Below are 144,179 nucleotides of genomic sequence, written 5' to 3' on the forward strand. Positions count from 1 at the left end.
ATTGTGGATTACGTATTAATTTGCTAAGGTGGAAAATATGATATTTTTTGAAGATTAGAAAGATGATTGTAATAAGATTTTATGTGGGTTGAATAAAGAATGAAATTTTGGAAGATATGGGAAGAAAACTTTTTCAATAAAATTAGTGCATTTGTGGATTTTTCATTCTAATTTATGTATTGGGTGGTGTTCATTAAAAATTGATCGGGACTCAAAAAATCATCCTCATTAGAACAAGTATGCATATAGCTATGACAAGCCTAAGCAATGACCTTCACACTTTCATGACGTCTCTCTAACTCCACAATAAAAAGATGGTAGAGGAACTTATAAATTCGTTTTATTTTTGATCGATGTTGGATCTTTAACAAATTTCTCACGTTAAGATATATATACATCTCAATTTTGAGATTAAATATTAGAGGATAATTTAATGGTAGATAACATAATAGACTTAACAAATAATGAATTAATTTTATTAAGATAACGTCAGACGACTATTTTAAGTAATAAATTTTAAATTTATCTCAATCATACAAAATCAGCTTGTAAGATGAAACTTGTACTCTCTCAACCTTTAGTCACCTCTACCTATGACGTTTGTAACATATGATATTTGTTATTCTACAACTTAAGTGATATGTCATTATCTATATTACTGTGATAAATCATCACTCTCTCTAAATGACATTATCATCAGTGTAATGGAAGGGATACGAATTTTTTAAGAAACTATGGAGATCACATTGAATCAAAAGAAAATTGAGTAAACATTAAATTACTTGTTAAAAATATAAAACCAAAAGATGTTCATTTCCTCATCATCGATAACATAACTCAAAAGTTTCATATTTTAATTAAAGTAATAACCTTCATTTGCCATTTTACAATAACAACGATATAATTTTATATTAACTGTAAAATCTTACATGTCTTAGTAAACAGACACAAGGAGATGTCATGATAAAATAATACTCAAAATATCAATTAATTAGAACTTAATTTAAAAAATCAAACATTTAATAAACTAAACATATTTAATAAAATTTTAGTTAAAAATATATAAATCTATAGATGTTATCAAATTTAATTAAGTAACTATACGTTAATATCTTATACTTGTATTTTTGTACTTTGAATATTTGGAAAAAATATATTAAATTTCGTTGACATTAATAAATCATCAATACAAGATATTACGAGACTACTTTTACCTGAAACTTAAATATATTGAGTGTATAAATTTATTCAATTTTCTCATCTTCATATATTCTTTAGACAACCAATTAAATTATTGTCTATTATAAAATAAATTATTTTAATATATTTTATTGCTACGTAAGGTTGATGATAATATATTATTTGAAAATGAAAGCACTGCTTTCTAGATCTTGTTACCACGTGTTCTTTAGAAAGTTTTTTCATTCAATGTGCTTTTCACGAAAAGTCTATTTAATTTTTATAAAACAATCTTGAATGAAATTAAAATTCTAACAGTCGACCTTTAGAACAACATATATTTAGTTTTATTTTTCTTTTACTACAACTCTTGATCAAAAGTTATAGAAATACAAACACAAAAAAATCAATAAGGGAATTTGCAAATATTTTATATTATTTGATTTAACAGTAAGCAACAGAATATTAGTGCAAAAAAGACTATTGATTCCAGTTTTTTTGTCATTCGATCTCTGTTTTAGACTCGATGCATATTGGAACGAGGTTAAAAGAGATGTTTTTTGGCCTTGATTAACACCTGAGGCTATAAAGACACTTTTCTATCTCGGTTGCAGAAAGACTGGAGCCATAGAATGAATTTTTTGTTTCGGGTAAGAGAGTTTTACTTAGAACACTTTAATAAACATGAAATGAAACAAGATGCAACTATGGTCTTTAATTATGTGGGACAAGTTCATAGTTTTAGAAAATTGGAAATTACTTTTATCAGTCTTTTGTTGTCAAGATGTAAAAGAACACAGTTGTATCTTTGCATGTATAAAGTTATCACTCTTGTTTTATTCTCCAGTCTCCACGTAACATCCTTTTCTACCATAAATATAGTGGACATTGTATTGCCCAGTGTAAAAGACAACATTTCAAACAATTGTTTCACAGTATACATTTAAAAAAAAAAAAAATAGTTCAAAGATTTGGTATAGATTCAATTGTAGACAATTTATTTGACGTGAAAAAAACACGTTTTGAATTTAATGAATGAACTACGTAAATAACATTTTGAAACATCGTACAATAAAGATTTTACATAAAAAAGTTACGTATATTTAAGATACAAAATTTATTTTTTAATATATGGTCAATTTAGCTTTATATATATATATATATATATATATATATATATATATATATATATATATATATATATATATATATATATATATATATATATATATATATATAGGTTACGAATGATAATGAGTTGAATTGGTAACTTATAGTGTCTACTCTATCCCTCATGTCTAAAACTGATAGCCATTTTGTTATATGTTAGATATATGAAAATAAAATTCACAAGTTTTTTTTTTACACGTGGATTCCAATGAATATTCATAAATATTTTTACATATTATTTTTAAAAATTTTGAATAAAATTATCTTAAGAAAATATTTAAAATAAAAATTTGGATTAAAAAAAAATTTAAATAAAATTCAAATTAAGTTACTCGATGTAAATAAATTTGATATTTGTACAAAGGAAATTAAACCATGAGTTATGTCAAAATATAAATTTTAAAAATTAATATTTTACAGAAATAACTTCGATTTACTAAGTTTAATAAAAATATATAAAATTAATTTTTAAATTAATTTTTTATTAATACTCTTATTTTGATCACTTGCATTTTAAATTAAAAAATTAAAATAAAATTTATTAATATTCGTAAATCAAATACCACAATACCCGTGAGTCATCAATATTAATGAGTGCGATCTTTTTTTACCGTCCCTATGTATTGTGTTCGATGAAGAGAAAAAAGAATTAGATGAGAATAATATAAGTATGATTTTTAGTTAATAAACTCATGAAAGAAAAAAACTCTACAAATGTGTATAAATATGTATGAGTAAAATTTATTTATCTGATGTTGTTAGTTTCTTTAAGAAAAAATAATTAGAAGACTCACTTATATATTTGTTAGATTTCTTTTTTGAGAGACATTAAAAAAAATCAGTTTCAATGAACAAGGTAATTATATCGTTTTTAATCCAAAACATTAATGCTATGTTTGAACAAGGTAATTAAAAATAAATTTAAATTTAAGGAATTTTTGGAGGTATTTCAAATGAATAAAACAAAATAATTTTAAATATCCAAAAATATATAAAAAATTCACTCATTTTTACTTCATTTACAAAGGTCGAGACAGATCGTTTAGGTCAAAGATTGATCCAGGTTGAAGTCAATCTAAGTCGGTCCGAGTTGATGATCGAGTTAGGATAACGCTAGTCGATGGTAAAGTTTGATCGATCCAAATTGATGGTTGAGTCGGGTCGATTCAAGTTGTTGGTCAAGCTAGGTCAACTCATCTAATGGATAAGCATGGTGATGGTCTAACCTTTTCAGCCTAGATCAACAAACAATTTAGGTCGACTTAGGTCAAAGGTTGTGTTGGTTCAATCTTAATCGAAAGTCGAGCCGAATGAGTCTTAATTGAATCATCTATAATCTATCTAGATCAAAAATCAAAACAAATAATTTTGAATTGATGGTTCAACTAACTCAACTTAGACTTAAGGATAAAATTGAAAATAGAGATTAAATTATTTTATCCACACTAAAAAATTGTTAAAACTTTGATTTTTACAACTAAACATATGTTGAAAAAACCGACTGAAATATAGTTTATAAAGAGCTGACTTATCTATTCTAAATAGTGTGATTGGACATTGAAAATCCGCTTAAAATTCGATAGTTAAAAAGAAAAAAAAAACTAAATTTGAACTATGAATAGTACTGCCGAAGAGTAACATAACCTAATATAATTTTGGTTCGTAAAAAGAAAAAAGAAGAATTCAAGTAAAAAAAAAAATTGTCAAAATTTAATGAAAGTGATCAATAAATACAATATTTATTTTTTTAAGAAAACTAGAACATTTGAATGCAATTATTTGCTGAGTGCTATGGAAAACTCATTTTTTGAATTTAAATATTAAAAAGAAAAGCTCACTTCAAAAATTTCTTTAAAATAGAAGAAATTTAAATTTTACACAGACACATCACAGTTAATTAAAGATATAAAAATATGTTTACCTCTAAAAATAATTTTGACATAGAAAAATATATTTAGATATATATGAAAAGGTATTTGAGACATCATAATCCCTGGAGAAGCCGTAGCAGGGTTTCGTCATGTTGCCCTGCAACCTCATCACTAACAAAGAAAGAGTTTGTTTGGACCCTTTGGCCCAACCGCATCACTGACCCTACACGTGTACCTTCACTCATCACACGCACATCACACGCGCGCCCGTGACAGAATCCATCTCGGTACGGTTCGAGGCGCCAAAATAAAAAATAATGTAAAATGTGAATAAATTACGCAACGGTACAATCGAGCTTCGAAACTCTCAAAAGGGAATCCAATGTTGCAACTCCATTCAAACATTAACCATTCTTATGCAATTTTTTTTTTCAACTATATACTTAAACACTCTTAACAGATTTAAAATAAAATGTAGTATTATAATTATATTATATACACAACTTCATCTTTAAATGTGTAGTTCTAGATTTAATCTCTAAACATTTGTCAGAAAGATTAATCCATAAATGTATTTCCCATGAAGAAAAGCCTCTTGGAAAGTTGAGGATAATATATATATATATATATATATATATATATATATATATATATATATTGTTTCACTTACCTCTTAAAAAATATAATTCTCAACAACCATGTCAATAATTTCTCACTAAGTTTCAACAAAGAAAATGATCGTATTTCTTGTAAAAAAAATCTAATTAAGTTTTTCATTAAATGTTTTTCGCGGATGGGTGAGAATATTGTATTATTTTTATTAAATCTTTTAAAAATAAATATATTTTTCTTTTCAAAATTGTATTTCATTTCAAACATTATGAACTTTATAAGTAAAAATATAAATTATTTCATCCATGAATTTTGTGAAAATTACATAAAAACATTTGTTTTTAAAAATTATATGTGAATGTTATCGTTAAGCTGGTGGCGTTCTAATTATAAAATTTTGTTTGACATATGATAAACATTCAACCAATGATTCATTGAAAATGACATTTTACATAACTTTTGTAGATTTTAAGAACAATATAATTTATATAACATGAATGAAACAAAACATTTATAATGATTTGAAGACGAAAAATATATTTAACCTCTCTTTCGATGTACAAAATTTTTTAGAATGTTAAAGACAAAATTATGAAAGAGTTTTATACTTCAAATGTATTTGACTACGATGATGTTATATGAACAGACTTAGTCAAAACATTGACATTACCTATGAGAACAAAAACAATACTCCAAAGACAAATTCTCTTTACCCAATGGGTGAAGAAAGATGAACACTCGTTCCTTTGACAAATGGAATGAAAAAGTTGTTAAAAAAATCAACACTAGTTTCCATCAAACCTATATTACATGACTTGTTTCGATACATTCAATAGTTTTACATTGCTCAGGAGTCAATATCAAAGACAATTTAAATAGATATTCTTTCGTCAACCCTACAAGACTTATTTTAAAAACAAAAGTATGATAGAGTTTGAGACCCTTAGACAATATCTCGGATAAAGTGATTGATACTAACTATCTTATCTCATAAACATGAAATTTGTTGACGTATGTGAACATTATTCCAAAGATACAATACCTATAATAAATAATTGATTTTAATAATAATATCTCAACAAATTTATGATAATACATAATATTAAACATAAGTTGAAATATTACTCATAATAAAACAAATATATAATTAGTTTATGTGTCAGCTAATATTAACTCTTTTAAAAGTGTTTTTCTTTTTAATTTCTTATGAATTTTTTTTAAGAAGACCCTTTAAAAGTGTTTTATAATTACAAACTTTTATATGTAGTATAATTATATTGCATTTAAAAGACAAGTATCTTCAACTTCCTAATTGTTTTATGAGGAAGAAAATAAAAAAGGTTTTCATTTTTTTTTTATTTAAGGTTAAATATGTTTGTAGTATGTAATTTAAATGCGAAATTGGAACTTTTCGTGTTTTAAACTTTGATATATTTGATTTCCAAAATTCAAAATTGAATTAATATAGTCATTTTAATCCAGCGATGTCATGTTTTTTAGGTGTTAAAAGATGTTTCAAGATGACATTTGAGTTAAAACGTGTAAAATGATATAAACAACTCAAACGCTAATCTAAAATGTCATTTAACACGTCTACGAAATTTAACGACATCAATGTTTCTTTAGGTGTTAAACGATATTCCATAATAACAACTGAGTTCAAACGTACCATGTGATACAAATAATTTAAACGCTAGCTTGAAATGTCGTTTAACACGTCTAAAAATTTGTATGCAGTTGAGTTAAAATAACTAAAAATATTCATTTTACAATTTTAGAAATCAAACTATATTAATTTATAATATAGACGAATTCCAATTTTATATATATGTTTAAAAACTACAAACATATTTAACCACTTCTTATTACATAACACTTCTCTAGATATTACTCCTTCCTCTCTTCTATTTCTTCTTCCTCTTTTAAAAATTTTATTTCTTATCAAATTCATCATAAGTGTGGCTATTGATCCTTCAAATTCTTTAATATAATATGTTGATAAGGAATTATAAAATTTTTAAGGAATTTGAATTGCTTTGACTTTTTGTATTTTCAAAATATCATAAATTAATTCAATTTTTTTGAATTTCTCAATTTTCAATTTAAACACATAATTTAATTTAATTGTTATCCTATTTCCAAAAGTAAAAACTAAGGTATTAAAAGTTTATATCTCTTGAAACAATTTCTTAAAGGTTATACCATTCGATAATTAATTATTACTAGTGCAATAAAAGTTTTTTCACGACATCAATCGAAGACGTTTAACAAGCAAATGGTGAACTACGAAAAAATTATGTGTCGTTTAACACTTTGATGGAGATGATTTTTTGCTGTACTTTAATAGAATTGCTTTGTTAATTTTATCGTGATATGCAACACATTACTTCTTTTTTCGAGACTCTTAATAATACTTATTTTAATCATCATCTGTTAGACTTTTAATGTTAACAATATCTACGACGATTAAAAAATTGTCGTTGAAATAGTATTTTAACCGTCATATAAAACCCATTCTGTAATAATGTGCTAACGGCTATACAAACCATGCATTACATGGTTATCTTAAGTACACAAAATATCTATTTGTCGTGTCTCAATCACTACCTTAAATTATAACTTCAAAACAAGTACAAAAACAATAAATAAATTAACAATATTACTTTACAGAATCAAGAATAAAACTTACCTCACTAGCAACACTAAACAACCCATATTTTACTTTTAGTTTATTCATAGGTCATATCCAACCATAAATTTATTAATCTTAATAAAATATAATTAAAAATTATATCATTACTAAATCAAAAGATTTATTTAGTGAAAAGTTTAATAGCATAATCCAATCCAACTGGTTGGTTAATGTCTTATTACAAAAAAAGAAAAATGTTTAATGGCCATTAAATCAGACACAAGCTTCAAAGACACTTAATTTGACAGATTAAGCAATCAAATTAACTACCCAATTATTTAATGAAAATCAACTTTCCTTTCATTTGATTCTTACAACTATGACACAAAAGAAGTTTCTCCATTTTTTCTTCTCCATCTTCCTCTTATTTATTCTTTAAGCCTCTTTTTTCTTTTCACATTTTTATCATAACTAACTTTATCATCATTGTTCCTTTACACCATTTTTTATATAAAAAAATCGGCTCTTTTATTTTATTGCACATAATATAAAGATAACTTTATCTTCTTCATTGAACAAATCAGAAAGTTTTTATTTATTTATTTATATATATATAATAAAATTATGCATGGCAACTATATATGCAAAATGTTGATTTTTCAACATCACCTATAATGCACAAACAGATCACGTTCATATGTCAGTGTCGGTGTTCCTCCAAAGGACACAACATTGCTTCAAATAAAACCATATTCATAAAAAAAAAACAATAATAATTATAGACTATTTAAATCGAATTTAGAAGAAAGAAAAGTTCCAACCAATCATTTTTATTAGTTTGATTTTTTTTTTGAAAAAAAAAACATGATCTTTTGAAAGCTATGGATTCAATTGTATACATGATTTCATCATCAAATCACATAAATTAACATTTTTTATTATAATTTGCTTACGTAAACTACAAAACAATAGTTATTATATAAATATATCACGAAGGATAATAACTTTTAAATGTATTCGATCTAATTAGTGTAATTTAGTTTGATTGGATTATTAAAGTTAAAACATGAAACAGATTTAAGTGGTTGAAGTTGGATTATTGAGTTAACTAAAACTTAATAACACCCTTTTAAAAAATAAAGCATGTAAAGAATAATTAAATAAAAAGATTAGACAGAGAACATAATTAAAGCAAAGCCGTAAAGGTATATATTGACACAAAAAAATGGACTTTTTGAAATGATTGTGCTTTTTAGGGTTCTATAATGGTGAGCAAGTGGGAGACTTTTGCAAATGGTCCTAGAAAAAAGGTTGAAAAAACTTGTATTAGAAAAGAATTTGCATATGGAAAAAAGTGTTGGAATACAAGCTGGAACATTTGAGGATAATAATTCTTTGGGGTCTACAATTTTTCATCTTTTTGAGTTTGCAAAGTTTTATCCCTAAAAAAAGGTTTATAAGGAATCATGATGATGATGGTGTTTTGATGGGTCATGTCTACATGATGATGAAAAAATGCATTTATGTTATTTTAGATGTTAGAAAGTGGGATATCACTTAATTATTTGGATGGAAATGAATGAACCATCCAAAAGCATAACCAAAGAGAATGAAAACAATATTCTTGTTCTTCATATAGAGGATGTGGACAATTTATTCTTCTTATCTATGCTATTTGCATTGTATTGCTTAAATAGATTTTTTTTTTTTTTTTACTTCAAATGTTTTTTTTTTTTATAAATAGTTAGGTATAATAAGTATTTATATATATAATTTTTGTTTTTAATATTATAAAAAGTACAATCTTAGTGCAAAATCTTCAATGTCTTGTTATTGATTAAGGTAATTAAATATATATATTCGAATTTTAATGATTGTTACGTGTATTTATTAAAGTGAAAATTAGTTTAATATACAATTGATATCTTGAATAAATATTTATTTTTTGTTGTTGAAAATTTAAAATACATATAAATTATTTGAAGGTTGATTATATAGTATGATGTACCAATACTTTAATTTGGATTATACATATTCATGCTCGACACATATTTGTGTATAATACTTTAGAATATTTTAGAAATACTTATCTATGAACTATCTAATCTATAAAATAATTGTACATTTATAATGAGAATAATTTATCATTTCTTATGTTAACAACTTTAATATATGGGATTTTAATTTGAGTTTACTCAATAATAATCATATATTTACCATGTTTATAAAAAAATATTGTGTATTTTTCAATATTCATATTTTACATATTATATCCTATTATTTTTAAAATTAATGTATCGATTTATCATATATTTGTCGATCTTAGGATTGAACACTTACCACTAAGTCAAAAGCTATAGCTATTAGTCAGGATGAAACCTTTTTTACTTAAGAGTGTAACACAATCTAAAGCGCCACGATTTATTTAATTTGTGACCTGACCCACTTGGTATTTGTCACGGGACATTTGATGTCATTTGCAACAGGTCTCAATGTTTACTTCCATAGATACTTGTTCACAAGAGACAAATAATCTTATGCTTATATAGTTATTTCAATAATTCAAGATAGGATATTATAATTAATTGAACACATATTAATAGACATGAGTTTTGTTGTTGTTATTGTTATTATTCTAACTTTTCTTTTTTTGCATTAAACTCTTATTATTTTCGAAACAAGAAATGTTAAAAGCATGGAAAGATGGTCGACATTATAATTATATTTCATATTATTTTAATTTATTTATATTTAAAAATTACGCAAATTTATGTATTAAAATAACATTTTTTTCGCATATTCAGGTATGATGTATACGGCACTCTACATTCTTTCTGAATTATAGGAAAATATTAAATAAAAAGTAAAACCTATTGAATTTGATTACATCAATAACTTTTAATCTATTACATAGAAATTTCAAAAAGAGTATATATATCTGGTGGGGTCTAATTAGTATTATTGCTCGTTCATAATTTTTTTTAAATGTATTAATAAGACAGAAGTAGGTCAAACGTTAAAGATTTTACGAAAACAAAATACTATTTACTCATAAATTTTATATTTGATTTATTTTTTTCTTTTCGAAACGGTGTATGATTGAAGTTGAAAAAACACATAAAGGTAAGAAATGTCAAATGCGTAATTTAAGGAAGCGTTGTGCTCATTCACATTTCAGAGTCAACAAATATTTTAGAGACAATTCTTACTTTAGTCGATAAAAGGCATTTTAGTCAAATGTTATGAATTTGAAATTTAAATTTTATAATATTTGTTATTGAGTTACCAAAAGTAAAAATTATTATTTGATATAATCCATACCTCAATTTGTATTACATATTTGTGTCCAACCACATTCGTATCCGATATTTTAGAATATTTTATCGATACTTATTAATGAAGTATTTAATATATAAATTAATAATGTTCTTATGATGATAATTATTAATAAATTTTATGTTAAAAATATTTAATATATTTGATTTTAATTTAGGTTTACATAAAAATAATCATATATTTATCATGTTCTTTAAAAAAATTTTGTATTTTTCAATATCCATATATCACGTATCGTATTCAATTATTTTTAAAATTAATATATGGACATGTCAAATACGTGTCGTATCCGATACAGACATCTATTGTTGAATAACTAAATAAGATATTAATTAAAGTATTGTAAGATTTTTCTTAAAAAATATGTTAACATATATTTACGCTAACACGTAGAGGATCGTAACCATAACTGTAAAAAGAAATAAAAAAATCATACTATCAAACTCTTCAAACAGAACTTAATATTAAAAATCTTCACAAATACTCATCACATGATATCACCTTTGTCTATTTGATTCTGTGTACCCTTAAAACTTCAATCTTTAATACCTACATCACACAATAACAAATTACCAATATTATATTTCATGGTTACTGTTTATACATATTCATTAGCTTAATTTCACTTTAATTATTTCTCCCGCCATTATTTATAGAATATTAGTTTACCCATTCACACTTTTTAATTTCACAGTTTCATTTTCAAATACATTCACAACAACTATGAAAGCAAATTCTAACATTTAATTTGAAGTAATAGAACACGACAACAATCGGTTTCTTTTTATATCCATATGGTAGTCTCACTAAAAAAACATTATTACACCATTTTTCAGTTTAGAAATTAATTTTAAAGTGTTGTTTAAAGTAAAAAAAAATGTAGCTTTTAGTTTAGACAATGATTTAGTCATGATTTTTCAATCATGGAGTATGAAGCCGTATAGTCAAATGAAACAACGATTTTTATTTTTTCTCCTAAAACCACAAATGTGTTTGAAAATCGTTTCCTAATAAAAACAATAGATCACATTTTTTGACCGACGTTTAAACAATATTTTATTTCATAGTTTTACACAACACATCTTAGATGTTGTGTATTCTTTAGGCAATGGTTATTTAACTGTTATTCCATTAGGAATCAAAATTTTCGATTGTAACTTTACCTACATAGTCTACGCCATACGATAATTGTGCAACTTGCAATAATCTTTTCCTGAACAAATGACCTGCCATGATGTTTTTAATGTGTCATGTTTTTTTGGATCAACGAATGTTTCCTTTGAGTCTTAGAGGGAGATGACGTCAATGCTTGCACTTTTTTACTCATATACAGTTTAAAGTTTCTAATGTTTTTTTCGTTAAAGAAATCATTGTGTTAATAATGAAACGTTATTGATTTACATCGTATATTGTACTATTTATATTGTATTAATGAACTTTTACCTAGATGATCTTGGTCCACGTGCTTAATTACATAAAATAACTCGTCTAATACTCTCCTAATGCGTTATAACCATTACCTTGATTTAATCATACTTCACCATTATTGATATGTTTTGGCTGACATGATATCGCATTGTCTCAGTATATTCAGGCTGAGACCATCTTAGGTCAGGTGAGCGAGATGCTTCCAGGTATGAATAGTACAAGAATGGTACAAATAGTTTAATGTTTTATCTCTTTATATTTATTTTTATTTTTTTTCATTATAAGTATATTTTGCCTATGTTTCGTAAAATATAATTTTAACTACAAATTTGATGCGATCTCCTATACTTTATTTTTTTCATTTTTCTTTTCAATAAATTTTCATGTGATACGAGTGATCGGTAAACTTTAAAATGTCATTATTACTATTGACATGTCAAACTTCATAATAAATTTAACATAATCTTAATCACACTATACAAATAATGAGAACATGATGTAAATAAGTAGGAAATGATAACATTGACGTTCTAATTATCAAAAGAAAATTCATTACCAAATAACAATAGTGTTTTTCAAAATGGAATCCAAATTTATTAGTATACGTTACATAAATAGATAAATAAATATAAAAAGCATTTAAAAATTGAATAAAATATGGTTTTAGCTCCATTCTACGGTATGAGTTTAATTATAGAATTTACATTTAAAACCAAAACACTCCTAATTACTTGAAACGGAATATATTTCCTTATAGGCTATTAAAATATTTATACTACTTTGCATACACACTTTTCCTTTTTCTTTCTTATTTGGAAAATAAAATCATTTCACTTTTGTTTTTACTTTCCTTTTTCTTATTTCCTTTTTTTTTTTCTTAAACCATAGAAACCTAAAGTACATAACTTCTAATAAAAGTTCCAATGTAATCTATGATTAAAAAAAGAAGTAAGCCATTATTGTTCAAAATTGTTTGTTTTATTCACAGTATATATGAACTTATCAACTACACATTATTAACGAAAAAATATTATATTAACAACTAATATTAGTTAGTACTAGTATAATTTTCAAAACAATTATTATAAAAATTACACCTCAGTAAAATAATAAACCAGACCTCACCCAAACAAAATTTATAAATATCAGTAAATTTATCATGCTTAAAAATTTTAGACTTAATTATCTTTTTTATTTTATTTGATTTAATTTCCATACACTATTAATTTTTGTTCATATTTCATGTATTTTTTTTTTCAAATTTGCTATTTATTTTACAAGAAATAATTTCCTTTTTTCATTTTTTTAAGAATTTTAATTAGTATGTAATTTATTCTTAAATAATTATTTTTTTTCATATAATCTGCAAGTATTTTTCATATAGTTTTCTGCGACAAGTATTTTATATAAAATATTTTTTTAAAAAATTTGAAACAATTTTTTGCCATTATCTTTTTATAACAAAATTGGTAAGTATTTAAAAAAAATAAATTAAAGACAGAAAATATATACCTTTTTAGTAGTAATATTGATAAAAGTTTGACCAAATTATTTACATTTAAAATATGTAACAGTCTAATAACTTTCATTCATTTAGTTTCATAACTGTTAATTATCAACAGTTTTAATTTATGCATAATAGTTAACAAGGGATATACAGCGACAATTTACAAAACTAATGATGTCAATTCTAATGGATAAAATAGTTATAATACTATATTTTTAAAATTTAGAATTTCTTTAAATCCTAAAGAAATTACATGTTTATGATTTTAAAAGTGAGAGACTTGATTAAATATTTTTATCAATAAAAAGCTTATATTGAACAAAATAAATGAATAATAAGGAAGAATAACTGATCCTAATTTTTAATTAGACTATAACGGAAAATTATTTTATTTTATGTCATGTCCTTTTTTTTTTATATTATCCTTTAAATCTCATGTATTAAAAAATAGCTTACATACGTAAGTTAGATCAGTTAGTCCAACTCATGTTAATGCTGCTTGCATCGGTTCGCAATCAATGTAAAAAAAAAAAAACAAATGTAAGTATGGGTTACTTGTTGGTAGTGCCGAGTCCACTCACACCCATAGATGGGTCTTTTACTGTATAGACTATTGTTATGCAGTTTTTTACTGTACTTCCACAAATATTTTTCTGCACCCTGTAAATTTTTGTATTTTGGAGTAATTTAAAATATAATTTTTATACTTTAAAATATATATTTTGGAATGCATATTTTCTTTTGTATTTCAGCATACATAATTCGTAGTGCAAAAAATATTTTTCAAATTATATCACTCAGAATATATTTATATTTTGGATTGTGCAGTTCATAATACATTATTAATTTTTTATTTCAAAATATACAGATTGAAATATAATTTTTTGTATTTTGAAATACAAAATTTATGAAAATGCATATAGAAATGATAGAAGTACATGAAGAAATTATCCCTTGTTAATCTTTGACTATTATTGAAAAGGATTTGATTATAGAATTTAACTGGAATAAATGATTTTTAACTTTTAATTAATCATGGATTCTTACATAATTGAAAGTTATAGAAATTTTTATAATAAATAAGGTAAAAGTTATATCTAAGATGGATTTTAACATATTGGTGATACAAAAATCTCTATATTGGAAATAATGTGACAAAATTAAACCCTTTATTTATTTAAGATTAAATATGTTTGTAATCTTTAAAGTTGGTTGGACGTGAAATATGTTTTAATCTGATACAATTTTATATCCAAACTTTTAAAATCAGTGAATCTATTTTAATATAAGGACAATAATTTTTTTATGTGTTAAATAACATATGCTGACATTTGAGTTAGAACGAGTAAAATGATCTGAACAACTTAAATGGTATTTTAAAGCACAATTTGACACATCTAAACAAATTTGAGTGACTTAGGTTAGAAGAACTATATCTAGTCATCTTGAGTGTCAGGACCAAAATCTATTAAAATTCGCACAAAGAAAAATTTAAATTTCACATCAAAGATAGGTGTTAAAAACATATTTAATAACAAATGCACGAGAGAAGCATAAACTCTACTTATGGATTGATAACAATAGTCTAAGAGAATTGTGAACCAGAGAAATGACGGATGCCCCTCTCATCGTTGTTGTGTGATGGGATCCGTGCTTTGTTTTCGGCTTTCATTTGGTATGAAAACACTAGGATCTTTGGTGTTCGACATTAAGGGATGAAATATTTTCTCTTTATAATGTTTGATAATGATTGTGGGTAGCGGGTTACTCTTTTGGGTGTGGAACTGTAGTTTTAGAACTCTGGGTTCAGAAGGGGTTTAGGCTTGGATCATACAAAAATTTGGATTTTAAGGAATCTTTTTTGCCTTCCACTTTTGGTAAGAACTGGTGCAACACAGTTAGCCATGATGTATGACATCTATTTTTCTTCACCATGCAGAAGTATCCATAACATCTTAATAGTTTACAAACTTCAAAAGTTAAAAATTACTACGTTTTTTCCTGCAAAATGTCCTAATAATAATATTGGGGAGGAGACAAAAATAAAAGGAAAGAACATTTGTCCCCTCATTTTTCCACCCATTCAAATTTCTCAATTAAATGCGATATATACACACAAACACACTCAGACATGTATCGAACCAAACACAGTAAAGAATACTGCACATGAATTGTGATACTATTTATTTTATTCTTTAGCTTCGGAGCAAATTAGCCTGTATATAATATATATACTCAAGAAAAGAAGCATAAAAAAAAAGGTTAAATTTTGAGAAATATGTGATGAGAAAATGTATGTACTATATATATATTTACTAAACAAAGTTCAGTTTTGAATTTATATCACAACACCCCTTCAAGGGCACCTTAAAATTATCTTACCACTCACAAATCACTTTTTACAAGGGTATACAATGTGAAGAGATGAATCAATCAACTACAATAATCTAAGTGTATGCTTTTATACAATGGGGACAGCTTGAACACTGCTAAAGTCCTTGGTGTCATCGTATTCTGAAAAAGAAAAGAACAGAAAAAGATTTCACCATCTATTATCAACTAGACAATTGAGCAATTGAGGATCTCTCGTGTCGTACCAAACGAAGTCTCGTTACATCACTTCATACACATAATTAGCAGGCAATTTCCTATCAAAAGAGCATAAAGCGTGGTAAGTAGAGATACAATGAAGAGTCTAAGGATGATAACTTGCAGCAGATGATCTCAGAATTTGGACGAACAACAAACCAATGTCCTACTTGTATCTCTCATAATCTAAATTCCCAAAAGAACATCAAAATTTCATCGAGGAACCAATGGTACAGGAAATTTAAGAAGGATTTCCTAATATATAAAACTCAATTTGTAGCATGTCTAAAGTTCCGACTTCTCAAATTTTGCTTAACTACTGGAGTAATCACAAGAACTTACACCTATTGAGTAATCAACAAGGCGAACACACTGCTGATTATTTGATAAAATTTTAACCATAAAACAGCAGTTCTTCTGATAATATTGGGAATACAGTCAAGGAAATGGTATTCTGTGGATTTCTAAATAAACCTATTAGCTAACTTTTGGTTCACTGGAATCTTTTATGATGGAAAGAAAATGAATGCATTTCTCACTCCTCTTATTATCTTTGGTATGGTCAGGAAAATAATCATTCCGAAAGTAGACTCGCAATTGGTGATCCTGTCTGTGGTAGTGAGTGATGATGTTAATACACTGGCAATTGAACTGATTCCAGGAATGTAATCCCTTATTCTGAGGGAGTGATACTCAAGATAACGACCACCACGAAAAATTTCGAAAAGTGGACAAACAAAAGTCAGAGATCTTATGCCGTCACTGGATTACGGGTGCACTTTACTCAAAATATCAATCTGTCCGAGAAGGCTATAGATGAACAAGGATTGACTTTATTTGAGAATAGGAATAAATCACTGGACTGCTGATGCATTTGACTCAAATTGTTATGCTAACTTGAGCTTCATAATTAACTCAAGTACATAAAATCTAGCCGACGGATGTTAAGAATGCTAAAATGAGCCAACTTATGTGTGAAGAAATTCTTCCAGGCAGAGAGGAAATAGAACGTTTCCTCTTGCGCTTTAATGACAACATCAGGCACAGTAAAAAATCTTCCCAGATCAAACCGGACACTGCCTCCAGCCCTCTTCCGAAAATCTATGAACTAAAATCTTTCAGAGGCACAGCTCACCCCCAAGAAGAGACAACGTACATGCTAACTTAAAAACCTTCAATATAAAATGACACTACACTCTTTTCCAATAAAAGTTGTTAATTTCTACATCATTCTACAATGATAAGCTTCATCTCCTGCACACACTTCTGATGATGGAATTAGAATAAAAGTAGGTGCAACATATAGAACTATTCTTGGGTAAATTTGAATCCACAAAGTATATTTTCATGGGATCAAAGTGACATATTCCCCTCGTGAACAAACAACAAAGCAAACCTTTACTTTTTTCGCTTCTTTTCAACAAAACTTAGATGCAATTCCTTTAAGAGTTATCAGTATTGCTCTGTAATCCAAATTACGATCTGTTTGACTAAACTTATCCACAAATACTTACAAAAAAAAAAAAAAACTCCATAAATCAAAATTAGTTTATATATAAAGTAGTTTGTAACAGAAACTCACTCACATTGATTTCTCCGCACCTAATTTTAGCTTATGATTCTATTTTTTTTCATCTCCACAACTTTCTCACATTTTTTTTTGGATAAGTTTATCCCAAAATATCTCAATGCTGGTTTCACCTCGATGACATTAACACAGACTTTTACTTAACAAACTACCTAAAAGAAACACCGTAATTAAAAATAATGCCAAAAGCATATAAAAAAACCAAAGTTTGTCTTATATTTTATCTCCTCCACCAAAAAAATAGATAAAATTGTACAAACTAAAGAGAAAGTAAAATTCCTAGTTCTATGCTATTCCTAATTCCAGAGTCTAATTTTCAATTATCGAAATACAGCCAAGCGTATCCTTAGATTGCAATATGAAATTCATCAAACAGAGAAAAATACATTGCAATTGCTCAAAATCTAGAAGCAAGCCTTTGTTTAATCGAGATAAACAAATAACGTACTAATCCAAACACAGCGTAAGCGAAATTAGATACGGCGTTTGCGTGAGAATGAGTGAATGAATGAATACGAAAACAAGCGGAAGGAAATTGAAATAGAAAGAATACCTATTGAGTTGAGTCGGAGTAGGATTGGTAATAGTAGTCGAAGCGAGAAGAATCATCGTCGTCTTCGTCGGAATCAGAAGGGAAATAGGAATAGTTGAAGTGAGGAGCGCAGAAGAAGGAGTAGAGACAGAGAGCGAGTTGATGCAAAGGGAAACAGCAAACCAGATCCAGAATCTGGTCACTGCTCAGAGGCTCCGCAATGCATTCCCACGCTTCCGCTGACGCACGTGCCACCGCCAACACCACCATGCTGTTCCACACCATTTCGGATCCTTGTTATTCCCTTCCCTTTCCTCACTCTCACCATCACAATCAATCCATCACCACCACCACCGTCACCATCATCATCCAAATTTGACCTACCTAATCTCTAACTTCTGATTTCATCCTCTGATTTTATTCTTCGCGTTTCTTCCATGGAGTTGTTGACTAGTCTCAATGGTGACACTTTATTAAACAATGTAGATTCTAATAATTGTTTAGTATTATAGTTAGTTAAGTTTAACAAAAGAAGAGGGATTTTTTTTTTTAAATCATATAATATATATTTTTATACATTTTAATAAAAAGTGCATTTTTTTTAATGTTCACGCGGTGGTTGTATAATTATATTTGTATACAATTAATCATAGAACATTTGTTCGGGCTAATAAAATAAATTAATTACCAAAACATAAATAATAGCTATTACACGAAAAAAGTTCTATAGATATTTATATTTTAGAGTACAAATAATTCTATGAAATTTTACGTTTAAGTCTATCATGAGAAATCTATCACTTTATTTTATTTTATGATATATATATATATATATATATATATATATATATATATATATATATATATATTACACCTGTATATATTTTTTTTCTAAAGTATATTTTCATCGTAATTGATCCGAGATACAATGTGTGAATGTACACGTTTCAATGTTGGAAGGTATAAAAAACTTATTGAAGGAGACTTCAAGGACTTTCTTAACACAGCTGAAGTAAGCCTTTGTCATTCATCCTAATAAAACCAAAATTACCAATTTTACTAATTAAAATTAAGAAAATACATGGCAATAATTTAGCTCTCAACTTCTCATTTTTTAATTACTAATTATTATAAGTACAACTAAACTTATTTTATCTTACATTAATCTAATATTTAAGAAAAATTAAAATTTAAATAACTTTGTATTTACTATAATTTTAATTTGTGCCCTCAAATATTTTTGTACGAATGATTATTTTAATATTTGAAACTAATATATTTTATAGTTATAATATGTAGGAGAGTTCCATAACTTGTTTAAGAAAATAAAATCTTATATTACTTGGATCAATTACTTCTTAATGTTATTAAATATTAATAGTTTTGTTTTAGTAATATGATAAGATAAGATAAGATATGTTAATAAATTGTTTGGTTCAATGATATTATGCAGTATTTGTTGTTGTTTATTTTATTGTAAATGGATTTTTTTTTTTTTACTTTAAACGAACTTAATTTGAAGATAACATTATACAATAATTACTTATTCAAGTTTAAATTTTCTCAGAAATTCAGATATTTTGAAGTAAGATTCTGTTAATCATTTTAGTATATTAAATACTTACAAATCTTATAATTTATAGTATTTGTAGTTTAAAAGTGTTGGATAAAAATAATGGTGGCTATGATCATTCATCAGTTGCTATAGATGATAAGGTGTAAATCATACAACATGACTTGTTATCCAATACATAATAACAATAAAAGTTATTTGTTTAATCGAAGTATAATTTTTACATTAATTATAAAACATAACATAACATTTATTAATATTTATTAACATGGGATCAACATGACTTGTTATCCCATGTTCTCATTTTATTCATCACAAGTTTATGACAATTTGCCAACACATCCAATGATCTTTTTTTGACCAAATTTTCTATGGACCAGGTTTTCTCTGAAGCTACTGCAATTTTATAAATAGAAGAGTCATACACGACAACAGTACGCTCATCCCTCTTCTGTTAAAATTTCGTGAAACAGAAGACATAATCATCACTTCCAAAGCTTGTCAATTGCTTAAATGATTAAAGATCATTGACAACAGAAAACAATCTACATTCGTAATACCAGAAACAATTTCTACCTAGGTTACAGCATTTAGAAATGTGAATTTCAAATTGAATAAAATATATAAAGCTTAATAACTGTAAACAATAAATAATAGGCCAAAAAATACTTACTTGAGCTTTGCCACTGAGTTCTCCACCACAGCATAATTGAATAAAAAGCCAATAGAAGGGCAGTACCAGCCATTATTACAGCCCACCCAATCAGATCTCGACCCAATATCACAATCAACCAGGATCCCCAAATTATAAGCACCAAAATTGGAGAAACAACAACAATCCATGCAGAAAGATTCAGGAAACCGCAGAGCAAATGGAGTTGAGGACCTTGCAAGATATTTGGCCATTTTCGAGCAAAGATCCAACTGCAAATAGAAAGAAATGAATAACAATATATGCAAAGAAGCCCGAAATAGTGTCAAAAGGCAGCCATGAGACCTAGCACAACCTTATGTGTTAGGTTCAACAATCCAACTGCTATCATTGTGGATTCATCAAATATTGTAAAATTAATTGTTATAATTATAGAAACATGGAGCAGAATAGGCTTTAATAAAGAGTTGTTTTGAGTTGTACCTATTTGTAGCCTAGGGTCTAGATGAGCATTTACTTGTTTTCAACTCTTCTCTCTCTTTCATCGTATCTCATACTAGCACAAGCTCCCTAAAATATATTTTCTTTCATTTTATTTCTCTCAATTATAAAAATTCATCGATAACTACCAACATAAGCTATGAATTGCTAAACAATATCAAAAACTCATAAAAAGTAGACAGAAATTTTCTTTTCTTTTTTTGCTTTGCTTCACTATACTAACTAATTATTGTCCAGCACAACAAAAATGAGTTAATATTTATTTCTTTCTACCCAAAAATGCCACAAATGATAAGGAATTCCTTTTTGCTAATATAGAAACAATATACAAACACGAAAAAATTCTGCTCCAATCAGCTTGAACATAATTTCACCCCAACTTTTATGAGACATCCTTTTCTTCTTAGGTTCACAAATTTTCAAGGTGTGTTCATATTAATTAGAGAAGTGCAACTTTCTGTAATGAGTGTAACATTACTACTGAATATCTCAATGAACTATAGCCAGCTCGTTAGTAACTAACTTTAGTTACAACTGTCTACAATTTTGTCTCTAATTCATAGGAATCCCATGGTTATATATATATATATATATATATATATATATATATATATAGTTGGATCCGCATCATTGCAAGTTTGAGTTCATTTTTAGCTCAACCGTGAAACCTAGATGCCTCTGAGTGCATCATCCATTAACACCTTTCTCTGCTAAGGAATCTTCTCCAGTGTTGTTGTTGGCAGTTATATTTTCTAACTCTATTTCCAAAAAACAAGAATATAAGAATTGGTTGATTTTGTGCTGGTAAGTTGAACCAACAATCAAAGGCCACATCACGTTCCAATTAATCCATTACTTACACCAAAATTCCTCACACCTGAAGATAGCAGACCATACCTCAAGAGCCTATATCTAATGGGAGTAAAAGATCAGTTGCTTATTTCTTGGTTACAATCTTGATTACTCAAAATATGCTTCCTACAATTTTTGGATCAGTGTTCTCAAAGGCCGATGGCAAAACATGGAGAAGGAAAAAAATTTCTGGCACATAAACACTATTACGGCATATGGCACCACCATAACAAGCCTCCCTTCAGAAATTGCATATGGCAATTGACAAAAGTTCTGCCAGAATATTCGAAAATGACAACATTTAGCAGCATTGAATCAGATGCAACAAATCATGGCAATTATGAGATAAAAATTCAACCCTAATTTCACCTTCACCTGAACACAAAGGCCAAACAATTTTGTCCAGAACTTCAAACCATGATGCTTTAAGATCAAACAATTTCTGAGTATCTTCTATGAATCAAACCCTATTTGTCACTATCACAGCAATTTGTGATACAATTTAACCCAAGGAGTGACTCAACGAATTTAAAAGCCAACTGAAAAGTATGAATCTATTGTTACCTTGCTTAGCAATAGACTTGATCCAAGGCCAATAAAGTGATACCTAGTCCTACCGCAAGAGGCTTGTCTTGAAAATTTCCAAAAGAAAACTACAAATATGGTAAATGTAGTAAAATCCACTTGTCTTCCGGAAACACCACCACAAGCCAGTATTGCACAAAACCTTCTCTCGGGTTTTGAATACCGAGTTCAACAATACCAACCTTGTCCCAAATGATCGCAAGAGTCATTGCAGAGGCCTCAGATTTCTTGGTGGTCATAGACATACTCTATTCGGTACCAACTCTTTTTCACATTTGGTCATGATGTTTCTAGTTGTCACAATGATTTAAATCAAAGGTTAGGCAGAGTCACACATACAATGATATTGCATTACTTTCCCAAGGATTCCTAAAAGCTTAAATTTTTCGTTGAAAACTTATGATGGCTTTATATCTAAGTATCTAAAATTCCCCCACACAACATCCATTGAGCTTGACTTTGAAGCACATAAAATTATATGACGGTCTTGCCAAAATTAAACATTTTTTAAAAAAATGAGGGTGGAAGAATGAACTATTGTCATGGATGCTCTAATATCATATTAGAGATCAAAACCCACAGGTTAAAGCAACTTGGTAATCACTGCATTTTCTAGCTTCTTTTGCCAGCAATAGCTGGTAAAGAAGGACTACAAACCCTCCTGATTTGTACTCTATCCCTGATAAATTAAAATTTTATAGATAGAGAAAAAAATAATAATTAAATCTAATGTGAGTATTCCTAGGTAGCCTAATGGTATTCAGATCCCTAAAAAGGTGACTGAAAGGGTAGCATAATGTATGAGCTTGCATCATTATGGCGTTTGAGGGAGGTCTGATATACACACAACACAACCTTACTTCAACCAGCAGGAGATGTTTCCTTGACTACACCATGACTGCCACAATGCGATGCAGCCACCTTATGGTTGTGCTAAGGCTTACCTCCAAAAAGAAGCAAGTAGTCCAATGAAATTTGGTAACTGAAACTAAAAAATATGAGAGTATTCTAAACGGAAGTCTTATAATGTAGGATAATGTCTAACCCAACTCTACAAAACCAACTTGTGAGGTGAGGGTGGTTTCCCATTTACATACTCTTTTCAAATTTTATCTCTAGCCGAAATGAGACTAAGAATTTTCCCAATACATCCCCTCACCCTCAGCATTATTGATCTTGGTATGTGAATAATATGATGGGTGACCCTTCTAATGGAACTATGATAGATTCTAATTACATCCTAGAATATGGATTTAGGCATAATTCAACCTCACAAAACTAGCTTCTGAAGTGTCTTCCAATTATATACACACACACATATATATACTTGGAAGATAAACAGCACATATGGAGAAAGGCCTCTAATAATGGAATTAAATATCCCATCTGGTAAACCTTCAAAAATTAAAAAGCAAGAATCCATGCTTACCTTGGAGGAAGTAGCAGCTTGAGAGACACATATTTGGGAAATTAATTTTTAATAACTCACATGAGTCACCCAGCAAAATGCACATATTTGTTACATCAACAGACACAATTTTTAAATGACATTCGTCCAATATTAATACAAACAACATATATGGAATATAAAGGTATGTTTAGTCTCAAATTCATTATATTTCATTAAAAATATACCATAAACCATGCCGTTATAACTTCAGATTTCTAACCCTGTTACTTAAGATTCCAACAGACATACTAAAATTATAAACCTAATACATGGGACTATAGATTTCATGAGAATTTCAGTTTCATTCAGGTAGTCCCTTTTTCTACAAAGGAAACAAAGAGAAATTCAATTAATCACCTACTTTAGCCCAAAACATTGATAGATAAAAAATATTATTTTCTAAGTATATCACGTTGAAGATTTAAAGGTTAGACATATCATTTAAACTTGGCATCCATGCCCCATGTAATACCTCTACGGTAAACACTAGCCGTAACAACGTTGCCAACATGCATCTTCCCGTGGATTCCAACAAAATTACTTAAAAGAATTGCAAAGCATTCAATACAAGGAAGCAACAAGCTCGTAAGGCCCCAGTGATTTCCCACGAAAAAAAATTACAAACGGCCGGCTCTCACAATTCAAGATTGGAACCGAACTGCCACTACAGAAAAGGGTATACAAGATGGTAGGAGAGAAGAGAAGAGCTTTAATACTAGGATTGAATGATACAATAGGCTGCAACTTTTCCTTTTTTCATTTTTTTTTTCACCACATCATTACTCATTAACAATTAGGGTTTTTACCAGGGCCACCATAGTAAAAGTAGTGACCCCAATCCCCATTACTGCCTGTTTGAACATCATAGCAGTTTGATTGCTCAGTGAAGGTGCCAAGGCCTTTGGGTGCCTTGAGATTGTTGGAGCTATCAACCACTTGAATATTTCTGAAGTAACTTGCTTTGCCAAACCCCTCTTCAGGAAAATGGCCACTTCCCATTTGAGTTGAAGTGTGTTGACCATCAGGCTCAGAATTAACAACTTCACCTCCCCACTCTATCATGGAAGCACTGTCAACCAAATATGAGAAGAGGAAAGAAGGCCAATACCCCAACACATAGTCATTCCCAAATTGCATCCACCAGTGTCCCTCTTTTGGATCCTACAAGAACAGAGAAGATAACTAGTTAATAACAGTAACAAAGTTCATGTCTTTAATGAGCATGTTGTTTAGCTCAAACATTAGCAGAGGGAATTTTGTACTATATTAGTCATGATGATGGCTTAAAATACATGTACTGTGTGCTGGCATTTATAGGCATGAGTATGTGAGCATCTCATGACTTTTTTTAAGGTTTCTGAGGTTGAATTGTTAACACTGTCCCATCACACTACAATTGGGGTCCATATGCAACTCTAGATCAAAAGAAGTTGGGAAGAGATACCAGGGATCTGTGCTACAATAAAGAAGATTCTAATGATTCTAGGTAAAAAAGCTTTTACTAGCTAGTTAATTAGTGAGAAATAGTAAAACTCAAGATTATTATACTGGTTATGAATTATCAAACACTTGCATATGGTATTTTACACATGTCATGTTTCTTACGGTCGGTTGAAAGATGTTATATTTCCAACAATCCAAGCACTAGAGACATTACAACGGTCCACAAGTCAAAAAACATCTTGTTGGAAGAATGATGAAATTCATGATGCTCAAAGATTGTTTCTTTCTGTTCATTAATGAGTAGAAAAACTCCTGGGAATTTACCTTCCAGATAAGTATACTGATATCATACTGAGAGTTTCGGTATCCAGAAACTGGGGTAATAGTTGCACCCATTGCTATTTCACTATTCACTTGAATAAACCCCGAGCAGAGAAGATTGTAGCAGCCAGTTGCTTGATATGCATCACTCTATAAAATGCAGAAAGTGAGTTTTAGACAAAAAAAAAAACACACACTATTCTTTCACTAACAAGAAAAATAGAAAGCCACATAGTTCAACATATAAGTTCAAAAGGTAGAAGCTTACAGTCCAGTAGGTGAATAACCGTGTGTTGTTGTCACCATATAAATCTGGGCTAACCTGTTATCAAGAACAAAGTGTCATTGCAATTTACAAGTATAACTCAGAGTTAAAAACAGAAAAGATGCTTAGTTTGTACATTCAGACTAAATGAATAGTGTGATTTTTCTACCTGCCAGCCAGCTTCAATGCTATTGAGATCTTGACCAAATGAGCCTCCTAATATCCACAGCTGAGACAAACTGAACTCGTTAGGTTTTTGTATCTTGGGTTCCCACACATTTATAGTGGCTTTGGCTCCATAATACTTGTCTCCTTCAACATATGCTATTGCATGCTGGTAAAAACGAAAAACAAACCACAAAAACACAGTTAAGAATTAGACCAAGGCTACAACAAAAAAACTGATAACACAAGAAGGAACTCAAAACAGTTCTTACCTGATGACCACTCTGGTTAATTAGATCAGGCTCTGCAGACCTAGGCTTAGGAATTGCTCTGTGCTTCTTCCTACCATACCTTCTCACTGAACTTGCTCTCAGAACATCCTCCTCTTTTGTTCTTCTGACGGGTATTGTGTCCTCAGGGCATCTACCATTCGCATGCCACGCCTGACTAATGGGGATATGAACTTTTGCTTTGGGATTTTCAGATACCTTGTTCTCATCAAAAAGCCCTTCAGGGTGGAAAGAAGGTCTTGTCTGTTAAATCAAAGCATGGTATTGGTGAGCAAATACTCATAAAAAAGAAGAAACACAATGAACAAGAAGCATAGATCTTGAGTTGAAGAAAGTGGACCTGAATCTTGTGATCTTTGAGGAATGGATGATCAAATGCTGGCTGCTTCGAAACAGGCACACAGTCTATCGTATCCCCATCTGGACTCTGCAACACATGAAAAATCATGTCAGAAGAAAAAGAAAAGCAAATCATTACGTACTTCTTTCTCTCAGTACTTTCTAGTTACTGCTTCAAAATTTAATCAATAATTCCATCGAAAGGGCTAGGGCTATAATTTTCCTTTTCAACAAAATAGGAGAAAAAAAATAGTTTGTTTAAGAAATCAGCACACACACATAAAGATCTACATTTCACATAACAGAGAGAGAAGAACCCACAAAATAAACATAGCAGAAATAGAAATAGCAGCTCGCAAGAAAGGATATTTTAACCGAAAGTGTTTGAAAGGTAAAGAATCATTTCATTAACATCCCACCTACAACAACCAAAGACCAAACCAAAAAAGTAATCTTTTTTATTGGGTGCCAAACAGATTAAAACAAGAAGAAACACCCAAATGGGGTGGATTAAGAACATCTCAAAACACAAAAATAAGAAAGAGAAAGAGAGAAACCTGAATGGTCTTAACAGGAGACTTGTTCAAGCGATTCAAGTGCTTAGCAACCTCAAGCTTCTGCCTTGAAACACTGAGTCTAGCAGCAGAAGATAGGGAGAAAAAAACGCCCCACAAACAGAAAAGAAGGAGAATAGTGACACCACAACCACCACTAGAACCCATCACAACACAACCCTTCAAAAAAATGCAGTCATAACATTTGTAATTCCAATCACACTCTAGCAACGAAACTAACAAATCCTTCACTTACCTTACTGTTGTGAACTGAAATGGCAGCCACATAGTGGCGAATTCAGCATAAATGAGGCATAGCTGAAGCAGCTAGGGTTTCCAAGTGAGAGTTCAAGGAAACTAGGGTTAGTACTGCGAAAATTGAAAGAAGAAATAACGAAGAGAAGAAGAAAAAAGAAGGGTTTCTGATTTTGTTTCTGTTTCTCTCTCTCAAGCTCGGATTGTACGTTGAAGAGGGTAAAGGATTGGTGAAGATTAAAACCCTACTCTGCCCCCTTCTCTTTGCTCAACCTCTGTCAACTATATCAACTAAAATATAATATAAAATATAATCAAATATAAAAAAATTAAATTAAATTCCTTCTTTTTCTCTCTCTACGTATGAGAGAGAATAAAGACGAATAATGTGCGTAATGAAAAAAAAACTTTAACCTATTTTTATTACCCTTGGACCAGCTACGACTCACTTTTCAACCCTCCTTCGCCATTAGTAAAACTTAGCAAATTTTTCTTATAATAAATTAAATTCGCCGAATAAAAAATAAGAGTCAAATCATTTAAATATTCCATGTGTATAAATAATACCTAATATATATTAAAAAATATCACTAGAATATATAAAAATTAAAAAAAAAAACGTTGTCGCTGAGACATTGGTTGAGAAAGTCAATAATGTAATAGTGACTTGTTTAAAAGTGTGGATTTTGACGTTTAAATAGAATTTTTCGCATTCTTTTGGCTACGGGATCATTTAGTTCCCGTGAATATTGTTTTTCGAAAGTTTAAAAAGTAAAAACTAACCAAACCAACATTTAAACGTCATGTGCAGAAAAATCTGAAAACCTTGTTAGCATCTGACAACTACTTCAAATCCAGTGGCTGATTAAACAGGAGAAAAAGAAAAGCAAATCATTACGCACTTCTTTCTCTCAGTACTTTCTAGCTACTGCTTCAAAATTTAATCAATAATTGCATCAAAAGGGCTAGGGCTATAACATCAAAAGGGCTAGGGCTATAATTTTCCTTTTCAACAACATAGGAGAAAAAAAATAGTTTGTTTAAGAAATCAGCACACCCACATAAAGATCTACATTTCACATAACAGAGAGAGAAGAACCCACAAAATAAACATAGCAGAAATAGAAATAGCAATGAAAACACCATGTGCAGAAAAATCTGAAAACCTTGTTAGCATCTGACAACTACTTCAAATCCAGTGGCTGATTAAACAGGAGAAAAAGAAAAGCAAATCATTACGCACTTCTTTCTCTCAGTACTTTCTAGCTACTGCTTCAAAATTTAATCAATAATTGCATCGAAAGGGCTAGGGCTATAATTTTCCTTTTCAACAACATAGGAGAAAAAAAATAGTTTGTTTAAGAAATCAGCACACCCACATAAAGATCTACATTTCACATAACACAACCACCACTAGAACCCATCACAACACAACCCTTCAAAAAAATGCAGTCTCAACCTTAAAAAGTTGACACCCTAAGAAGCTTTGAAGAGTGAAGTTTCCCCCTTTCACCTTCTTCAGGCACAAAAAATTGCAATGTGGAGAACTACCAACTAGCCCAACCTCACCCCACTTTCTCACTTTCTATGAAGGCAAAGGGGCACCCACTAAACAGCCACACACACAACACATCTCACACTAAGCTAATCCTCTTTTGTTTTATTCCTCTTTCTTCAAATCACCCTTTTCTCTCTCCTTCCACTTTCCATCATCCTCATAATATTATATATCTTATTAACTATTCACATTCATTATTCACTCATTAAATAGTTAAACAAAAACCGTCACTTTCTAGTTCCCTCTTTCTTGTCATTTTCCTCTCTCACTTCTGTTACATAGCACTATATTCGCCTTCTTCTCGCTCTTCTCCACAAAAACAAAAAAAAGGCTCATTTTTTGACTACTTTTTATAATAATAAAAATGGGTTTGATGTTTGCACGGGGAAAAACAAAAAGGGTGGCAAAGGAATAGGAAAAAAAAATAAAAATGAATTGTGGGTCTGTGTGTTCGTAATTTTCATGAATGTGTGCAGTGTCCTCACGCTAGTTTTTGTCATTTAGATAGCCACTGATGTGAAATTGCGAATTGTCAAGTGAGAGTGTGTGTGTGCAGAACTCAATGCCTTTACCGTTTTATCTTTGCATTTCAAACACCAACACGAAAATAAAAATTAAAAATACCCAAAGAAAATAAAATATTAATTTACTTCTTCCGCCTCTAAAAAGTATGTCATTATATCTCTTCTTTGTACTTGAATTAAATTTAAGTTTTAATACATTTTTTTCTTAATATGCTACAAGTTTATTTAATATGATTTTTTTTCTTTAATTTTTTTTTATTTTAAAATAATTAATATGATTTCTTTTTGGTGTTGACATTTCAGAAGTAATTACGTGTTAATGACTAAAAATTCAGAATAAAGTATATTGATTATTTTTAAATAAAATAAAAAATAAAAAAATAAACTTCTCAAATATTATAGCAAAAAAAATATTAAGCCTAATTAAAATTTGATCAACGACACACATTTAATTCTAAACAGATAACTTGCAAAATGTGACCACAAAGAGTTTTTTCTTTTTTAAGTCCTAAAACAGATTTCACTTTTGAGGCTGAAATTTTCTTTCTTTCTCCTTTCTTTTGCAACGAACGAGACTGAAAACTTTGCTTTTAAACGTAAAAAGAGCAACTTTTGTCCCGTGTTCTGACTGAGACTATCCGTTACTCTCTATTTTTATTCAAACTATTTTTTTACTTATAAAAACATTATTCTTCTTTTCAAAATCTAACTAAGAAATAAAGTTCAATTATAATGCAGAATAATAATAATATTATTATTCTGAATGTGTTGGGTTTGAAAGAAATAATTAGTGTGGTTAATTTGTTGACCCATCCATTGACTGCAATAAGTAACCACTCTTGGTGTTCCATGAAGAAAGAAAAGAGAGGATAATGTGTGAATGAATAATAATTGATGATTTGATGAATGAAGAAGTGGGTCCATTTGAGAGTGAAAATAAAAGATACATTATGTTTAATGATTCAAAGGGAATCCGATGAAAAAATAAAATAATTTTGGTGATAGTGCTGCATGCACATAACATAATAATTATGCAAATCTCTGAGAGAATCATCTGTAACTTGGCGTCGCATCCACGACCATGTGTTAATTTCATTTCATTAATCTTGTCTTCCACAGACAAAGATTCCTTTGTTCCGATTTTAAAACATGTTTTCCTTTTCAATCCTCTTCCATTATTCTAGGAATCAATCCTCCTGCAATTCTTACTCATCCCATTAATTCTCAGCAGTGGTAGGTTTTTTTAAACTTTTAAATGATTCAAGGTATACAAGAAAGTTGTGGAATTAATTAAATTTTAAATTTATCGTAAATTTGTGTATTATTATTAAATATTTGTTTTTTATTTTATTTTATATTAATTGTAATTTTTAATTAAGTATTTTTTTTTTCTAGCTTAGTGAGGATACTATTTTAAGTTATCTTATTAATTTATCTTTATATGTCAAAATGTCAAGATATATGAGATTTTGTGATATTAGATAAAAACTAAATTGGGCTTAATATCATTATTACTTCATATGTTTGTTATGATGATTTAATATTTTACAAGAGAATGAAACGTGACATATATGTGACAATTTGAGATTACGCGAATATTGTGGATTACGTATTAATTTGCTAAGGTGGAAAATATGATATTTTTTGAAGATTAGAAAGATGATTGTAATAAGATTTTATGTGGGTTGAATAAAGAATGAAATTTTGGAAGATATGGGAAGAAAACTTTTTCAATAAAATTAGTGCATTTGTGGATTTTTCATTCTAATTTATGTATTGGGTGGTGTTCATTAAAAATTGATCGGGACTCAAAAAATCATCCTCATTAGAACAAGTATGCATATAGCTATGACAAGCCTAAGCAATGACCTTCACACTTTCATGACGTCTCTCTAACTCCACAATAAAAAGATGGTAGAGGAACTTATAAATTCGTTTTATTTTTGATCGATGTTGGATCTTTAACAAATTTCTCACGTTAAGATATATATACATCTCAATTTTGAGATTAAATATTAGAGGATAATTTAATGGTAGATAACATAATAGACTTAACAAATAATGAATTAATTTTATTAAGATAACGTCAGACGACTATTTTAAGTAATAAATTTTAAATTTATCTCAATCATACAAAATCAGCTTGTAAGATGAAACTTGTACTCTCTCAACCTTTAGTCACCTCTACCTATGACGTTTGTAACATATGATATTTGTTATTCTACAACTTAAGTGATATGTCATTATCTATATTACTGTGATAAATCATCACTCTCTCTAAATGACATTATCATCAGTGTAATGGAAGGGATACGAATTTTTTAAGAAACTATGGAGATCACATTGAATCAAAAGAAAATTGAGTAAACATTAAATTACTTGTTAAAAATATAAAACCAAAAGATGTTCATTTCCTCATCATCGATAACATAACTCAAAAGTTTCATATTTTAATTAAAGTAATAACCTTCATTTGCCATTTTACAATAACAACGATATAATTTTATATTAACTGTAAAATCTTACATGTCTTAGTAAACAGACACAAGGAGATGTCATGATAAAATAATACTCAAAATATCAATTAATTAGAACTTAATTTAAAAAATCAAACATTTAATAAACTAAACATATTTAATAAAATTTTAGTTAAAAATATATAAATCTATAGATGTTATCAAATTTAATTAAGTAACTATACGTTAATATCTTATACTTGTATTTTTGTACTTTGAATATTTGGAAAAAATATATTAAATTTCGTTGACATTAATAAATCATCAATACAAGATATTACGAGACTACTTTTACCTGAAACTTAAATATATTGAGTGTATAAATTTATTCAATTTTCTCATCTTCATATATTCTTTAGACAACCAATTAAATTATTGTCTATTATAAAATAAATTATTTTAATATATTTTATTGCTACGTAAGGTTGATGATAATATATTATTTGAAAATGAAAGCACTGCTTTCTAGATCTTGTTACCACGTGTTCTTTAGAAAGTTTTTTCATTCAATGTGCTTTTCACGAAAAGTCTATTTAATTTTTATAAAACAATCTTGAATGAAATTAAAATTCTAACAGTCGACCTTTAGAACAACATATATTTAGTTTTATTTTTCTTTTACTACAACTCTTGATCAAAAGTTATAGAAATACAAACACAAAAAAATCAATAAGGGAATTTGCAAATATTTTATATTATTTGATTTAACAGTAAGCAACAGAATATTAGTGCAAAAAAGACTATTGATTCCAGTTTTTTTGTCATTCGATCTCTGTTTTAGACTCGATGCATATTGGAACGAGGTTAAAAGAGATGTTTTTTGGCCTTGATTAACACCTGAGGCTATAAAGACACTTTTCTATCTCGGTTGCAGAAAGACTGGAGCCATAGAATGAATTTTTTGTTTCGGGTAAGAGAGTTTTACTTAGAACACTTTAATAAACATGAAATGAAACAAGATGCAACTATGGTCTTTAATTATGTGGGACAAGTTCATAGTTTTAGAAAATTGGAAATTACTTTTATCAGTCTTTTGTTGTCAAGATGTAAAAGAACACAGTTGTATCTTTGCATGTATAAAGTTATCACTCTTGTTTTATTCTCCAGTCTCCACGTAACATCCTTTTCTACCATAAATATAGTGGACATTGTATTGCCCAGTGTAAAAGACAACATTTCAAACAATTGTTTCACAGTATACATTTAAAAAAAAAAAAAATAGTTCAAAGATTTGGTATAGATTCAATTGTAGACAATTTATTTGACGTGAAAAAAACACGTTTTGAATTTAATGAATGAACTACGTAAATAACATTTTGAAACATCGTACAATAAAGATTTTACATAAAAAAGTTACGTATATTTAAGATACAAAATTTATTTTTTAATATATGGTCAATTTAGCTTTATATATATATATATATATATATATATATATATATATATATATATATATATATATATATATATATATATATATATATATATATATATATATAGGTTACGAATGATAATGAGTTGAATTGGTAACTTATAGTGTCTACTCTATCCCTCATGTCTAAAACTGATAGCCATTTTGTTATATGTTAGATATATGAAAATAAAATTCACAAGTTTTTTTTTTACACGTGGATTCCAATGAATATTCATAAATATTTTTACATATTATTTTTAAAAATTTTGAATAAAATTATCTTAAGAAAATATTTAAAATAAAAATTTGGATTAAAAAAAAATTTAAATAAAATTCAAATTAAGTTACTCGATGTAAATAAATTTGATATTTGTACAAAGGAAATTAAACCATGAGTTATGTCAAAATATAAATTTTAAAAATTAATATTTTACAGAAATAACTTCGATTTACTAAGTTTAATAAAAATATATAAAATTAATTTTTAAATTAATTTTTTATTAATACTCTTATTTTGATCACTTGCATTTTAAATTAAAAAATTAAAATAAAATTTATTAATATTCGTAAATCAAATACCACAATACCCGTGAGTCATCAATATTAATGAGTGCGATCTTTTTTTACCGTCCCTATGTATTGTGTTCGATGAAGAGAAAAAAGAATTAGATGAGAATAATATAAGTATGATTTTTAGTTAATAAACTCATGAAAGAAAAAAACTCTACAAATGTGTATAAATATGTATGAGTAAAATTTATTTATCTGATGTTGTTAGTTTCTTTAAGAAAAAATAATTAGAAGACTCACTTATATATTTGTTAGATTTCTTTTTTGAGAGACATTAAAAAAAATCAGTTTCAATGAACAAGGTAATTATATCGTTTTTAATCCAAAACATTAATGCTATGTTTGAACAAGGTAATTAAAAATAAATTTAAATTTAAGGAATTTTTGGAGGTATTTCAAATGAATAAAACAAAATAATTTTAAATATCCAAAAATATATAAAAAATTCACTCATTTTTACTTCATTTACAAAGGTCGAGACAGATCGTTTAGGTCAAAGATTGATCCAGGTTGAAGTCAATCTAAGTCGGTCCGAGTTGATGATCGAGTTAGGATAACGCTAGTCGATGGTAAAGTTTGATCGATCCAAATTGATGGTTGAGTCGGGTCGATTCAAGTTGTTGGTCAAGCTAGGTCAACTCATCTAATGGATAAGCATGGTGATGGTCTAACCTTTTCAGCCTAGATCAACAAACAATTTAGGTCGACTTAGGTCAAAGGTTGTGTTGGTTCAATCTTAATCGAAAGTCGAGCCGAATGAGTCTTAATTGAATCATCTATAATCTATCTAGATCAAAAATCAAAACAAATAATTTTGAATTGATGGTTCAACTAACTCAACTTAGACTTAAGGATAAAATTGAAAATAGAGATTAAATTATTTTATCCACACTAAAAAATTGTTAAAACTTTGATTTTTACAACTAAACATATGTTGAAAAAACCGACTGAAATATAGTTTATAAAGAGCTGACTTATCTATTCTAAATAGTGTGATTGGACATTGAAAATCCGCTTAAAATTCGATAGTTAAAAAGAAAAAAAAAACTAAATTTGAACTATGAATAGTACTGCCGAAGAGTAACATAACCTAATATAATTTTGGTTCGTAAAAAGAAAAAAGAAGAATTCAAGTAAAAAAAAAAATTGTCAAAATTTAATGAAAGTGATCAATAAATACAATATTTATTTTTTTAAGAAAACTAGAACATTTGAATGCAATTATTTGCTGAGTGCTATGGAAAACTCATTTTTTGAATTTAAATATTAAAAAGAAAAGCTCACTTCAAAAATTTCTTTAAAATAGAAGAAATTTAAATTTTACACAGACACATCACAGTTAATTAAAGATATAAAAATATGTTTACCTCTAAAAATAATTTTGACATAGAAAAATATATTTAGATATATATGAAAAGGTATTTGAGACATCATAATCCCTGGAGAAGCCGTAGCAGGGTTTCGTCATGTTGCCCTGCAACCTCATCACTAACAAAGAAAGAGTTTGTTTGGACCCTTTGGCCCAACCGCATCACTGACCCTACACGTGTACCTTCACTCATCACACGCACATCACACGCGCGCCCGTGACAGAATCCATCTCGGTACGGTTCGAGGCGCCAAAATAAAAAATAATGTAAAATGTGAATAAATTACGCAACGGTACAATCGAGCTTCGAAACTCTCAAAAGGGAATCCAATGTTGCAACTCCATTCAAACATTAACCATTCTTATGCAATTTTTTTTTTCAACTATATACTTAAACACTCTTAACAGATTTAAAATAAAATGTAGTATTATAATTATATTATATACACAACTTCATCTTTAAATGTGTAGTTCTAGATTTAATCTCTAAACATTTGTCAGAAAGATTAATCCATAAATGTATTTCCCATGAAGAAAAGCCTCTTGGAAAGTTGAGGATAATATATATATATATATATATATATATATATATATATATATATATATTGTTTCACTTACCTCTTAAAAAATATAATTCTCAACAACCATGTCAATAATTTCTCACTAAGTTTCAACAAAGAAAATGATCGTATTTCTTGTAAAAAAAATCTAATTAAGTTTTTCATTAAATGTTTTTCGCGGATGGGTGAGAATATTGTATTATTTTTATTAAATCTTTTAAAAATAAATATATTTTTCTTTTCAAAATTGTATTTCATTTCAAACATTATGAACTTTATAAGTAAAAATATAAATTATTTCATCCATGAATTTTGTGAAAATTACATAAAAACATTTGTTTTTAAAAATTATATGTGAATGTTATCGTTAAGCTGGTGGCGTTCTAATTATAAAATTTTGTTTGACATATGATAAACATTCAACCAATGATTCATTGAAAATGACATTTTACATAACTTTTGTAGATTTTAAGAACAATATAATTTATATAACATGAATGAAACAAAACATTTATAATGATTTGAAGACGAAAAATATATTTAACCTCTCTTTCGATGTACAAAATTTTTTAGAATGTTAAAGACAAAATTATGAAAGAGTTTTATACTTCAAATGTATTTGACTACGATGATGTTATATGAACAGACTTAGTCAAAACATTGACATTACCTATGAGAACAAAAACAATACTCCAAAGACAAATTCTCTTTACCCAATGGGTGAAGAAAGATGAACACTCGTTCCTTTGACAAATGGAATGAAAAAGTTGTTAAAAAAATCAACACTAGTTTCCATCAAACCTATATTACATGACTTGTTTCGATACATTCAATAGTTTTACATTGCTCAGGAGTCAATATCAAAGACAATTTAAATAGATATTCTTTCGTCAACCCTACAAGACTTATTTTAAAAACAAAAGTATGATAGAGTTTGAGACCCTTAGACAATATCTCGGATAAAGTGATTGATACTAACTATCTTATCTCATAAACATGAAATTTGTTGACGTATGTGAACATTATTCCAAAGATACAATACCTATAATAAATAATTGATTTTAATAATAATATCTCAACAAATTTATGATAATACATAATATTAAACATAAGTTGAAATATTACTCATAATAAAACAAATATATAATTAGTTTATGTGTCAGCTAATATTAACTCTTTTAAAAGTGTTTTTCTTTTTAATTTCTTATGAATTTTTTTTAAGAAGACCCTTTAAAAGTGTTTTATAATTACAAACTTTTATATGTAGTATAATTATATTGCATTTAAAAGACAAGTATCTTCAACTTCCTAATTGTTTTATGAGGAAGAAAATAAAAAAGGTTTTCATTTTTTTTTTATTTAAGGTTAAATATGTTTGTAGTATGTAATTTAAATGCGAAATTGGAACTTTTCGTGTTTTAAACTTTGATATATTTGATTTCCAAAATTCAAAATTGAATTAATATAGTCATTTTAATCCAGCGATGTCATGTTTTTTAGGTGTTAAAAGATGTTTCAAGATGACATTTGAGTTAAAACGTGTAAAATGATATAAACAACTCAAACGCTAATCTAAAATGTCATTTAACACGTCTACGAAATTTAACGACATCAATGTTTCTTTAGGTGTTAAACGATATTCCATAATAACAACTGAGTTCAAACGTACCATGTGATACAAATAATTTAAACGCTAGCTTGAAATGTCGTTTAACACGTCTAAAAATTTGTATGCAGTTGAGTTAAAATAACTAAAAATATTCATTTTACAATTTTAGAAATCAAACTATATTAATTTATAATATAGACGAATTCCAATTTTATATATATGTTTAAAAACTACAAACATATTTAACCACTTCTTATTACATAACACTTCTCTAGATATTACTCCTTCCTCTCTTCTATTTCTTCTTCCTCTTTTAAAAATTTTATTTCTTATCAAATTCATCATAAGTGTGGCTATTGATCCTTCAAATTCTTTAATATAATATGTTGATAAGGAATTATAAAATTTTTAAGGAATTTGAATTGCTTTGACTTTTTGTATTTTCAAAATATCATAAATTAATTCAATTTTTTTGAATTTCTCAATTTTCAATTTAAACACATAATTTAATTTAATTGTTATCCTATTTCCAAAAGTAAAAACTAAGGTATTAAAAGTTTATATCTCTTGAAACAATTTCTTAAAGGTTATACCATTCGATAATTAATTATTACTAGTGCAATAAAAGTTTTTTCACGACATCAATCGAAGACGTTTAACAAGCAAATGGTGAACTACGAAAAAATTATGTGTCGTTTAACACTTTGATGGAGATGATTTTTTGCTGTACTTTAATAGAATTGCTTTGTTAATTTTATCGTGATATGCAACACATTACTTCTTTTTTCGAGACTCTTAATAATACTTATTTTAATCATCATCTGTTAGACTTTTAATGTTAACAATATCTACGACGATTAAAAAATTGTCGTTGAAATAGTATTTTAACCGTCATATAAAACCCATTCTGTAATAATGTGCTAACGGCTATACAAACCATGCATTACATGGTTATCTTAAGTACACAAAATATCTATTTGTCGTGTCTCAATCACTACCTTAAATTATAACTTCAAAACAAGTACAAAAACAATAAATAAATTAACAATATTACTTTACAGAATCAAGAATAAAACTTACCTCACTAGCAACACTAAACAACCCATATTTTACTTTTAGTTTATTCATAGGTCATATCCAACCATAAATTTATTAATCTTAATAAAATATAATTAAAAATTATATCATTACTAAATCAAAAGATTTATTTAGTGAAAAGTTTAATAGCATAATCCAATCCAACTGGTTGGTTAATGTCTTATTACAAAAAAAGAAAAATGTTTAATGGCCATTAAATCAGACACAAGCTTCAAAGACACTTAATTTGACAGATTAAGCAATCAAATTAACTACCCAATTATTTAATGAAAATCAACTTTCCTTTCATTTGATTCTTACAACTATGACACAAAAGAAGTTTCTCCATTTTTTCTTCTCCATCTTCCTCTTATTTATTCTTTAAGCCTCTTTTTTCTTTTCACATTTTTATCATAACTAACTTTATCATCATTGTTCCTTTACACCATTTTTTATATAAAAAAATCGGCTCTTTTATTTTATTGCACATAATATAAAGATAACTTTATCTTCTTCATTGAACAAATCAGAAAGTTTTTATTTATTTATTTATATATATATAATAAAATTATGCATGGCAACTATATATGCAAAATGTTGATTTTTCAACATCACCTATAATGCACAAACAGATCACGTTCATATGTCAGTGTCGGTGTTCCTCCAAAGGACACAACATTGCTTCAAATAAAACCATATTCATAAAAAAAAAACAATAATAATTATAGACTATTTAAATCGAATTTAGAAGAAAGAAAAGTTCCAACCAATCATTTTTATTAGTTTGATTTTTTTTTTGAAAAAAAAAACATGATCTTTTGAAAGCTATGGATTCAATTGTATACATGATTTCATCATCAAATCACATAAATTAACATTTTTTATTATAATTTGCTTACGTAAACTACAAAACAATAGTTATTATATAAATATATCACGAAGGATAATAACTTTTAAATGTATTCGATCTAATTAGTGTAATTTAGTTTGATTGGATTATTAAAGTTAAAACATGAAACAGATTTAAGTGGTTGAAGTTGGATTATTGAGTTAACTAAAACTTAATAACACCCTTTTAAAAAATAAAGCATGTAAAGAATAATTAAATAAAAAGATTAGACAGAGAACATAATTAAAGCAAAGCCGTAAAGGTATATATTGACACAAAAAAATGGACTTTTTGAAATGATTGTGCTTTTTAGGGTTCTATAATGGTGAGCAAGTGGGAGACTTTTGCAAATGGTCCTAGAAAAAAGGTTGAAAAAACTTGTATTAGAAAAGAATTTGCATATGGAAAAAAGTGTTGGAATACAAGCTGGAACATTTGAGGATAATAATTCTTTGGGGTCTACAATTTTTCATCTTTTTGAGTTTGCAAAGTTTTATCCCTAAAAAAAGGTTTATAAGGAATCATGATGATGATGGTGTTTTGATGGGTCATGTCTACATGATGATGAAAAAATGCATTTATGTTATTTTAGATGTTAGAAAGTGGGATATCACTTAATTATTTGGATGGAAATGAATGAACCATCCAAAAGCATAACCAAAGAGAATGAAAACAATATTCTTGTTCTTCATATAGAGGATGTGGACAATTTATTCTTCTTATCTATGCTATTTGCATTGTATTGCTTAAATAGATTTTTTTTTTTTTTTTACTTCAAATGTTTTTTTTTTTTATAAATAGTTAGGTATAATAAGTATTTATATATATAATTTTTGTTTTTAATATTATAAAAAGTACAATCTTAGTGCAAAATCTTCAATGTCTTGTTATTGATTAAGGTAATTAAATATATATATTCGAATTTTAATGATTGTTACGTGTATTTATTAAAGTGAAAATTAGTTTAATATACAATTGATATCTTGAATAAATATTTATTTTTTGTTGTTGAAAATTTAAAATACATATAAATTATTTGAAGGTTGATTATATAGTATGATGTACCAATACTTTAATTTGGATTATACATATTCATGCTCGACACATATTTGTGTATAATACTTTAGAATATTTTAGAAATACTTATCTATGAACTATCTAATCTATAAAATAATTGTACATTTATAATGAGAATAATTTATCATTTCTTATGTTAACAACTTTAATATATGGGATTTTAATTTGAGTTTACTCAATAATAATCATATATTTACCATGTTTATAAAAAAATATTGTGTATTTTTCAATATTCATATTTTACATATTATATCCTATTATTTTTAAAATTAATGTATCGATTTATCATATATTTGTCGATCTTAGGATTGAACACTTACCACTAAGTCAAAAGCTATAGCTATTAGTCAGGATGAAACCTTTTTTACTTAAGAGTGTAACACAATCTAAAGCGCCACGATTTATTTAATTTGTGACCTGACCCACTTGGTATTTGTCACGGGACATTTGATGTCATTTGCAACAGGTCTCAATGTTTACTTCCATAGATACTTGTTCACAAGAGACAAATAATCTTATGCTTATATAGTTATTTCAATAATTCAAGATAGGATATTATAATTAATTGAACACATATTAATAGACATGAGTTTTGTTGTTGTTATTGTTATTATTCTAACTTTTCTTTTTTTGCATTAAACTCTTATTATTTTCGAAACAAGAAATGTTAAAAGCATGGAAAGATGGTCGACATTATAATTATATTTCATATTATTTTAATTTATTTATATTTAAAAATTACGCAAATTTATGTATTAAAATAACATTTTTTTCGCATATTCAGGTATGATGTATACGGCACTCTACATTCTTTCTGAATTATAGGAAAATATTAAATAAAAAGTAAAACCTATTGAATTTGATTACATCAATAACTTTTAATCTATTACATAGAAATTTCAAAAAGAGTATATATATCTGGTGGGGTCTAATTAGTATTATTGCTCGTTCATAATTTTTTTTAAATGTATTAATAAGACAGAAGTAGGTCAAACGTTAAAGATTTTACGAAAACAAAATACTATTTACTCATAAATTTTATATTTGATTTATTTTTTTCTTTTCGAAACGGTGTATGATTGAAGTTGAAAAAACACATAAAGGTAAGAAATGTCAAATGCGTAATTTAAGGAAGCGTTGTGCTCATTCACATTTCAGAGTCAACAAATATTTTAGAGACAATTCTTACTTTAGTCGATAAAAGGCATTTTAGTCAAATGTTATGAATTTGAAATTTAAATTTTATAATATTTGTTATTGAGTTACCAAAAGTAAAAATTATTATTTGATATAATCCATACCTCAATTTGTATTACATATTTGTGTCCAACCACATTCGTATCCGATATTTTAGAATATTTTATCGATACTTATTAATGAAGTATTTAATATATAAATTAATAATGTTCTTATGATGATAATTATTAATAAATTTTATGTTAAAAATATTTAATATATTTGATTTTAATTTAGGTTTACATAAAAATAATCATATATTTATCATGTTCTTTAAAAAAATTTTGTATTTTTCAATATCCATATATCACGTATCGTATTCAATTATTTTTAAAATTAATATATGGACATGTCAAATACGTGTCGTATCCGATACAGACATCTATTGTTGAATAACTAAATAAGATATTAATTAAAGTATTGTAAGATTTTTCTTAAAAAATATGTTAACATATATTTACGCTAACACGTAGAGGATCGTAACCATAACTGTAAAAAGAAATAAAAAAATCATACTATCAAACTCTTCAAACAGAACTTAATATTAAAAATCTTCACAAATACTCATCACATGATATCACCTTTGTCTATTTGATTCTGTGTACCCTTAAAACTTCAATCTTTAATACCTACATCACACAATAACAAATTACCAATATTATATTTCATGGTTACTGTTTATACATATTCATTAGCTTAATTTCACTTTAATTATTTCTCCCGCCATTATTTATAGAATATTAGTTTACCCATTCACACTTTTTAATTTCACAGTTTCATTTTCAAATACATTCACAACAACTATGAAAGCAAATTCTAACATTTAATTTGAAGTAATAGAACACGACAACAATCGGTTTCTTTTTATATCCATATGGTAGTCTCACTAAAAAAACATTATTACACCATTTTTCAGTTTAGAAATTAATTTTAAAGTGTTGTTTAAAGTAAAAAAAAATGTAGCTTTTAGTTTAGACAATGATTTAGTCATGATTTTTCAATCATGGAGTATGAAGCCGTATAGTCAAATGAAACAACGATTTTTATTTTTTCTCCTAAAACCACAAATGTGTTTGAAAATCGTTTCCTAATAAAAACAATAGATCACATTTTTTGACCGACGTTTAAACAATATTTTATTTCATAGTTTTACACAACACATCTTAGATGTTGTGTATTCTTTAGGCAATGGTTATTTAACTGTTATTCCATTAGGAATCAAAATTTTCGATTGTAACTTTACCTACATAGTCTACGCCATACGATAATTGTGCAACTTGCAATAATCTTTTCCTGAACAAATGACCTGCCATGATGTTTTTAATGTGTCATGTTTTTTTGGATCAACGAATGTTTCCTTTGAGTCTTAGAGGGAGATGACGTCAATGCTTGCACTTTTTTACTCATATACAGTTTAAAGTTTCTAATGTTTTTTTCGTTAAAGAAATCATTGTGTTAATAATGAAACGTTATTGATTTACATCGTATATTGTACTATTTATATTGTATTAATGAACTTTTACCTAGATGATCTTGGTCCACGTGCTTAATTACATAAAATAACTCGTCTAATACTCTCCTAATGCGTTATAACCATTACCTTGATTTAATCATACTTCACCATTATTGATATGTTTTGGCTGACATGATATCGCATTGTCTCAGTATATTCAGGCTGAGACCATCTTAGGTCAGGTGAGCGAGATGCTTCCAGGTATGAATAGTACAAGAATGGTACAAATAGTTTAATGTTTTATCTCTTTATATTTATTTTTATTTTTTTTCATTATAAGTATATTTTGCCTATGTTTCGTAAAATATAATTTTAACTACAAATTTGATGCGATCTCCTATACTTTATTTTTTTCATTTTTCTTTTCAATAAATTTTCATGTGATACGAGTGATCGGTAAACTTTAAAATGTCATTATTACTATTGACATGTCAAACTTCATAATAAATTTAACATAATCTTAATCACACTATACAAATAATGAGAACATGATGTAAATAAGTAGGAAATGATAACATTGACGTTCTAATTATCAAAAGAAAATTCATTACCAAATAACAATAGTGTTTTTCAAAATGGAATCCAAATTTATTAGTATACGTTACATAAATAGATAAATAAATATAAAAAGCATTTAAAAATTGAATAAAATATGGTTTTAGCTCCATTCTACGGTATGAGTTTAATTATAGAATTTACATTTAAAACCAAAACACTCCTAATTACTTGAAACGGAATATATTTCCTTATAGGCTATTAAAATATTTATACTACTTTGCATACACACTTTTCCTTTTTCTTTCTTATTTGGAAAATAAAATCATTTCACTTTTGTTTTTACTTTCCTTTTTCTTATTTCCTTTTTTTTTTTCTTAAACCATAGAAACCTAAAGTACATAACTTCTAATAAAAGTTCCAATGTAATCTATGATTAAAAAAAGAAGTAAGCCATTATTGTTCAAAATTGTTTGTTTTATTCACAGTATATATGAACTTATCAACTACACATTATTAACGAAAAAATATTATATTAACAACTAATATTAGTTAGTACTAGTATAATTTTCAAAACAATTATTATAAAAATTACACCTCAGTAAAATAATAAACCAGACCTCACCCAAACAAAATTTATAAATATCAGTAAATTTATCATGCTTAAAAATTTTAGACTTAATTATCTTTTTTATTTTATTTGATTTAATTTCCATACACTATTAATTTTTGTTCATATTTCATGTATTTTTTTTTTCAAATTTGCTATTTATTTTACAAGAAATAATTTCCTTTTTTCATTTTTTTAAGAATTTTAATTAGTATGTAATTTATTCTTAAATAATTATTTTTTTTCATATAATCTGCAAGTATTTTTCATATAGTTTTCTGCGACAAGTATTTTATATAAAATATTTTTTTAAAAAATTTGAAACAATTTTTTGCCATTATCTTTTTATAACAAAATTGGTAAGTATTTAAAAAAAATAAATTAAAGACAGAAAATATATACCTTTTTAGTAGTAATATTGATAAAAGTTTGACCAAATTATTTACATTTAAAATATGTAACAGTCTAATAACTTTCATTCATTTAGTTTCATAACTGTTAATTATCAACAGTTTTAATTTATGCATAATAGTTAACAAGGGATATACAGCGACAATTTACAAAACTAATGATGTCAATTCTAATGGATAAAATAGTTATAATACTATATTTTTAAAATTTAGAATTTCTTTAAATCCTAAAGAAATTACATGTTTATGATTTTAAAAGTGAGAGACTTGATTAAATATTTTTATCAATAAAAAGCTTATATTGAACAAAATAAATGAATAATAAGGAAGAATAACTGATCCTAATTTTTAATTAGACTATAACGGAAAATTATTTTATTTTATGTCATGTCCTTTTTTTTTTATATTATCCTTTAAATCTCATGTATTAAAAAATAGCTTACATACGTAAGTTAGATCAGTTAGTCCAACTCATGTTAATGCTGCTTGCATCGGTTCGCAATCAATGTAAAAAAAAAAAAACAAATGTAAGTATGGGTTACTTGTTGGTAGTGCCGAGTCCACTCACACCCATAGATGGGTCTTTTACTGTATAGACTATTGTTATGCAGTTTTTTACTGTACTTCCACAAATATTTTTCTGCACCCTGTAAATTTTTGTATTTTGGAGTAATTTAAAATATAATTTTTATACTTTAAAATATATATTTTGGAATGCATATTTTCTTTTGTATTTCAGCATACATAATTCGTAGTGCAAAAAATATTTTTCAAATTATATCACTCAGAATATATTTATATTTTGGATTGTGCAGTTCATAATACATTATTAATTTTTTATTTCAAAATATACAGATTGAAATATAATTTTTTGTATTTTGAAATACAAAATTTATGAAAATGCATATAGAAATGATAGAAGTACATGAAGAAATTATCCCTTGTTAATCTTTGACTATTATTGAAAAGGATTTGATTATAGAATTTAACTGGAATAAATGATTTTTAACTTTTAATTAATCATGGATTCTTACATAATTGAAAGTTATAGAAATTTTTATAATAAATAAGGTAAAAGTTATATCTAAGATGGATTTTAACATATTGGTGATACAAAAATCTCTATATTGGAAATAATGTGACAAAATTAAACCCTTTATTTATTTAAGATTAAATATGTTTGTAATCTTTAAAGTTGGTTGGACGTGAAATATGTTTTAATCTGATACAATTTTATATCCAAACTTTTAAAATCAGTGAATCTATTTTAATATAAGGACAATAATTTTTTTATGTGTTAAATAACATATGCTGACATTTGAGTTAGAACGAGTAAAATGATCTGAACAACTTAAATGGTATTTTAAAGCACAATTTGACACATCTAAACAAATTTGAGTGACTTAGGTTAGAAGAACTATATCTAGTCATCTTGAGTGTCAGGACCAAAATCTATTAAAATTCGCACAAAGAAAAATTTAAATTTCACATCAAAGATAGGTGTTAAAAACATATTTAATAACAAATGCACGAGAGAAGCATAAACTCTACTTATGGATTGATAACAATAGTCTAAGAGAATTGTGAACCAGAGAAATGACGGATGCCCCTCTCATCGTTGTTGTGTGATGGGATCCGTGCTTTGTTTTCGGCTTTCATTTGGTATGAAAACACTAGGATCTTTGGTGTTCGACATTAAGGGATGAAATATTTTCTCTTTATAATGTTTGATAATGATTGTGGGTAGCGGGTTACTCTTTTGGGTGTGGAACTGTAGTTTTAGAACTCTGGGTTCAGAAGGGGTTTAGGCTTGGATCATACAAAAATTTGGATTTTAAGGAATCTTTTTTGCCTTCCACTTTTGGTAAGAACTGGTGCAACACAGTTAGCCATGATGTATGACATCTATTTTTCTTCACCATGCAGAAGTATCCATAACATCTTAATAGTTTACAAACTTCAAAAGTTAAAAATTACTACGTTTTTTCCTGCAAAATGTCCTAATAATAATATTGGGGAGGAGACAAAAATAAAAGGAAAGAACATTTGTCCCCTCATTTTTCCACCCATTCAAATTTCTCAATTAAATGCGATATATACACACAAACACACTCAGACATGTATCGAACCAAACACAGTAAAGAATACTGCACATGAATTGTGATACTATTTATTTTATTCTTTAGCTTCGGAGCAAATTAGCCTGTATATAATATATATACTCAAGAAAAGAAGCATAAAAAAAAAGGTTAAATTTTGAGAAATATGTGATGAGAAAATGTATGTACTATATATATATTTACTAAACAAAGTTCAGTTTTGAATTTATATCACAACACCCCTTCAAGGGCACCTTAAAATTATCTTACCACTCACAAATCACTTTTTACAAGGGTATACAATGTGAAGAGATGAATCAATCAACTACAATAATCTAAGTGTATGCTTTTATACAATGGGGACAGCTTGAACACTGCTAAAGTCCTTGGTGTCATCGTATTCTGAAAAAGAAAAGAACAGAAAAAGATTTCACCATCTATTATCAACTAGACAATTGAGCAATTGAGGATCTCTCGTGTCGTACCAAACGAAGTCTCGTTACATCACTTCATACACATAATTAGCAGGCAATTTCCTATCAAAAGAGCATAAAGCGTGGTAAGTAGAGATACAATGAAGAGTCTAAGGATGATAACTTGCAGCAGATGATCTCAGAATTTGGACGAACAACAAACCAATGTCCTACTTGTATCTCTCATAATCTAAATTCCCAAAAGAACATCAAAATTTCATCGAGGAACCAATGGTACAGGAAATTTAAGAAGGATTTCCTAATATATAAAACTCAATTTGTAGCATGTCTAAAGTTCCGACTTCTCAAATTTTGCTTAACTACTGGAGTAATCACAAGAACTTACACCTATTGAGTAATCAACAAGGCGAACACACTGCTGATTATTTGATAAAATTTTAACCATAAAACAGCAGTTCTTCTGATAATATTGGGAATACAGTCAAGGAAATGGTATTCTGTGGATTTCTAAATAAACCTATTAGCTAACTTTTGGTTCACTGGAATCTTTTATGATGGAAAGAAAATGAATGCATTTCTCACTCCTCTTATTATCTTTGGTATGGTCAGGAAAATAATCATTCCGAAAGTAGACTCGCAATTGGTGATCCTGTCTGTGGTAGTGAGTGATGATGTTAATACACTGGCAATTGAACTGATTCCAGGAATGTAATCCCTTATTCTGAGGGAGTGATACTCAAGATAACGACCACCACGAAAAATTTCGAAAAGTGGACAAACAAAAGTCAGAGATCTTATGCCGTCACTGGATTACGGGTGCACTTTACTCAAAATATCAATCTGTCCGAGAAGGCTATAGATGAACAAGGATTGACTTTATTTGAGAATAGGAATAAATCACTGGACTGCTGATGCATTTGACTCAAATTGTTATGCTAACTTGAGCTTCATAATTAACTCAAGTACATAAAATCTAGCCGACGGATGTTAAGAATGCTAAAATGAGCCAACTTATGTGTGAAGAAATTCTTCCAGGCAGAGAGGAAATAGAACGTTTCCTCTTGCGCTTTAATGACAACATCAGGCACAGTAAAAAATCTTCCCAGATCAAACCGGACACTGCCTCCAGCCCTCTTCCGAAAATCTATGAACTAAAATCTTTCAGAGGCACAGCTCACCCCCAAGAAGAGACAACGTACATGCTAACTTAAAAACCTTCAATATAAAATGACACTACACTCTTTTCCAATAAAAGTTGTTAATTTCTACATCATTCTACAATGATAAGCTTCATCTCCTGCACACACTTCTGATGATGGAATTAGAATAAAAGTAGGTGCAACATATAGAACTATTCTTGGGTAAATTTGAATCCACAAAGTATATTTTCATGGGATCAAAGTGACATATTCCCCTCGTGAACAAACAACAAAGCAAACCTTTACTTTTTTCGCTTCTTTTCAACAAAACTTAGATGCAATTCCTTTAAGAGTTATCAGTATTGCTCTGTAATCCAAATTACGATCTGTTTGACTAAACTTATCCACAAATACTTACAAAAAAAAAAAAAAACTCCATAAATCAAAATTAGTTTATATATAAAGTAGTTTGTAACAGAAACTCACTCACATTGATTTCTCCGCACCTAATTTTAGCTTATGATTCTATTTTTTTTCATCTCCACAACTTTCTCACATTTTTTTTTGGATAAGTTTATCCCAAAATATCTCAATGCTGGTTTCACCTCGATGACATTAACACAGACTTTTACTTAACAAACTACCTAAAAGAAACACCGTAATTAAAAATAATGCCAAAAGCATATAAAAAAACCAAAGTTTGTCTTATATTTTATCTCCTCCACCAAAAAAATAGATAAAATTGTACAAACTAAAGAGAAAGTAAAATTCCTAGTTCTATGCTATTCCTAATTCCAGAGTCTAATTTTCAATTATCGAAATACAGCCAAGCGTATCCTTAGATTGCAATATGAAATTCATCAAACAGAGAAAAATACATTGCAATTGCTCAAAATCTAGAAGCAAGCCTTTGTTTAATCGAGATAAACAAATAACGTACTAATCCAAACACAGCGTAAGCGAAATTAGATACGGCGTTTGCGTGAGAATGAGTGAATGAATGAATACGAAAACAAGCGGAAGGAAATTGAAATAGAAAGAATACCTATTGAGTTGAGTCGGAGTAGGATTGGTAATAGTAGTCGAAGCGAGAAGAATCATCGTCGTCTTCGTCGGAATCAGAAGGGAAATAGGAATAGTTGAAGTGAGGAGCGCAGAAGAAGGAGTAGAGACAGAGAGCGAGTTGATGCAAAGGGAAACAGCAAACCAGATCCAGAATCTGGTCACTGCTCAGAGGCTCCGCAATGCATTCCCACGCTTCCGCTGACGCACGTGCCACCGCCAACACCACCATGCTGTTCCACACCATTTCGGATCCTTGTTATTCCCTTCCCTTTCCTCACTCTCACCATCACAATCAATCCATCACCACCACCACCGTCACCATCATCATCCAAATTTGACCTACCTAATCTCTAACTTCTGATTTCATCCTCTGATTTTATTCTTCGCGTTTCTTCCATGGAGTTGTTGACTAGTCTCAATGGTGACACTTTATTAAACAATGTAGATTCTAATAATTGTTTAGTATTATAGTTAGTTAAGTTTAACAAAAGAAGAGGGATTTTTTTTTTTAAATCATATAATATATATTTTTATACATTTTAATAAAAAGTGCATTTTTTTTAATGTTCACGCGGTGGTTGTATAATTATATTTGTATACAATTAATCATAGAACATTTGTTCGGGCTAATAAAATAAATTAATTACCAAAACATAAATAATAGCTATTACACGAAAAAAGTTCTATAGATATTTATATTTTAGAGTACAAATAATTCTATGAAATTTTACGTTTAAGTCTATCATGAGAAATCTATCACTTTATTTTATTTTATGATATATATATATATATATATATATATATATATATATATATATATATATATTACACCTGTATATATTTTTTTTCTAAAGTATATTTTCATCGTAATTGATCCGAGATACAATGTGTGAATGTACACGTTTCAATGTTGGAAGGTATAAAAAACTTATTGAAGGAGACTTCAAGGACTTTCTTAACACAGCTGAAGTAAGCCTTTGTCATTCATCCTAATAAAACCAAAATTACCAATTTTACTAATTAAAATTAAGAAAATACATGGCAATAATTTAGCTCTCAACTTCTCATTTTTTAATTACTAATTATTATAAGTACAACTAAACTTATTTTATCTTACATTAATCTAATATTTAAGAAAAATTAAAATTTAAATAACTTTGTATTTACTATAATTTTAATTTGTGCCCTCAAATATTTTTGTACGAATGATTATTTTAATATTTGAAACTAATATATTTTATAGTTATAATATGTAGGAGAGTTCCATAACTTGTTTAAGAAAATAAAATCTTATATTACTTGGATCAATTACTTCTTAATGTTATTAAATATTAATAGTTTTGTTTTAGTAATATGATAAGATAAGATAAGATATGTTAATAAATTGTTTGGTTCAATGATATTATGCAGTATTTGTTGTTGTTTATTTTATTGTAAATGGATTTTTTTTTTTTTACTTTAAACGAACTTAATTTGAAGATAACATTATACAATAATTACTTATTCAAGTTTAAATTTTCTCAGAAATTCAGATATTTTGAAGTAAGATTCTGTTAATCATTTTAGTATATTAAATACTTACAAATCTTATAATTTATAGTATTTGTAGTTTAAAAGTGTTGGATAAAAATAATGGTGGCTATGATCATTCATCAGTTGCTATAGATGATAAGGTGTAAATCATACAACATGACTTGTTATCCAATACATAATAACAATAAAAGTTATTTGTTTAATCGAAGTATAATTTTTACATTAATTATAAAACATAACATAACATTTATTAATATTTTAGTCAGTTAAAAAAAAAAAGTGACAGCATGTCACCTAATTAACTAAAAGTCAATAATGTCGCCTTGCGTGTAGTTTTCAACTTGCGGGGATAGCTCAGTTGGGAGAGCGTCAGACTGAAGATCTGAAGGTCACGTGTTCGATCCACGTTCACCGCATTTTGATTTTTTAATTTTTTAATTTTTTTTTTGATTTGATATTATTAGAAAGTGGAGACAGAGAGAGAGAGAGTTAATGATTTTTGAACATTAGTTTTTGTGGAAAAAAGGGTCAAAGAATGGATAGCGACCAGAGATATAGAAGGGAAGAAGAGGTTGGATAAAAATTGGTGTGGCAGCGAAGAAGGAAGAGAATGGTTTACAAATGGTTGGGTATGGTGATGTTGGCTTTGTTGATGAGATTGGAGATGATAGATGCAGCAGCAGCAACAACATGTTCTCAGGGTGGCGGAAAAAATGTTGATGCGGAAAGGGTACCCTTCTCTGCATGTTTGGAAAAATGCATGCCCATATGCATGAAGATTGCAGCTGCAAAAATTGCACAATGCGACAAAGGTTGTCGATTGGGATGCCAACAATTGCAAGGCCAAGGTTCCATTTTCTACAGACCCAAGAAGACTTGATACCATCATTTCATTTCTCATCTTTTCTTTTTCTTTTTCTTCTTTCTTCTTTTACAATTTCCTCTTTCCAATCTTCAAACACATCAACATGAGCCAATGTTGTTTTTCTTTTAAGTTTTTTTTTTCACACTTTTCTACGTAAGCATAGTTTTGATTTAATGATAAATGCTCGATCCTAATAATTGATATTAAAGTTAAAATTACAACTTTAATTTTTGATGACTCAATTGTCAAAAAAGAGATCGTAAATTGTAAATAATAAGAAATATAATTCTTTTAACCCAACTAAATATAAATTTCGTTTAGATTGATATTAAAACTGAATCGATATAAATAACTATTAACTTAAAATGTTCTTTAATATGTTAAACAAGAAAAGTTACTTAATTTTTTTTATAGTTTAAAAATCAAGATGTGTTAAAATTTTCGATGTGAGAGATTTATCATTTTCCTAATAACCAATTTTCGTCGAATTAAATGGTATGTTTAACTAAATATTTTCCGAATTATGTTTACTAAAATCAAAAGTTTTGAGTACGGTTTTTCCTCAAATATTATATGATAGGAAAATATTTTTTTTTCTTCTTTAATTAAAACTTGTTTATTCATAAATTAATTTGTAAAACAAATACATAATTTTTGAATTTTTTTTTAATTTAAAAAAACGTTAATTTTTTTCATATTTGAAATTTTATTTTTAAAAATCTCTTCTGAACAATAACCAGATATTATAACTTATTGCTTACAGTAAATTGGGAAAAATTAGAACCATACAAATATTATCATGTTGCTAAGCCTTTGTATACCACGTATTACCACTTTTGAAAACATTATCTGATTTTATATTTTATTTTCCCTCCTCATGACGAAAAATATCACCTTATTTATTTATATTTTTTAAATCTGTAAAAAACAATAGATATATAATTCTGTTTTACAAACATTATTCTAAAAAATACCCAGTGAATAAAATTAGAGACAAAAACATTAATAACTTAAATAATATACTATGTTCTTAATTTCTTATCCATTAGTCTCGATATAATAATTAACACCACCTTTGAAGATAGAAGTTGTTAACCATTGTACATGACATAACTTTATGATCAATGGTAGAGAGCAAAACTCCATCATCATGTGTCTTCGCGAAACCACAAATAAAGAAACAATCACATAGCTTTCATATCATCAAGCAAATCATAAATATTAATTATTTTAAACAAACAAATGAAATTAATTAATTTACTTAAATATTATCAACTAATATTTATTATTTAATAAAAAAAAATGGTCTTTGAATCCCACTAAGCCTTTGCACTGTTCTATCCTTAACCCGCATTTTCCTCAGTGCTTTCATTTGTCGGTTCACCACATGGATACAGTTTCTGTAATACAACGTTTACTTATTTTTTATTCTTCATCATTCATTTCCAGATCAACGACATTTATTAACTAAATATTAAGTTTGTTTTAATATTAATGTTTACAACACATACTAAATTACCAATCATAGTAATAAAGATTTATATAACATCTTTTTCTCCTTGTCATGATGACATGTGTCATAATGTCTAGATACCATATTAGAAAAAGTAAACGACTCGTTAAATTCGTTAACACATGTGAAATCTTACTTATGGATGAAATAACATTTAAATAGTAAATTAGTTATAATTAATTTATAATATTTTAGAATTAATTTATCCATTTTACTTTGTACTTTTTATTCTATTATTATTATTATTTTAATTTTATAATTACGCTTTATTATTTTAAAGATTTTCATATGATTTACTTAAAAATAAAAAGTGAACACCACATAAGATAGATAATCCATAAAATTATTGATTTAATATTTTAAGTCGAGAGTTGTATTAATTTCTGATTTCTCTGATAAACTTCCGAAAAAATTATGATCATTGTTTATATTATATGTCATTGTTGTAAAGTTATTGTTATCAATTTTACAGAAAAAATTATATTGTCTTATTTTTTAAAAAGTGAAACCAAATGGAGAATCTTTGAAAAAGTTATTATAATAAAAAAAAATACTTAAGCTATATATCGATTTGTATTTTTGAAAAAGAATAAATTAAAATCTTATGTAAAAGAATTCTAAATATGTGGTAGTTGACCATTCAAAAGAAAAGAAAACTGTTAGCATAAATTATTATATAAAAAACATTTTTTTTTTAATTTTGTATTTATTTATGAACCTTAATGGTCGTTACAGTTATGGCATAGTTATGGGCACGAAGGACTGATTTTATGATATAATACGGAAATGTCACTTTCGTGTTCTGTAATTGGAGGACCAACTTTTTCTTTCAAAAAAGTTCAGGATAAGGAAAAAAAAAAAGAAAGATAAATTTTGATAATTTTTTTTACTTGTGTCATTTTGTAAGTGATTTTTGAATATTGAGAATGAAAAAAATAAAAAAAAAAAAAACTTAGAAAATAACACCTAAAATTAATAGAGAAAGTTATCAAAATTTAATAGTAAAAAAATGATTTTTGTTAACTGAAATCACATTTCACAACCTCAAGTATTCTTTTACTACTTATGAAATAATTACAAAGCTTGAAAGTGTAAAAATTTGATGTTAAGGTAAGTTTTGAAACTTTTTCTTTTATATATATATATGGCTTCTCTGGTTCAGTCCTATTACAAAACTTTTTCATCCATCAGTTTTTCTGGTTCTTCTTTGATACTCTCTTGTGCCCTTCAGTTTAAGGACACTAACCCTTATGGAGGTTTCAAATCTTGTAGTTTTGCCAGCAGTTTTGGCATTCTTTGTCCTTTGTCTGCATTTCATGAGAAGAATGGTGAGACTCAGAAACCTTAATCTTCCTCCTGGAAGATTAGGGTGGCCTGTAGTTGGAGAAACCTTTGAGTTCATGCATGCAATGGTTGAGGGCAACGTGTTGAGGTTCCTACAAGAGAGAGTGGAGAAATATGACTCAAGGGTGTTCAAGACATCGATGTTTGGAAACCCTGTTGTTGTGTTTTGCGGACCAGCTGGGAACAAGTTTCTGTTTAGCAATGAGAACAAGAATGTTCAAGTGTGGTGGCCTAGTTCGGTGAGGAAGCTGTTAAGGTTGTCCCTTGTTACCAAGGTTGGTGATGAGGCAAAGATGGTGAGAAAGTTGCTCATGAACTTTCTTAACGCAGAAACACTCAGAAATTACTTGCCAAAAATGGATAGAATTGCTCAGCACCATATAGACACTTATTGGAAAGGTAACATAATACCTCAATTATTTGTTTGCTTGGTCATATACATATCAGAATTGTGCTGCCAAAGATTTACCCATCAGATAGTTAAATAATGCTTTGATGATTAAATTTTTGTATCGATGATCAAGCAAAAAAAATCTTGGTGTTGGTGTGATCCTTTTTCAGTTTTGGTGGAGAATACCACGTTCTTGAACCTTATTGGAAACTATCATATCCTCTCTTACCATGCTTATACAGTTATTATAGTGTGTACAAGTATCACAAACAAATCCTAAACATTTTGTAGTGGTACAGCTCAACTTGTCAACTGATAGATGAGAAGTGTCAAATTTATGATCCAAACAAATCTATCAAGCAGGGCTTCTCTCCATCAAACTCTTATTTTTATGGGTCTTTTATGTTATATAGTGTTTAATTTTGTCTTTTTTATTTAATGTGTGACTTTAACTCACACTTAAACTATTTTCAACAATCTCCCTTCAAGAGTGAGTTGTATGTTGATGATCTACATATACCCTTGTGGTTATGGTTTGATTGTTATAGTGATGTAAGTCGGTCACTCCAACCATATTTGATATCATTGATGGGTTTATATTTTTCATACATTGAGAAATTGTGTGTGTGTGTATATATATATATATATATATATATATATATATATATATATATATATATATATATATATATATATAAAATTTCTCAATGACTACATTTAACATTAGTCTTACACACCTATGAAACATTTGATATCACTTTTAATCAAAAACCTTAAAATAATGAATTCATGGGTCTTTTATTTTATATAGTATTTAATTTTGGATTTTCTATCCAATGTATGATTTAGATTCACACTTGAATTATTTCCGATAGATGACACTGTTTTAAAGCTTTTCCAATGATTAAAAGGTGATGATTGACTAATATTATTTTGTTTCATCAATAAAAACTGATTATGCATTAGAAACGAAAGAGAAAATTTATACTGTGATAAATTGTTTTTGATACTTTTGTTACTCTGCAATTTTGTAGGAAAGGAGAAGGTTTTTGTCCATCCAATTGTAAAGCTATACACGTTTGAATTGGCTTGTTGCTTATTTTTAAGCATTGAAGACTCTGCACAAATATCAAAGCTTTCGTTAAAGTTTGATGCATTTCTGAAAGGGATCGTTGGCTTCTCCCTCAACATTCCTGGAACAAGGTTTCATCGTGCAATAAAAGCTGCAGATGAAATAAGGAAAGAAATTAAACTGATTCTGGAGAAAAGGAAAGTGGATTTGGAGGAGAAGAGAGCATCACCTACTCAAGACCTTCTATCACACATGCTTCTTACATCTGACCCAAGTGGAAGGTTTATGACAGAAATGGAGATTCTTGATAACATACTTCTTCTACTTTTTGCTGGCCATGATACTGCTAGATCAGTTTTATCATTGGTCATGAAATATCTTGGACAGTTACCTCAAGTTTATGAGCATGTCTTGAAAGGTTAGTAATAAAATCCTGAACCATGTTTGTTTCCTATGAAGATTTCATTTGGATACTCATGGATCATGGAGAACTTCATCTTTTTTTTTTTCTTCTTAATTTTCTTGTTCAAACACACCCAAAGAAGATTGTTATAGCAAACTGTTGCTGACAGCTATTTTTCAGTCATAACATGATCAGGATAAATGTTGAAGTTATTTTTATGACAGAACAACTTGAAATTATTCAAGGGAAAGAGGTGGGGGAATTGTTGCAGTGGGAAGATGTTCAGAAAATGAAATACTCTTGGAATGTTGTGTGTGAAGTTATGAGGCTGTCTCCACCAGTCAGTGGTGCTTATAGAGAAGCTATAAAGGATTTCACCTATGCTGATTATAACATCCCTAAAGGCTGGAAGGTATTTTTCCTTTCTTTGGCAGAACTTTCTTTTCTATTACCTTGCTTTCTTGAGACATGTTCAATTTAACCTTTGTTAGAGATCCCAGGTTGACTATTGATAAGGTCAGTTTACAATATATAATATAAGTGGGTACAAATCTCACCTTAAGTCGGTTTTGTAAGATTGAGTTAGGTTTAAAGTTCACTTTTTAACATAGTATCAAAATCATGGTTTAGAGTCTATCCTAATGAGATTTGTTGTTTGTTCGGTCTATCTTGCCATCCGCTATCAGATCACCCGTTAATATTTGTGTTAGAGATTCTACATTGACTAGTGATAAAGTCAGTTTACAATATATAAGTGGGTGTAAACCTCACCTTACAAGCCGATATTGTTGTTTGTTCTGTCTATCAAACCACCGTCAGATCATCCATTAATGTCTGTTTTGGAGATATCATTTTGATTAGTAATAAGATCAGTTTACAGTATATAAATAGATACAAATATCACCTTACAAACTTGTTTTGTAAGGTTGAGTTAGACAAGTCCATTCCACAACAACCTTGTTTCAGTCCTTATTTTTTTTCTATTTGTTTCCATGAACTACTTGAGCTGTCTGATGTTAAATTAGACCAAAAGCTTCCTTTCTGAGACTCAACAATACTAAGTGTTACCTTTTGAAGACCATTAAAAGAAGTTATTGTATGCTGAAGGAGAGAACCTTGTCTCATGTTGATCACGTTATCTATGATGTTTTATGACAGTTGCATTGGAACACTGGTTCATCACACAAGGATCCAACAATCTTCTCGAATCCAGAAACTTTTGATGCTTCAAGGTTTGAAGGAGCAGGACCTACACCCTTTGCACATGTTCCGTTTGGAGGTGGCCCCAGAATGTGTTTGGGCCAAGAATTTGCTAGACTAGAGATACTTGTGTTCATGCATAATATCGTGAAACGGTTCAAGTGGGAATTGGTGATTCCTGATGAAAAGTTGAAGTATGATCCCATGCTAGAACCAGTAAAAGGACTTGAAATTCGACTTCATCCTTCTAGTTTCTAGTCAAATAACTTAGCTATAACATAATGCAAGGTTTAGAAGCTTTCTAAGTAGTCACTTATTGTGCTATATTTGAATAAAACTTTTTTTCTACTTTGATTAGAAGTTTTTTGTATCTGCTTCCATGATTTCTATGAAGTTTTTTTGCTACTTTGATTATTCTGTTATTATTCAGTACATATAAGTTCATGTCTAACCTTTGTGATACTAGCATTTTGAAGTTGTTTCTGTGTACGAGAAAATGAAGAGATGACACATCGAAGTTCATGTCCAAAACAGTATAAGAAAATTAGATAGTCTTAATATGAGACAAGACTTTCCTCTGCAAACAAGTTGCACCAATAAAACCTATAACTTCTCTTTGCTAGTTTTTCCTTTGGTATTGCTCTGATTATTTCCAAAACATTTATAATCTAAATATTTAATAATTTTTTTTCTCAAATAGAACAGAAATTTCAATCCATTAATAAAATATGTAAAGTTTTAGAAGATGAGCATTTGTATAATGAATTGAAAGTTGAAATCAGTAAAAAAAAATGACAATCTTATAGAAAGGTAACTGCTGATGGTTGAAAAACAGATATGTGAAACATCATAAAAAATAGCAACTTCATCAAATTAGCAATCAGCAGTAAATGATTTATGTTAATGATTTATGGAAACTCAAATGTGTGACATGAGTCTTGCTCCACATAAGACATTTGACATCACTTTTAACCAAAAATCTTAAGATAATGAATTTAAAGATCTTTCATCTTATATGGTGTATAATTTTATCATCTCTATCGATGTAAGACATAGACTCGCATCTAAATTATTCCCAACAAAACTCATTTTCTCATGGTTTTGACCTAGAATGGACATTAGATCTCTTAATTGAGTTAACTCATGACTCATCAGATTCAAATCCTTACGATTACTTACACATTCTTTTTTGGAGCCATATGAAGGAAACAGGCAACAAAGTAGAAGGTAATAGAAATGCACAATTTTATTGATCATAAATAAGCTTCTTATAATTTTGCTTGATTATTATACTAGTAGTACATAAAGCAAGATCCCAGTGCAGGGACAAAAAATGAGGGACCTGTGTAGTTAAACTATAAAGTTATACACACATGGAAAATAATTACCATATTGCTCAACCAACCCCTTAGTCAGCCAAACTCTGTGCCTGTGTTCACACAACACGTTATTTCTTACCAAATCCAAAAAGAGATTTAATGGCATTGATGGCATTCTCATTGATAAAAGATTCATCAAATCTTTTCAATAAAGGATCAAATTCCTCTGATGCCCTGACATTAGCCAGGTCAGGATCAGTTCTCAGTCTCTGTTAAAATAACAACAATGTTAGATGGCTTAGCCGATATGATAATGGAATGGGAATGGATTCAGTGACTTTTTCTTGGAAAAATCATGTAACTTTGCTCAATTTTTAACTGGTTTTGTTTTATATTTTTGTTTTTGGAAAATTGAAGTTGGTCATTCAACACATGAAAATTAAGCAAAGTTATGTGACTTCTCCCGGAAAAAAAGTCACTGAATCCATCCCCATAATGGAATAACTTCAAATAGGTTGATCACCTTGAAGTCTTCAAAACCAGAATTCAGGGCTTCTTCCAGTGAAGAAAGTGCAGCTTGAATCTGTTAGAAATTTATTACTCTCCATTAGTATACAAGTATGAAGAGAGAAATAGATAAATCATAGATTTTTTTGTTGGCAAGGCTAATGAATTCACTTAACTACAAAGTATGTTGTCCTTGTTGGTGTCTATTCAGCAAGGATATTAAGGAACTAATCCAAGATCAGGTCAAGTTGCATGTTCTAAGTAGCAAATGGTAGAAAACATATACCTGGTTTAGCTTAGAGTAACAACAAGCAACGTTGTAACTTGCAACTGCTGCTTCCTCAGGTTCTGGCTTTGATCCCAAAATAGACTCAAATTTCTCTAGTGCTTCATTATAGCTTCCATTCCTTCAGCATTTAATCCAGGAACAGAGTGCACAATAACATTATCAGTGAGATCGCATCATTTTTCAGACTTTTAACCAAGATATGATGCAAAATTGAGATTTTTGGGAAGAGAAGAAAGTCTTTTCTTTAACCAGTTGTTTAAGGGCTAGACAAACAAAGGATAGAAAGGAATCCTGGATACACCATAAATGTAAAAAAAGAATGATTTTGAATTGCTAATTCTTACTTATATAGTTGCAATCCTTCTCTCAAATCCCTTTCTCTGCGTTCTTTCTGTTCCTTTTTCCTCAAAGCATTTAGCATCTGAAATTTTGCAAGTTTGAGAATTGGCAATGAATGTCTATGTAGAAGTCAAAACATCTCATACAAAATGGTTTGTGAATGTAAGGACTACAATTTTACACTTTCATCACAACCATGAAACTTACTTGAATCTCTCTCACTCTGTTGCTGATTACCCCAGAGTTTCTCTCAGCCCTGATAATCTCCTTTTCAGTTAACGCACCACCACTATCAATACTCTTTCCTGTCAAAGCGATAAACCCATGGCTGAGATCACAAGAAAAATTCACAAGTGACTATAGAGCAAAATGAATGAACACATTGAACTAACCATATCTCTTCTGCATTTTCATGAGCAATGGCCCAATTCTTTGGCGAATTGTGTACATTGTCCTTCCATATTCCGCAGCTGGCCAAATCTCAGTCCCAAAAACTGCACTGCAGATATAGAACATGTTGGTCATATCAGACTCAAATATCATGAGACAAAAACAAAGAGCACAAGTCTTTTACTTCTCAACAACAGAACTTCGAATCACATAATATACATAAAAACTTTACATTAACAGTGCCTATAAATTAAATTCATCAATTCCACATCCATAAACCAACCAAGAATAAATAAGACCTCCAATAAAGTCTCTTAAGCATGATATGAAAACCAACCCCTAAACTTTGTCCACAGTTCTCCAAATAAAGAAACTTACAGAAAGAGGAAAAAACAAAAACACGAAGACCACACCTGGTGGCAAGTACTTTATCCCCAACAGTGAAGACTCCAGCTTTATCCGCTGATCCTCCTGGTGCAATAGCATCAATGTAAGTTCCCCCATCTCTACCCTTTGCAAATTTGAGTCCAAAAGGTTGTTCAATTTCAACCTCGTACTCTTCGTACTGTTCCTCCTCTTGTTCTTCACTCTTGTCACTCTCCTGTTTGGATGCTTCTGACCCAACCCCGGATGAAGCCTTGACAGCAAAAAGCAACGGTCTTGACAAAAGGGTGTTCGAGAAACAAAAGGAAACACCCAAATACGAGGGGCTTCTGCAAGAAAAGAACTTGGCGGAGGAAGAAAACAGGGTTGGGTGAATTTGGGTGGTTCTTGGCAAAGTTAGTGCAGAGTAAAGAGATGAGTGACCACTAGTGGTGGTTGGTAATGACATGGTTTATGGTATTGCACAAAACTTTGAAAGTGCAATTGCTAATTTCTATGTTGTGTTTCTTCTGAGTGGAACATCCTTTGGTGCCTGAAGCTGTGCTTGTGCATAGTTAACAAATGGAGGTTGCGTTGTTGGGGCCACAAACACAGAGATGAGAGGTTGTGAATGAAGATTGCTGAAGTGGTTATGAAGGCACATCCATTCAGTTCACTACAATGATGCCACGTGTACCTTTCGATTTTCCAATGTTTGAGACGTGGTTCTGCTACCTCAATTACTCCAACAATTTTACTATAGATATGGGAAGTTAAATAAAAATCAAGAACCTTCATCGGAATATTAAAATTCTTCTGGGAATCTATTCATATATATATATATATATATATATATATATATATATATATATATATATATATATATATATATAACTTTAAAATTTAATAATAATATTCAAATATTAATCATTTTATGATACTAAGATATTTTTAACATTATTAATACTTTCTTTTTGGTATTGTACAATTTTAAAATTGACGCCTGCTACTGCTTAAAAAGTGGACAAAAATAACTACAACTATTTTTAGTTAAAATTATAAAAAAATGTTCACTTTTTTTATGCAATACAAAATTTGTTTGAAAATAAAGCTAAACATTTTAAATATTTACGAACATATCAAATGGAATTAAGAAAATAATATTTTTTTAATGCAATTATTGTTGCAAGAAAATAACAAATTTATTAAAAATATCTACATAAAAATAAACAAGAAAAAGTTCAGAAGTTCAGTTCGTGCTGCATAAGTTTTTCCAAACCAGGATATAAAAACCACTGAAAAATGAAAAAGATAAATTGTTTATATTATGAAGAAAAAAAAAACTAATTAAGCAAATGCATACAAACTGCATTAGATTACTCATCATAACAACTGATTTTACTAAAAACAAAAAAAAAAAACTTAAAATACAATATTAACATAGTACTGTCAAGAAAAATAATAATAACAGAGAAAGGCTTCGACTGATATGGTTCCAACAAGGTTTGAGATTCTGCTGATAATATAATTTTTGCTGCTATGAGTTGCTTTGTTTCTGTTGAAATTGATATGAGTTCATACAGTAATCCAGTTACAGAGATATGAAAACCATGTTGAAAAGCAAAGAAAGGGATAGAACAAAAAGAAATTGCCTATATGTCATGTTTATAAACACAAGAAGTTAAGGCAAAACCTCTCTCTCCCAAAGAACATGAGAAATGAAACTGAGAAGATGTTTAAAGTGATTTTGCATCTTTGATTTTCAAACCAGATTCAGGAACCTCACTGATTATGGTCACTGTTTTTCCCATAGGAACCTCTGTGTATGCCTGCAAAGGCTCCAACGAGTCCACAATATCTCTCATCAGAGGCCTTGCTTTTGGATTGCGGTTCAAGCAATGATATGCAAGCATTGCAGCCTTGTGAACTGCTTTAATTGGATAATCACCATCCAACCTTGGATCTATTATGTTTACAAATTTCTTCTTTTCCTTCAGCAGAGGAATAGCCCATTCTGTCAGATTCTGCTCTCTGGCAGGTCTTAACTTGTCTAAAGATTTTCTTCCTGTCAGAAGCTCAAGCAGAACCACCCCAAAACTGTAAACATCACTTCTAGGAGTCAAATGACCTGCACAACGAACGGATTCAGTGACCTAAACCATAAACCATAAACCATATACCATAAACCCTAAATGTAACTTTAGTTAACTCTTATGTGTTGAATGACCAACTTCAAAAGAAATCAGTTAACTAAAATTACGTGACTTTTTAAGTTATTATAGGATTTGGATTCTTAGTTGAGTTTTTCTTATGTTTTACATCTGTGTCTTCATAATATACGGATTACCATTACTTTTGACGTTTTCAAATATATTAAAAAATATTTAAAATATCAATACAGTATATTTTTAAGGTTAAACCCTAACACTTTATTTTTTAATTTTAATTTTTTGCATTTAATTAAAAACTTAATGTGTTTAACCCACTAATTAACCACCTCATTGTAAAGAAACACAGACACGTAGGATTAGTATTTCGACACGTAGCAAGGAAAAGCCACCTGTACAGTAAAACGTTATCAATTTAAACGGCGTTACCCAATTAGGACCTAATTGAATCAAATTGACCAAAATTAGAACCTATTTGAGCACCCCGCAAAAATTGGGACCTATTTGAAAAAAGTTGACGAAAATTGGGATCAAAAAGATATTTTAACCTATTTTTAATATTTAGCAGAGGACAGTACCAAAAAGACCAATAAAGAATCTGGACTCGTTATTATGTCGGTTTGTATTATACCGACAAGACTCTAATTTCAACACACACTAATAGTATAACATGTGACTGATGAGTTTGTTGAATTTTGTGACAAATATTTTAAAACTCTTGGTTTATGAGAAGTAAAAATATGAACTTTGTTTCACTTGAATACAGACTTCTGGGTTCAGAATGTACTTTACCTGTCATTATGTATTCAGGTGCTGCATAACCATAAGTTCCCATTACTCTTGTAGAAACATGTGATTTGTCTCCAACTGGTCCATCCTTGGCAAGGCCAAAATCAGAAAGTTTTGCATTGTAGTCCTGTTTTTGAAACATAAAAAACCAAGATGATTAATTGAAAGCACTGTTTTGTGTTTAGGAAGATAGAATTTAAGTTTAACTCAACTTTAAAAAACAACGTGTTAAATGAGATTTATATGTGTTTATATATTCTAAATTCGTCTTATATCTAATTAAGGTGAGATCTTCGACATAACTATCAAGCATAACTATGAAATAAGAACTCCAAAAAATCAATGGAAAACACTATTGAAGTTGCTGACCTGGTCTAATAAAATATTTGATGTCTTGAAATCACGATAGATGACAGGTTTCTCTGCTTCGTGAAGAAATGCAAGTCCCTTAGCAGCACCAAATGCAATCTTCATTCTTATGGACCATGGCATGGGAAGCAAGATTTCTGGGACCAGTAAGTGCACACACATTAGATATACAAACAAAAGCACCATAATAAGCATTAAAGTGTCTTCTTTTGTTGAATAAAGACTCAAAATAGTTTTTTGATTTTTGAACATGAGTGGACTTTATGATTACAACGTTCGTGGTGGGGTCCTTGCAACATTAAATCTTAGTCCATCTTTCTCCAAGAAAATAATACTATAATCCATAAATATGCTTTGTATGGATTTAGAATTTATCTTTATCTACTTTAAGAGTAGTGAGTCTCAATAAATTAATAATATGTTTTTGAGGATATTTAGTAAGAACAATAAATTAGGTAGTAGTTTATTTAATTCGTACAAAAGTGTTTTATAAGTGTCTTAAAGCATATTATAAAAGTTTATAAGTTATAAGCTACTTTAACTATCTAAATTTCTAACTTATTCTTGCTTTCTTTACTATTTTTTATATCTTTTTATATTTCTTTATCATCCTTAATTTACGTTTACTTATCATTACTTATTTTAATTTTTTTTAGACAAATGATTATTGTATTTCTTTTCAGTATTTATTTATACACTAAAACTTGTAAAAAAACAAATTTAATGTAGCAGTATTTTGGGAACCAAAACATTTAAATTTTAAAATAAATAAAATTAAATTTGATTAATACTCATATTACATCAATTTATTTACTAAAATATTTAATAAGAATTTCATTATTTGAAAAAATCTAAAATTATAATTGCATAATAATATATTTTTTTCTCAAAAATACAACTTTATTTATGCAATCAAATTTATATAATTATATTTTTTCCGTGTCATCTTACATCTGTCAATTAATAAGTTATCAATACTTCTAATTCAATAAATTACAGTTATAAATTAAAATTTATCATACGAAATGTTTTCGTGAAACAGATTCTTTTTTTTAAGACATGGGCTCAAATTCTAAAAATAGTTCGGTTTAAGACGTCTCTTTTTTCTCAATTATTTATTGGTAAGATATTTTGTCTGAATTTAAACACAACAATATTTTTCAAATAATAACATTAAATAATGCGTTAAAATTTGTATATTTAAGCTACTTACTTTTTTATGTTTATGCCCAGGAACACTTAAATTTTAACCCTCATTACGTGTCACAACGGAAAATACTGATCGTCTGATTTTTATGATGCTATTTTATTTATTAAGTTAAAATCCAATTGTTGTAATAATTTTTATTATCTTATGATAAATGTACATATTAATTTTAGATTTAATCTATAAATACTTTAAACTATTATTTGACATATGCAAAGTTGTACACATATATATACTAATAATTTAATTACTCAAAAGATATTGGACAATGGTGTAGGACCTACAAAAGTTTTACATTAAGGAAATCTCTCAAAGGTAACTTCTCTTAGTTTTTTCTATCTCAAATGATTGAATGGCAAAGAATGTTGAGGTTCAATTAGTCATAGGCTTCTTCTATTAAAAGTTATATTGAGTACAACTAAAAACAACACTTTATTTCCTTACGTTAATGTCAACATTGTCGGAGAAAACACAAAAAGGGAAAGCAAGTAAAAAGTAATGATAAATGATTCTACACACACAAGCAGAATAACATTTTTCTAGACTTTGTTTAAACAAATACCGTATGTCTCAACAATGTCTTTTTTTTTTAAGAGTATGAGTCTATCTTAATCTCACAAAACTTAATATTACAAAACTGAAACTCGTAAGGGAAATAACGTTTACTTATGTCTTATGATTTGGTTGTATTTTTAGTCGACAGAGAATCTTCAACAAATTTCAATATTCAAATTAAAAAAAAAAAAGGTGGCATGATATACTTACTTGAGAACAAGTTGTGTTCCACACTTCCCCGGGACATGTACTCATATATCAGTACCCTATGTTCATCCTCGCAGCAGTATCCAACTAATTTGACTAGATTTGGATGTGAAAGCTGTCCCAAAAATATCACTTCTGCCTAGAAAGCAACCAAAATCTTAATTTAGTTTACCTTATAACAATAAGTTTGTCTTGTTACATTAGCAACTAGGTTTAATTCGTAATTTCATCTCTATATTTATATATATATTTTTTAATTGTTTTGGTCTTTACATCTCTTTTTTAATCGATTGAGTTCCTATTTTAGTAAAAATACTAATGTGATCATTTTTGTTAAATTAGTGTTAACACAGTTTGAAACTGTCATGTGTCAAAATCTGGGTTATCTTCTATTTGGAAACTCCTATAATTTTGATACATAACACTTTTTAAATAAAAGATGACCTACATTTTGACACTTAACGTCGATCTAACAAAAGGGATCCCATCATATCGAGTCTTCTTTGCAAAAATAGGAACTCAGTCGAGTGTTTTTAAAAAAAATAGCAACTTATATTATACTAGTATGTGGTCATAGCAGAATAAACATAGCATGTGAAGCATCATGATTTTGCAGGTAGATCATTTGATAGAAAAGAATAGACAGAAAGAGAAAAAAAGTATATACCAGCCATTCTCTGTGGCCTTGATGACTATTGTCACCATCATGAACCTTAACAGCTACAGCAAGAGTAGGAAGACCCAGCCTTAACTCCTCAGAAATGAAGCCTTTGTACACACTTCCAAATCCTCCTCCCCCCAACACACGATCTGGCCTAAAATTTGCAGTGATTATCTTCAACTCATCATAACTGAATACAATCAATGGATTTGCAGCAGAGTCACGCCTTAGGTCTTCTACTTCCTCAGGGTTTGATGGCAACTTGCTATCATAATCATTTCTTTCCTTCGTTACCTGGTTTTGTTCTTCTCGTGAATCAATAAGAGAAATGAGAACAAACCATGATATGCACTTTTAAACCATGAAAACAGATTACTTATTCTTATTCATATTATTCATATTTATGTTCATCCTTTTTTTCTCAGAATAACCAACCAGATCACTGTTATTTTGTTCACTATCTCTGCATAAAATATTGAAAGGAAAAAATGAATACTGAAACGCTTTTTATATCATGCAGAAAGATTAAGAAGTCTGCATAAACTTCTTTTCTCTTATTGGATGAAGAGAAGAAAAATAGGATACTGTTTCAAAAGCAATGGATGGTGGGAATATATTATAATTGTGAAGGAGATCAAATTTCTTAGAAAATTTAGTTAAGATAAGACTGAACGTGCTAGAGTTAAGAGTTTTCACTAACCACGTGAGAATTACATTTACATGTAGACTCACTTTTGAAGCAGACACATAAAGAAAAAGTGATTAGGGGTCATGTTAACAGATTTTACAATACAAGAAACTTTAGAAAAGTTGAAAAGATTTTGTAATTTTTTTGTTCTCTTTGTCTTCCAATGATTTGCATAACATCAACAAGGATGACATATATGAAGCTAACACAAGTTTCAATTCAAAATGATTCACAGAAAAATTTCAGTGAAAAAGAACCTGGAATCAAGGGAAAATCCTTAGAGAACACCACTTATCAAAGACAAAAATATTGAAAACTAAAGGAAGGAAAATAAGAGATGAATAAGATTTTACTACCCACCTAAAAAAGAAACGATTTTTGTCAAGAAAACATGCAGTAAAAGCAGTTATTATAAACACCAAAATCATAGAAAACATCGAAAACAGAGAAAGGCAAGGTTTTTTTTCGTTGTTGGCAAACCAACCTGACTTTACATTGGATGAAACTCTATAATCTGATGACTCCCATCTACACCAGCAATTACCCATTATAACAAATCCAAACACACCCTTTGCAGCAGAAGCAGCTCCTTCAGCAACCCCTCATCACAAAAACCAAACTTTTTAAACTTTTTTTCTCTTTTTTGTGTGCTGCTATCTGACTCCTGAAGAGACAAGGGTTAGATTTAGGAGGAAACAGAGAGAGGAATGAGAAAAAGAAGGAAATAGAGAGTGATGAAATGTGAAAGGGGACATGGGTTTTGGTGACAGAAAGGTAAGAGTGGCAATGATGTTGATGAGGTGGGTGTTGGCTTGGCTATGGGGGAAGATGGAAGGGCCCACATCGACTGGGTTGTAGTGATTCAAAATGTGGCTTGGTGCACTTTGATGCTAGTGCGCACATAGAAGGTGCATGTTTTTGATAATGCATACCCACCAATCTTTTTCCATCACTCTCTTTCTTCTTTCTCTTTCTCTTTGTCTTTCTTCACACTTCTCTTCTTCTCTTCCACACACAAACTTGCAACCACCACACCCAACCATCCTTTTTCTTTCTCCTTCAATCAAATATTTTTTTCTTCTTTCCTCCTAATCCAATCAAAAGAGATTAATTTACTAAAAAGAGCTTAATTTATTTTTAATATTACCAATCTCAGTCTGTTTTTACAAAAATTATAGATAGGGTTAAGTCGTGTTTTATATACACGACTTCAATATATTGAGGTTTTGTATGTTTAAGATTAAAGTTTCTGAAAGTATTAGCGACTTCAATATCATTTATTTTATATATGATTCAAATGAAGTCGAAATTCGTATACACGACTTATCTCTACCTGTAATTTTTTTAAAACGAGTAATATAAAAAAAAATATTAATCCATTTTTGTAAATTAATATGAAAAGATCATCACTCATAGTTTTTTTCCTTCTATTAGTATCATCACTTTCATTAAATCCTTCAAACAAAAATATGTCTATAATTATTGTGTTCATATTGTATTTCTTTTTTCCCTTTTTTCTTATTAAAATGTTTCTCTTACAAGATGATGCATGCACTTTTATGGCACATTTAATAATCTTTATAACAAATGTGGGCGAAAAAAACATATCCCTACTAATTATCATGCTATATTACATTCTTTGCTTTATTTGTTTATTCAAATGCTTTTCTTAGAATATACACTTTATTGATCCTTATTAACCAATGACATTTAATGATTATATATATATGCATGCACTATATAATCAGTCCAAAAAACCATGTACTATATAATATTAATTTATATTCTGCATTATCTATTTATGTGTATACTAATGTTTCAACTGGTGTCTGGACGGTGATGTATGTATTTTGATAGGTGTAAGATAAAAACATTATCTTTTAAAGTAAATGTAATAATTATACAAAAATAATAATATTTTTACATTAATAGGATAAGTTACAGATCTAAAAAAAAGATTAGGATATACAAGTACAGTGTTTTTAAAGTAAATACTTTCAAACAAAAGAAAAAAAAAATTGAGTGTGTTTTTAGTTTTTGGAAACAACTGTGAGGATAGTTTGAATTTGAAGACTGTTATATTAATTGATTTCACTCAAAAGAAACTTAATTCCCTGTGATGAAATTATTCTTTTTGTTTCCCAGAATAAAATTCATTGACCCATTGTTGTTAAAATTCTAATTGTTTTATAAAGGTATGAAAAAAAGTATTTTCAGAAGCCACAATCAAACAGTGGTCATGCATCCCCATTTACCAACTTTTGCCTAACAATTTTGTTTTGCACTAATTCTCACTTTATTACTCAATATATATATATATATATATATATATATATATATATATATATATATATATATATATATATATATAAATATATATAATTAGTAGACAGAGACATTTTATAATAGGTTAAATGTACTGTTTATGTGGATTCTAGAATTAACCTTTATATGGATAACTTAAACAAAAATTCAAAACTTTTTTATATTTGTCAGAAAATCGTCATAAAAAAATATTTTTAGGACAATTTTTCATAATTGTCATGCAAAAATCTTGAAAAACACCATTTTCTTTTTTCGTTGAGGTTAATGAAAAGATGATGATAATTTATGTCCTATGAAATTTGGTATTGAAATTTTGAATACATTGATAAAACACGATTTTTGTAATTCTATAGGAACTTTAACCAGAGAAAAAGTGAACTTTGACATTGTTTGGGTAATGAATAAATATATAGCTGATAAAATAAATAAATATATTTCCTTTCTAACATTTTCTGATTTCGATTCTAGTCGTTAAAAAATTAATATACTATTTTTTATTTTTAATTTGGAAATACATTTGTAGTTAAAAAAATAACTATTTAAAAAATAGTTAAATATGTTTTTGGTCCCTTAAACTTTAATGAAATTTGGAATTAGTCGTTCTTCAAAATTTTTTATCAATTTAATCATTTATTCTTAAAAATGTGTGAATTTAATTTTTTTAACCATATTCTATTAAGTTTATCTAACGTTTATAACGCATTTCATGATAATATTTGAATTGTTTACACTGTTTGACACATTTTCGTTTCGATGTTAACTCAAATATTATCATAAAATGCGTTTAAAATGTTAGATAAACTTAACAAAATTGGGTAAGAATGACTAAATCCACGCATTTTTAAAAATGAATGACTAAATTAATATAGAAGGGATTAATTCCAAAATTCACTTAAACTTGAAGGACAAAAAACATATTTAACCCTTTAAATAATGAGTTAAATTACTCTTTTGGTCCCTCAATTTGTCATGAAATTTCATTATAGTCCACAAGTTTTTTCGTTGTCTCAATTTGATCATCATTTTCTTAAAAATGACTCAATTTGGTCCTCACTGTTAACTTTAACCAAATGGTGTTAAAGTCAACATCACATGTCAACTTCTGTTTTTTTTTTTTTTTTTGACACGTGTCACTTGTGACTCAATTTGGTCCATATATTTATTTTTAGTTTCAATTTAGTCCCAATTTTTGTAAGAATGAAGCAATATTGTCCTCCCTTAAATTCAGTGGCGGACCTAGGAAGGGACGGGGGGAGCCGTGGCCCCCCCAATGTTTTTGATTTTTTTTTTATTTATATTATATGATTTTTTTTTTTGTTTTTAATTTTTTTAAATTATGTATAAGAAATTTAATGTTTTGGAATTTTTTAAATAATAAAAATATATATTAGGAATTGATAAATATTAAAATAGGTATCTTTTTATTTATTTTATAAAATATAACATTTAATGTTAATAAATAATAAAACATAAAATTAAATTTAATAAAAAATAAATAAATTTATTAAGATATTTTTTATTTTGTCTCTCACTGTTTTTTGAGTTTCTCACATATTGTATCCACTTTAGACTTTTACTTGTTTTGTTTTCTTTTGTTTATGAAGAAAAAAAGAAAGTTCAACACAAATTCATTATTTTGTACTCTCATTTTTGTATGCTTTCTTCTATTATTGAAGAGAAAAGTAATTCTTTTTTTCTCAATTGATAGTGAAATATTAGTTTAATAATTAATATTATTTTTTTATCTCACGAGCATTTGGTATATTCATTTTTATAAATATCAAGAAAAAGCAATGCACTAAGTGTTTTTTAATAACTGGTTTTTAATTGTGACTTGATTATCATATATTTTTCTTTTATTAATTACATATCACAATTTTTATTTAGATTATGATAAATTATCTTTTAGTATTTTTTTTTAAAACACAAGTATATTGATGAAGAATTAAAAGAATAAATTAATTATTTAAAAGTGATAAAATGGAAGCTACTGTGAGGAAGAAAATAGAAAAAATCAATCTTTGACAAAAATAGGAAGTCAATTACATCTATTTCATTAATTTTTTAATCTGTCTCGTCTTATTTTAACTATTCTTGTTTCTACAACTATATCAAAAAGATAATTTTCTACAATGAAAATTATCAAAATAAGACTGCAAAATAATATGGAAGATGTTTTTTTTTTCTGACGATATGATTATTTACATTAAAAACAAAATATAACTAAAAATCTTAGTATTGATTCAATTATTATTAAGTTAAATAATCTTGCGGATCCATAATTAAATATATAAATTTTAAGTATATTTTGGCACCCCCATAAATATCGAGCAAGTTCCGCCACTACTTAAATTGTTACTAAATTTACATTTTATATATTTTATGGTGATATTCTTACTAAAATTAATGTTTTTATTAAATATTTTTATAAATATTTTAAATTAACTTTAAATTCTACACAAAACATTAGACTTTAATTTTGTTTTGAACTTGAAATTTAAAATTTAGTTTCTAAACTTATGTGTGACAAGTTATTTGATTTTTAATTTTTACTAAGTTTGTAAAATATAATACACTTGATGCCTTTATATACGATGACAAAATTGTTAATTTTTGAAATTAAGTTTGGGGTTTAACTTTGTTTAATAATAAAACTAAAAAGAAAACTTATTTAAAAATATTTCTACAAATATTTAATAAAAACGTCAATTTTATTAAAAATATCATCATAAGTTGTATACAAATATTAAATCAAGTCTCAATCTAAGAAAGACAATATTGCTTCATTTTTTCAAAAATTGTGACTAAATTGAAACTAAAAATAAATATACGGACCAAATTGAGTCACTTTAACACGTGACACAACTGTGAAGTGACACGTGTCAAAAATAAGAAAAATTTAAGAAAAAAATTCAAAAAAATTAAAAAATCAAAAAATAAAAATAAAAAAAACAAAAAAAAACAAAAAATTCAAAAAAAAAAAAACAGAAATTGACATGTGGCATTGACTTAACACCGTCTGGTCAACGTTAACGGTGATGAATAAATTGAGTCATTTTTAAGAAAATGATAACCAAATTGAGACATCGAAAAACTTAAGGACCAAAATGAAATTTCATGATAAATAGAGTGATCAAAAGAGTAATTTAACCTAAAAAATAATAACAAATTAGCTACCTATCTGTATGATTTTTTAAGACTTAAAATAAGGTTTGATAATGATTTTAAAAATTCTAAAAGATGATTTTAAAAGTAAAAGCAAGACTCATTGATAATTTTTAACTTAAATATGCAATTTTAGAATACTTCGTGAATATTAGATCTAAGTAGAAAATTGTAGATGACAAAATTGGTGAGGTCTATCCTCATTGTTTTTCCACCGAACAACCAGAGTAGAGCAACCCCAAACCGTGTACATTTTTTTTATATATTATATTTGAAAATAAATTTTATTTATTTAAACTAAAATCACTGGAATTTTTATATTATAGAATTCCAAAAATGTAAATATGTAATTAGATTATAATTTAAAGTATAAATATCAGCATAAACATGAATATAGATTTGTTAATGATACATATATTATATTAATAAGTGATGATATTACAATATTCTTAAATTAATATACAAAATAAAATTATAATAAAGTAACATAAATGAAGAAAATTTTAGAAGATAATGGTAGATAAAAATGAAAAAAAATATATAGTTTTATGAAAAGTTTTGTTAATTATATTTAAGCTTTTGACCAAAATTTATATGATATAATGTGAATCAGATTGTTTTAGCTGAGATATTGTAGGGGTGTTTAACTCTGTTTAACATATCTTGACTTCAACTAATTTTTTAAATAATTCAAATAAAACTAAAAACATACAAATGTATTATGTTACTGAAACACGTCAAATACACGATTATGAAATCCAAAAGAATTTTTACGTGTGAATTGATTTAAGCGATGCAAAGAGTAATAGTTTTCAAAAAACAAAAAAAAAAACATATTCGTTCTTAATATTTATATGAAAGTATATTCAAACTCCATGCATCTAAAATAAAAAATAAAATTTTAGACATGGTAATACTGAGTAAAATTATTATAAAGTGATTAAACAAATAAGAGGGCTCAACATTTTTTTTTACATTATATAATTTGTCAATATATATTTATTTAATGGAGCAATAGTATTCATTGAGAAATAAAGATATATATTAGACCTAAAGACTTTAACAACAAGGTCCCATGGTCTAGTGGTTAGGACATTGGACTCTGAATCCAGTAACCCGAGTTCAAATCTCGGTGGGACCTTTTTTCCTATTCGGTGAATAATATGATCGTATGATTTTTTTCAATTGAAATGGTATGTTCTATAACTATTTTTTTAATTGGGAATTGATTTTTAAAGTACTGAATTGAAAATTTATTCGTCTTGTTCAAATTATTTTCAAGATTTAAACATCAACATCTTCACTCAAATTTAAAAAAAAAAAAAAAACAACTACGTAACCACGAAGAGGAGTGAAATTTAACATAGACATTGTCATTTGTTAGCAGAGTGGATACATGCCTCTTCCATTTCCTCCCCAACACGTGCAAGTGTTGCGTGCTCTCCTTCACTGCACTGTGAACAAAGAACTTCGCAAAGGTAGAGTTTTGCACGCTCGCATTCTCAAAGACGCTTCTTTCTCCTTCACTCACATCGCCAACGCCCTCATCAACCTCTACGCCAAGCGTGGTCACTTCGCAGAAGCCAACCTCGTGTTCGACAACATCGTCCACAAGGACGTCGTCTCATGGAACTGTCTCATCAATGCATTCTCTCAACAGCAAGCTTTCGCGTCTTCTTCTCACGTTATGCGCCTCTTTCGCCGTATGATGGTCTGCACCACCGTCCCCAACGCCCACACCTTCACCGGGGTCTTCACTGCCGCCTCCAACCTCTCCGACGCCGGCGCCGGTTGCATGGCCCACGCCCTCGCCGTCAAAACGGCCTGCTCAGATGACGTTTTTGCGGCCAGTTCGCTTCTCAATTTTTACTGCAAAACGGGTCTCGTTGCCGAGGCCCGTAAGTTGTTTGACGAAATGCCTGTGAGGAATGCGGTTTCTTGGGCTACCATGATTTCTGGGTATGCTTCTAAGGAGTTTGCTTATGAGGCTTTTGAGCTTTTTGAACTCCTGCGTCGTGAAAAAGAGGGAGACAATGAAAATGAGTTTGTGTTCACTGGTGTTCTCAGTGCTTTGACGTGTCACGTGCTTGTGGACACTGGAAGGCAGGTTCATTCTCTTGCGGTGAAAAACGGGTTGGTTTGCTTTGTCTCTGTGGGTAATGCTCTTGTGACGATGTATGCGAAGTGTGGGAGCTTGGAGGATGCGCTCAAGACTTTCGAGTTGTCGGGGAATAAGAATTCGATCACGTGGTCGGCTATGGTTACTGGTTTTGCTCAGAGTGGGGATGCGGATAAGGCTTTGAAACTGTTTTATGATATGCATCACTCTGGAGTTTTGCCCTCTGAGTATACTCTTGTTGGGGTGATCAATGCTTGTAGTGATGTTTGTGCTATTGTGGAAGGGAGACAAATGCATGGTTATTCCTTGAAGCTGGGGTATGAACTACAGCTGTATGTTTTGTCGGCTTTGGTGGACATGTACGCGAAGTGTGGTAGTATAGGGGATGCTCGGAAGGGTTTTGAGTATATTCAACAACCTGATGTTGTTCTTTGGACTTCAATCATAACGGGGTATGTACAAAATGGGGATTATGAAGGTGCTTTGAATTTGTACTGTAAAATGCAGATGGGGCGAGTTATCCCCAATGATTTAACTATGGCGAGTGTTCTAAAGGCTTGTTCTAGCTTGGCGGCTTTAGATCAGGGAAAGCAAATGCATGCCGGGATTATTAAGTATGGTTTTAGCTTGGAAGTTCCCATTGGAAGTGCTCTTTCTGCCATGTATGCAAAATGCGGAAGTTTGGATGACGGATGCCGCATCTTTTGGAGGATGCCTTCTAGAGATGTAATTTCGTGGAATGCAATGATATCTGGACTTTCTCAAAATGGTTGCGGCATTGAAGCCTTGAAGTTGTTTGAAGAGATGTGCTTGGAGGGCACAAAGCCCGATAATGTCACATTTGTGAATCTTCTCTCTGCTTGTAGTCATATGGGTTTGGTGGACAGAGGGTGGGTTTATTTTAAGATGATGTTTGATGAGTTTAACATTGCTCCTACAGTAGAGCATTATGCTTGCATGGTTGATATCTTGAGCCGTGCTGGACAACTCAATGAAGCAAAACAATTCATTGAATCAGCAACGGTTGATCATGGTCTATGTCTGTGGCGCATATTATTAGGGGCCTGTAAGAACCATCGTAACTATTATCTTGGTGCTTATGCGGGAGAGAAACTAATGGAGTTAGGCTCGCCAGAATCGTCTGCTTATGTATTGTTATCGAGTATATATACGGCTTTAGGAAAATGGGAAGACGTGGAGCGTGTCAGGGGCATGATGAAGACTCGAGGGGTGACTAAAGAACCTGGTTGTAGCTGGATTGAGTTGAAAAGTTTGACCCATGTATTTGTTGTTGGAGACAATATGCACCCACAAATTGATGAAATAAGGTTGGCATTAAAACTGTTAACCAAGCTAATGAAAGATGAGGGATATCAACCCCTTCTTGATCCATTACTTCCTGACATTATCAGTGATGATTTGAAAGGTAATAAAAATTCCCATCTGTACCAATCAATATTTACAAGTAATCTATGCAGTAATTTTTCTTTTTGTTGTTTGGATTAGACCTTTGGGGTATGGTATAATTCTACTGTTAAAAAAGCCTCTTAGTAACTGTATTGAAAATTTGAGATAAATACGATCTGCATCTGAACCAGCATATTCTGTCTTCAAACTTATTTCCTTCTCCTGCTTGCCTTTTCTTCTTGATATATTAGTTTTATATATTCTTCCAATTCTTAATTTATTTTATTTTCACTTTACATTCATTTCCCTTATTCACGTAGATCAAGAAGGCAGCGATGAGATACAACTCAGGGTTTGTGGTGGCTTGTAGCAAGATTGAGGAGATCTTCAACTCATGCCCAATGTATATTGTTCATTATATTCGGAAACCTCTCTTTTATGGTCCCCGTTTGATATCAATTCGTTGATTGAGATATTTGAAGCAAGTTCTGTTATGGTGAGAAGGAGAGGGAGAGATTTAATAGGATTTTAAATTATTTTTTTGGGACTCAATTTCCATAACTTCACCACCCGAACAAAAGTGCAGAACCCATTACATTATTCATTCAATGCTAACACTATTGTTGTAGTTGAGGGCATTGAGTTTGTGAAGTGTGAGATCGTGGGACAGAGCTTCATTCTTCATCTTCAGATACGGAAGATGATGGGGCTGGGGTGGTAATAATGAGAAATTGTGCATCAGAATCACTTATCAATAAAGCTTTGCCGCAGTGAGTACAACTTCTATTGTTTGTGTTATCTGTAAGTTTTCATTTCAAATGCTGTGATTCTCATTGGATGCACTTCTTTTACTTGTGTTTTCCTAAACGCAGGGATGTCAATATTAATGTGCCTACTGCTCCTGAGGTTGGATTATATCTGGACGAGTGCTTCTTTGCTTCATATAACCAGAAGTGGAAAGATAGCCATGAAGAGGTGTCAATGAAAGCATATGAGAAAGAAGCTGAGGAGTTCAGAATGAAGTACATTATTCCCATATTTCTTCCACGGAGCAGAAGGAAGGAACTGTTGCTCTTTGGTTGCATTCTTTAAACCATAGAAATTATCCAGATCTGCGTGATGTCAATGAGGAAGCCATCACTGATAACAAGAGTGCTGATCCTGAAGAAGCCATTTCCGATCACAAGACTGCTGATCCTGAAGAAACCATCACTGATAACAAGAGTGCTGATCGTGAAGAAGCCATCACTAATAACAAGAGTGCTGATCGTGAAGAAGCGAACTCTGATAACAAGAGTGCTGCTGATCCTGAAGTAGTAGTGACTGAGTGAGTTGTGTTTCCAATTGTTTAATGTCAACCTCTTCTTTCTAATTGATTTGGGCCTGACTTTTCACTGCATACAATTGATTGTTACATATCTATCTCCCCTGCTTCGCAACATATACAATCTACAAAGTATGTAATTTGGTTCTGAGTCCATCACTCGGTAAAGACACTAAAAAGAAATAAAAGGATATATGTTATTTTTTTTAAGTCTACAATATGATATTTACTTATTAAGTCATGGCTAAGCAATAACCATCTACTTGTGCTGTAAATTGAGATCCATTGCAAAAGAAACGCCTATACCATTGCAATTCTAAGATATGACTCGTGAATTCTGTTTGTTTCTTTCACCTTCTATTTAAAGCAATTGCAAACGTCGTCTATCTTGCAGGTTAATACAAGTTTTGTTGTAATGTCGCGATTTAAACTTGCCATGCTATACTTCTTTCTGGGGCCTACAACCGATAATGCATTGTTTGTATTCATGGATTATAGACAATGTATTGATAATGTTAAGTAAGCACAAGTTACCTATTTGTATGTTATTCACTAATACACGTTATTAACTCTTTTTGGTGCCTCTGCAAAAGTCAAACATCGACCTCCACCTCCTACAACGATTCTAATCACAAATGCTCTACAGGTACAATGCTGTAATTTTTGTTGTCGTGGGCATACATTGAAACCGAAGCTCATACCATATAGAAAGATGTGGAACTTTAATCTTTGCTTGTGAAAAGTAATATAGAATATCAACCACCCTATTACATTTGTTCTGCTTCCTGAACATGTGTTTTGTTCCCACATTACATATCATTTAATTCGAATGTACGAGGGTGATGTGTTACTTTTATTTCATACCTATGTATGTTCTTCGTGCATTACAGATTTTCTATCCAAACACTACCTAAAGCTTGCCAGCCAGCAATTCTGTCTTATTTTCAAGCCCTGATTATTTCCACAATTCTTGGATTCTCTACATGTCCGCTTCATCTAAATTATGCCTCCCAAATAAGACCAAATAAAAAGATTTCATCAACAAAACCTCTTCCAAAGCAAGCTTTTACACTAATGAAATCGGTAAAACCATCACTTGGAAAGTCAACATTTTTAGAGCATGAACTGAAATTCACTCCAATCAACAAAAACAAACTTGTTTTAGAGCATGAACTATACAGATGACACAATTGGTTTCTACCAAGACCTAAAGGTAAAGTTCTCTTTTAAGTGAAAATGGATGCAGGCTCATCCTTTACACCATTTGTTAGAGGCAAAAAGCTGGCCTTGAAATGCTTTGCAGCAGCAGCACACCACAAAAACAATGCGTTTAGTTTCTAAATTTAAATCGCATAAGTATATAGATGAAAACCACGCTTCTTCATAACTATCGTAAACTCACGCAATTCTACAGATAAAACTATAGTTTGACAACCTTGCACATGACCACTCCATCTGACAGGTTCAACCGGCACAAACTTCATTAACAGAAAATACACCAGATGTTTGAAGACAAATTGCTTTACTGATACACAACGACTAAACTATCTAGCGAATAATTCGCAAGCGGTATATAATCAGTGATTATAAATCATAAATATAGGAAAACAACGAGTACAAATTCTAAAATCTCTCTTTCCAAATAATAGATGTTATTAACAATGCATGATTAATGACAATAATCTGTTGGGAATGGAACCATTAAATCCATAAGAGGAAAAGTCAATTTCTTATACAACAATCTAAAACTCAACAATAAAACAGTAGCGACACCACCAGTACACAGATTCCTCAATCAGTTTCTACCAAGAGGAAGAGACCTACAAGAATATGTTTCTTTAAATTCAGACTTCTTAGACGAAGTGAAAATGGACGCATACACATCCTTAGTAGCATTCGCTGGTGCCAAATCCACAGCCTTGAAACGCTTCGCAGCAGCAACACCACCATTCAAACCAACTTTGCCATTAGAAACCTTTCCATTTCCTTCCACCTTAGCCGAAACCCTCTCCACAGCCTTAACATCAACAACATGCTTAGTACCACTCAACCTACTCCCTTCCAAACTCACACCATCATCACTATTCTTAACCTTCCGATTCTTCTTATCCCTTATCTTAGCCCTCTCCTCCTCCATCCTCTCTCTCAGAACCGCCACCTCCTCATCAGTCCCATTGAGCACGATCTTATCAACGTCAGCATACTCCTTGTGACAAACCAAACACGACGAGGACTTAACCTCCCTCAGAGCCCTGGCACTCAAAACATGCCCACAACTTTTCAGCGCGAAAAACCTATACTTTCCATTGAATTCAAGCCCCGCAACGGGGCACTGAAACTTTGCCCCATCATCAGAGCCAGGAATCGGACAAAGTTGAATATTGATCATGTCTTTCAATCCCTTGATGTACCCAAATTCTTTCGGAAGCTTCTTCCCCAGTAAAGCTTCCACCAGCGCTTCCTTGTTGAATATATTCCCCAATTTGTCGATCACGCAGGGCTCCCTCAGGGGCTCGTTTGAGAGAGAGCAATTGTGCCACTTCGAGAGCCGCTGTTCGTGGGGGTCCACCTTATCTGGCTTCTTCTCAGCGTACATATTGAGGTAGCAGTCGCGGGACTCGGCTCCGGTGGCTCCGCCGTCTCCACCGCCGCCGAGGAGGCGGGGCCGTAGGGAGAGGGTGGAGAGAGGCGCAATTCTCGAGAGAAGGGTTTCGTCGGGGAGGGGCTTGCCATTGAGGGTGAAGTAGAAGGACTGGTGTGATTGAGGGAAAAGGCAGTGCTTGACATCGGAAAGTGTTCTGTGATTGATCGTGGATTGAACGGAAATTCCGAGGTCCGGTGACTGCACCAGGATTTGGAGCGACTTTGGATGCATTTGGAACGATTTTCTAGGGTTTGTGATGTGGAATTGGGGATCGAAAGAGTGACCGATTGGGGTTTTCCGATGACCGAAACAAACCCTAGAAGAAGGATATAAGATTGGTGATAGTAACCGACGTTGATGATGGCTTTGGTTCTGATTTATATATATTTTTAAGGTTTTTTTTCTTCTCTTAAGTCTAAATATAATTTAAGAGTGCTTTTTATCTTTTAAAATTTAAATTAATTTGTTTATCTCTAAAATTTGAAAAATATTGAATTTGGGCCTGTTAATTTTGATTGTTGAAATGAATATTTTGAATGAAAAATTATATGTGACTACATATTTGATAACAAAAGTATCAAATCAAAAATTAAATATCTTATGAGTTATTTATATCATTTGTTATGTATTCAAAATGTTTAAAAGAAGATATAAGATGGCAATTAAAATAAATATTTTAAAATATGATAAGTAAAAAATAATTTCAAATTTAGAGAAGAAACAAATGTATCCTAAATTTAAGTGATTAAAAAATATTTAGATTATTTTTGTTTTGGTTTATAGTTTGAGCACTTTTGAAATTTCATGGGCTAATGTAGTGATCTTTTATTCATCAAAACTAGGAAAAATATAGGTGTTTTGTCTGTTCATCTTTTTTTAAAAAAAAATCACCTAACTTATTATTAAAAATAAAAATGAATTGTTTGAAATATATTTCTTTATCTTCCTTTTCCGATGTAAAAATTAAATATAACAGTTGGAGGAAGTTGATAACCTTTTATATCTTATCTATATAAAAAAAAATAGTTAAAAAATATTGTGTGCAAAATCTTCATTAAATAAAAGTAAATAATAATGATCACAACACAACATATTAATCATAAATATCATTCTAAATAACTTTATTTTCAGGATCTATTATTAAAAGAAGTACTCTTAAGAGTTTCTTTTAACAATGATATGTTGAGAAGAAAAGAGAAATTATTATTTTTTATTTTGTATCATATTTTAAATTTATTTTTAATATTTGTTAAAAAATAGTAAAAAAAACATTGTATCACAATATAAATTGTTTGTTATAAATCTAGAATATAATTTATATGTTAAAAATAATTATTCTCATAAATTTTAATTTAATACATTAACATGTTTTTAATTTAATGCATTTTAATTTAATTTTCTTTTTAGTGTTGTATGACAAACCCAATCCATAGTTTAATATATTGTATCTGACTTTTATTTAATTATATTATTATTTTCTATGTTAAAATTGTGTATGAGATCGATAATCTTTCACCTGTTTAATTGATACTTGATCAATATAAAAAAATATCTTTGAAACATAAAATTTTAGGAATACGCCTAATTGAAATTATTGCTATACGAATAGGTTAAACAAGTGACTTGTAATCTCAAGCTTATTAATGTATTATAGTGATTAACAAACTGATTTAATAAATTAAAATTTGGATAATTAAGTAATTGGAACATATAATTTGAATATAAATTCATACACAATCACTTACTCAGTATGTATTCCAAATTCTAGTAAGGGTATAACGTTGGCTATGAGTGAAAATGTATGTATATTTTCAAATCTATAATTTTACTAAGCATTCCTCTGATATTATATGGGAATATAAGTGAATCTAAGTCTCGCGTTGAGTAAAAATGAGGAAGTGAAACATTATATATAAAGATCAAGACCCAAAAATCTATTTTTTAAATTTTTTTATTAATTCCTTATGTAGTTGGACTCATGTCTCATTAATATTATATGTCTCCCTATCCTTTCTCAATAGACTCATAAGTGATATCAAAACCAATGATTTGTCTTGGTGATTGATTCATATGAGTATAATATGATATGTGCATCAAAAGTCTTATCGTACGGATTCCAGATTATATTCATATGAATGAGTTATCAAAACCAAAATAAACTTTTAGTTTGATACTACTAATATCTTTTTTTTCAAAAGAATTTACTGAAAAAACACACTATCAATTAGACATAGTAAAATTTGCATGAATGATTGACAATACCTCCAATCTAAAAATCATAAGACAATACATTTATAACTTTTCTTTCTTATGTGTTATTCAATTTTTTCACTTTTACTTGATATTAGATTCAGACACAATTAAATTCTCAAACACATGTCAAATCAATAAGAAAATGAATTATATCACAATTCAAAATAAACTCTTTGAAAGTTATGGTCTTCTCTTATGGATTACCTTCTTTCCAGTTTTCTTCTCGATTTTTAATGGAATTAAAATCCTTTTTTTACATATTCAGCTACCCATATCCTTCCAGAGCTTATTTTTTCCAATAAGTTATAGAAAACATAATGTTAATTATATAATGTATTCTACATAGAACATGATTAATGAAGGATTATTTCAAAGAGAGATTAATGAAGTCAACTGCTAGTGAAATTAGACTATGGAAAGTTTAACTCCAAACCATAACCTCACTAGATAATGAGATGTTAACCCAAACCATTATAGAGGCAAAAGTTAAAGATCGGTATGGATGTGTGAGGACATTAAGAGCCATGGACCAGATGATTTTAATTTGGGTTCATCAAGAAACATTAAGGGGTTTTAAAATAGGAAGTGCTACAAGTAGTAAATGATTTTCAATTAAATAGCTCAATCCCAAAGGGATGTAATGTTTCCTACATATCTCTCATACCATTGAAGGATAATCCCGTTGGCTTGAATGAATATAGACCTATAACATTGGGTTTGACACATATGTCATTGTTGTTGAATCTTATCCATAAATCATTCCTTAAAAAGAACCAACAGTGGTGTTAAAATTGATGATCCATCTTGGTAATCGACTTGGATAAGTATAGTACAATTGGTCATTGTATCAAGTTTTTTAACAAAGGTTTGAAGCAAGCGTGTCTTATTATAAGGGATGGTAATACAACCAAGGATCACTAGCCAATAGGTACTCGTGATTAAAAATTCTTTCACCTTAGAATGGATGTATCAATCAATGTGGAAGAGATTCACATTCATTGCTATAAAAAAAAGCATGTGATGCATTATTATTTATAAGAGACTCATACTTAAGTATGGGTGTTGATATGAAAGAGACTCATACTTGAAAAAAAATGTTAGTAATAATTATTACCACACAATGATTTAATAAAAGTAATATATTATTTTTATTGATTTTTTTGTTTTATCCCTACAAAATTAAATACATAAGATGTTGGCAAAAGAGGAAGATTTAAGTTAAAAAAAAAAATTGACAATGACAAGGAATCTCAAGCAAGTATTGGAAGATAATTTGAAGACAAGTTAATTGATGTTTAAAGCTTTCTTGTAATAAGTTAATTATGTTTTGAGTAGTTTAAATTAGCATAAAAACAACATCGAACTCTAAATCTTTTTGGGATCCTTTCATTTTTGTAAAATTTACTGTGATAATCCATTATCACTAAGGATAATCAATTATCCTAAGTTTTGTTCATTTTTTCAGAAAACCCACTGGAATAATCGATTATCAGCTCAAACTTTTGTTTTAGAAAACACACTGGAATAATCAATTATCACTTATGACAATCGATTATTCCTATAAGTTTTGAACTTGTTTGTTCAGTTAGTTGACCTAATTTTTGAGACTCTATTTAAAGAATTGCAGTCCAACCTCAAACTTAACTTTTTAAGAATCAGAGTTCAAGTGTTGTTACTGCAAAATGTTTCTCTTACCGTTCTTAAAAATTGCTTTGAAAAGCCTAGTGTAGGTTGAGCGATAACTTTTCCTAAGTGGGTTCTTGAGAGATTGAGTGTTATTGTTGTTGCTAGAAAAGTTTGTCGTCCTCTGTCTGATTCAGAGGAAATGTTTCTTCATCTCTTGTATCTTTAAGAGAGGTGTTTTCTAAACCTTTACTCTATTAATTTGATTGTATTGTGATTATTTTTGTGATTGAGTTAATCTATTTGTTTAAGAGATTAACAATTGAACGTAGGGTATTTTGATCTTAACCAATCTAGATATATGAGTTGATTTTCTTCCCTATACTCTTTAATTATCTAAACTTGCGTTTAAAGGAACTGAAATTTTATTTTAAACAATAAATTTTTGGGGAAATTTTTTAAAAGTAATAATTTTATCAAAAACCAATTCAGTGTCTCTCAGATTTTGTCCATTCACGAATCATTTCAGTGCACGATTATAACATAAGATTTTTTTTTCATGAAAAATTGACCAAAACCATGTTAACAAAGCATTATTTCATAAAGTGTTATTTTTAATAAGTAAGTTAGGTATAAAAATGTATTTTTGTGGTTATATTGCAGCGTATTAAAATTCTTCTATGTATAATTAAACAACTCCCACATACTTAGTTTTGCTTCAATTTCACTAAAAAACACAAAAAATAAGGTTACTTCAGTTTTGTAGTCATACCAAGTTCAAAGTTTCTCGTATTTTTTCGTTAAGAAAATAATTGTGTTGATATGTTAGCAAATTTTTAGCTTTAGTTCATAGATAACAACATAAGTGATTTAACGTTTTACCTCTATATATTCATTTAACTAATATTAGGTATAATTTATCGATGTCTCATTAAGTGAAATTTCTATAATGAGTTTGGGGTGCTCCCTCATACTTTTTATTATTTTGTGTTTTATTTTTAATAAATTTTTATGTGATAACAACTGATCGTTGAACTTTTCATTGTCAGCACAGTTGGATGTCAAAGTTGACAGCGATGCCTAATATATCATTATTTTTTATTTAGAAGGTTACCTTCGAATTAATGATGTGAAAGATGTTATTGAAATTCAATTAAACAATAACGACAACAACGAATATCAACATTTTTTTTAACGCATGTTTTATTAATTTTTATAAAAAAATTAAATCAATATTTATTATTTTTAGTTCCTATTCATTAAATAATCTTTATCATTTTATAAAGGAAACTCTTTTATATATATAATTTATCTTTTTAATTTTATCGTTTAATAAACAACAAAATGATTGCTTCTTAAATTAAAATAACGAGTTAAATATGTTTTTGATATCTATATTTTAAGTGAAATTTGAAATTAATCCATCTTCAAAATTTTGAAATAATATAGTCTCCATTTCTATAGATATGTAAATTTAGTCATTTTAACCAAATTTTGTTAAATTTATTTGATGTTTCAAACGCATTTTATGATAACATTTGAGTTATTTATACCACTTAACACATCTCCATCATCATAAAACGCGCTTGAAATATCAAATGAAATACTAAATATACACATTTATAAAAAAGACTAAAGTTGTCAAAAAATTTGAAAAATATTGGTCTTAATTTTCAGTAAAAAGACAAAAAGCATATATAAGCTTAAAATAACCATCTTATTAATTTTATTCTTTAATTGATATATTTATTTTAAGTTTAATAATTTTTTACAACTTAATTATATAATAAAAATTACATATTAATCTGATTGTATTGTGATTATTTTTGTGATTGAATTAATCTATTTGTTTAAGAGATTAACAATTGGACGTAGGGTTTTTTTATCTTAAACAAGTGTTGATTTTCTTCCCTATACTCTTTAATTATCTAAACTTGCTTTTAAAGGAACTGAAACTTTATTTTAAACCACAAATTTTTGGGAAAATTTTTTAAAAGCAATAATTTTATCAAAAACCAATTCAATGTCTCTTGGTTTTTGTCCATTCACGAATCATTTCACTGCACGATTGTGACATAAGAATGTTTTTTTCATGAAAAATTGACCAAAACCATGTTAACATAGCATTATTTCCTAAAGTGTTATCTTGAAAAAGTAAGTTAGGCATAAAAAATATTTTTTTGTGGTTATATTGCAATGTATTAAAATTTTCCTATGTGTAATTAAATAACTCCCACATACTCTTAGTTTTGCTTCAATTTCACTAAAAAACACAAAATTACTTTCAGTTTTGTAGTCATACCAAGTTCAAAGTTTCTCGTATTTTTTCATTAAAAAAATAATTGTGTTGATAAGTTAGCTAATTTTTAGCTTTAATTCATAGATAACAATATAAGTTATTTAACGTTTTACCTCTATGTATTTATTTATCTTATATTAGGTATAATTTATGGATTTTTCATTAAGTGAAATTTCTATAATGAGTTTGGTGTGCTCCCTCATAATTTTTATTATTTTGTGTTTTATTTTTAATATATTTTTATGTGATAACAAATGACTGATGAACTTTTCATTGTCAGCACAGCTGGATGTCAAAGTTGACAGTGGTGCCTAATATATCCTTATTTGTTATTTGGAAGGTTACTCTCGAATTAATGATGTGAAAGATGTTATTGAAATTTAATTAAACAATAACGACAACAACGAATATCAACATTTAATTTTTAACGCATGTTTTATTAATTTTTATGAAAAAAATTAAATCAATATTTATTATTTTTAGTTCATACTCATTAAATAATCTTTATCATTTTATAAAGAAACTCTTTTATATATATAATTTATCTTTTAATTTTATCGTTTAATAAAAAACAAATTTATTGCTTCTTAAATTAAAATAACAAGTTAAATATGATTTTAGTCTCTATATTTTAACTGGAATTTGGAATTAATCTCTCCTCAAAATTTTGAACTAATCTAGTTTCCATTTCTATAAATATGTGAATTTAGTCATTTTAACCAATTTTTTGTTAAATTTATTTGATGTTTCAAACGCGTTTCATGATAACATCTGAGTTATTTACATTATTTAACACATCTCCACTATCATAAAACACGTTTGAAATATCAAATAAAATACTAAATCGACACATTTATAAAAATAAATGACTAAATTTGTCAAAATTTTTAAAAAAGAACTGCTCTTGATTTTCAGTAAAAAGACAAAAAAACATATATAAGCCTTAAATAACCATCTTATTAATTTTATTCATTAATTGATATATTTATTTTAAATTTAATCATTTTTTACAACTTAACTATATAACAAAAAATTACTTATAACAAATAAATTTATAAAAAATATTTATTTTTATAATTATGATTTTATTATTTTTTATTACTATTAAAGAAATAACTCAATTACATAACACATTTTTTCACTAATATTTATCATTTCCATAACCATTGGAATCAATAGTCATAATTTTTGAATCAGCATCAATTATAACCAGGTCAACAAGTTTCCTATCTAGTTTTTATTTTTTATTTTTTTATATATAAATAAATAGCATTAGAATGACTACATGAAAGAAGATAAATTTATACAATCTTATTATCTTACCAAATGATATTAAATTAAACGCCGATCCTATATCTTTCTTATCTTCCTCATTTTGACCGGTTACTAGTGTTGAAAACGTGGTATCTTAATATCTAAGCTACCTACAATTTAAATTCTTAATAATTTACAGTAATAGTTGTTTTATTTTATATATTGTTAAATTTAAATCCTAATCTAATAATGGAAAAAAAATTGGCAGCATTCTTAAAACTGAAAAAAGAGAGAGAGAGTATTGTATTAATTGAAACGCAGGATATGGTTATTTATGAATTATTAATTTTTATTTGCTTTTTTTTTTTCTTTTTGATAAACTCGAAATGAATTTGAACACGATATGTGGTGGAGCACATGACAGAAGGAGGCAAAGAAAAAACCGAAGAAGGGTTACCACAAGTCCAGCTGGACGAGGACATTTCTGTCATTTTCTAATTAGGGTTTCCATCTTTTGCCCAAACCCCGCATCTACAAGATTCACAAGGGGAATTTTAAAGTCACTCGTGGTCACTACCCAGCGAGCGCGACAGACCAATAATGACGCGAGAGGGAAAATAATTTAGAAAAGGGAAGTCGAATGGGGGAGCGACACGTGTGGAGAAGGGCCAATGATAGAGAGTGAATGAGATCACGGAGTGACCCGCGGGTGAGAGTGGAGAGTGCGAAAAGAGAGCGTGGTGGTGCTATTTGAATCACTGCTTTTGGAGGACCAAAACCCTCTCTCCCCAAAAACCCAAACCCTTGGCGGCTGCGAGACCCGTTGTGTGTTGTGTTGTGTTTAGTTCTCTCTCTTTTCTTCTCTTTCCCTCTCTTCTCTCTCTCTCTCTATCCTTTTCTCTCTCTCTGTTTCACTCTCTTTAGGGTTTCTCGACTCTTCGATTTTGGGGCTTAAACCCTCGATTTCGATTTGGATTTAAGGCTTCCGATTTTCGCTTCTGTGTCCCAAGGAGCACCAGATCTCGTGCTTGATTTGACATGGCTACCGTTGCTAATCCCGCGGATCGTATCCTTTTTATTTTGTGCAATTTACCTTTCGTGCTTGCTTTCTTGATCTGTTCTGTTCTGTTGAATCGCTGATTGGATCTGTTACGTTTTCGTTCCTAAACCTAATTTTTGGGCTCTGCTAAGGGTGATCTTGTAGGGTTTGGTGGTCTGCTTGCTGATTTGTGATAGTTGCGTGTTGGGGGTTTTTGTGCGGTTGAGTGTTTTAGGTGAAATCTGCTTGAATTTTTTACGTTGACTTTGTGGTTTAAATTGACTCGTCTGAGTGGTTGGGTATCGGGGTTTTGAGGTCTTTTGGATTTTTGTTGTTCGTGTGATGAGTTTTAGGTTTTATCAATGTTGAGAACTTTTATTTCGCGACAGCTTTTTGGTATTCCTTCACTGATTTGCTACAGAAGCAACTGATTTGCTGCAGAAGCTAACGCTAGAAACTCAGCCTAAGGCCTTGGAGATGCCTGAACCCACCAAGAAGGTAGAAGCATGTGTTTTTTTATGTTTGGTATATAAATTTCACGATTTGCCTCACGTGTATCAATCTTGTAACTTTTGACATGTTAAATGAGATGTTTGTAACTGTTATATGTGTTCTTTTAGTGAATTGTGTGTTTATTGAGTTGATTTGTACAATTCTGTAGGCCACTGGGAATCAGTATGGATCAGTTGATTCAGGAAATGCTGCAAATGGCCAGATCCCGTCGTACGATCGGTCTGTGACCCCAGTGTTACAAGATTTCATTGATCCTACTGTGTGTTACCTCCCAAATGGTTATCCGTCTACTGCATATTATTATGGTGGTAAGTTTATGGGTAAATACCGCAAGCGAAGATGGATTCCTTGTAACTGAGTTCTCTTAATGCTTTGCTTAAATCTCGTGCAAGCTAAATTATTTGTTTCATTACAGGTTATGACGGAACTGGTAACGAGTGGGATGATTATTCTAGATATGTGAATTCGGAAGGAGTTGAGATGACTTCGGTGAGAAATTTTACTCTACCGTTTTCCACTTTCTGCAGCCTTTTGACCCAATGCTAATGCTATTGTCTGCGCTGCTTTTTTGATTTATTGTCAGGGAGTTTATGGGGATAACGGGTCTCTAGTTTATCACCATGGGTATGGATATGCTCCCTATGGCCCCTATTCGCCAGCAGGGTCTCCAGTTCCAACCATGGGTAATGATGGTCAGTTGTACGGGCCTCAACATTATCAGTATCCTCCCTATTTTCAACCGTTAACACCAACAAGTGCGCCATTCACACCTACTCCTGCTGTCCTTCCTCAGGGTGAGGTTTCGACCTCAGTTGGTGCCGATCAAAAGACTCTCCCTGTCGAAGCAGCCAATGGAAATTCTAATGGTGTAGCAAACGGTGGCAATGCTAAAGGTAATAATTCTGTTGCTCCTGTTAAACAGGCCAATCAGAATTCATCTTATAGTTCCAAAGCTTCAAATGAAAGGGTTCCTATGCCAGGTCGTGGTCCAACTTCAGGTTATCAAGATCCAAGATTTGGTTTTGATGGAGTACGATCACCAATCCCATGGCTAGACGCCCCACTATTTTCAGATGGGCAGCCAAGGCCTGTGAGTAGCTCAGCCATCACTCCCACAATATCAGGTGGCAACAACAATGCTTCAAGGAACCAGACTTTTCGTCCTAATTCTCAATTTATGGTATGCACAATATTTTGGATTTTTTATTAGTTTGTTGTATGTGATGTACTGTTGTCTACCTAGTCTGCTATTATGGTTATTTATAAGCAAGTTTTGTTTTGACAGGGCTTGCACCATCCGAGACCAATGCCTGCCATGGGTGCCACCCATAACTTCATAAATAGGATGTATCCAAACAAGTTATATGGTCAATACGGGAGCACTGTCAGATCTGGAATGGGTTATGGAACACATGGGTATGATACCCGCACTAATGGAAGGGCTTGGTTAGCTGTTGACAGTAAGTACAAAACCAGGGGAAGAAGTGGTGGTTACTTTGGCTATGGCAATGAGAATGTAGATGGTTTGAATGAACTAAACAGAGGACCTAGGGCTAAAGGTGGTAAGAACCAGAAGGGTTTTGCACCAACTGTTCTAGCAGTGAAAGGCCAGAATTTACCAGCAACTCTAAGTACAGATGAGGAGAAAGACAAAACTAGCACTGTTCCTGACAGAGATCAATACAACAAAGCTGATTTTCCAGAGGAATATGCCGATGCCAAATTTTTTGTCATCAAGTCTTACAGCGAGGATGATATTCACAAGAGCATAAAATACAACGTGTGGGCCAGTACACAAAATGGCAACAAAAAGCTTGATGCTGCATACCAGGAGGCACAGCAGAAACCTGGTGGCTGCCCTGTATTCCTATTCTTCTCAGTAAGCATCTCTCCATATGGTGTTGATTTTTTCTATTTTCTTATATGGTAATTTTAATCTAATTTGTTGTGTTTTTATTATGCAGGTTAATACCAGTGGCCAATTCGTGGGGCTTGCTGAAATGATTGGTCCTGTTGATTTTAATAAGAGTGTTGAGTATTGGCAGCAAGACAAGTGGAATGGTTGTTTTCCTTTAAAGTGGCACATTGTTAAGGATGTACCTAACAATTTGTTGAGGCACATTACGCTGGACAACAATGAGAACAAACCTGTCACAAACAGTCGGGATACCCAAGAGGTAATTAGGTCCCGCTCATATTTAGTTGCTGTTTCTTTTAGCAGTGCCTCTTACTTTAATCTGATCCACTGTGTTTATGTTGCAGGTAATGTTGGAGCCTGGGTTGAAATTAATCAAAATCTTCAAGGAATATACCAGCAAGACATGCATTCTGGATGATTTTGGGTTTTATGAGGCCCGTCAGAAGACTATTTTGGAGAAGAAAGCAAAGCAACAATACCCAAAGCAGGCAAGTGATATTTCATGTATCCTAATTATGTGAAAGTATTAGATTGTGTGCTGATGTTTATTAATTATATGTTTATGTAGGTGTGGGAAGGGAAACCTACAGATGAGAAGGTTGAGGTAAATGGTGAAGTTACTATTCAAAAGTCTGAATCAGAGTTGCTGAAGGAGTCTAACCTTGCTGAAAAGGATGGCGAAGAGCCGAAAGTTGCCGAGAATGGATCTATTTCAAAAACTGGAGAGGCCCCAAAGGGTGCTAAACCAGTTGTTTCTGAGGGTAAGGTTGCGTTAGGCAGCAATGGGATTGCTAATGGTTGCTAAGGTCAAGTGTATGAAGAAGGCGGGTCCAATTCTCAAATATTGGTTCTTAGGAATATATGTCTCGGCTACTGGGTTCCGCCTGTTTTGATCTGTCCTGCCTTCTCTTGCAGTCTGAATATAGTGATTGGTTGCCTAGTGAAGATAAAGATCTGTATATTGAGATTGGCTGGGCGGAGTTAGTTCATAGAATTCTAGCACCAATCCCTTCTCATTGGGTTTTGTTTACAGTGGTTAGCTCCTAACAGTCTTTACTCCTAGGGTTTTTGGGTTTTTAGGGTTTCTGCTTAAGATGCTTATATCTTTTTGGTTTTTGTTCGGGCTTTTATCTTTCTCTCTTTGCCTTTTTCTCCTTTCTTTCTTTTACTTGGTTGGTGGTTTCCTGTCTTGTAAATTTAGATCTACTTTGTTGCAGAGCAGCTTTCTTTGTTTCTTTCAACAGGGGTAGAAGCAAGGTGGGAAATACTGAAATATAGTTGGTTTTTATGCTTTTTTAAGTTTTTCGTCTTAATTTAGTCTGTTTATTTTCTATCCGATGATTGACATGGGCATACTGGAGAAAGAATTATATTTGTGGACAATCTTTTATGTAATAGTGTTTTCTGTCTTGTGAAGATCACATATTGTTTACTTCATTTACATTTCCTCTTCTGCTTTGATTTCTCAATCATTTAATTCCTTCCGTAGTCTCTCTTTGAAGAAATTACGTTATTTCATCTAGAATCGAGAAGAGTCGTTGAACTATTCGCAATGAAGTTGTGCATCATTTTACGTGTTATAGGTTGCCGTTCCTTCTGTATATGAAATTGACTGAGAATTAATTTTGAAGTAGTATTTTTTACTATTGAGTTTTTCGAAGTAACTTGAGTTGAAATGAATACTTCAAGCAGATTTAATTTTTAATTTGCAATTCTTGTAGTGTTTTAGTTTCTATCATAGTGTTGTTTTTTTAAAACAATAGTACCTATTATTTACTTTTGATCCTAAAATATTTTTGATAACATTTTACTTTATTATTCGAAGCACTGTTTGAATTTGTTAGGAGCAAGAAATTAAAGAAAAGTTATTCGTTAAATTATTTTACAGGAACTAAATGCGTATTTAAAATAAATGAAGGAACAGTTCCATTGTCTATTGAGCTAATGGCGTTCATAACATTAGTTACTTGGGCATTTCAAGGTCTGGTCTCCGATCATCAATCACTTCGCCCGTTGAGTCTTCAGGAAATGCATCAGGATAAGTTGCCATAATTTTTGATTTCATACTCCTGCGAACCAAGCAGAAAAATAGGTCACCAAAAAGAGAAAATTAAAGATGTATGTGGGTGGTTGTAGCAAGCAAAAATAGAAGGTTCTTCGCTACGTTTTTACACATTTATCACATTTCTTATACTGTTGCCTAAATTTATCATCTGTTACGTTTCATTTGGCAATCTTCAAATTCGGAAACATAAAAAAATGTACTACCAATTAAGATCAGGATTACTCAACACTTGTGAGAAATCGAAATGGTGTATCTAAACACGAGACCTAATTCCATAGTTATCACCAGTTTCATGGATTTTCATGGATTCGTTTATTAGAGGATAGCCACTATCAGCTTTGGCTTGTGCCTTTCTGGCTTCACCAGATTTCCTGTCGTCTACCAATGTCATCAATACTTCTTTGTCCTTACTAAAGACTTATTATCTTCAACATTCTCAATCAACGCCCATCCTAGGTTTTGCTCCGTTGTGGAATTCTCTCTTCAATTTTGGATTGTTTAAAAAAACTCAAAGCAACTGAGTGTATGCCCAAAAGGTATGTTTTCTTTCATCATTCAGCATTCGTTATTACACAACGAAGAAAAGGTTGATGATAACCATTATAGGGAGGGAGGGAACACCAAAAAAACACCACTTTGTCTACATATGATGTCAATAAACACACAATAATAGGAATTCCATTATATTGTATGGGTGTGTATCATATGCACTGGTCTGTCTTCGTCAATGGCTGATAGATATAATTGAGTAATCTCTCTATACACACATATAATTGAGTATTTCCATCTACACCTGAGTAGACTCTGCCAATTTTGTCTAAAATCGTAACTGTTGATTGGTTTCTGAACCTACTCACCAGCTAGCTAGTCGTCAAGCCATATCAAGTCCACAAACAAGGAAGTGTTGAAAGCCAAAAATACATAACTATATGACAAAATAATGAGGAGCCAATAGCAAAGTGGTGAAACCTTTAATGCGATCACAGCAATCTTATAACAATTCAACTAAATCTATGTATTTGTGATATCATTGACATTCAAGACACTAGACTTAACAGTGAGACAGATATAGATGATAAAGGCCTTAGATGGAATATCTGTCTAAAGATTTTGATACAGAAGAAAAGTGTACCACATGCACATATAAAAGAAATTTCCCAAAGGCTTAAGTTGTTTGGTAGAACACAACACAGAAAGGACTTCATATCCGACATGCGCTCCTTCACAATGAATTTGAACTTGGCATACATGAATCACTAGTTCAATATATAAAACAAAATCATCCACCTGCCTCTTCCTCCCTTCTCTCAACTATCATCTCCAAATTGGGAATCTTTACACGTAGATAGTCAAAATGGTTGGAGAAAAAAAATTTAAGCTATATTCATACACTAATACGGCAATAATCTTCAACAAAGCCAATATCTTATTCCTAGAAGATAGAGATTATCTAAATCACTAACATTTAAAGATTAGTTCAAGACAAAAATAATTCAAATATTAATAACTTAATATTCTCCCTAAGACTGAATAGCAACTTATTCAGTTTTCAATTGGGCCAACACATAGTCCTAATGAACCTCAAAGCATTACAAGGAAATCATGCTATACTGGGTATGTCATTATATCCACAAATTGTTCGTGAACTAACTTACAAACCTTGTGAAAGAGCATCTATGTATGGGCATGAAAAACATGATTCTTTGAGAGCTAAGAATCAGTGTCACAGAAAATTGTTGTGCCACCACCTTCATGCACATGAATTGACAGGTGCAAGAAACTGCAGGAACATATTCAACTGCAATGGAAAACAGAGTGGCTAACAGCATCTTTGTCCAAAAAAAGGAACATAAGTCTCATATAGTATAAAACTGCTCAGTAATCAATCCCCTTGATTCCTTAATAGACATCACATAATTGAACCTAAGCATCATAGATCTCAATATTTTCTCAATGACTACAACATTGTTTACCTTCGCCTTACTGAGTGGTAGCTTGTCAACAATGGCAAGGGTGTGTTAAAATATTATTGACAAAGTTTCCTTCGGGATCTCTAACTCCCCCTTAAGTGTCAGGCATTAGGCTTGATAGATAAAGAAGAAAAACCTTGCAGACAACGATGATTGATAATAGGATCATGCAAAATTTCCATTACTGATAGAAAAAAGCCTAAGACATGTAATTTATGAAGGTTTGATACTATTTGCTTACATAAAAAAAACATCTCAAAAAATAGGCACTGTTGAAGACTGATTTTTTTGGACGAACTTGAAAAAGCTCTCCCCAAAAAGTTTATTACCCTACAAACTCGAGCCTCCCACTTAAGTGATTTTCTAATATCTCTACTATTTAGAATTTTCTTCCCTTCACGTCACCCTCCTTCGAGGAGCCTCAGCTTTCCGTTACATCTTTGTTCAAAATGGTCTCTAGATTTCATCATTACTTGGAAGACATAATCTTTTGCCTTCATATCTTTCGGTCTTGCATTCTCAATGGCTTTCTTTTCTGCTTAACTATTTTGAACTCCTTTTCCCTTCATATCTTTGAGTCTTGGAATCACTAGTGGCTCAAAATACATTCTTAATCATGGGAAATAGCAGAAGAATATTACGTCCAAAGATAACGAGAAGGACAAGCACAGGACGAGGATTGTCAACATTATTTCCTGTCATTTCTCCACCCAATCCCACCATATAAAGCACCCAAAAACCAGCATCCAATTCCACCCTTCAGTACACTTCCTAATTAACACCTACTTTCCCAGGTAGCCTAGACACATGTACAATCATGAAAAAATCCAGCCCAACAGTGTGTTGTTTGGATTTTTTTGTCAGCTTATATTCTTGGTATGACGAATGACACAGCTCCTATTATCTATAGGAGCAAAGAGCCTGTCCTTCCCTTTTGAATTATATACCGGCCAACTTTGCAATTGAAGTTGTGGGTTCCTTCTTGTCTTACGGAAGTCCTGGCTTTTTTTCTCAAAAAGAGTCTCAAAACGCTCAAAAAATTATAAAGAATAATGCTGACAAACAAAAGGAGATTTGATGCGGAATATTGAAAACAAAAGAATTAATACAATCAATAGAGGAGTTTTGATATTTGTTAATAACAAATACAATGATACGAAAATAAATAAATATGTTCTTAATAATAAGTAGTATATAATCTAGATATGCTTGATTATATAAGATAAATTATTATCCTCTCCTTCAATCTAGAGCATGTAAATTGTATGTGTCTAGCTTGTGGCAAATATAATCGACCTTAGTTTTTTAGAGACGGTGAATATGTCATCTAAGTGTTCACTAGAGTTGACAAATATAGTGGTGATGCCTTCGTACTCTAGTTTTTCACTTATAAACAATGACAACCCAACTCAATATGTTTGGTTGTCTCATGAAGGTCACGATAAGATGCAAGTGTAGTGTTGTTTGATTGTCACATCCAAGCATTTGGGATGTTTTATCAAATTTGAGCACTTTAAGTAGTTGTTGTAGAGATATAAGTTGACAAGTGACTAATGTCTATCCTATAATTTGGTTTTGAACTTGATCTTGCTTACTTTTTTATGATATTAAATCACACCTTCAACAAGAACACAGTATCCAACTTCTCATGATGTGGTTGCAACTTTACACACCCAATGACCAAGAACAATATTGACATGAAATCTTGATGGGGATCAAGCAGTAATCATTCGGCCGGAAGAAAGGATTGTCCAAGAAGCAGTCACAAAGCCCAAAGAGTGGATTGTTTACAAAAGAAAAGGGAAAAATGAGCTGGCAAAAAAATTAGTTATAAAGAGAGAGAATAGAATCCCTTTTATTAAGGAGTACAAGAGTATGGGGAAGGGGGAGGATTGACGTATTATGGTTGGACCGAGTAGTTGTTAAGCTACTCTGTAAGGAGCTGTTGCTCTCTCGGGTGTTGCTCTAGAGTATTAGAATGAAGTATCATTTCTAGTGCATGTTCTTCTTTTTGCCCATTTCAGCAATAAATAATACTAAAAAAAATCATGACTTCCTCTACATAAGAGGAGAAGGAACCCACAACTTTAATTGCAAAGTTGGCCTGTATATCAGGAAGGAGGAGTTCTTCTGTAAATCACATAAATGTAGCAAAATGCCATTGAGCATATTCAGCCAAGGCAAAAACTGACCCTATGAAGAGGGCTTATGGTGAACCGTGGCCTTTAAATACTATTTCAACCTCCTTAAAACCTCAGTTCGTCCACCCAACTAAGTATGGTAGGCAGAATTCATACCCATCAATTCACGCCAGAAATGGCTGATAAAAGCTGGATAAAAGTCGGACAAAATACTCTTACTCAGTCAGTCACTTGTTGTGAGGCGGTGAAATGACAACATATCCAAATGAGCAACAAGTGATCCACCGTCCTTGGGATGACTATTAGTCCTATAACCCTCCTCTCAATGATTGGTAGTGGCTGTAAAAGGCGTCCACGTTTAATGGCGACTTGACATAGAGGGCATTTCATGCATAGAGCCGCCCTCATATTTGGCACTCATGTAACAATTCATTCATGAGAACTGGGTTCTGAAAGAAGGCCTCACATTTCGAATATGTCCTAAATATGTTAGGACATGTACACAAAAAATTAAAAATTAGTCATTAAGTGAAAGAATCTCACAACTAAAGTACCAAACTAAGCATTTAATTCTACTTGTACAAAACCACCTCGTTCTTCTAGAACTCGAACCCTCGAATGTCCAAACAACAAGTGGATGCGAAAACAGGAAATAGATGATGAAGCAGTAAATACCAAACAATTTTGAAAGGCGAGGCAGTAATAGCAACAGAAAAAAAACACTATGACAAAAAAATCACCTGAGTTTCTGAAAAATATAATCAAGATCAGACTTGACAGATTTCAATACGCGCGTGTGTCTAGCAATGTCACCGGAAATCTCAGCAATGCAGTTTTGAGAGAAATCGTTGAAGTGCGACAACACCGCATTGCTGTCCTGCAACCTTCCCAATCTGAAACACGCTTCAATCACTCGATCAATCAAATTAACGAACACACATATACACACAATATTATTGCATAACAGCGAAACTGGATTTCGATACGCACATGGTGTGTTGCATGTGGCTAAGCGAGTGAAGATCACCGGAATTAACCAGGGTTTTGAATTCGCGCGAAATCTCTTCAGAACTCCATTTCCGAGACTCCGATTCCTTCTCTGACGACATTTTCTACCACCAGAACTGCATTTGGTCTCTAACTTCTTCCATGTTTTTCTTATCAATGCCAAAAACGCATCGTTTTGACAAGCCTAATTAGTATATGACCAAATTGGGCCCACGGGCTTCTGGATCTGGATCTCAATAAGTGATTTTCAAATTATATGTTTAAGAAATTTTCTGAACAAGTTTAGTTTTTGAAGGAAACGTTTCAGAATTCAGAAAACATAATGGGTGGTAGTTGGTGTTTGTTTAATGCTTGTTTGAATTAACTTGAGTGGACAAAATATTAAGTGGACAAAATTTGAAGCTCACCCTGATTCTTCCCAATTTAATAGTTATTATGGGACAGATCCTCTTTTCTCAAAATTTTAAGTGGAAAAAATTTTAAGCGGACAAAATTTATTTCTATGTACCATAAGTTCAGACATTCCTTTCATTTATTTCCTTTCCGCCTTTTCCTTATTCTTAAAAATATTTTTATGATTTTAATTTTTTTTTTCTTCAAGTAATGTTTTTGTTAAAAACAACTCTTAAATGAATCTAATAAAATATTATTTCTTTAAATCAACATGTTTATTGTAGCAGTTCATAATTCTGTTATTAAAGTCAAATTCTTATTATAAATTTTGAAAGAGAAAAAATTTAAAAAAATTAAAAATTAAAATTAAGAGAAGAGAAAATTAAAACAAATTTGAAAATTACGTTGAAGTCCTGATAATTATTAGAAGACGAATTCTTATTATACCATAAATTATAATAGTATATATATATATATATATATATATATATATATATTGTAATGAAGACAAACAAGAAAGAGGAAGTGTGATGAAAATTTATATGCTAGAAGTTTTGTATTAGGATTGACATAAAAGAATGTTTGAGGTAATTGCATTCTGATAGAACTTGAAAACCTTGATTAAGCTATGTACAAAAACCCTGTGTTGTTCTAAGTGAAGAGAAAGTCCAAAAACTGAATACACTAAAAACTACTAGCTCCTTTGTTAGGTTACTACTTCCATTTCTTAGCTATTCAGAGCTGTCAAGGGAGTATGCCTTGACAAAAAAAATTTTGAGTTATATTCAATATGAATGCATGAAAACTACTAAAATAACTGGTAATGCAGGTGAAATATGAAGAAACAGAAAACAACATTACAAACTTAGAATCACTGCTCAAACCAGTGTTACGTGACAGCACTTTTGACAGCAAAATTGAATCACCTAATCTACTATGCAGCACTTGTTAAATTGAACATAAGATGATGCAAACATGTATATATTGATCCTAATTGACTACCGGAACAATGAATTAAACTAAAACTACACTAGAATTGAATATTCTATTCCTAACCTAGACTAGAAAACTAAAATAACTACCTAAACTACCAAAACCACAAAATATGAATTGAAACTGAAAATTAATGTCTGGAACATGTTTCTAAGTATGAAAACAATTAAAGAAAAGTAGATTTGGTGCAAAACAGATCAGGGGACTAAAAATCACTGGTTGAGTTCCTTAAAAGTAAATTTGACTCTAGACCAGAAACCAGAGTTTCAATCGTGTTCACTTTCTAGCTTTACATGCTAAGGCTCATCTACGAAGTCCTTAGCGCATTGATGGTCACTTTGTACTCACTAAACTTAGTATGAATCCATAACTAAGTTTTGGAAAGAGGAGAAGAATCAAATAGCAGTGCATTAAAGCCAGAATTGTAAAAGCAGATGACAGTAAAAACAAGATTGAATTGATCTAACGAAATTTGGTTACAAACACTGCAGCTCTTGATCACCTAACTAGCTTTGTAGTCAAGGCCTTCAAATGCTCCAGCAAAATAAGAAAATTCTGAAGAACCAAAGCCACCCAGCTCACTTTGTAGTCAAGGTTGCCTTGAACTTCAGAGAAAACTAACCCAAGAAAGCTATAAACTTGTGTGAACTGAATTTTCAGAATTGCCAAAAAACTCTTTTAAGTTTTCTGATTCAAGTCTTTTATAGTCTAGCCTATAGATAAACCTACAAACTGCCAAAACAGCCCATAACCAGTCACCTTGACTGCCAATTACAAGTCAGCTTCATGTGCAATATGTTCCAGCCAGTTCAAATGCCTTTCCAGGTTCTCAAGTGTCCAGTCATCCAGGTCAACTTCAAGTCTTGTTACAGGTTTCATTCCAGCTCTTTAAATCCGTCGGAAGCAGATTCTTTGACTTATTGGAGGAAAAAGTCACGTAACTTTAGTTCACTTTTATTTGTTTAGGCATGAAAATGAACTAAAGTTACGTAACTTTTCTCTCTAAAAAGTAAATAAATCCGCTTCCAAATCTGTCCAGTGAACTTCCTCACAACCGCTAGCAGGTTGCAGCACAGGTCTATCAAGTTCCAGGCACTTGGCAGCTGATTAAAGCTTCTTTATAAGCCTCTCATGTACAACACTAAAATCACCAGCTGTTCACATTCAAACGCAGCTTCAGTCAACTTCTCCGCTTATCACAGCTAGAGCTTTGACACATGGAGGTCCAGCAAGTCACTCTAAGATGATTCTCACATCACGTTCACAGCTTCTTCAGTTTGTGCTCAACTGGATTGGTTCATCAATGTACACTAATTCACAACACCAAAGTTACCAAGTGGACTTCCTCTCAAGTGAACTGCACACACACATAACTCAGATACTATTGAGAATCTCTTAGGACAGTAAAAGATTGATACTTGGAGAAACAGGACTTATGGGAGACAGAAGTGGTCTCTTTACAAATGGATGGTCTAATAGCCGGGCAGCAGTTGGCCGTTTGTTAGGGTTAACTTGTAAGCATTTAAGAATAAAATCTCGGGCATCTGTTGACAAAGATTCCGGAACAGGTGGGGGTTGACCACTGCCAATTCGGAATATCGCTTGCATCTATCGTAACAAATGAAAACAAAAAGCTACTTATTTAGCATCATTTATCTAATTTCAAAGGGCCACAGAGAAAAATCAGTCTCAGTAATAAATGAATGTGGAAAAATATAGTAAAAACTGTGAAATGTTAAGACATACTCCTTCCAAATGAGAATAAGGAGGTTGCCGCGTCAACATCTCTAACACTGTACATCCTAAGCTCCATATATCAGCTGCTAACCCATATCCACGGTTCCTCAAGTTAACAACCTATGATCCAACAATTCAAACTCATTCTAAGCACATCATGAAATTACAAATACTGAAAATGGTGATTCTGCAGTCTGATATAGAAAAACTCAGTGAAGCAAGTGAGAAATTATTGTGAATTCTAAACTGAATAAGGAATTACAAACCTCGGGGGCCATCCAGTAGGGAGAGCCTTTACTTGATTTAACATCATTCAGCTTGGTTGCCTACAAAGGAAGAAAGTTAGCATTGGAATTTGCTGTGATAAGATGCTGACTCAAGAAAGTTTATTTTGTCCAAGAAATGTACCTTCGCCAATCCAAAATCTGCAAGCTTGACGGAGCCATTTGCATCAACCAATATATTGGCACACTTGATGTCCCTTCAAATTTAAAATTTTCGATGAAGTAAAGTTAGAATGTAGAAGTCGATGTAAATTTGAGATACTTCGGTCATCAACTTCCAACCACTGCACCCAACTTTGACTACTTAGTGATTTCAATGGTCATATAAAGTGGAAATGGCTCAAAATAGATTCTTGAGGATACCAGAAAGAAGAAATGAAAATCCAAAATGCCTAAGAAAGATTGCACTTATTATGGTTACAATCATTGCATTGAATCAAGATAGAAATTTTACTCGTGTTACCTGTGAACCACATTACGATCATGAAGATACTTCAAGCCACTCAAAATCTGTCTTGTGTATGAAGATACTTGAGAGTCCCCTAGTCGATACTTTTGATAGAGACTTGCCAATGATCCTTTTGTTACAAGTTCGAGGAAGATATACAGCTTGTCATTGTCCTGAGAAATAGTAAGACGTAAATACAGATAACAAAAATAATTCAAGGAGCATCACCAAAACCGGATAACGAAACATAAGGAAGATGCAGTTTTCAGAGCACACACACATTCTAAGAAAGCAGCATACCTTGTCAGTACCAAGATATCGAACTATGTTGTCGTGTCGGAACTGACTCAAAAGAGAGATTTCCTGGAAGAACAAAAATAGTTATGTATTATCAAATGCTTATGTATAAGATGGATCAAACAAATGAGGAATATGTGCCTCTCACCTGCTGAAGCTGGAAAATGCTCTGTTTTCCCTGGCTGCCGTCATCCAATAAAGACACTTCCTTTACAGCAAAAAAGTTCCCATCGCTGCAAGGAAAAGAAAATGTATGTGCTACATCAGCGACAAGCACATTATAAAAATTGTGAAATTTAATATCAACAAGATAAATAAATACCAATGTATTTATTATAGTATTTAGTATTATTATCAAACTAGTTATAATTCGTTGATGTTCTCCTTTTTTCAAAACAAGTGTGTGAGTGTGACACAGAAAACATGTCAAATAGTTGGTGTACGAATTTGCAATATTTATTTTGATAATCTCTATGCATGGGAAGCTCAAGAAAGGAAGAAAAAAAGAGAATGAAGAGCAGTGTAGTGTAGTGTACTGACTCCGTGAAGCCTTCATAAACAGTTCCAAAAGAGCCCTTTCCCAAGATCTCGCCTTTCTGCCACGACCCGAAATATCCGGTTGCATTCAGCGACAAGTTTTGAACATCAAAGGTCTCATTCCCGACCAAAGCAGAAACCTTTTCAATTTCAGCTTCAACACCAACATCACTGTCTTCATCACGTGACACGGAATCAGAATCCGTTGGTTGTTGGGTGGTCCAAGATGAGGTAACCTGCGTGGGTTCCAAAATGGGAGGCCTAACGCCATTTATTCCCCCCTCTCTCTGCTTTTTATTTTGTGGCGGCGGTTCGTGTTGAAGGTTCACGGTGCTGCGGGCCTTCTGGGCCTGGGCTTCTTTCCAAGCCGCCGCTGGGATGGCAAAGTCCTCGGGCCCGGACAGACCCAAGCTCCGAAATATCCGGTCGAATTCGCCGTCAATTCCTTCCACTCGGAAACTCCTTTCATCCAAACTACCTATGTCTATGTCCGTGTCGGTGTCTGTGTCTTCATCCTCCTTCAACCGGTAATCGATGTTCTTCATGGCGTTCCGCCGCTCAAGGCGCGGCTTCAACGGCTTCCGGTGACCTTCCATAATGTTCTGAGACGCACACGCGCACAACGCCACTGACTCTTTCTCTTCCAATCCAAAACATAATATTAGCCAAAGACGGCACTGCACACAACGCAATACAACACATTTATAGTCTTTATTCCTTATTTTAATACTGTTTGCACAATCATTGTACTTTTTGTAACATAAGGAAACCTTTCACGCCACGTGGCAGTTGGTGCAATGTCTTTCTTTTTTCTAACCTCCAAACGTATAAAACATAAAAAAAAACATGTTTATGTTTATCTTTATCTAAAGTTTAAATCAAAATTATTAATTAAATTATAAGAATGTATTTAACTTCTATTTCATTTTTCATTCTTCTGTTTAATTTTTCTTTTCCACGTAGTACGGCATAATTCTTTATCGATAATTAAAGAATTATATCCTTTGAAACATTATTAAATCATTCAATTGACATTAACATACATAAGTCCTATGTTTTAAGTCTTACGTATTCATTTTGATATTAAACGAATTTATTCCTGTCTCTAAAACTGTAATGAATAAACTAAAACCTGTCATTTTTAAGTGTATAAATTAAATTAAAATGATATATAGTTATCGAATCAATTAAGTAAGGAACGAATTCGATATATTTTAATAAATGCTCGTCTGTATTTTCCATTTTACACTATTTTAAATTTAATCCGTTGTATTGTTTTTTATTTGTTTATGTTGTTTTCATTTTATTTTATTTTGGAGGATTGAAGTGTAAAACATAGAGTATTGTTTGCAATTTATTATGTATTAGCCCGGACTCCAGTTTATAAGTTTTAAAAATCTAATTAAAATTTAGTCTATATCAAAAGAATTGGATTTAGGTTTAAAATTGAATTCAAACTTTTAGATTTAAACCCATACAAAATTAAATTATTTTTTTCGACAATATAACTTTAGATTTAGTTTGAATCCAATTCTAACTATTTAAATATAAATTGAATTTAAATTAGATTTTTAAAATTTAATCTGTATTAACCTCTATTTATATAACATGGATGATTTGGTTAACGAGTTAAGAGGTAATAAATGAATTAATAGGATAAACCAACCTGAATAAAAGAGAAAGTAAATAAGAAATTGAGTTTATTATGGTTAGATAAAGTAAAAATGTTAGAAATTAATATTAATGTATTTGATAATAAATTTCAATAAAATAAATATTGAAAATTATCTTTCTCCTTTTACTCGTAACAAGTTCAGGTAAATTGTTCTTGCAATACTTTTGTAAAAACAAGTTCATTCATAGGGGCGGAGAAAGTTCCTAATCTTATTGTTGGATTTACTACATTTAATGTGTTTATTAGTGTTATTAATGATTATGAAAAAATAAGTTATTTCGTATCCTTGATTTATGTGAAAAATAAAGATGACTCATTATGTGAACTTGTTTTACTTTTATATAATATAATAAATGACTCATGATGTGAACTCATTTTACTTTTATATAATATAATAAATGATAAAATTAAAATATTACACAGACACCCACCTAAATATCTTCTAAAACCAAAATTATTTGACCATTATTTTCGTGGCGGCCAACACAAAATCTAAAGAATAGTTTCAATGTTATCAATTTCATAACCAATTTATTTGTCAATGTCAACTTTTATTGCTCGTACCCAATGTCAAAATATAGTTAACCCGTTATTTAAATAGATAAATAAATATTATTCACTTCTTTTTCATATGTCCTATTATTTCATATTTTCGACCCCGATTAAAAAAAAGAAAAAACAAATTTTTAAATACATCTAAATGCTATAATAATAATATTATTATTATTATTATTATTGCTACACGAAGCCCACGCAGGCTTTGAATTGAATGGTTCTTATGCATCATAACACACCCAAATTTTGAATGTTATACCACTTATTATTTTAAACACCAAGAGATTTGCAACATTAAAAGTTAACAAATGTGTTGTATTCAAAATCAAATTTTCTCACCCTCATTCCAAGGATGAGAACACAAAATAAAGTTTATAACATTCAATAAAAGATTATTATATGTTTCCGTAATCAAATCTTCCTCAAGGGTTTAGCCAAAGCGGTGTTTACGAGTATGAGAGTGTTTTACGTCTTTGTGTTATTAGGTACATGTTTTTATGTTTGTTTTCCAAATCAAATATGTATGTTTAATGAAACTTTAAGAAATTATTATTCTATCAAATTACTCGTTTTGTTATCATGTTAAAGGAGTAGTAGTAAGTAAGTTGTAAGATGAAAAAAAGTTAGAGACAAAAGCACCATCAAAATGGTGTATTTTGAACTTCAAAATTGTATAATTTAAAATATATATATATATATATATATATATATATATATATATATATATATATATATTAAAGTTGTGTTTGTTTAGCACGATTTTATAGTATTGTGAGATAAATTAAAGTTATGTCAACTTAGTATAATTTTATTTTATTATATTTTTTTAAATTTTAATTAGAGTTGAATTAAACTCATATAACTTTAAAATTAAATTATTTTAGTAATTTTAGAGTAAAAATTACATAATTTTGAAGATTTTGTCACCATAAAACTAAGAATCCAAACTAGTTAGAATATAAATGTTACCTACTTAGACCATAAAAGTAAAATGATGTAAAAGAGTGAGAAATTATGTGTATAAATTATGAAAGCAAATTAATCTAATTACCGAAAATAATGGTCCACTCTAAATAATTTTAATAAGTATTTCAAGGTAACATTAAATTCTAAAGATTTGTAAGTGTTTTTTTTTTTCATGTGTGTACAAGTATTTGAAATAACTTGTGAAAACCATGTTTAGAGTTTTTTTCACAACACAGGTAACTTACAAATGACGTTTAAAAATAATATTTGACGATAAAAGTTTAACCACATTTTTTTCTAAAAAAAGTTATACAAAATGCTTATAGATAAATTATTCATGTAAGAAGTAATACTCAAAGAGCGTTTAGTTAAGTTGATTATTACAGTGATTTTCGTGTCAAACAAAGGTTATATTTATCCAAACTTTTTTTTTTTTCCACTTAAAAACTGCTTCAAAGTATATATTCAAAACAATAAAAAGTATATTAGATTTTGTTTGGTATTGCTTTATTTTAAAACTAACTTTAAACTAAATTTTGTTGTTTTCTTTTAAATTGTCTCTAACTAATTATTTCTCTCAATGAAAGATATACATCTAGGAGAAAATTTAATGAACATAAATTAGTCATTTTTTGATATAAATAAGAAACCTTGATTCGAGGTCAAGGAACCTCCTACAGAAAAATGGCAGAGAATAGATGAAAACTTTCTTATTATTATTTCATTCATTCCTTCATAGCATTTATAAAACAAAATCAAGGAATAACAAACTCATAACAAATACACTCAAATACTGACACGTAATATATCAATATTCCCTCACTCACTCCCTACGTATCAAAGTTTGTAATCCACTAAATATTTTGGCATCCTGCGAATCCTGGTTGACGTCATTGGGTCAGCTGCCTCATTGGTCTGGTGGATGGTGTTGATTTCTTCATTTGGGCCTGTATTGTTATCATTATTGCTCCCTGGGAAAATCACCTTGTCCTCAAGGTGATAGTTCAGCTGCAATTCATTCCACTCTTCCCAAGTGGTGTCTTCCGGAGCCCATCCTTTCCACTATACCAAAACGAATTTCACAGGAGGGTTCGTGGAGTTGTCTATCTTAGAATCCAGTATAGCCATAGGAGTAATTGTCGGGCTATTACCATGGGTTTCAACTGGCATCTCAACTTGGTGAACAGGAATAGGACCGAGATGAGCTTTAAGCACCGAACAATGAAAAACTGGATGAATTTTGGAATTTGAAGGCAGCTCTAGCTTGTAAGCAACATGTCCAACTCGTGCCAGTATGCGAAATGGGCCATAAAACCGCTTGTCCAGCTTCGCATAAGATGAACCACGAACAGAATTTTGGCGATAGGGTCGCAACCTCACATAAACCCAATCATCAACATGATACTCCACCTCTCTTTGCTTGCCATCTGCACTTGCCTTCATCTGATCTTGTATCTTTTGGAGTTTCCTTCGAAGAGTAATTAGCATGTCTTGTCGAGTTGAAAGTAGAGAATCAACTGCCTCCACTGACGAGGAACCCACCAAATATTGAGGAATCGAAGGAGGCTCTTTCCCATACGTGACCTGAAAAGGAGACATTCCAGTGGCTGAATGAGTGGTTGTATTGTAACACCACTTTGCTAAGCCTAAATATTTTCCCCAATCATTAGCTTTGTTGTGAACCATGGAACGTAGGTACTATTCTAAGACCATGTTTAAAACCTCTGTCTGGCCATCCGTTTCCGGGTGAAAAGAGGTGCTCATGCGCAACTTGGTGCCACACAACCGGAATAATTCTCTCCAAAATTTGCTAATGAAAATTGGATCTCGGTCTGAGACCAAGCTACAAGGGAATCCATGGTGTTTACAAATCATATCCAAAAAAAGTTGTGCGACCTTAAAGGATGTGAAATGCGCGAGTAGCATTCCAAAATGCGCTCCCTTCGAGAAGCGGTCAACAACCACCAGAATGATCGTACAACCTTGGAAGAGTGGCAAGCCCGTAATAAAATCCAAAGACAAGTCAACCCATGGTTCTACTGGAATAGAAAGAGGTTGCAATAGTCCGGCGGGCCGCTTAGTTTCATACTTGGTTTGCATACAAGTTGCACAGTGAGCAACGGAATTTTGAACATCCTCACGCATGCCTTTCCAATAAAAATTGTGTTGAAGCCTCGACAAAGTTTTAGCAACCCCGGTATGCCCGCTGAGTGGAGTGTTGTGAAATTCCTCCAACAATACTGGAATGAAGGGATTGTTATGATTTAACCAGATTTTGCCTTTGTACAACAAGAGGTCTTGGTGGATGCTGTAGTGCGCCGGAACATTTGAGTCATTTTGTACATCCTTGAATAATTGAACAAATTCAGCACTTGTAAGGAGAGCCTTACGGAGTTCCTCAAGAAATAAGAAGCGAGGCATAGATAGAACAAAGAGATGACTGTCTCCAAAATCAGAAGGACGGGACAACGCATCTGCCACTACATTTGTGCTCCCTGTTTTATACTGTATGGAATAATCGAAGCCCAACAACTTCGATAAATAAACTTGTTGTTCCGACGTTTGGATTACTTGCGACATCAACTCCTTGAGGCTACGATGGTCCGTGAGGATTGTAAAGAAATGCCCGAGTAGATATTGGCGCCACTTTTTAACGGTGTTGGTAATGGCATGAAGTTCCCTGACATAGGTAGATGAACGCATGAGCTTTGGGCAAAATGGTTTACTGTGGAACGCTATCGGATGACCCTCCTGCATCAAAACCGCTCCCATGGCGAAGCCAGATGCGTCAGTCTCCAAGACAAAAGGCAAGTCAAAATTGGGTAATGATAAGACCGGTGCCTCAGTCATGGTTGTCTTCAAGGTGTCAAAAGAGGTTTGGGCTTCACTGGTCCACTGGAATGCATCCTTTTTTAAAAGTGCAGTAAGGGAAAAGTTATGGTTGCATACACTTTCATGAATTGCCTATAAAAGCCTGTCAATCCCAGAAAGCCACGTAATGCTTTGATCGTGGTAGGGGGTGGCCAATCTAACATTGCCTGAATTTTTGAATGGTCCGGTGCCACACCAGCTGCAAAAACCACATGCCCCAAATACTCAACTTGTTGTTAGGCAAACAAACACTTAGTCCCACGCAAAAAAAAAAAACTCGCCCTGTATTAATTGTTGGAAAGTCATCTCCAAGTGGTGAATATGAGCTTCTAGTGACTTGCTATAAACCAGTATGTCGTCAAAAAAAAAACAATCAGGAATTTACGCATAAATGGTTTTAACAGTTCATTCATAGTTGCTTGAAACGTTGAAGGGGCGTTACAAAGCCCAAACGGCATGACCGTATACTCGTAATGCCCGTGATGCGTGCGAAAGGCGGTTTTAGGGATATCAGCTTCAGACATGCGAATTTAATGATATCATTGCCGCAAATCCAGTTTTGAGAACCACGAAGCTCCCCCCAACTCGTCTAAGAGCTCGTCGATCGTGGGAATGGGAAACTTGTCTTTGATGGTGATAGCATTAAGGGCACGGAAGTCAACACAGAATCTCCAACTACCGTCCTTTTTCTTGACAAGCAAGACCGGGGAAGAAAAAGGGCTATGACTTGGTTGTATCATGCCATCAGACAACATCTCCTCAATTTGTTTCTCAATTTCCGCTTTCTGGAAATGGGGATATCGATACGGACGTACGGAGACTGGTGAAGAATTGGGAATAAGGTGTATTTGGTGATCCATACGACGAGAAGGTGGTAGGGATGTCGGTTTCTGGAAAAGTTTAGAGTATTTCTTTAAGAGGGTCGATATTTGATGAATAGGATGGTTAGGGATGACTTGTGAGTTAGATGAATTTGATGAGGGTGTAGTGGGCAGTATACGAATGTGAAAAAATCCTGCAGCAGCATGTGTTTGTAGAATTCGTTTAACCTGTTAAGCTGAAATGTCACTGGGCTTTGGGGGGGCATCAGCTTTAAACTCCACAAATTTCCCATCCTTAACGAACTTCATAGTGAGTTGGGAATAATCGGTGACAATAGGACCCAAATTTTTGAGCCACTGGATGCCAAGGACTATGTCAGCACCACTAATGGGGAGCACATGGAAATCCACCAGGAACTTATGACCCTGAATTTTCAATTCCACCCCTGGACAGATGCTATCACACTCAAGTTCACTACCATTTCCCACCATTACTCGTAGTGTTTTAGTGGGTTGAGTCCCCAAATTCAAAAAACGTGCCATTCTGTCTTGGATAAAATTGTGAGTACTCCCCCCATCTACCAGAATAGTAGTGGGCTGGTTAGAGATGTAGCCCACTGTGCGAAGAGCTCCAGGGGCTGGCAACCCAGCCAAAGCGTTGAAACTTATTTGGGCTTCACTTTGGCCCAGATCTTCACCTTCTTGATGAAGCGTACTAGGATCCGCCTCTAAATGTGGGGACTTGGTTTGGACTTCATCTTCCTCATCAACGACAACTAAAAGAAAGAAACGACCCTTGCATTTGTGACCTGGACTGAATTTTTCTTCACAGTTGTAACATAATCCTTTCTCACGACGGGCCAACATCTCTTCGTGAGTCAACTTTTTATACTGCGGTTTGGACGAGTTGGATAACGGTGTCGGTGGCCGAGAAGGTGTGGGAAGCAACGACAATCCCGATGAGGATGATACGGGAAGACGATGTCGTACTGAACGACGTTGGTCATTAAGTTTGTCCTCTTGCAACTTAGCTAACGTCGCGACCTGCGTTAGAGTCTGAGGTTGCAACGCTTGAACCTCGCGACGGATATCCGGTGTCAACCCAGAAATAAAATTGCTCAACAAAAAAGTTACAGAAAGACCAACAATGCGGTTAGCAAGCCGTTCAAACTCATTCAAGTAATCTTGTACTGAACCTTTCTGTGTCAACTTAAAGAGAGAACCACGAGGATCCGCGTAATAAGAAGGGGCAAAACGAACCTCGAGAGCTTAAAGAAACTCTTGCCACGAAGGGATCATGTTGTTCCGATGCAGCCACTGGAACCAACTGAAAGTTGGTCCCTCCATGTAAAAAGATGCAATCCGAAGTCGATCCACTTCCGGTGTGCGATGATACTCAAAAAATTGGGAGATCTTAAATATCCAACCCATGGGGTCGGTTCCATCAAACCGTGGAACATCCAAACGGAGATGTGGTGTGAATTGAGGGAAATCAGAGTGAAATGAACTATGGGTACCAGCGTGTGGGGATTGTATGTCTCGACTGGAAAGCTGAGAAGCAATGGCGTCCAAACGTGTAGTAATTTCATTTTGGTTAACGGTGAGTTTGAGAATAGCTTCTTCCAAATTGGTGATGGATTTGGAACGGGTGTTGTGGTCTGACATGTTCGCCTCTCAACGAGAGCACCAAAATGATATGAATAAGAAGCCTTGATTCGAGGTCAAGGAACCTCCTACAGAAAAAGGGCAGAGAATAGATGAAAACTTTCTTATTATTATTTCATTCATTCCTTCATAGCATTTATAAGACAGAATCAGGGAATAACAAACTCATAACAACCCCACTCAAATACTGACACGTAATATATCAATATTCCCTCACTCACTCCCCACGTATCAAAGTTTGTAATCCACTAAATATTTTGGCATCCTGCGAATCCTTGTTAACGTCATTGGGTCAGCTGCCTCATTGGTCTGGTAGATGGTGTTGATTTCTTCATTTGGGCCTCTCCTGCTATCATTTTTGGAAATTCGAAAAAAAAAAAGTTTTCATTATTTTATTCGATGATTTGAATACCTCAAATTTAATCCAAAACGATCTCCGTTCATGCTTAATAGGGTATTTCATTTTCGTCCCAACATTTAATATTAAATATCTAAGCATTTGATAGAATATCCATTTCTACATTATAGACTAATCTCTTTTTTTTCTATTAGGTGAAAAATACAAGTAAATTCAGCCAAAACTAATAAATAAATTAATATAAAGTTGATAAGATAACTATACGTATTTTATCTTTTTTATATTAATCTCTAAACTAAAATTTAATGATATAGAATATCAAATTGTATTTAAATATATTTTTGTAACACATGTTTACCTATAACAAAAGATATATATGAAAATTATTAATTTATTTTTAAATTTAATTATAAAAATATTTATTATCACTCATCTATAATCTATAAATTAAAATACTAACTTAAATATCGTCCCTGCACTTTGTGGAACCGTCACTGCGCTTACACCTTGAAAATTTTACTTTGAAAAATATGATTAGTCAAAGAAAATTTAGGACAAATTCAAATAAATGTGAAATATAAATACACATACACATGTGTGTGTGAAATGCTGATAACTATGTATTAGAGGAGTCAAAAGCAATACAACTTGGTAAAGTGTCCTTTTTTGTTTGTTTTTATTGAAGGTGGTAAAATAAAAAATAAAATTGTTCTTAAAGCACCTCAACTTGGAATGAAAATGTGATGTAATGCTTAAAATTATGAAGAAATGTACTATTTTTCAACCACCACAAGGTGCTGTCGTATACTCAGCAGTAACAAAGTTTGCAATAAACTCAGTGCCAATATAAAAGAAAGAAAACAAAATAAAGCGTGAATTTAGTTTACCGATAAGAGACGCACAATAGAGAAATTGATACAAAATCGATTTTGATGCATACGAGATTATCAAAATCATATTGATGAAATTAAAGACGACAGATTCACGTTTTGTAGCTTTTTCGTTAGCTATAATTGATTTAGAGGTTTCATTTTTTGAACTTTATTTTTTTATCTCTCATTATTGATTATGTCGATATTATTCAATGTGATATATTCTTCATTAATGTGGTTTTGCTTTAAGTTTTTGGTTGTTTCAATTGTGATTTTTTCTTTTTTGTCTTTTTTTTTTTGTTTTAGTTTCTTTTATTTTTACAAATCTAATTTGTGGAATATTTAATTTTTATGAGAATTTTTTTTAGGGATCAAACTTTATTTGTATATCATTGTGAATTTTGTTGGAAGTCTCATATCGATTAGAGATAAGGTCAATTCACAATATATAAGTGAGGTACAAACCTCACCTTACAAGTCGATTTTGTGGAGTTGAGTTAGGCTTAAAAACTCACTTCTAACATGGTATCAAAGCCAAGTTAGAATTTATCCTAGCGAAAGCGTATGATTACTAATATGATTGGAAATATATTTATATTTAGAATTATAAATACAAAAATATAAAAGGCAGGTTGAGATCTTAAAGTAAATGAGAGTTTTATCTTATCATGTTTAAAACACGTAAGAAATGGGAAACACTATGACACTAGTTTTATTAAGAAGGGGTGACTTGAAATTTCAATCAAATTTAAGGAGTTAACCAAAAGATATTATCCAAAATCAAGGCTTGAAAATAGTTATGATAACCATAAAATTGTCTCATTTGAAGTATAAAATTGATATACCAGATGATTGATGGGAGAGAAAAATATTGGTATGTCCTAAATAAGTATGCATTTTTACACACATTATGTTCATGTCTTATTGTTGTTATCATAATGACTATTTACAATTTTATTCAAAGAAATGTCGAAACTGATATACAATTTATTTAATATGAAAATAAAAACATTCTCTTTTACCTAAATGATCAATCTTGTCACAATGAAGTTAACTTAGACAAATTTCACACTTTTAATATAAATTCTTCAACTTAGATAGACTGTATTTAAGGAAGCATATAAGACAATATTGTACATTTGAAGAAAAAAAATACTAAATTATTATTTACTAATATAATATATTTTTACCTTATTTTTTGCTCGTGATCGTGAGAATTTTGCATTTAATATATTGCAAGTGTTTTTTTTGTTAATGTGCTATGCTAAAATGAGTGTAAATATGTTGGATCTAATACAATTACTAACATAATTATATATATATATATATATATATATATATATATATATATATAATTTTATATGAAATTAATCGTGCATGTTTTTATCTTTGTTGATTTAGTTGTTAATTAAAAAATTATTTATTGCAACAATTTTTAAAACGGAGAGATAGTAATGTCTCTACGAAAATAATATACAAGTATAAATGTTTATTTTAGTAATTATACACTTAAAATCAAATTTTAAAACAAGTTTATAAATAATATTTAATATGAAAATCAAGTCATATTTTATGTTTTTCAAACAAAAACACCCTACTTTTAAATCATTTTCGATCAAAATAATTTTTACAAATTCACATATTTTATGTTTTTCAAACAAAAATGACCCTACTTTCAAATCATTTTCATTCAAAATAAATTTTACAAATTCACATAAATTAAAATTAATTTGATAAACACATATTCAACCATACCCTAATGACCTTTATAAGAGCAAGAAACATTTTTTTTTCACTATTCTTGTGTAGTGCTTAAAACATGCAATTCTATAAAATGTAATTTCTTCATAAGCAATAATTTTGTACAAAATAATAATTTATACCATGAAAGTATCTCTCTGATTGTTTATATTTGTCTTAGTAGTCTTGAGTAAATTTAGTTCCAAACTAATAATATAACTAATAGAAAACAATAACACAAGAATTAAAAATGGCAAAAATATGAGTGAAAAATACTTTTCCTGAACTTTCAAGAACATGTAAAAGCAATAACAATTTAAAATCACAAGAACGATCAATATTTTTAACGTATAGAAACTAAATTTTCTCAATATAATAAGTAAAAATCTATAGGGACCATCAATCTATCAATCAGAATTTGTTAATATCAAACATTACATGAAGTACTTTTAACTTTTAGTAGTTTGTTTTCTAAAAATATATATTTTTAGTTAATATGTAAACTTGAATTTATTATGTTAACAATCATATCTAAAAATGAAGACATACTTGAATTTATAATGATAAAAAAATAAATTGACTTGATTTTCTAGATCAATATGTACTATTTTGAAAAAATCTTTTGATCATTTATATATTTTTTTCCTGATAATGGGATTTCAAAATAGAGAACAATATAATGTAATATGTGAATTTCTAACCTATTTATAGTCTCCAATTGATTAATTTCTTATACAAGTTTATAATATTCTTAATTGAACATCATAAAATCTCATTTTATTGTTTAAAAACCTTAACTGCATGCCACAATACATTGTGTAACGAATCTTTTAAACTATTTAAAAATCCACTTATCACCCTGATATAATTCATAAAACATAATATTTTTTTATTATATTGCGATTTTATATTTATATATATTTATAAGTTTTTATTACATAAAATAAACATTTATCATATTTATTAAATATATACCAACACGTGAGTTTACCATCATCTTCACATTGATTATTGTTCTTTTGCCTGGAAATGCGGATAATAGAGAAATGATTAGTTTCTTCATAAATTATGAAAAATTAAATTAATGACAACACACGAGAGTAAAAGAAAAAACATATTAAAAACAGGGACAGTTCATACATAAGAAAAACAAAATAATTATTGAAAGAAAAAAAGAGTTAGCTTAAAAAACGGGGTTTTTTTCCGGTTGGTAAGGAAACAAGGTCTGAGTGAGAGCAAGGGTTTTTGTAAGACAATAAACGGCGGTGCAGTGCTGACGCCGATGGGGACCGCGGCGGTGGAGAAGACGGAGGAAGTACTCCGCAGCGAGATCGACGAGCTTCTTCGCCAACAGCGCGAGGTTTTTTTTTTTTTTTTCTACACAGATATCTTAAATGTGTTGAATTCTTTCTAAAGTTTGTTGATTGTGTAGATTACTGAGAGGCTTCGAGATCCTCGAGGTCTTCGCAGAGGTGCCTTGGCGGGGCCTGCTCTTCGAACTAACGGTGCTGTTCGCCAAAGACCCTTCATTCGCTCTGTTAGTGTTTCTGAATTCCCTCTCTTAACACTCTCATTAAGATTCTTTCCCAATTTCTTCAGTTTTTTTTTTTTTTTCAGTACTGTACTGAGTGTGAAAAGATTAATATCATGGTGTTAGAGTTAATTGTGTTGATACTCTTAATTTACTGTTCAGGGAGACAGGAATGAATCCGAAGATCAACCTCCTGCGAAACGTAGGCTTTCATCCGCTGTGGTTAAGGTGTTGTTACTTATTTCTTGAATCTAGTTGTGTCTGGTTGGTACTTTGATTTTTAAGTTTTTTTTTTCCCTCTCGTGTTTTTGGGGCTTTATTTTCCCATATTGGAGTAGTGGGTGGGTGTGTTGCTTCAAAATTCAGCTGTGGTGTTAGCTCAGGGAAAAACCATTCCCACAATATAGGATGTGTTTTTAACTCAAGCTGTGTTTGGGAGTGAAGGTGGATGATGGCGAGTTACCTGAAGATGCTGATGCAGGACAGGATGGAAAGGAAAAGGATTCAGCTATTGAAGGTGTGAATGGGACTGGTGCAGTGATCCAGAGTGATAGGAACCTTTTCAATTCTCACCAAAGTGGATGGTCTAAGAGAGATGGCAATCAAAGAACTTCCAAGGTGGTAAAGAGAAATGTGTTATCTTCCTGGTGATTGTTGGTTTAAAGTTGTATATCTAAAACTTTAGCTGGTTGTACATGCCAGGTTTCTGATATTCCCCCCGCGGAACATGTTCCAAGGGTACTGCCAAAGAATGAGGATCCCAGTTTGGTTAATAGGAATAAAAGAATGTTGGGTCAGCTTCTGGGAACTCTGGAGGTATGTTAAAATAGTTGCTTGGTTTTAGGACATCTCTATAAGCTCAAATCTGTTGTTTATTTGTAGTGCAGATTTAAATTCTGTCACTCATCGCTCTCTCAGTAAATGCTTTTAACTTGAATTTTCTGTCTCACAATGTTTTAATGTCACTTTTAACGTTCTTACTAGTGTTTTTCCGTTATGTAAGCATGTTTCTCTGATTTATTCATCAACTCCATTTGTTCATATTATTATTTCTATATTTTACATGTCCTGTATTCTGAACTATTTCAGAAATTCAGAAAGGAAGACATGCAACTCTCGGGAACAGAGGCATATATGCGAAGATCCAACTCCTTGCAAAGAGTAAGTTCTTTGCAGTGCCCAATGGCATCACTGTCTGTAAATATAATAACGTCCTTGAAAAAAAAATTCAGTGAGCCTATCTTGTTTACAAGGTTATGTATAATTTTGAACTATACCTCTGGATAAATTGTGACTATCACCTTTGTTAATGGCAATATGATTTGGTATTTTATAAAATATTTACTGAAACATTTTGATGAATGAATACTTTTAGATCTTTTTGGTTTAGATAAATAATCATTTTTAATGTTCCTAATATGTAGATATTTTATGCTGTCAACTGGGTTTTGTTATGTTTTCATCTTTTATTAAGCCATTGCCTTGCATTGATAGCCACGACATGAAAGTGTGTTCATGTGTTATTATACGACATAGAAATACACATTTATCTTTTATTAAGTAATCGCTTACATTGATAACAATGGCATATCTAGGTGTGATCATATGTAAGTCAATTTTAAATAATGCTTTTTATTAAATTTTCTCTTTATTTCTGTCATATGCATGAAATTGATGTTGCCGTTGGCTACCTCAGATTATTGGACCCAGTTGCAGTTTCCTTCTTTAATCTATTGACATTATATCAATTTTTCACCCAGCCTAACCAAATTTGCCATCAATCTTAGTGGTTAGTGACAGTGTATGATGCTCATATGACTAGCGGCTGGGATTATAATGCCACCAATTGAATGGACAAGTTTTATATGGTCCAAACCAAAGTCCCAAAAAAGGCTGTTACAACTTCTTTTAATGGAAACGTGTACATTCATGTGATGTGACTGTGATATGTACCTGAAAATGTAGCCAGAGTTCTTGATTAACTTAAGTTCCAATTTGGTTGACCAAGGATAAAATTAACGAAGTAGTGAATCAGTGACCAGATTGGGTGCAATGTGCCATCATATAATTATATGAGGGATTTTTCAATGGAATATTTTATGTTATGACGATTTCAAGCTGTCTGAGCAACATGTCAATCACTGAATTTTTCTTGCCACTTTATCTTCTCTCTCACTTATAATAGCATCCAAAGCTCAGAATAATCTCATATACCTTGAAATTATTTCCTAGGCGGAGCAAAGGGCACGTGAAGAAAGTGAAAGGCTTAGGAAAGAAGAGCGTGAACAACTTGCTGAAAAACGAAGGAGAGACTTGGTTGGCTTTCGATGATAACTATTATTTTGCTATTCATAATAGTCAACAAAGTTCCATGTTGATCCTCACTAACAAATATATTATTTCCTTTATTCTCATCAGACCCTTAGGGCTCGTGTGTCTGCTAAGACAGAAGAAAAGAAATTGGAGTTGCTGTTTCTTCGCTGGAGTGAGCATCATAAAAGACTAAGCAATTTTATAAGGTTTGCCCTATTCAATTGTAAACTAATGAGGCATGAGTCTATATCATGTAGTATCTTCCAATCTGGTGTAGTTATATCTGACATCAAATCATGTATACCATGCAGGTTATTTTTAATTTTGGTCCAAAAGTGTCCATATTCACATTTTATTCAGACGAAGATAAGTTTCTACTCATGTGCATTGTAGTGTTGACTCAACTTGATGACTGGATGTTTCCTGCTAATTGCAGGATTTTAGGTAGACATGTGAAAGTTTTTATTTGAACTTTTTCGTTCTTCTTTGATTGATTATTTCATGTATGTTTGTAGGACTAAAGCAGAACCTCCAATCTACTATTTGCCTAACAAGCCCTTGGATGAAGATCCAATGTCACTGGAGAAGCGCAAAGAAGAGGTTCCCAAATTTAGACATTTGATTTCTCTTGTTCTTCATCTTAAAACATCATTTTTGAGCACCATGGACAGGAACCATGATTGACCTGTTAAATCTCAAACAATGATGTTATTTTCTGTTGTTAATTAAATTGGGGTTTACGAGTGCTTGCTCACTATCACACTAGATTCAGGATTCTGGCATTTTATAACATATCTTACTTTTCCTTGGTAATATGTATACCCTTTTCAATCTGCAGGCATTCCTAGAATGGAAGAATGCAAGAAGAGAGGAAGTGTCTGAGTACCAGAAACAGATTGGGGAACAGTACGTTGCCAATGTTGAGAAGGATTTGGAGAGATGGCAGAATGCAAGGAACGCAAGGAAAGCAAACAATGACCAGAATTTACAGGAGACTATGGACAAAGAGTTGGATACTCATAGGTTGGAGCATGGTCCCAAGAAAAGAAAGATCCCAGATGGAAACAATAATGAAGATGATGATGATGATGTGGAAGATATAAATGTGGGAGAGGATGACATGATGGATGATGAATTAGACGATGACTCTGGTAGAAGGATTGATGAAACAACAAAGTAGGGAGCAGGTAACGCCATTGTAGATCCTGCAGCTGATGCTGACAACGCAGAAGGGAAGTGATCACGCACAAGGTCACAATTTTCATTAGTTCTTCTGAGTTATTTGTTTTTGTATTTTATGTCTTGCTATTTAAGCTTACGTATTTGGACTTTGCAGCCTTCTATTTTCTGGTATTAACCTGAACTTTGTACACTTGTTCTCTCTGTACTGCTAACATCCTTTAGAAGCAGTTTGAAGATTTAAAAGCTTGGTGTAGTTTTCTTCCCTTGGGCAATTGCTACAAAATTGAATTGTAGGGTGAAACACCCCTCATGTATGAAGTAAATATTTAGATGTTGTGGTTTGATTCTTAGTGACAGAAGTGATTTTCAGTGTTCTGGTACATATCATTTGTGTTTGGCTTAGAATATTTTACCTTCAAGTATGTAACTAACTACCAAACTCACTAATCTCTGTTTCTTGTCTTATAAAAAATAAAAATTCTTCAACTAATCATTATATACATCATTTTTGTACACATCTTTGTTTCAAATACTAAGCTAGAAAGAGAAAATAAAGGAAAATTAAAAAATTACTAAAATTATACATCACACACATTAGGGCTTGATGGTAAGAAGTGGATGACCAGTGCTACAAATAATTGGAGCTCTCTGATCTTGATTTTTAGAATGCAAATAATCTGACTTGCTCTACCAGTTCTAATTGCTATTGTTTTCTCTCTTTCTTTTGATTTCATTTGGTTCCAAACCATTTTTAAAAGTACCAATAGAGACTAATTTAAAACTTAATTATTTTCGTTCAAAGTTTTATTAATTATTTTACCTCTCATTTATCAAATTCAAGTTCTTAGGCAACATAATTCCTTCAATTAAGTATATAGTTTCGTCATATACGTAGATAAATAATTTTTAAGCAATCATACATAATAAACAGCTTAATTTCTAATTTCCTTTACCTTGAACGATCTCCTTCATAAAATCAAATCACTTCTTCAACAACTCAAACTCACAGGTGAACCTATTTTCACACAAAACTTAAGCTTAATGATCTGAAAGTACCTTTAGACAAATGTTGGTAATGGTTGGGGAGCCACACCTCCCAAAGTTTTTCATTTTATTTTTTATATATATTTTAAAATTATATTGATATATTATTATATTATTTATATTAAGTTTAAAAAAGTTTTCTTAAAACTTGTAAAACCACAAACATCCACCCTATTTCTTTCTCGCTTCTACAATTTTTTTCCTTCATTCTTTTGTTTCTCTCTCTTACCTCCATTTCTTTTTCACTCTCCCTCTTTCTATCTCAATTTCCATCCTTAATCTCTCATCCTTTTTCAAAATTAAATTGTACCACAGTGAAATTGAGAGACCAAGGAACATTTTGGATAGATCAACTTCTTCTTTTGACTAAGTTTATTTTCTACCTTTTTTTAAGCGATCTATTTTCTTCTTGTATGTGACTTTTCTACATTTTAAGCATATCTTCATGTGTTAGAGATAATCAAATCATGTTCTAATCGTTAATTGAACTCTTCTTTATGTAGATAGAGCTATTTTAGGATTTAAAATTGTGTAAGGGAAAAGCATTATTAGGAATCTACTTTTTAAGTTAAGGGACACAAATAATTTAGAAGTTGTTAATTTTCTTGAAATATTAAGTCTTGGTTTTGAGATTTTATTTGGGTGTTGAGAAATTCTCCAATTGCCTAATTGCATGAAAGAAAACACACTTGTCTACTGTGTACCAATGGGCAATGATAAATTTATCCTTTTCTAAATATATGAGATTTGATAAATTTATATTAAAAATATTGTGATATAGAATAAAAGAATTGATTCTCTTTTTAAGAAGAAGGTTTGTGATGAAGATGTAAAGAATGCATCTACATCAACTAAACTTGAAAATTTTATGAGAATCTAAGAATTGAAGCAAATAAAAATCAAGTCTCTAAAGTTTCTATTCTTACATATAACAAATTTGAAAATTCTTTAAGATGTGATTCCAGGAAACATCCTCAAATTTGACAACACCTACTAAATTAAATTGATGAGGTACGAAAGGTTAATCTAAAATGAAGTCCATAGCAAGCGCATCTAAAAAAATATTCGTGGTTTGATAAAGATGATCATTAAAGAAAATTTCAATATACTTAGTTTAACTTATTTCTTTCATGGTTAGAGTATTTGCCATTTAAGGATGTCATATTGCTTATCTTACTATCTTTTTAGTAAAAAATCAATTGGGTGCCTTGGTTTGGATGTTTGGATTCTAGTATCATATATGTTTGTTTTGAGTAGAAGAAATGAAGATTTTTTTAAATTAGAAAAAAATAATTTATATGTAAAAAGTCTAATTTGGCACCCCTGATTTTTTTATCTAAATTCGATCACTACTCTAGATCATAAACACAAACATTGGAATAATTTAAGTAGGAGTCACATGTAACCAAAAATACCAAACTTTAGAAAATAATAAAAAAGAAAACTTACTTTATAAACGATTTTAATCGGATGAGGTTGGAGTAATTTTTACGGTGATTCTAATAATAAGCTCTGATAAAAAAGATAAAGATGAGTTTTATATTAAAGAAGTTTTTATTCATTGAGATAATAAAATAATTATATTAATTATGACATCTAAAATAGTATCCAATATAAAATCTGAAATTTTTATTACAATTTTATTTTTAAAAAACGTTTTCAAAAATCGAAAAATATATACTTAAATCATTCCGAGATTGAATTATAAATAAATATAAAATTCTTCTAAAAATAAATATTAGTAGAATAAGTAGATATTGGAGCAAAGAGAATTGACTTAACAAAAGTCTTCAAAATAGTGAAAATCAGAAATGATGAGACAGGAAAGAGAAGAATCCTACCCCACTATTTCATTTCTTCTTCTCCGGTGCTTTCATTTGTCAAGTCTTTTGAATCCTGCTTGCAAAGCTGCAAGACAACGATGTGTGTTTTCTTTGGCATTTTTAATCTCACTCAAATTTATATATATATATATATATATATATATATATATATATATATAAATAAATAAAAGGAGATTTTAATCGTCAAAGTGTTCACTTTATTTATTATGGTTAGTTATGAATTAAAAAGTTTTAGAAGAAATTAAAATATAAGTAATTTTTTTAATTTAAAGTTAAGTATCTAAAAATGTACAAACAACTATGAATATGTTACTACCATTCATTACAAAGTAAGATGCTAAACGATGCATGTTTTGATAATTTAACTATTTTTTTTATGTTTAACTATTCCACTTTACGGAGGAAAAAAAAAGAAGTTATGTACAAAACATGAGAGAGGTGTTGAATTATCATCATTTAATTTAAGGATAATGATAATATGATTTTTATTTTTTAACTTTTATTTTTTATTTTTTAATGTAATTTAGTGTCAATTATTATTAATATATCATTATATTTGTTAAAAAATTAATAATTCACACTAAATTATATTAAAAAATAAAAATAACAGTTAAAAATTGATTTTTTTTTTAATTTAAGGATGAATGAAAAAATAGGAAAAAATTGCACCATCTAAATAAATAGAAAAGTTTAGAAAAAGACAAGAAAAGCATGAGCATGAGTGAGAAATTGGAGTTACCTGTATGTAGTGTTGTGTAAAGTTTAGTGCGAAAATGGTAATGGCCCATGCTGTGTGTAATTATTGAAATAAGGTAAAATCATGAATTGGATATCATATGCTCAGAATTTCACAGTCTTGATTTGACTACATAGATAAGAGTAATAATGATACCTATACACTTTGAATTTCTCTTTTTTTGTCCATATCAATTAATTAGGTTATGCTGTAATTTTGTTATCTCATTTCTCATTTAGTTTTTTATTTTAATTGTCAAAATTTTAAGAAAAGTGTGGTAATTTGCATGACAATGGGGAGATTCTATTGCCTCCACAATTTCAAAACTCAGATTCATTCATCAAACGTATATGAACAAATGTGTTATATAAATTGTGGAAATAGTAAGAGAAAAAAAAAGTGCATGAACATTGCACTCAAATTGTAATAAGTTAACAAAGTGATGAGTTGATTTTCTAACTTTCAGATATGTAACAATATTAAACTAAAAAACAGTGATAAATTTTCTAAAGAAAATAAAAATTGAAAGTTTCAAAAATTTTTTATAGATATATAAATTTGAGGAGTCAAATATATAAAATATACTAATTTAAAAAAGAAAAAAAATTTATATACTACTTTATATATACAAAAATTGGAGAGTCAAGCTCTTCTTTAACCACAAAGAAGAATTAGGGAAGATATTTGCTTATTAAGTGTTTATTGTATCTTGAAGAATATTTGTCTTAGAAATTGAATATATCATAAATATGAGAAGTTAATTTTTTATAAATTAAAATTAATAAGAGGTAAAAATATTCTTGATGAATACTCCAAGGTTTAGATTTTAAAATCTAGCATTACTAGATTAGACATATTGATAAGGAGTTAAAAGAAAACCCTTAATAATACGATAAATGATGATTTCATTTCTTTTATTGAGAAATTCATTTATACTTGGTATTTTATTACGTTTCGAACATAATCTTATGCAAAGAAAACAATATAAATGTTTAAAATGATGTACAAGAGAATTGAGAAGACTAGTTAACAGCTAATGACTTCATGGAAACCAATATTTTGTATTTATTTACTTTAACCAAAACGAATGGGTAATAAATAGTTTAAAAATTGAATTGAACTATTATTTTAATTTAGTTTTAAAAGTCAAGTTATTCTTGAATAAAACTAAATCAAAGAGCAACTGAAATATATAGTGTAAAATAAAACGTTTATTATTAATAGTTATAAGCAATCCACTATTACAATGTAGTTGTGACTACTTTTACCAAATTACATTTAGATTTCGATTTAGTTTTACAATAGGATGTTAATTCATATGTTTTACACATTCTTAATTCTAGGAAAAAAAAATCATAGGAAAAAAAAAATCTAATTTTTATAAATAAAGTTCTAGATCTCTATAGAATGTTGTTCAAGTGGGTTCACATCAATTGTGTAGAGAAAGAACAGTGATAGAGAAAAGTGGATTTAGTGGGACTTAAAATAGATATACAAACCATAAATTGATAGAAAGTTGGTCATAAAACCTTCCTTATAAGACCTCACTCATAGCATTACAAAGGCAAACTTCACAAACAAGTAAAACACAATCATAACATTGACTTGTGTGTGTGTTTGAGAGAGAGAGAGAGTGTATGAAATGATTCATAAAAGTTCTACATAAATTAATAACCAAATGCAGATATCAATGGCAGATAAAACAAAAGTGTTGATGAAATCCAGACATTAGATACTACGTTGTTGGGAGTATATGAGTACAGTAGTTGACATAAATTAGTAGATGTAATAATATAATATAAATATCTGAAAAGACGAGTTAGACAAAAGACCAGTTCATGAACACAAAGGCAAGGCAGTGATTGGAATCATTATCATCCAAAACTTTGCATGCAATGGCCTGTTCATACGACACTGGTCGATTCATACTTGATACACATATTCCACCTGGAAGATATGCAAAACCCTGAAATGAAAAAAGAAAAAAAAAACATCATAAGATAAGCACAAATTAAGTTTCCTTCTAAGAAAACACACACACTAGTTGTAGTTACAAGACTAATAAGGAATATGCAGAAAAGTTTGTACAAGTACCAATAAGAAATACCTGTTGCATTATCTTGGAGAACTCAATGCAGAGAAGCTTCCTGCCAGATTCATCAAGAACTTTATCCAGCATTATGTCTTGAAGAGCAACAAGAGTGGTTTCAAGCATATCAAGTCCAGCTTGGTTGGCAAAGGTGAAAACTGGAGATGCCTGCATCATTTTCACAGCCAACAACATTATTTGATGGAGTTTGTTGGGTTCAAGACAAGAACTTGCTCAAGAAATATATTACATTAGTTTTTACAGAACAGCATAATATTGCATCTGAATGGTGCCAAAGTTGCTTCAAGATTGCATCCCCAGATGTGGACTCAACTCTGAAAAGCTCTGTGCAGGTGTGAAGCCTGAAAGAAACACTCTTTATCTCAAAATAAGCCTTTTTCAGAGAATAACAGAACACAGTTAAATCACAGATGATCACATTTTTTGGTGTACTTTTACTGATCCTAAAGACTGATCAAGAGAAGAAAATGAAATGGTAATAGAAGAATAGAGACCTGTAGCTTCTGCAGATCCATCTTGCCAAGGTAAGAGCCTCTGGTGGACCAGTAAGTGATTTTGACCCTAACTCTGTATTGAGCCGGGAGGGTGCAATTGCCATGGCAACCCTCTGAACTGATCTCACAACATTGCGCACATATTGGCGAGCCATAACCGCCACATTGTCCCGTACATGGTTCTCAAAAGTAAACTGGAATGCAATTGTGAGCACTGACCTAAGGTTGTAGTTGTTAGGATCAGTTTCACCAGCAGCACGAGCATTACCAGATCCTATGTCTAGTGCTGATGCCAAATCCAATGTCCTAGTTGAAGCTGGAACATCCTGAAACCAAAAAATATTCATGTTAGACAACATGTTCATGTGTAAGACAAAACATGTTCATGAATCCCTTCAAAAAGCTACTTAAGAAAAATGACTACAAGACCAAGTCAGTTCAAAAACAAATGCTGCATCATACAGTTTTAGGATCCAGTGGTATGATGCGGAAACCAGAAGGAAGTAACAGAGCATCATCTGCAAAAGATTCATCGATAGGTGCAAACACAAGCTGTGCGCATGCTCCAATTGCATTTTCATCAACTCCACTGCAAAGCTGTCACATCAAATTGCATAACAAGTAAAAACATGCACAGAAAAAAAAACAGTAGCAGTGCCTGCTTAAATAAGATAAAAAAAAATGGCTTTACCTGCAATAGATACATATCACACGCCAAAGCTACATCATCAGGGGGAAATGCATTACCCTCAATTCGAACTACCTCCAAGAACTGCACCATTGCAGTGGGTGGCGTGAGAATATAAATAGGAAATATAGAAACAAGTTCATCAATCATAGATTCAAAAAAGATGAATACCTCTTCATGCTCAATAGTATGAGCAAGTGGCAAAATCACCTGGCTGCTTGGGAAGCCACTAGGTCTTGCACAAGGAACTGCATAGGGACTAGCTTTGAGACATGCAGCAGAGTATGCATCAACCCCATAATCAGCCCACTCAGAACGATGTTCCCTCAAAAATCGAACAAGCAAAGCAGGAGGAACATTCTGCAAACCATTAATGTAAATTTAGTATAAAGGAGATACATACTCCAAATTCCAAAAGAGTTCTTTGAATTGATACCAGATTTAATTTAGTCAAAAATGATAATTTCGCATGAGTTTATATGGGATATATCATCATATACCTGCAGGAGCATTGATGCCTTGGCACACAGAACCCCACCTCCAAATGTTGGAAGCATGGATGTATTGTAATGGGAACCAAAAAACTTGTTGGGAGATGAGTTTATGGCTATGGTCACATCTTCCACCCCATCATTACCTATCGGCGACCAACCATCATCCACAAACCCATTGACAGCATCATTGAACCCTCTGAATCAAAATACAAACAAATAATTGGTCAATAAGGATTGATGAAGACAGAGTGATTAACCAAATACAAAGTGCCTTACTTGCAAAGCCTTTGACTAAATGTTCTCAAGACAGCAGGTTGACGACCACCACCATAATGAACTTCTCCACTTGATTCTTGTGCAATTTGTTTCACATGTCGCAAGGCCTGTATGTACAATAAATTTAAAAATTTTAATTCATAAATGTTTACAGAATCAAATATATAAATCAGTGTTACTTGTAAGAATCTCACAGCAGTAGTCAATTTCTGAGCTAAGAATTTTGAAGATTCATAGAGGGGTCTCAGTACTTCAGGAACACTCCAAACCTACATCAATAAAGAAGTTAACATACTTGAAAGATGGAGTTCAAAGATATGGAAAATTCAAAACTGAATTGAACTGCATCATTGTCCTTACATCCAGATCAATGTGATCAACAATGTGAATAATAGACCCACCACCCTCACAGGATCTAATTAGATAGCCACTAGGAAGCATTTCAGCTCTCACAAAGTTTGAAGCAGAAGGCCCTGTTGGGCCGCCGGTTGAAGAAGTCAAAGACCTCTCACAAATCTGCAGGGCAAATAATAAATAAACAGTTTTGTCAAGACAAATTCTCCCAGTGAAAGAAGTCACGTTCTAAATCAAGAAAAACAAAAAAAATCAAGATTCATCTCAGTTCAGTACCACAAGACTTCCATCTTCCAATGTCGTAGTATATCTTAGAGTCCAGAAGTCTCTTGCAGCTGCCAAGGTTGTCGGTGCATATGTCTGATAAAAATCAATTTCATAATATCAACAGACCAATAGAGGAAGTAATTCAAAAGTACATTATAATGCAATTATACTTTCTATTTGCATAAAACAATCACTAGACCTGCATGTACATGAGCTCTATTGTGCCCCCATTCCCTGTGGGGAATACGTTTAATACATTGAGGCATCGACAGTCGCGATACCATGATGGACGATCTTTGAGAATCTCAGCGACCTGAGATGATTTGGAATGCAATTAGGCCAATGAAGCAATGTTTCATTGTTCAGCAAAGAAAATAAATCTTCAGTAGAAATGCATTATGGTTAAAGCTAAATACCTTAGCGGGCTCTAGGCTCACAAGGCCACATGCTCTTGCTGCTACCCCACTACAGTTGGAGGAAACAGCAACGATTCCAATAGAATCCGGACCAGGCTTCAAAAGAATGAAAAGCAAAAACATAAGTATACAAACATACGAATTTGTATTTTCTATTGAGTTTTTCTGTGTTGTTCCTATGTTGTGTTTTCAAAATATACTAATGGCCTTGAAATTTTAAAATATATTAAAAAGATTTTTAAAGTATCAACATAGTGTATTTTTAATGTTCATCAGGGATCAACACCAAAAAACTCAGTAGAGAATCTGGATTCACAAACATAAAAATCATGAAAGCTATGGCCATGAAGAGTTATTGAGTAGGTCACACCTTCATCCCAATCATTTGAACCCAGTTGACAGCAGTTCCAGTAGCTTTGGAAAGAAAAGCTGCCAGGGTCTCTTGAGCAATTGCAAAAAGACTGGCAGAATACAGAATTAGGAACTACTCATGAAACAAATGAATGAATATAAGTTTGAACAAATTTGCTTGCATATATGGAGTACTTACCCAGCTGGGTTGTTGGCATCCCACTGAGGATGCTGAGTTTTTGGGTTTTGCTGTTGGTTCTGACCACTCACTACCACAGACTCACAGCTATTGTCAGTAGTAGTAGCAGATGCCTGTTAAGAAACCACGAAAATGAGATTCTTCAGCAACAACAATACAAAACAGTACACTACAAACACAATAGTGTACATAGAATGGAACACCAATGAACATTCAGAATGAGAATTTAGAAGGGCAATCACCCAAAGGTAAAGTAAAGTTACTAACAGTGTGTATTTGTTGTTTCATGTATCCATTATCATAAACCAACTGTGAGACCTGCTTCTGCAGACGGTCATTTTCTTCCATTAACAACTTGTTCATCGCCGACAGCTTTCTATTCACTGTCTGAAGACGAGAGGCCTCCTTCCTCTGCTTTTCGCGACATCTAAAGAACAACATCGACAAGTGTAAGCAAGTAACAACAACATTGCATGATGTTCATTCATCGTATACTCACTTCACTCTTTAAACTTTCCTAATATATATTCTGACAGGTCTTCAGAGACATGTCCTCAAATCAAAGACATGTGAAATGAGAATAACGAGAAGTGCATACTAAATTAGGATACCATCCACAGACCAAAACATTTTGCTTAACTTTGTCATAGCACATGACAAATTGGAAACATGATAGATACACACACACACATGTGTGTGTGAATGCATTTCAATTTTAAAGAACATTAATGCAGGGATAAAAAGTAGTTCGAACAAAATTTAGAGTGTACAGAAAGACATAAAATTCTCTCTGCCATAAAAATTATTACCTAAATGAAAACAAAAAGGAAGTTAACGGTGAAAAATAATTAATCTAGAGGGAAAAGTCATAAGAATCAGCTGTCACATTCCTTCGCCTTATCCATGACCAATACCAAAACTAAAGCCAAATGATTATATGAACATTTCTGTCAAAGCACCCTCTACAGAAACATCATGAGATGGTCTAAATCAAAAACAATAGTGGTCAGAAGAGAGCAGTTAAGCGAACAAGTAGATGTCGTTATCTCCCATTAATCAGCTCAAAATAAAAAACATTTTTATGAACAAAAGAATAAAAAAAGATCGATCTTCACAACTGGGATATCTACAAGTAAAACGGCAAAAATGGAGTAACTTTTCATGTACATCTTTCCCTCAAAAGGGGATGCTCAAAGCTTTTCGCAACGGCAAGAATGATCTTTCTCTAAAATTGAACCCACGTAGCACATTTCGAAAAAAAAAATGCAAATAACGAAAGAGCCAAGTTTGCAGAAAGGGCAAAAAAAAAACTCACTGAAGAGGAAGTATACTATGAAAGAAGCTCAAAATCCACCTTTGAGCATTCCCAACAAAAGAAGAAAAAAATGAAAAGAACAAAGGGAAGAAGAAGGGAGAATGGCAATCAGAAAAAATAAAACAAACATAAAAAGAAAAAAACCACAAACAATGAGTGTTTATCTGTCTTCTTCTCTACCTGCGATTCTGGAACCATACTTTGATCTGCTTTTGTTCAATGTTGGAAAGGATAGGGCAATCCCTAATGAGTTGTTGCCTTCTGGAAGAGCTAGGCTTGGGACACTCGGCATACACCCTCTCCAAAGCCTCTACCTGTTCAGGAGTGTACCTCACATACTTGCCACAATCCATGAGCCTGTTCAATACCGAATCTCTCTGCATACAAAGAGCCATTACAACAAACCCAAAACGTTCTTCGATTCAAAAAGACACCTTTTTTGATTCCTCTTCTTCTTTGCCCTCTTCCCCCAGAGAGCCTCCACACTCCTTCATAGATGTTGCTCCCTCAACTCCCCTCAAAATCCAAACTTTGAACAGGGTTTCAAGAGTTAAAGAAGAGAAGTGAGAGAGAAAGCTTTATCTTGCTGCTTCACACACCAATCTCGAGACAGAAAGAGATGGAACGAAAGAGCTTTTTTTTCTTTCGTGTGGAACAGTGAATGCAAAGACGAAAAAACAAGCAGGGTTGGAACAGTGTTGGCTCCTTAAATTCACTTGGATTTTCTGCAAAACCGCTTTCTCTTTCTCTATTTGATACTGTGTGATGCCAAAATGAAAAGCAACAAATTATATGAAAGAGAGAGAGAATGGCAAATGAAAGGACATGGAGCTCATTTTTAGGCCCTGCCAACAAAAGCACAGCAGAAGATGCAAAAAACTGATTTTTTTTTTGTTTTTTTTTTTATATTTTAACTTATGATGACATGTTCTAATTGTAATTGTAAGTTTTCTATACAATTTAGTTTCAACACATATTTCATTTCATTTGTTTGTTTATTTATATTTATATTTATATAATTAATTATTTAAACAAAAATTTTTTATTTAAAAAAATACAAAACCATTAATGTTTTCTAAACCAAACACCTTATAAATTAAAAAAAAAAGTGAGTGCGAATTAATTAACAATCCCAGACAAAGATGTTGGCAAAGTACATTTTGTCATTGGGTCGATTAAAGCAAGAGTTGGTACAATATATTCACTAATTTAAAATATGAAATTCAGAAATCATGATAGTAAATTTCAGTACAAACTCTATAAATGAGAAAAAATAAATGGTTAGAAGGGAAAGACTTTAGTGAAAGTAAATGCCAAATTTTTAGATGAATATTAGTTATGAACCAATTTGATAAATGGTTGTTAGTTATAAGAAAATGGAAGAAATATTTTAATTTAGATAGAGGGGTGAATCCATGATTTTGTGAAAAAGGTTAGAAAGCGAATGGTGATGTGATCTTATGATGCATGTGATGCAATGCATGTATGGTAGATGTGCATGGATGATAAGAGATGGGGATGTGCATGAGTTTGAGTTGAAAGCAGCATGTGAGGGTTTAGGTCAAATGCGGTGCGGAACAACAGAAGAAATATTATTAAAAATTATTTTCACTTTCAACCGTTGTTAGCCCTAAGAAAATATTTTGAGATCTCAATTTTTTTTTGTTTGAAACATAGAAGGTGGCAAAAAGGATGAGTTCGGTTTATATATGATCGGTCAAAAATAAGTTAGATTCAGCTTCTCTATCACCAATAAATGGGTTGGATATTATAACTCGTTCCGTTTTAGGACGGACTAATGGGCCGACGGGTTGACATGTCTCTTTTTTTTTTAACTTTTTAAAAATTTTGTTTATAAATCTATTATATATATATATAAAGTTATTAATACAATATAAAAATATTATTATTTTTTAATTGTTTTTAATTTTAAACAAAAATATTAAAAAAAAAAAGATTGGCGAGTCAGAGCGAACTGGTCCGTTTTGATCCGTTAACTGACGGGTTAGACGAATCGAGTTACAGTAGGTTGGTAGGTGAAAATTTCAACTTGATCCACCATTTTCTTGACAGGCTAAACCTAACCCGTTTTGACATCTCTAACCAAAGAATATATTAAAATTAAAAAATATATTATTCAGATCCGCCAAAAAAAATAGAAATAAGTGTAAAATATTTAAATCCAACGTAAATATATTAAATTTGTAAATATTATTTATACATAAGAATTGTACTTTTTGATATGAATAAATTGGCACAAAATAATAACAGTAGCATCATTGGTCATGTCAGGTTTGTTAAGGAATTGTATGGGGGTTGGATAGTGCCTCCCTTAACATTAATATTCATTTATTGTATTTGATGTTATGCTCATAAATTGTGGATGTTCATATCAAATGAGAATAATAGGACGAGAATTTAATTTTTTAGTACACCATGTCTCCTTCAGTAATATTATTTTAGAAAATTATATTGTTTTTTATAATATTTTAATTAATTTTAGTATTAATTATTTTGTATTTATTTCTATTTCATAAAAATAAGTTCATTCTTTGACATCTTAAACATATTTAAATTTTAAATTTCACTAATCCTTTATAATAACATAAAATATTATTAAAATACAAAACATAAAGACCAAAAAATAAAATCACGATAAAAAATATTACACTTTACTATACATAATAAACAAACTATATTCCAAATATAAAGATTTATATATAGATATAAAAAAACTTTTAACTCTTGTAATCTATGTAAATTAATAATACATTTAAAAATATAATACTATAAACTTCAAAAAGATGATATTTACATGTAGGAATTGAAATCAATATTAGTTTGGACTATTTTTCTAAAACTCAAGAAGAAAGGTAACACATAACTAAAATATCATATATCATGACATAGTGAAAGTTATCATGTATAGATTAATATGTACATGTCCTAATGTTGAGTTTGGATTCTATTATTGGTTAATTTAATTGTTATTGACAAACAATTTTCAGAAATATAAATAATTTCTCTTGTCTTTTTTTTCCCCACAAAATAAAATTTAGCTTCACTGTGGTTTGCCTCAGACTTGTTATTTCCAACCACCTTGGCAGTTTTTTTTTTTCTTTTTCCGACGTTATTTAGTTTTCATAATAATTAGCAAATTCAACATGAGGGGTATTAATTCATTTTTAAGAAATTGAATAAAATATAGAGGAGGATCTTAAAAATATAATATTATTTTTCTTTCAGTAATTATTAGAAATAAATTGATATTTTTATTCATCCTTTGTTTTTTCAGTAACACCGGTCAAAACTAACTTCATCTTAAATCCATTAAACTTAACTAATCTCTTAATACTTTTCTTAAGCATCCAAAACAAAGAACACATATTATAATAACACAATCAAAAGTTTAACACTAATCACAGTCAAGGTATTTAAAAAATAACATAAATATGAATATCATATTAGTTCTAATTATCTCTAATTCAAACCCTTTTAGTCGTATTATTAGTGTAAGTCTATAATTATTTGATTGTAATTTAATGATGAAAGCAAATTATATGTTGAAAAATTGTTGAAATATGTCATGGAACCTTTAAGCAGTATTAATAATGATAAGGTGAAGAAAGATGACAAAGAAGTTGTCTTTGATCCAACCACTTTGTGGTAAATAAGAAAACAAAAACTTTGCACTTTCCATAACTTGTTACAAGAAACATGGCAGCACTTCCCTTTTGGATTTTGAGGACCCTAATGCTTCATTGGATGAAGAAACAAATAATTCACAAATGATTATCTTCAATAACATGTCATATTTTTATAAATTTTTCGACAAATCCTTATAAAATAAAACGAATTTCTTCAGTTAAAATTAATCTATAGACGAATTAAAGATTTTTTTTAAAAAAAATCTACAATAAACTGTTTTTATCTTATAGAAAAATTCATATATTTTCTTCTTCATCTGGTGTGATCAGATCTAAGAACCATAATATATCATGAGTCAAACTCTATAAACCATTAAATGATACATTTATGTTTTATTTAATGTTTTTATTATAAAATTAGACTTTAGAACTAGACTTGTATAATATAATATATCATACTTAAAATGAAATTTCAATAATGCCATAGTATATTTTGAGACTCAAACTCTATAAATTAATTAAAGGATGAATTCATGTTCTATTTAGAGTTTTTATTGTAAAGTTAAACCTTAAAACTAGACTTATATGATATAACTTTAGTCTACCTATTTATGTCTTCATCTCATGCCTCTGAAAGTAGCATTTTTAATCTTCATACTTTGTAATTTGTTCCATATAAATTTCTACATAAGTCTTATAAGTAGAAGAATAATAAGGTATGTCAAACTTTCAAAAACCCCAACATTACTCTAAAAAGTCCATAAAAGTAATGGACTTTGTTTATTTATTTTTAAATAAAACACACCTCTTTAACCAAAGTCTTTATTAGTTCAAAGTATTTTTAACCTTATTCTTAAAACACCTTCAAGATTACAGCAATCTAAATAATATTTAAATGGGTTCAACCAAGTATATAACTTTCTTGTTTGATTTATTAATCATGTTTTGACATTGTTCAGTACATGAGCGACATATGCAGATTTGTTGACTTACACCTACCACAACACTTCATATAAAAAAAGAGTTTCTTTCTTCGACATCAATCTTTTCACATTCTACAAAATGACACACTCTTAGAGAAAGATTACAAAAGGTACAAGTTTACATTTTCTACGATTATTTTCTAGAAACGTCCTCTATTCAACATTAAAGATATATTATATGGTATTTTAAAAACTTTTTAATATATTTTTAAATTTCAAAATTAATAATTATCGATATATTTTAAAAACACGACAGACAAACAGTGCAGAGAATCCAAGCAGTGCCGTAAAGTAAAGTCTTAGTATAATGGACATGAAAATATCAGTAAGGTTGGGCATTCGGTGGGTAACCCTAGTGGCACTTATCATTCTTCCTCCAGAAGCTTCAAATTTACCACTGGTTCATCCCATACTAATATACTTTAATGAATTAAATGAATACAGAAACCTCACATTGCATTTTAGTTCATTTGCTGAACTTGGAAAGTTAAATATGCAAAATTAAATGTCAAAAGACAAACATTGTTACTATCATATAGAGATATCTAACTTTTTTTTAAGTTTCATAACCATACAATGTTAACATAAAAAAATCAGTCAACTAATAAAGAAGTCTTCAGTATTATCACTTTTAGGATGATTATTGTAAAAGTCAACAAAATTTTCTTTCATCATGATTTATGATAGAATGTGCAAAATATATTCTCTAAAAAAATTAATTATACACTAAGAGCATTTAAAAATGTTTGCTATGGCTATGGATAAGGAAGTTGACTATACCTGACTGTAGATCCTACTATGATCAGAGCAACTTAAATTTCACAAGCTCTTGATAAATGATAGTTGCTACAGTATCATTTTTTTTCTTCGAGGAAGCATTACCAAGACACTGATTCCTAATTCACATACAAAACCTTTCCCAGAACTGGAAGCAAATTATGCGTTGCCTATTGAATGCAGCAACATGCTTTAGATTAGGAAAAAAACAAGGAAAAGATATAAATAAAATGGAGTTGTAAACCACATTCCGGACCAATCAAACTAGGCTTAATAATCATATTAACACATTATTTCAAACAGGTGACAATTTACAACCAATAAACATTAGTTATAGCAACAAAGAAAGAGATTAAGAAAAACAGCATAATCTGACATCGACATTATTCAAAATTTCAATAGATGCTAACAGAACAACTACGAATGATCAATTCCCTGTAGGTTCCATCTCAATTTCAGTACAATTTTCAGGCACATAAAAGCACTAATACAGTGGTCTAGACGAATCTAAAATAGCTTATTATTGAAGGCAGTCTCATGAAAAGAAGCAGCATGATATCATAAGCTCGTAATCTACTGTTCCTTAACTAGTAACGCAAGCAAAAAGACATAATCTAATAGATGGAATAATTCTCACTAGCCCCAGGCCAGAAGTTTTTGTAGATAGCCTTGGCAATCGGATATATAGCAACGAGGGCAATCTGAAGCTGGTCTGAGCTGCTTGTTCTCACACTGATCTGTCCACTGAGCTTGTTGTTCAATCCAGCACGAACAGCCATCTTATAACTACGTCCCAGGGAAAATTGGGACTGAAGATTGGCCCCCAACGCCAGGTCTCCCCTCCACTTCACCAGAGAAAGGCTCAGTGAAGACTGGTCCTGGCCAATTGGAAAATCTGCCTCTCTGAGCCGCACTTCAAGATTGGCACCACAAGCAGAATCAGTTTGTGACTTCACAATCCCTGTGCTACCGACTAATACCAAGCGTTTCCCCACAGCAATCTGATCCTCAATTTTCACCCCAGTAGATACGTTTTCGCCCAAAAATGTCACAGACACCCCACCAGAAGTTTTATTTCTTTTGAAATTTTTGAATTTTGTCTCTCCTCTAACAATGTAAGCTAGCTGCTTTCCAATGTTTTGAATGTCAAAGCCTGCCATGGCTGATCCATTCTCTCCAAGTTTTGCAGCAACAGAGGAATCCAAGTGGATGCTGAAATCTTTCTTATCCTTTGTTATCTGAACAGTAACACCAGTTGGGAATTTGTTGATGATGGCTAGGCTATGCTCAATGTTTACACCGTCATAACCACAATCATGGTCCCAGCCATGGTTGTCTAAGACTGGCCTTGTCAGGAGCTGGGAAGTTGGCTCTAAGAAACGGTACCTGTAGGCTGGATTGTCACTGTCAAAGGATGGTGGCAAGGCCATATCCGGCAATGGAACTGGCACTGCAGCTGGAGTTCCATTCTCTTGATCATCTTCTTCTGGGTAACCATAGTTGTCTACTTTAGCATTACCTCTTTTCTTCATCTCTCTCATCCTCCTCAACTCCTCTCTCCATTGCTTTTTCTGAAGAAGTTTCACCCGATACTCGTACTCCTCCAAATATGCTTTCTGCTGTTCTTTAGTAAGCTTAGCAACCTGTGATTTCTTCATAGGCTTAAATGGTGGGAGCTGGTCGTACTCATCCTCATCTTCATCTAGATCAGAATCAGATAAGTCAGCCATTTCAGTATCAGAATCACCATTGTCAGCCCCACCCTGATCAGCAGGAAGTTTTGGGTAGGTACGTGACTGTAATAACCAAGATAACAAGTATGGAAGTGGTGGGGAGCGAGTTCGGAAACCAAATAGCCTCCGGTGGTCAAATGATTCTTGAGCTTTTGAAGCATTACCAGCTTCAGAGAGAATCTTCATTGAGAAGCATAAGAGCAACAAGAGAGGTCTCCAACTTTGACCATTAGGAAGCACCTTCTGACCATCTCTATTTTTGCGACAAGAAGGATGATTTTCAACAAGAGAAACTGGATTCATTAAACTTGGATTCATGAGACGTAGGTCTCCGACAGCTTGCCCAATGGTTTGTTGAACTATGTGAGATCTTTGAGCAACAAATACATCATAACTCAAAGGGGCACCTGAAGGCCCATCTGGAGGAGCAGAGGCAGCATGGGTCAGCGTGACTATAACATTTCGCCATATTGACGAACCCAGGACACTAGTAATTGATCTTAACATCGGCAGATCATTCATATCTCTAGTTTGCAGGTCCAGGCGATCCACATAGAGCACAATATCAGGGGGGGATTTTTTAGTCAGTTTCTTCACCGCAGACAGGACTTTTGTATTGAAATTTTGTTCAAATGCAGAAGTCTTGAGGCCTGGTGTGTCAAAAATCCTTATCTTCACTCCATCAACCACCCCAACAATTTCTGTCACAGCGGTAGTAGCAGGCCCACAAGAATTAATGGAGGTCTTTGTCTCACCGAAAATTGAATTTATTGTAGCACTCTTGCCCACACCTGCTTTCCCAAGAACAAGTATATTCACAGAAAAATCCAAATCATCTCTTCCCTCCGCTTCAAGCCGGGTAGCAGTCTCCTTTGCAGACTCAAGGCTAAACATTTGACCACTCTGCCTCCCTGCAACAAGTGTCATCCGGTACAGCACCTGTGCTGCTATTGATTCTTCTGTAGTAAAACCCAGCCTATGAACAAGTCTTAAGTATTTCACCCTAATCTCCTGCAATTTGTTCAGTTTCTTTTTCTCCTCTTCACTCAAATTGCTATCAGTGACGGCACTAGCTCTACTAATTGAAGGACTAAAAATATTTGGACGAGTTGGCCTCATGGCAGGTTTACCTGACTGGAGAGATGACCCCAAACCAGCAGGGCGCTCAACTGAGAATAGCCTCGATCCGTCTTGAGAGGTTATTGTGATACTGCCGCCATCTTGGTCTCCACCAGACGCCGCCTTCAAAAGTGCTGCCAATGTAGCAGTATCAAACAGCTCTTTCCCAACCCCTTCATCATCAGTCTCCTCTTCATCTGAGTCAGTAACAATCTGGCCATCAATTCCCTCGTCCCGCGAACTCCCACTGGCCCGTGATTGCTGCTGCAATTCCAAATCCTCCAAGAACTTATTGGCGGCGGCAGCATTGCTTCCATATACCACTTCTTCAACTTCTTCTCCTTTCCCATCCGACACCGAACCATTAATCTCTCTTTCGTCGTCATCATCATGGCTACCAACATTCTCCACCTCCTCAACCTTCTCGCCAGAGCTCTCAATTTTCTCATCCGAAACCAAACCCTCAATCTCCCTCTCACCATGATGACCACCCTCCACCTCATCGTCACCTTTCTCCTCTACATGGTTCTCAATCTCCCCCTCCACATCATCCTCCTTCTTTACCTCGTTTTGCTCAACAAACTCCGAACCCCCTCCTTCCTCACGAGGTACAACAATGTCACTCTTCAACCCATCTCCACTAACTCCATTTTCTCCAGGCTCACCGTCCCCACCAATAACACCATCGGGGCCATCAACATTTTGAACAACAGACTCATCAGCCCCACCAACTACAACATCGCCATCATCATCAACCTCACCAACCTTATCAATGGCATCAAAACCATTATCCAAACTCACCCCAGCCGCCTCATCCAAACCTTTAATCTGAGACTCCTTAACATCCAGCTCATCCCCAACAACAACAACCCCAGACCCCAACAGGTTAACCTCCACACCATCAACAACAGCCTCCACACCACCACCACCATCCTTTTCAACAACACCACCCTCATCCTCACCTTTCTCATCAACAACCACAGAATCCAAATGAGTTGTCCCACCGTCATGAACTTCCTCCACCGCCTTCTCTTCCTCCCCTCTCCCATCCAATTCCACACCCTCACCCTCAAACCCTTTATCAGCATCCACTCCATTCTCAAAAGGAGCCTCTCTATCATCACCGCCAGAAGCCTCCACAAACACCTCGTTACTATCGCTAAAATCCCCGTCCTTCACCGCCTCCCCCGATTCCTCCCTCTCACCGCTCTTCTGCCAAACGACACCGTCCGCATCACCCTCGGCAACGTCATCATCCGCGTCCTCAACGGAACCATCGTCGTCCTCGGTGACCTTAGCAATGGGCCGGTGGGCCTCTTGGAGAGGCCCATCAAGCTTAGACTCCTCAACCGGCACAGAAGGTTTCACAAGAATGGGCCTGGTGGACTCCGGCTCAAAATCCCCCTCCTCACCACTGACAAAGCCGTCGTTGTCGGAGTCTGAGGCGGTGTCAAGAGACGGCGATTGATCAGAAAGAAGAACAGAGGTTTGGGGAAAAGAAGATTCTGAAGAATCCATGGAGATTGAGAGAATGAGAAGAAGAAGAAGAAGAAGAAGATGAAGAAGAAGAGAAAGAGATAAGGTTTTAGGATTGGGTTGAGGCGCAGCGAAAGGGTTTTAAGCTCTTCCCAAAACTAAGCCACCGTTATATATTCATCTATCTTTCAATTCTATCTATCTATCATCAAATGTTACCCAATCAACAAACATATAACCAACCTTTTCTTTTGCATAAGGATATTTATTTTGTTTTATTTATTTTTTTATTTTTTTATTCTATTTATTATTTTTTTGGTATTGTCGCCAAACGCTACTGCGCCACCCCACTACCCACTCTCTTCACTGCACTTCATAATTTGTCAGTCACCGACTGATATTGGTAATTGTTTATTCAAACTATTACTTAAAATAACTAATTAACAAATTAATCAATAATTATTTGTCATCCCATTACTAATTAGGCTTAGTGATGTATTTAATCTTTAAAATTCCTATTTATACAAATTATTTCTGCAAATTATGCTCAAAAAAATTTAGTAGATTACAAGGTTAAAATAATTAAATATTTTAATTACTATCAAAGTTTTTAATTAAACAGAAATTATAACTAAGTGGTAATTATTTTTTTTCTCTATTCATCATAAATATTTATACACAGAAATAATTTCAAACCGGTTGTGTTAAAACTCATTAATGAAAATGTTTTATAGTCCCAGTCACCCTAACATGACACGTGTCATACAGTAACACGTGCACTTAAATTTTTCATCTTTCAATTGATTTCACATGTATATATTTTTATCCTTTAAGACTGTATTTTATGTGAGTGCTTAAAGAGTTCATTTTCTTATACAAACACACTTGCTTGTATGGGTAACATTCTTTATAAATTTTTACCGGAAAAAAAAAAAAAAAAAACTAGACTGTAGAATTTGGAAAGTAGAAAATATAATAAAAACTGTAAAAAAGAACAGAATTCATAGTGAAACTCAAAGAATACAGTCTGTGATAAATTGTCACATATGGAAATAGAAAACATAATCAAAACTACACATGCTCTAATAACTCAAAAATAAAATACATTTTATAGTTTTTATTCATATATATTCTTCTACATAAATACTTTATTCCTGCAAAATTTTACTCTTACAGAGTCAATTTAAAATATCTAATCACCAATAAAATTTAAAAAGTACAATTATATAATATTTAATATAATTATACAAATCCATAATTGAACTAATCAAATATATCCACTTAAAACTTAGATTTGACAACTTACAACTTTACCATTTGAGTGAATTTTAGTGAATAGTAATTGAACGTATATTACATTAGATGGCTCACAAAATTAAGATAAATATTGTATTTAAGCCGATGGGCCAATGCATTATAAGTGTTCTAACATATTTTCAAATATTTTATAATTGGTTTACGGTATATCAATTCATTTTGTAATTTAAAGGTTTTTTTTTTACTTTTAATTATATATTTAATAGCATTGATAATTCAACTTGGATTATTAATCCGTATTTAACATGTAACGTGTTCGATATCTTATGATACTTTAACAATAATTATCAATGAAATATCCAATTTATAAAGTTGCAGTACATTACGATAAAATCTTTGAATAATAACCAATTTTAGTGAAAAAAATAATTAGTCACTATATAATGATTAATTTAACAACTAAAATAGTTTCAAAAAATTATAATTGGTTTATAAATTGATAATTAAAATTATTTCAATTATGAATTGGTTTTTAAATTAGTCATTAACATTAGCTACCAGGTATTGGCTACAAAATAATTGGTCTCTAATTAGGAAATTTGGATTCGCACATTAACAATCATATATTTATTATTTATTGTGTTTGTATGAATTATTATAAAATTTTTCAATATTCATATATTACATATTTATCACGTATCGTATATTATTTTGAAAATAAACATATGATGTATCGGATACGTGTCGTATCTGATACACGTATCGTATCTTTGCATCATAGTTTAATACAAATAATTAAAATTAATATGGAAAATTTAATTTTTTTAAAATAGGATAAAGATTAAATAAATTTATAATAGCTTCACAATGGATATAATACCTCCAAAAAATTTCAATTTTTTAAAACTTTAATAGTAAATAATTTATTCTGTCTCATTATTGTGATTTTTTTATTATTTTGTTTCATTATTTTGAACTTTTATAATTTGGTTATATTTTTAAAAAAGTAAATTAATATAAAAGTGATGACAAAATGATTTCTTATAATTACAATATCATATGTGTGATAACTTTGGTTGATGATGTGAGATATCATTGTTTTGTTTAACAAGTCGTTGGATCAAGTCATGAAAAACTCATTTGTATATTTCATCACCTTTTTTTTCAATTTATACATGTTTACGGATTTTTTTTTTTCAAACTCATAACTAACAATTTAATTATTTTTTATCTTAAACTTTAAATTTTAAGTTAACGAGTTAATGAATTAAAGATATATTATTGAGAAGAAATATCTCACTAAATATAGTTATATAGTTAGTTTGTTATATTTGATGAACTATAGTAAGTGTAAATATTTACTGCGTAACATAAAATTAGGGTTAAATATGTTTTTTGTCCCTTAACTTTTAATAAAAATTAAAATTAATCTTTTTCTGAAATTTTTGTCCAATTTAGTCCTTCAACTTTATAAATGTGTGAAAAATTTTGTCCAATTTAGTCTCCCAACTTTATAAATCTGTGAATTTAGTCACTTAAATTGGAAATTGTTAAGTTTATTTAACGTTTCAAGCGCATTTCATGGTAGTGTTTGAGTTGTTTATACCGTTCGACACATTCCCGCTTCAATGTTAACTGAGAAATGTGTTTGAAACATTAAATAAACTTAACAAAATTTGGTTAAAAGAACTAAATTCATAATTAAAAGGACTACATTTATACATTTCTAAAGTTAAGAGATTAAATTAGACTAAAGTTTCAAATAGTGACTAATTCCAATTTTAAATGAAAGTTAAGAAACCAAAAACATATTTAACCTCATAAAATTATAACTCTAAGTTATATAATATTTACTTTTATATATATATATATATATATATATATATATATATATATAAAGCATTGACGTCCTATATTATTATTTAGTTTTTTTATAATATTTTATATCATCTGTAGAATCTCCCAAGTAGTTCTAAAGTCAATTATTTACATATGTTCTTCAAAATATAACACTTATAAGGAAAATATAGTATCTAAAAAACAAACATATATACATAAATAGCACTACATTGTCACATATATCCCTAATACTAACAACTTCATTGTTGTCTATCACCCAATATCATCTGTCAACGTAAAACAAAGTATACTCAAATTTATTTTTTTTTTCAAATCAGTCATCAAATATCATATCAATCATAAATCAAATGTCCACATAGCATGCCCATAATGGCTCACATAATATTAACATTTGACTATACTTCTCGAA

General features: G+C 30.7%; 13 protein-coding genes, 1 long non-coding RNA gene and 2 other non-coding genes across 25 annotated transcripts; 6 read left to right on the plus strand and 10 right to left on the minus strand.

Annotated features, from left to right (window-relative positions):
- Positions 1–16,016: 16,016 nt before the first annotated feature.
- On the minus strand, positions 16,017–22,908 carry LOC114178092 (uncharacterized). 7 transcript variants are annotated; one of them, XM_085671617.1, is made up of 4 exons: positions 21,025–21,146; positions 20,691–20,941; positions 16,333–16,383; positions 16,017–16,249 (listed from the first exon to the last, which is right to left on the minus strand). In XM_085671617.1, exons 1-3 carry the CDS (start codon positions 21,058–21,060, stop codon positions 16,347–16,349), a joined length of 324 nt encoding a protein of 107 aa, XP_085527743.1. In that variant the 5' UTR covers positions 21,061–21,146; the 3' UTR covers positions 16,017–16,249; positions 16,333–16,346. The 7 variants fall into 7 exon arrangements, 3 of the variants coding, with proteins under 3 accessions (XP_085527743.1, XP_085527744.1, XP_085527742.1); XM_085671618.1 differs by having other exon boundaries at positions 16,017–16,279; positions 16,331–16,383; XR_003603263.2 differs by lacking the exon at positions 21,025–21,146 and adding an exon at positions 22,587–22,908 and having other exon boundaries at positions 16,017–16,383.
- Positions 22,909–24,579: 1,671 nt separating this feature from the next.
- Positions 24,580–27,979, minus strand: LOC114178091 (protein neprosin-like). Of its 2 annotated transcripts, XM_028063794.2 has the most exons (8): positions 27,691–27,979; positions 27,438–27,614; positions 26,882–26,968; positions 26,524–26,784; positions 26,256–26,420; positions 26,090–26,143; positions 25,825–25,971; positions 24,580–25,218 (listed from the first exon to the last, which is right to left on the minus strand). In XM_028063794.2, the coding sequence occupies exons 2-8, from the start codon at positions 27,600–27,602 to the stop codon at positions 24,844–24,846; spliced, it is 1,254 nt and encodes a 417-aa protein (XP_027919595.1). In that variant the 5' UTR covers positions 27,603–27,614; positions 27,691–27,979; the 3' UTR covers positions 24,580–24,843. The 2 variants fall into 2 exon arrangements, with proteins under 2 accessions (XP_027919595.1, XP_027919596.1); XM_028063795.2 differs by having other exon boundaries at positions 27,438–27,960.
- A 19,405-nt stretch (positions 27,980–47,384) lies between these two features.
- LOC114178093 (uncharacterized) lies at positions 47,385–50,569 on the minus strand. Its single transcript, XR_003603264.2, has 2 exons — positions 49,834–50,569; positions 47,385–47,751 (listed from the first exon to the last, which is right to left on the minus strand). It is a non-coding gene; the product is annotated as an uncharacterized LOC114178093 (long non-coding RNA).
- A 1,160-nt stretch (positions 50,570–51,729) lies between these two features.
- On the plus strand, positions 51,730–51,802 carry TRNAF-GAA (transfer RNA phenylalanine (anticodon GAA)). Its single transcript has one exon. It is a non-coding gene; the product is annotated as a tRNA-Phe (tRNA).
- A 3,136-nt stretch (positions 51,803–54,938) lies between these two features.
- Positions 54,939–58,588, plus strand: LOC114177687 (beta-amyrin 28-monooxygenase). The gene is made up of 4 exons (XM_028063145.2): positions 54,939–55,507; positions 56,534–56,989; positions 57,199–57,386; positions 58,133–58,588. The coding sequence occupies exons 1-4, from the start codon at positions 55,015–55,017 to the stop codon at positions 58,430–58,432; spliced, it is 1,437 nt and encodes a 478-aa protein (XP_027918946.1). The 5' UTR covers positions 54,939–55,014; the 3' UTR covers positions 58,433–58,588.
- Positions 58,589–59,402: 814 nt separating this feature from the next.
- On the minus strand, positions 59,403–62,000 carry ZKT (protein containing PDZ domain, a K-box domain, and a TPR region). The gene is made up of 7 exons (XM_028063148.2): positions 61,432–62,000; positions 61,021–61,127; positions 60,836–60,933; positions 60,634–60,710; positions 60,287–60,407; positions 60,017–60,076; positions 59,403–59,762 (listed from the first exon to the last, which is right to left on the minus strand). The coding sequence occupies exons 1-7, from the start codon at positions 61,848–61,850 to the stop codon at positions 59,622–59,624; spliced, it is 1,023 nt and encodes a 340-aa protein (XP_027918949.1). The 5' UTR covers positions 61,851–62,000; the 3' UTR covers positions 59,403–59,621.
- Positions 62,001–62,866: 866 nt separating this feature from the next.
- LOC114177688 (Protein kinase superfamily protein) lies at positions 62,867–69,045 on the minus strand. The gene is made up of 6 exons (XM_028063147.2): positions 68,510–69,045; positions 67,344–67,642; positions 66,680–66,815; positions 64,708–64,844; positions 64,342–64,465; positions 62,867–63,509 (listed from the first exon to the last, which is right to left on the minus strand). The coding sequence occupies exons 1-6, from the start codon at positions 68,571–68,573 to the stop codon at positions 63,118–63,120; spliced, it is 1,152 nt and encodes a 383-aa protein (XP_027918948.1). The 5' UTR covers positions 68,574–69,045; the 3' UTR covers positions 62,867–63,117.
- Positions 69,046–74,584: 5,539 nt separating this feature from the next.
- Positions 74,585–74,656, plus strand: TRNAQ-CUG (transfer RNA glutamine (anticodon CUG)). Its single transcript has one exon. It is a non-coding gene; the product is annotated as a tRNA-Gln (tRNA).
- Positions 74,657–74,864: 208 nt separating this feature from the next.
- LOC114175940 (Tetratricopeptide repeat (TPR)-like superfamily protein) lies at positions 74,865–78,445 on the plus strand. The gene is made up of 3 exons (XM_028060794.2): positions 74,865–77,060; positions 77,362–77,811; positions 77,914–78,445. Exons 1-2 carry the CDS (start codon positions 74,912–74,914, stop codon positions 77,409–77,411), a joined length of 2,199 nt encoding a protein of 732 aa, XP_027916595.1. The 5' UTR covers positions 74,865–74,911; the 3' UTR covers positions 77,412–77,811; positions 77,914–78,445.
- Positions 78,446–80,000: 1,555 nt separating this feature from the next.
- On the minus strand, positions 80,001–81,379 carry LOC114179661 (RTF2 RING-finger protein). Its single transcript, XM_028066074.2, has one exon. It carries the CDS (start codon positions 81,238–81,240, stop codon positions 80,161–80,163), a length of 1,080 nt encoding a protein of 359 aa, XP_027921875.1. The 5' UTR covers positions 81,241–81,379; the 3' UTR covers positions 80,001–80,160.
- Positions 81,380–89,215: 7,836 nt separating this feature from the next.
- On the plus strand, positions 89,216–93,345 carry LOC114178414 (YTH domain-containing protein ECT4-like). Of its 2 annotated transcripts, XM_028064291.2 has the most exons (10): positions 89,216–89,504; positions 89,899–89,975; positions 90,139–90,298; positions 90,406–90,479; positions 90,574–90,883; positions 90,971–91,170; positions 91,276–91,869; positions 91,955–92,167; positions 92,253–92,396; positions 92,477–93,345. In XM_028064291.2, exons 1-10 carry the CDS (start codon positions 89,477–89,479, stop codon positions 92,711–92,713), a joined length of 2,037 nt encoding a protein of 678 aa, XP_027920092.1. In that variant the 5' UTR covers positions 89,216–89,476; the 3' UTR covers positions 92,714–93,345. The 2 variants fall into 2 exon arrangements, with proteins under 2 accessions (XP_027920092.1, XP_027920091.1); XM_028064290.2 differs by having other exon boundaries at positions 90,574–91,170.
- A 356-nt stretch (positions 93,346–93,701) lies between these two features.
- On the minus strand, positions 93,702–99,353 carry LOC114176492 (kxDL motif protein). The gene is made up of 3 exons (XM_028061545.2): positions 99,075–99,353; positions 98,825–98,977; positions 93,702–93,977 (listed from the first exon to the last, which is right to left on the minus strand). Exons 1-3 carry the CDS (start codon positions 99,191–99,193, stop codon positions 93,872–93,874), a joined length of 378 nt encoding a protein of 125 aa, XP_027917346.1. The 5' UTR covers positions 99,194–99,353; the 3' UTR covers positions 93,702–93,871.
- Positions 99,354–100,913: 1,560 nt separating this feature from the next.
- Positions 100,914–104,477, minus strand: LOC114178405 (mitogen-activated protein kinase kinase kinase 1-like). Its single transcript, XM_028064277.2, has 8 exons — positions 103,785–104,477; positions 103,393–103,477; positions 103,248–103,310; positions 102,963–103,120; positions 102,624–102,696; positions 102,482–102,541; positions 102,225–102,335; positions 100,914–102,086 (listed from the first exon to the last, which is right to left on the minus strand). The coding sequence occupies exons 1-8, from the start codon at positions 104,375–104,377 to the stop codon at positions 101,874–101,876; spliced, it is 1,356 nt and encodes a 451-aa protein (XP_027920078.1). The 5' UTR covers positions 104,378–104,477; the 3' UTR covers positions 100,914–101,873.
- Positions 104,478–116,474: 11,997 nt separating this feature from the next.
- On the plus strand, positions 116,475–120,712 carry LOC114178967 (uncharacterized). 2 transcript variants are annotated; one of them, XR_003603415.2, is made up of 11 exons: positions 116,475–116,664; positions 116,737–116,841; positions 116,998–117,063; positions 117,280–117,453; positions 117,538–117,651; positions 117,925–117,996; positions 119,068–119,151; positions 119,254–119,354; positions 119,664–119,748; positions 119,987–120,399; positions 120,485–120,712. XR_003603415.2 is itself a non-coding variant. In XM_028065126.2 (10 exons), exons 1-10 carry the CDS (start codon positions 116,587–116,589, stop codon positions 120,326–120,328), a joined length of 1,221 nt encoding a protein of 406 aa, XP_027920927.1. In that variant the 5' UTR covers positions 116,475–116,586; the 3' UTR covers positions 120,329–120,712. The 2 variants fall into 2 exon arrangements, 1 of the variants encoding a protein (XP_027920927.1); XM_028065126.2 differs by having other exon boundaries at positions 119,987–120,712.
- Positions 120,713–125,597: 4,885 nt separating this feature from the next.
- On the minus strand, positions 125,598–131,721 carry LOC114174879 (homeobox-leucine zipper protein ATHB-14-like). The gene is made up of 18 exons (XM_028059609.2): positions 131,099–131,721; positions 129,871–130,030; positions 129,604–129,716; positions 129,424–129,514; positions 129,054–129,149; positions 128,837–128,950; positions 128,647–128,730; positions 128,377–128,532; positions 128,211–128,285; positions 128,017–128,123; positions 127,747–127,936; positions 127,418–127,606; positions 127,250–127,330; positions 127,021–127,155; positions 126,559–126,884; positions 126,294–126,405; positions 126,062–126,211; positions 125,598–125,920 (listed from the first exon to the last, which is right to left on the minus strand). Exons 1-18 carry the CDS (start codon positions 131,311–131,313, stop codon positions 125,774–125,776), a joined length of 2,541 nt encoding a protein of 846 aa, XP_027915410.2. The 5' UTR covers positions 131,314–131,721; the 3' UTR covers positions 125,598–125,773.
- Positions 131,722–136,677: 4,956 nt separating this feature from the next.
- TOC159 (translocon at the outer envelope membrane of chloroplasts 159) lies at positions 136,678–140,852 on the minus strand. The gene has a single exon (XM_028065221.2). It carries the CDS (start codon positions 140,693–140,695, stop codon positions 136,940–136,942), a length of 3,756 nt encoding a protein of 1,251 aa, XP_027921022.2. The 5' UTR covers positions 140,696–140,852; the 3' UTR covers positions 136,678–136,939.
- Between the last annotated feature and the right edge of the window lie 3,327 nt (positions 140,853–144,179).

Source organism: Vigna unguiculata, chromosome 3 (genome assembly GCF_037176805.1).
Source record: "Vigna unguiculata cultivar grain cowpea cultivar isolate G323 ecotype 2 chromosome 3, ASM3717680v1, whole genome shotgun sequence".
NCBI classification, from domain to species: domain Eukaryota; kingdom Viridiplantae; phylum Streptophyta; class Magnoliopsida; order Fabales; family Fabaceae; genus Vigna; species Vigna unguiculata.

Coding starts and splice junctions, on each gene's coding strand:
- LOC114178092 (XM_085671617.1), bottom strand. CDS start 21,060: ATGATAGCAGTTGGATTGTTGAACCTAACACATAAG. Junction 20,942..21,024: donor TGTTGAACCTAACACATAAG/GTTGTGCTAGGT, acceptor TTCTATTTGCAG/TTGGATCTTTGCTCGAAAAT. Junction 16,384..20,690: donor AACTCAGTGGCAAAGCTCAA/GTAAGTATTTTT, acceptor CTCTTTTGATAG/GAAATTGCCTGCTAATTATG.
- LOC114178091 (XM_028063794.2), bottom strand. CDS start 27,602: ATGGGTTCTAGTGGTGGTTGTGGTGTCACTATTCTCCTTCTTTTCTGT. Junction 26,969..27,437: donor CTCCTGTTAAGACCATTCAG/GTTTCTCTCTTT, acceptor CATGTGTTGCAG/AGTCCAGATGGGGATACGAT. Junction 26,144..26,255: donor GCATTGAAGCTGGCTGGCAG/GTAGAAAAATCA, acceptor TCTTGATAACAG/GTTAGCCCAGATTTATATGG.
- LOC114177687 (XM_028063145.2), top strand. CDS start 55,015: ATGGAGGTTTCAAATCTTGTAGTTTTGCCAGCAGTTTTGGCATTCTTT. Junction 55,508..56,533: donor TATAGACACTTATTGGAAAG/GTAACATAATAC, acceptor GCAATTTTGTAG/GAAAGGAGAAGGTTTTTGTC. Junction 57,387..58,132: donor ACATCCCTAAAGGCTGGAAG/GTATTTTTCCTT, acceptor GTTTTATGACAG/TTGCATTGGAACACTGGTTC.
- ZKT (XM_028063148.2), bottom strand. CDS start 61,850: ATGTCATTACCAACCACCACTAGTGGTCACTCATCTCTTTACTCTGCA. Junction 60,408..60,633: donor GAAGGATTGCAACTATATAA/GTAAGAATTAGC, acceptor TAAATGCTGAAG/GAATGGAAGCTATAATGAAG. Junction 60,077..60,286: donor GTTACTCTAAGCTAAACCAG/GTATATGTTTTC, acceptor AATTTCTAACAG/ATTCAAGCTGCACTTTCTTC.
- LOC114177688 (XM_028063147.2), bottom strand. CDS start 68,573: ATGGGTAATTGCTGGTGTAGATGGGAGTCATCAGATTATAGAGTTTCA. Junction 66,816..67,343: donor AAGGCCACAGAGAATGGCTG/GTATATACTTTT, acceptor GTTGCTTTCTAG/GCAGAAGTGATATTTTTGGG. Junction 64,845..66,679: donor GGAACACAACTTGTTCTCAA/GTAAGTATATCA, acceptor TACTGGTCCCAG/AAATCTTGCTTCCCATGCCA.
- LOC114175940 (XM_028060794.2), top strand. CDS start 74,912: ATGCCTCTTCCATTTCCTCCCCAACACGTGCAAGTGTTGCGTGCTCTC. Junction 77,061..77,361: donor TATCAGTGATGATTTGAAAG/GTAATAAAAATT, acceptor TTATTCACGTAG/ATCAAGAAGGCAGCGATGAG.
- LOC114179661 (XM_028066074.2), bottom strand. CDS start 81,240: ATGCATCCAAAGTCGCTCCAAATCCTGGTGCAGTCACCGGACCTCGGA.
- LOC114178414 (XM_028064290.2), top strand. CDS start 89,477: ATGGCTACCGTTGCTAATCCCGCGGATC. Junction 90,299..90,405: donor TACTGCATATTATTATGGTG/GTAAGTTTATGG, acceptor GTTTCATTACAG/GTTATGACGGAACTGGTAAC. Junction 90,480..90,573: donor AAGGAGTTGAGATGACTTCG/GTGAGAAATTTT, acceptor ATTTATTGTCAG/GGAGTTTATGGGGATAACGG.
- LOC114176492 (XM_028061545.2), bottom strand. CDS start 99,193: ATGTCGTCAGAGAAGGAATCGGAGTCTCGGAAATGGAGTTCTGAAGAG. Junction 98,978..99,074: donor AGCCACATGCAACACACCAT/GTGCGTATCGAA, acceptor AGCGTGTTTCAG/ATTGGGAAGGTTGCAGGACA. Junction 93,978..98,824: donor TATATTTTTCAGAAACTCAG/GTGATTTTTTTG, acceptor CTTGGTTCGCAG/GAGTATGAAATCAAAAATTA.
- LOC114178405 (XM_028064277.2), bottom strand. CDS start 104,377: ATGGAAGGTCACCGGAAGCCGTTGAAGCCGCGCCTTGAGCGGCGGAAC. Junction 103,311..103,392: donor GCATTTTCCAGCTTCAGCAG/GTGAGAGGCACA, acceptor TTGTTCTTCCAG/GAAATCTCTCTTTTGAGTCA. Junction 102,697..102,962: donor GATCGTAATGTGGTTCACAG/GTAACACGAGTA, acceptor TTAAATTTGAAG/GGACATCAAGTGTGCCAATA.
- LOC114178967 (XM_028065126.2), top strand. CDS start 116,587: ATGGGGACCGCGGCGGTGGAGAAGACGGAGGAAGTACTCCGCAGCGAG. Junction 117,064..117,279: donor TTTCATCCGCTGTGGTTAAG/GTGTTGTTACTT, acceptor TTGGGAGTGAAG/GTGGATGATGGCGAGTTACC. Junction 119,355..119,663: donor AGACTAAGCAATTTTATAAG/GTTTGCCCTATT, acceptor GTATGTTTGTAG/GACTAAAGCAGAACCTCCAA.
- LOC114174879 (XM_028059609.2), bottom strand. CDS start 131,313: ATGGCTCTTTGTATGCAGAGAGATTCGGTATTGAACAGGCTCATGGAT. Junction 129,150..129,423: donor TTCAAATGATTGGGATGAAG/GTGTGACCTACT, acceptor ATTCTTTTGAAG/CCTGGTCCGGATTCTATTGG. Junction 126,212..126,293: donor GCTGTTCTGTAAAAACTAAT/GTAATATATTTC, acceptor AAAATGATGCAG/GCATCTCCAGTTTTCACCTT.
- TOC159 (XM_028065221.2), bottom strand. CDS start 140,695: ATGGATTCTTCAGAATCTTCTTTTCCCCAAACCTCTGTTCTTCTTTCT.